Source organism: Asterias rubens, chromosome 21, assembly GCF_902459465.1.
Source record: "Asterias rubens chromosome 21, eAstRub1.3, whole genome shotgun sequence".
Lineage (NCBI taxonomy): Eukaryota > Metazoa > Echinodermata > Asteroidea > Forcipulatida > Asteriidae > Asterias > Asterias rubens.
Genome location: NC_047082.1, coordinates 9,001,572 through 9,109,080, shown reverse-complemented (window position 1 = coordinate 9,109,080; position 107,509 = coordinate 9,001,572). Strand labels below are relative to the sequence as shown.

At 39.4% G+C, this 107,509-nt stretch overlaps 10 protein-coding genes across 14 annotated transcripts; 7 read left to right on the top strand and 3 right to left on the bottom strand.

Moving 5' to 3' along the window:
• Window positions 1-1,316: 1,316 nt before the first annotated feature.
• LOC117304858 (mRNA export factor-like) lies at window positions 1,317-15,818 on the bottom strand. Of its 2 annotated transcripts, none has more exons than XM_033789480.1 (11): window positions 15,545-15,818; window positions 14,419-14,664; window positions 14,121-14,213; window positions 12,727-12,813; window positions 12,148-12,234; window positions 10,984-11,055; window positions 10,106-10,216; window positions 4,042-4,151; window positions 3,611-3,683; window positions 2,417-2,611; window positions 1,317-1,903 (listed from the first exon to the last, which is right to left on the bottom strand). In XM_033789480.1, the coding sequence occupies exons 2-11, from the start codon at window positions 14,620-14,622 to the stop codon at window positions 1,811-1,813; spliced, it is 1,125 nt and encodes a 374-aa protein (XP_033645371.1). In that variant the 5' UTR covers window positions 14,623-14,664; window positions 15,545-15,818; the 3' UTR covers window positions 1,317-1,810. The 2 variants fall into 2 exon arrangements, with proteins under 2 accessions (XP_033645371.1, XP_033645372.1); XM_033789481.1 differs by having other exon boundaries at window positions 15,549-15,818.
• Window positions 15,819-16,183: 365 nt separating this feature from the next.
• LOC117304545 (p21-activated protein kinase-interacting protein 1-like) lies at window positions 16,184-23,478 on the top strand. Its single transcript, XM_033789067.1, has 9 exons — window positions 16,184-16,265; window positions 17,259-17,424; window positions 18,159-18,279; window positions 18,676-18,803; window positions 19,749-19,894; window positions 20,145-20,248; window positions 20,770-20,887; window positions 21,808-21,991; window positions 22,816-23,478. The coding sequence occupies exons 1-9, from the start codon at window positions 16,185-16,187 to the stop codon at window positions 22,857-22,859; spliced, it is 1,092 nt and encodes a 363-aa protein (XP_033644958.1). The 5' UTR covers window position 16,184; the 3' UTR covers window positions 22,860-23,478.
• An 804-nt stretch (window positions 23,479-24,282) lies between these two features.
• Window positions 24,283-34,663, top strand: LOC117304540 (calpain-A-like). The gene is made up of 12 exons (XM_033789060.1): window positions 24,283-24,499; window positions 25,797-26,474; window positions 27,177-27,314; window positions 28,003-28,134; window positions 28,633-28,826; window positions 28,944-29,118; window positions 29,663-29,838; window positions 30,521-30,598; window positions 31,005-31,105; window positions 31,379-31,501; window positions 31,946-32,076; window positions 33,285-34,663. Exons 2-12 carry the CDS (start codon window positions 25,914-25,916, stop codon window positions 33,528-33,530), a joined length of 2,055 nt encoding a protein of 684 aa, XP_033644951.1. The 5' UTR covers window positions 24,283-24,499; window positions 25,797-25,913; the 3' UTR covers window positions 33,531-34,663.
• Window positions 32,004-43,051, bottom strand: LOC117304541 (putative IQ motif and ankyrin repeat domain-containing protein). 2 transcript variants are annotated; one of them, XR_004520598.1, is made up of 13 exons: window positions 42,905-43,051; window positions 41,378-41,502; window positions 40,645-40,889; window positions 40,110-40,274; window positions 39,520-39,740; window positions 39,151-39,387; window positions 38,277-38,421; window positions 37,767-37,881; window positions 37,432-37,531; window positions 36,991-37,125; window positions 36,619-36,747; window positions 35,887-36,111; window positions 32,004-32,086 (listed from the first exon to the last, which is right to left on the bottom strand). XR_004520598.1 is itself a non-coding variant. In XM_033789063.1 (12 exons), exons 2-12 carry the CDS (start codon window positions 41,478-41,480, stop codon window positions 35,952-35,954), a joined length of 1,755 nt encoding a protein of 584 aa, XP_033644954.1. In that variant the 5' UTR covers window positions 41,481-41,502; window positions 42,905-43,051; the 3' UTR covers window positions 34,753-35,951. The 2 variants fall into 2 exon arrangements, 1 of the variants encoding a protein (XP_033644954.1); XM_033789063.1 differs by lacking the exon at window positions 32,004-32,086 and having other exon boundaries at window positions 34,753-36,111.
• Window positions 43,052-43,686: 635 nt separating this feature from the next.
• Window positions 43,687-50,953, top strand: LOC117304410 (kelch-like protein 24). Of its 2 annotated transcripts, none has more exons than XM_033788845.1 (8): window positions 43,687-43,849; window positions 44,757-44,976; window positions 45,289-45,430; window positions 45,752-46,368; window positions 46,527-46,763; window positions 47,280-47,569; window positions 47,946-48,095; window positions 49,099-50,953. In XM_033788845.1, exons 2-8 carry the CDS (start codon window positions 44,792-44,794, stop codon window positions 49,365-49,367), a joined length of 1,890 nt encoding a protein of 629 aa, XP_033644736.1. In that variant the 5' UTR covers window positions 43,687-43,849; window positions 44,757-44,791; the 3' UTR covers window positions 49,368-50,953. The 2 variants fall into 2 exon arrangements, with proteins under 2 accessions (XP_033644736.1, XP_033644735.1); XM_033788844.1 differs by having other exon boundaries at window positions 43,687-43,853.
• A 1,360-nt stretch (window positions 50,954-52,313) lies between these two features.
• Window positions 52,314-55,326, top strand: LOC117304409 (ectonucleotide pyrophosphatase/phosphodiesterase family member 7-like). Its single transcript, XM_033788843.1, has 4 exons — window positions 52,314-52,460; window positions 53,668-53,767; window positions 54,035-54,209; window positions 55,099-55,326. Exons 2-4 carry the CDS (start codon window positions 53,681-53,683, stop codon window positions 55,302-55,304), a joined length of 468 nt encoding a protein of 155 aa, XP_033644734.1. The 5' UTR covers window positions 52,314-52,460; window positions 53,668-53,680; the 3' UTR covers window positions 55,305-55,326.
• Window positions 55,327-55,355: 29 nt separating this feature from the next.
• Window positions 55,356-63,693, top strand: LOC117304809 (ectonucleotide pyrophosphatase/phosphodiesterase family member 7-like). Its single transcript, XM_033789421.1, has 10 exons — window positions 55,356-55,721; window positions 56,084-56,224; window positions 56,609-56,740; window positions 57,355-57,526; window positions 59,511-59,521; window positions 60,001-60,160; window positions 60,570-61,192; window positions 61,479-61,619; window positions 62,263-62,391; window positions 63,098-63,693. Exons 1-10 carry the CDS (start codon window positions 55,380-55,382, stop codon window positions 63,329-63,331), a joined length of 2,085 nt encoding a protein of 694 aa, XP_033645312.1. The 5' UTR covers window positions 55,356-55,379; the 3' UTR covers window positions 63,332-63,693.
• A 3,750-nt stretch (window positions 63,694-67,443) lies between these two features.
• On the bottom strand, window positions 67,444-69,689 carry LOC117304406 (serine/threonine-protein kinase pdik1l-B-like). 2 transcript variants are annotated; one of them, XM_033788839.1, is made up of 2 exons: window positions 68,729-69,689; window positions 67,444-68,191 (listed from the first exon to the last, which is right to left on the bottom strand). In XM_033788839.1, exon 1 carries the CDS (start codon window positions 69,592-69,594, stop codon window positions 68,761-68,763), a length of 834 nt encoding a protein of 277 aa, XP_033644730.1. In that variant the 5' UTR covers window positions 69,595-69,689; the 3' UTR covers window positions 67,444-68,191; window positions 68,729-68,760. The 2 variants fall into 2 exon arrangements, with proteins under 2 accessions (XP_033644730.1, XP_033644729.1); XM_033788838.1 differs by having other exon boundaries at window positions 67,444-68,193; window positions 68,734-69,689.
• Window positions 69,690-70,611: 922 nt separating this feature from the next.
• Window positions 70,612-75,815, top strand: LOC117304405 (ectonucleotide pyrophosphatase/phosphodiesterase family member 7-like). The gene is made up of 6 exons (XM_033788836.1): window positions 70,612-70,691; window positions 71,984-72,143; window positions 72,709-73,319; window positions 73,818-73,958; window positions 74,849-74,971; window positions 75,408-75,815. Exons 1-6 carry the CDS (start codon window positions 70,617-70,619, stop codon window positions 75,612-75,614), a joined length of 1,317 nt encoding a protein of 438 aa, XP_033644727.1. The 5' UTR covers window positions 70,612-70,616; the 3' UTR covers window positions 75,615-75,815.
• A 1,524-nt stretch (window positions 75,816-77,339) lies between these two features.
• On the top strand, window positions 77,340-97,945 carry LOC117304404 (speract receptor-like). The gene is made up of 24 exons (XM_033788835.1): window positions 77,340-77,894; window positions 78,077-78,246; window positions 78,748-78,870; window positions 79,739-79,925; window positions 80,464-80,610; window positions 81,338-81,501; window positions 81,826-81,961; window positions 83,116-83,279; window positions 83,837-83,942; window positions 84,690-84,768; window positions 85,054-85,165; window positions 85,420-85,491; window positions 85,858-85,935; window positions 86,363-86,467; window positions 87,050-87,290; window positions 87,848-88,000; window positions 89,295-89,475; window positions 90,290-90,430; window positions 92,365-92,488; window positions 93,169-93,237; window positions 94,127-94,301; window positions 94,752-94,850; window positions 95,292-95,383; window positions 96,929-97,945. The coding sequence occupies exons 1-24, from the start codon at window positions 77,699-77,701 to the stop codon at window positions 97,016-97,018; spliced, it is 3,204 nt and encodes a 1,067-aa protein (XP_033644726.1). The 5' UTR covers window positions 77,340-77,698; the 3' UTR covers window positions 97,019-97,945.
• The last annotated feature ends 9,564 nt before the right edge of the window (window positions 97,946-107,509 follow it).

Sequence of the window (107,509 nt, the reverse complement as noted above, 5' to 3'; positions counted from 1 at the left end):
TGTTGCAAACAACTTACCAACCAAATGGACCAAGAGTATAAATGCAACAAATTGTTAATGGCCTGACGTTTCGACCCTAGCAGAGTCTTTCTCGTTGTCATTTAGCCTTCGAGAAAGCCTCTGCAAGGGTTGACTTCCATTCTTCATAAAGGAACCAGTTCTCGCGGGAAACGGTTTATAATTTTCGTCGATAAAGAATTAAAAAGAGTTCTAGGGTTTCTGAATAACTCTCGACCTGGATGGAACATTTTGAGTGTACAGTGCTAACAAACATATGGGTACACCAACAAAAACAAAAAAAACATTTTGAAGAAGTAGTACATTTCAGATTTTAATGTCTTTCTTTCATTATTTAATGACGACCATCTGTTTATAAACCACATAATATACAACATTTGAACGTCCCATTAATGGGGGAAAACATGAAGGCTGCAACTTCATGAAAAGTAAACTCTTTATCAAGGCCATTAAAAGCAACTTGTAACTTTGTATTTGAACTTTTCAGAGGGCACCAAAGCAACATAACAGGGCACCACAGCAATAGGAGACTTTCCAACGCTAGGTGGCAGCAGACATACCGGGTAAATTTCCATTGTTTACGTAGTTCTGAACATGCGCATAATTCTGAGAACAATGGATTTACCCGGTAAGTCTGCTGCCCTCTATCGTCCCAGAAAGTCTCTAATTGCAGTGGGTGCCAGGTGTTCAATGCCTGTGTGTAAGTCTACCTTATTTCCATCAGTGCAGTAAAAACATACGACACAGAAATGCCCAGCAACAACACCTTCAAATTATTTATAACTACACAATAGCCATTAAATACATGAATAACCTTTTGTTGATAATGACATTTGATTGTTTAACTCATACAAACTGTACATGCATTCATTCCTTCTGAATAATAGAAATGCTTCGTTATGAATTAAACTTACTATACAAGTGCAACAAATTAACATGGCCTTTTTTTTTAGTATACTGACAATCACAATCAGTTTTGGAAATCGGGTTCCTTCATACGGCACAATAAATTTGTTGGTTTGGGGTGTTCTTTTGTCATGTGACCAATAGTTTAAAGGGAAGGTACGTTTTGTAACTGTCAAAGACCAGTCTTCTCACTTTGTGTATCCTATCATAAAGCATAAAATAACAAGCCTGTGAAAATTTGGGCTCAATCGGTCATCGAAGTTGCGAGAAAATGATGAAAAAAAAAAAACCTTGTTGGACGAATTTGTGTGCTTTCAGATAGAAATAAAAGACTTCGAGCTCGAAGTCTTTTATTATTTAAATGAGAAATTACCTCTTTCTCAAAAAACTACATTACTTCAGAGGGAGTTGTTTCCCACAATGTCTTATACTACCAACAGCTCTCCAATGCTCGTTACCAAGTCATCCCTTGAAGGTGAAATGTAGCATGTTCATCAGCCCATCTCAGCAGTCCTTGGCAAGACCAGTGGGTCAAAGAGAAGCTTTTGTGTGACTTTCTAGCTGACTGGCAAGCTTCAGCTCTCCAGATATTCGACTGCTCCCATTTTTGCAAATTCACCCGTCTTCGCATTGCCAAAAGCTGACATAGAGGGCGTAGGACATGGATGACAATGCACTTCACCCGTCTACATTTGGTATTACTCGAATTACCAAAAGCCGACATAGAGGGCGTAGACAATAAACATGAATGTCAACAAGCTTCTCAGACTGTTGTTTTCATGAACAGCCCATAGTTGTAATAAGGAACAGTCTAATGGAAGAAAAATATAAACATTTAAAAGACAAATTTGTTGAAGAACCGACTTGAAGTCTCCATGATTTCGTTTTATCTCTTCCTATTTCTTGGCCGTAATTCCTCCATGGCGTTCCCTCTGAGGAAGATGTAGTTCTTCTTCTGAGGATTGTAGAATTCATGACCCTAAAAAAAAAAAGGAACAAAGTTAAGTAACCCGAGTACAGTAGTAATCCTGTGATTTTTTTCTGGGGGCCTTAGATCATTCCTTAAAGCTTTTGGTAAACAGTATTGTCCAAGGCCCACACTTCGTGTATCACAAGTTATATATAAAATAATTAAAAAATCTGTGAAAAGTTAGGCTCAATCGGTCATTCAGGGTCGGGAGAAAATAATGGGACAACCCTACCTTGTTTTCGCAAGTTCCGCCGTGTCATGACATGTGTTTACTATAAATCCGTAATTCTCGATGTCGAGAATTGATAGTTGTTTTAATGTTTTCTCAAAAAGTAAAGCACTTCATGGAATAATATAGTCTTTTACCATTACCTTCTGTAAACCCTTTAAGTTATTTGTAAATCTGTGAACTCTTTTTTTTTCCCGTTCCAAAAGTGTATAATGGCTTTAAACAATCTCAGCTCCCTGGGGATTATACAGTGCCTTGTTGCACTGAATAATTTGTATCTCACATACACTTACCTTTGACCAGTCGTAGCTGACGGCGTAGGCGAATATATTGCCCTTAGCATCAAACTTACACGCCGTGATAGGGTTCTCCATCTCTTCAGACGTCTTCAGCTTGGTCCGAGCATCTTTGTCCCAGAAGCTGAACTTACCGTTGGAGCCTGCCGTTGCCAGCGTACCATGCTCAGGGTGGAATGCTATAGAGTTCACCTGGAATCACGTTGTAAAGGGAAGGTATTATTTTGGTAATCACTCTTAAAGGAACACGTTGCCTTGGATCGAGCGAGTTGGTCTTTGAAAAGCGTTTGTTATGAAGTGCATATGGTTAGATACATAACTTAAAAGTAGAACATAATGATCCACACAAACATGCCTCGAAATTGCACGGTTTTCCCTTTATGTCGCAAACAAACATGGTCGCCATTTTGTGGAATTTAAATTTTGGCAAACGTATCCCTTTAAAATGTGGTTCTTGAGGAAAACCTGTGCCTCATAGATCAGTTGGTAGAACATCTGCCGGGAATGTCTAAGGTCTTGGGTTCAAATCACAATGAGGACCATTTGAATTTGATCATCTCCTGTTCGGTTAATTCACTTCTATGGTGATTGGGCACCAAACCAAGTCAAATAATGTGTTTCTTAAAGGCAGTGGACACTATTGGTAATTACTCAAAATAAATATTAGCATAAAACCTTACTTGGTACGAGTAATGGGGGGAGGATGATAGTATAAAACATTGTGAGAAACGGCTCCCTCTGAAGTGATGCAGTTTTCGAGAAAGAAGTAATTTTCCGCGAATTTGACTTCAAGACCTCAGATTTAGAATTTGAGGCCTCTAAATCAACCATCTAAATGCACACTACTTCGTGTGACAAGGGTGTTTTTTCTTTCATTATTATCTCGCAACTTCGACGACCAATTGAGCTCAAATTTTCACAGGATTGTAATTTTATGCATAATGTTGAGATACAGCAATTACCAATAGTGTCCAGTGTCTTTAAAATGAATGACAATAAAGACTTTTGGGTAAAAGCTTAGAGCAGCTTCCGATAGTATAAAACATTTTGAAAAACGATTCACTTTGAAGTAATGGGGTTTTGTAAAAAATAAATCAGCTTTAATGCACCAATATTTGAATCTGAGAAGCATTACCGCCGAAGAAGATTTGACAGCTTTTAAAGTAGAGTATGACACGATCTTGAACTTACTGCGTAGATGTCTTGATACGAATAACTAGCAGCACCATTTGAGCGATGACACTTGAATGTGAAGTTGTCTTTCCTAGAACATGTAGAAGCATAACAAAATTATCAAAATCAAGTATGTGCTGTTTCCTTCATGCGTTGTACATGGGACCAAAGTCGTCCCTAAAACTGTTGAATACGTAGACTTGCATGGTCTAAACAGAATAACACATTCTAAAGGCTGGTTATAGTCGGTCCTGCGGTGGTTGCGTGATGGAAATCTTTACGACGAACTTAAGAAACACAGTTTAAAGTCATCGCTGAGGCCTAAAAACTGTGTCTTTTTTAGGATAGCGCGTAAAGATTTCCATCGCCCGACCATCGCGCGACCGACTATGACTCGGCCTTAAATGATCACAACCAATGCATACAATATTGTTGGAGTGACTACTTACGGGTTTGTGACAGGCTCAAACTGTATAGCACATCGGCCCTCTATGCTGCCGAGTGCATAGCCAGCTGGGTTGGTCTTTTTGGAATCTTGGAATATGGCGACACAACGATGCTGAAATCAAAATTTAAATCAAAATCCCAAAATCAGAATCAGTACATTAACTTAAAGCCATTATACACTTTCGGTACAGAAAAAAACAAAAAAGTTCACAGATTGACAAATAACTTACAGGGTTTACAGAAGATAATGGTGAAAGACTTCTCTTGAAATATTATTCCATGAAATGCTTTACTTTTTGAGAAAACATTAAAACAATATCAATTCTCGATAGCGAGAATTACAAATTTATTTTGAACACATGTCATGACACGAGGAAACATGCGGAAACAAGGGTGTGTTTTCCCGTTATTTTCTCCCGACTCAGACGACCGATTGAGCCTAAATTTTCACAGGTTTGTTATTTTATACAGAAGTTGTGATACACGAAGTGTGGGCCTTGGACAATACTGTTTACCAAAAGTGTCCAATGGCTCTAAAAATCGCATACTGTTTAAAAAATCTATCATCTTCTGTGCGGATGCATACTCTTGCGTTTAATATTAAGCTGTTATAAAGTATCCTACAGTGTTCTAATTTCATAGAAAAAAAAGTAGCTGAGCAGAACAAAAAAAGCAAAAAGGGCGATGGGGGAAACTCTTAAAAACGACCGATCCCTACAATCAATTTAAAAAAACTTGCGTGTACCACCAAATCTCTAGTGTTGGCTCTGAGGTGGTTTGGTACGTCACAGAGCAATATCCAAACAGTACGGTATCCACTTGAACTAGATCAGATTGGACTAGGAATGTCGAATTTCTTACTTTTCACTCCACCCTCTAAACTTTGCATGTTCAACTATTCTTTTCTGTTGTTCTTTTTACAAGTTTCAAAGCTTTGACCTTTTTTTCTAGACGCAGCTTGGACCTCTTTTTGCAACTGATGTTAATACAGATTAGCCTTTATCCACAAAACAGAAAAAGTAGGGGTTAGATAATTTACTTTTTGTCCTGGAAGACTCAGTGGCAAGTTATGGCAATGCACTGGTAACCACTAGTTAATGAAACATAAACGGCGCCATTTAAAGACACTGTTGGTATTTGTCAAAGACCAGTCTTCTTACTTGGTGTATCTCAACATATGCATAACATAACAAACCTTTGAAAATTTGATCTCAATCGGTCGTCGAAGTTGCGAGATAAACTATGAAAGAAAAAACACCCTTGTCACACGAAGTTGTGTGCTTTCAGATGCTTGATTTCGAGACCTCAAATTCTTAACTTGAGGTCTCGAAATCAAATTCGTGGAAAATGACTTCTTTCTCGAAAACTAAGTCACTTCAGAGGGAGCCATTTCTCACAATGTTTTATACCATCAACCTCTCCCCAATACTCGTTACCAAGTAAGGTTTGATAATAATAATTATTTTGAGTCATTACCGATAGTGTCCATTGCCTTTAAAATGCTCTTGAATTAGCAGTCAAATTTAATTATTCCCCATCACAAAGGAATTTTGCGCTTCGCTTACCACGCAGGCAATTTAGTTATCTCCGTTTCTTCAGCAGAAGTTCCGATGAAGGGACCTTATGGTGAAATGCACACTTTAAAGTAAAAACACATTGCTAGGCAACAGCAGCGGACAAACAACGCAAGTCGTGTCCAGGGTTGATTAAATTTGCCCTTGAAGTAGGCCTATTATTCCCTTCTACCACACAACAAGTTGCTTCGTTTCTCCAGCAGATTGTATACTGAGTTAACTAGGAACCATGCTAGTTTTTTAATTAAATCAAATACATGGTTAAAAGCACACTATAAGACAAAAACAAATTCGTTTCTAGGCAACAGCAGCGGGTAAACAACGTCACAATTATCCTGTAAATTTTCAGGTAAATAGGCCGATACTTCACTTGTTGAAGGTATATCAATCAAAAATATTTTAATTAAAGGCAGTGGACACTATAATTTTTAGCATAAAACCTTACTGGTAACGAGTAATGGAGAGCTGTTGATAGTAAAAAACATTGTGAGAAACGACTTCCTCTGAAGTAACGTAGTTTTCGAGAATTTGATTTCGAGACCTCAGAGTTAGATTTTGAGGTTCCAAAATCAAGCATCTGAAAGCACACAACTTCGTGTTACAAGGGTGTTTTTTTCTTCCATTATTATCTCGAAACTTCGACGACCGATTGAGCTCAAATTTTCACAGGTTTGTTATTTTATGTATATGTTGAGATACACCAAGTGAGACTGGTCTTCATCAATTACAAAGGTGTCTAGTGTCTTCAACAATAAATCAAGACAGTCAAATGATCTTTATCTACATTTGTTTACAATTTATTTCATGTAATATTGTTTGTCAAATACATTCTTAATAGAGTCATAATATGTTGGTTTTTGTTAAAGGCACTGGACACTATTGGTAATTACTCAAAATAATTATTAGCATAAAACCTTTCTTGGTGACGAGTAATGGGGAGAGGTTGATGGTATAAAACATTGTGAGAAACGACTCCCTCTGTAGTGCCATAGTTTTCGAGAAAGAAGTAATTTTCCACAAATTTGATTTCGAGACCTCAAGTTTAGAACTTGAGGTCTCGAAATCAACTATCTAAACGCACACAACTTCGTGTGACAAGGGTATTTGTTCTTTCATTATTATCTCGCAAGTTCGATGACCGATTGAGCTCAAATTTTCACAGGTTTGATATTTTAGGCATGTTGAGATACACAAACTGTGAAGGCTAGTCTTTCACAATTACCAATAGAGTCCACTGCCTTTAAGTTAGTACCGACAATACGGGACTTTGGGACGCTAGGTGGCCGGCATCACACACGACATGGAGGGACCACTTTTCTTTGGTCACTTGGTATGCTTAAGAGTCCCTGCCTGTAAGAGTGTACCAAGCGGTGATTCATGGGTTCTCAGATCTTCTTCTAAAAAATTAGAGTGAACATCATCATACCAAACGAACAAATCCAAAATTTTAGTTGTTGACACTTTTGGTTTTGGAGTTACCAGTTATCAAAGTTTCGGCCTAAAAGCCCTCGAGAAACGAATAGTACATTCCCTGTAAACACAAAAATGTGCGCCAAGGTCATCCCAACAAAAGTAAAACATTTTTTGAAACCTCCAGTTGGGCTCATAACAAAAGTAAACAAAAAAAATTGGGATCTCGTTGGCGCATCATGTTACGCACACCTGAACCTTTGACGAACAGTGCCTTCGTGCCATTTTCAACGCCTCATAACTCAGCGCGCCTATAAGATCCCATGAATTAAACAAGTTCAAATGAAAGAGCTTGCATCCCTAAAACAAATTTAAGTACAAAGTGAGTGGGATCTCGTTGGCGCAGAGAGATAATAGAGGTCAAAGTTCAAATTTTACCAATATATTGCGTTTTCGCACCTCCGTAACTTCGCGCGCCAACAACAAAATTTTTTTTTTATGGCAACTGGGTATTGGAACAGTTTTCATCTACTGACAAATGAAAAAAGAATCTTGGGATCTCTGCAACTTGCATGTCAAAAGATTTTTTGAAAATTTTCTAAAGTATTGTCATTCCACACATTTTGGCCTAAATTGGCACAACATTCACTTTTTTCATCACTGTAAGTATCTGTGCCAACAAGATCTCATCAATGTTTTCTTGTATTTGGTTAAGTTGAGTGTTCCTAAACAGATTTCAATTGAAAAATAATTGGGATCATGTTGGCCCACCAATATAACAAAGGTCAAAGGTCATATGAAACTACACTACTGCCTATTTCGGGCGATTTTGCGTCGTCTAGAAATCCACGCGCCAATATGATCCCATTGAGTTGTCTGCGTTTTATGATTATATAGATTCTCAGCAACACATAAAAAGCAAAACCAAATGGGATTTGAGTGGCGCTAACAAATATTACAGATCAAAAGTTCACAATACATGCCTATACACATTGTACTATGCATTGCTGTGGCAACCGAAAGTGAGAAATATCCCCAATTTCAAAATGTTGGCAAACCATGAAGGGGATAGGTCTCCAAAATAAATTTTGGTCAAGATATAGACTGTTTTTTACAAATGGTGTTAGTTTAATGTTGGTTGGTAACTGTTGCCAAGGTCAAAGGTTACAAAGAATATGGGTGTTTTTGATATTTTCTGTCAAGAGCCAACTTCAGAGCCTTTTCAAGATTTTATTTAATGAACAAGGGCTCTATCCTTTATGTTGGGGAAAACCACTTATAATATCTAGGCACATGTGATTGTCCCAAATTAATTATAATTGTTCATTTGATAAAATGATGACATGGCTTTGAAGTTGGCTCTCCACAGAAAATATTGGTGTTTTGTATTAAATACATTTTCTGTCAAGAAGCAACTTCGAAGCCCTGTCAACATTTTATCAAATAGGAAGGGCTCTATAATTAATTTGGGACAACCATATGTGCCTAGATATTATAAGTGGCTGTCCCAAACTGAAATGATAGAGCCCTTGTTCTTTAAATAAAATCTTCAAAAGGCTCTGAAGTTGGCTCTTGTGACAGAAATATAAAAACACACATATTCTTTGTAACCTTTGACCTTGGCAACAGTTACCAACCAACATTAAACTAACACCATTTGTAAAAACAAGTCCAGTCTATATCTTGACCAAAATTCATTTTGGAGACCTATCCCCTTCATGGTTTGCCAACATTTTGAAATTGGGGGAGATTTCTCACTTTCGGTTGCCACAGCAATGCAAAGTATAGGCATGTATTGTGAACTTTTGATCTGTAATAATATTATTAGTTAGCGCCACTCAAATACCATTTGGTTTTTGCTTTTTATGTGTTGCTGAGAATCTATATAATCATAAAACGCAGACAACTCAATGGGATCATATTGGCGCGTGGATTTCTAGACGACGCAAAATCGCCCGAAATAGGCAGTAGTGTAGTTTCATATGACCTTTGACCTTTGACCTTTGTTATATTGGTGGGCCAACATGATCCCAATTATTTTTCAATTGAAATCTGTTTAGGAACACTCAACTTAACCAAATACAAGAAAACATTGATGAGATCTTGTTGGCACAGATACTTACAGTGATGAAAAAAGTGAATGTTGTGCCAATTTAGGCCAAAATGTGTGGAATGACAATACTTTAGAAAATTTTCAAAAAATCTTTTGACATGCAAGTTGCAGAGATCCCAAGATTCTTTTTTCATTTGTCATTAGATGAAAACTGTTCCAATACCCAGTTGCCATAAAAAAAAAATTTTGTTGTTGACGCGCGAAGTTACGGAGGTGCGAAAACGCAATACATTGGTAAAATTTTAACTTTGACCTCTCCTATCTCTCTGCGCCAACGAGATCCCATTCACTTTGCACTTAAATTTGTTTTAGGGATGCAAGCTCTTTCATTTGAACTTGTTCAATTCATGGGATCCTATAGGTGCGTTGAGTTATGAGGCGTTGAAAATGGCACGAGGGCACTGTTCGTCAAAGGTTCAGGTGCGCGTAACATGACGCGCCAACGAGATCCCAATTTTTTTTTTTTACTTTTGTTATAAGCCCAACTGGAGGTTTCAAAAAATGTTTTACTCTTTCTGGGATGACCTTGGCGCACATTTTTGTGTTTACAGGGAATGTACTATTCGTTTCTTGAGGGCTTTTTGGCCTAAACTTTGATAACTGGTAACTCCAAAACCGAAAGCGTCAGCAAACTAAAATTTTGGATTTATTCGTTTGGTATGATGGTCTATCACTCAAATTTTTTGGAAGAAGATCTGCGAACCCATGAATCACACCCCCCCCCCCCCCCTAATTTGGTACATTCTTACAGGAAGGGACTCTTAATGGAATAAGGCTACTAGCCAAACTAACATGTCTCAAGTAAAAAATGTTACTGGTGAATTTTATGTACCAGAAAATTGGTAAGCAATATTTTTCTGCTTAAGCAGCTCCATGAAATTGGGCCCATGCTAGTAAACTGTGCATTTAACTTGGCCCCCAGGAAGTTGGGTGTGCACTGATGCTAAATTTTTAAAACTTATTACCTACCTGGAATTTGAGAGGCGAGTCTTGGTTAACTTTGTATTCTTGAGGCCCACTCTCCAATCTGTAAATATTGATCTTCTTGCCTGCGAGTCCGACCACAGCCATTGGATAAACCTAGAAGAAGGAAAAATAAAAAAATGCGCAGGAGACATTATTCAGTATGTCACCGTGGTGGTCTAGTGGTTAGACTACAGATCTTGCAATTACAAGGTTGTTACATGTAGCTTGCATCCTTCAAGCCAACTGCTGACTTTCGAATTTAGAACACGTCCCCATTTGAGTAAATTTGTCATTCTATAGAAAAGTTGCGGTACCTTAAAGGGTCTATGTACTTTTCGTAGGACACAAAACACAATGTCCACAGACTTACATTAAACTCGCACATTTTGAAGACAATGATAGTAGAAAGCTTCCTCTAAAACATTACTTTCTGAGGTGCTGTTTTTGAGAAGCGAGTAAAACAAGTCATGAAAACAATTTTCACCTCAGTGAGAAAACCGTATTTTTGTGACTTTGTTTTACTCACATCTAAAAAATGACAGCACCTCATCAATTAATATTTTAAGGTAAGCTTTCAACTATCATTATCTTCAAACGGTGTAAGTTTAATGTCAATCTGTGGCCATTGTGTTTTGTGTACAATGGTGTAGTGATCTTAATGGTTACGTAATAAACCATCCACGCATGATCGTGGCTTGGCCGCTGTAGAGGGCGACCAAGCCACGAGTCAGTCTGTTCCTGAATCCAACGTGAGTGTTTGCCTCGAATAATTTAGTGTATTCAATCCCTGCGGGGAGCAACAGTGCACGACTCGCCCCTCCAGCCGAAGACTTTGGTAAATATACCTAGATACAACAATGGGAACAGGGCTTTAGACTCACCACATCAGCACAGAAGCAGCGTTCACCGAGTTGTATATTGGCCATCGGGTTGGGTGACCGTGTGTCCCAAAACTGTATGGGAAAAGAAGAAAAGAAATTAGTTGGGAGCAATTTACATGGATGAGGTTCAGATGAATGTGAAAATGTCTGAAAAACGAATTGCAGGCAGGGGTCCTCTTTGGACAAGGAATGTCTCATATGTTACAATTCAGACGGTTTACAAACTCTGTGTAACACAAGAGAATTACAACACTACAAGTTCTCCTGAAGTTCACATCAGAGCATACTGAACGTAATGTTGAGCGTTCACCACCGCCGGTTCTTTTCGAAACCAACACTACTCAATATTCACATGTCGTTACCGCAAACCTCTCTTTGCCTGTTCATCTGCCTCAACTAAGTCTTAAGGCCAACGTGCATTTTCTACGTCTTCTCCTACTCTTTGGAACAAACTCCCCCGTAACATCAAAGACGCACAAACTCTGGATTTATTCAAGCGCCCTCTCAAAACTCACTTGTAAAAGTCTATATAATTTTGTCTGTTTTTTTTTGTGACTTTGTACAGCGCATTGGGACTCCATGTGTAATGCGCTTTATAAGAACGGTTTATTATTATTATTACAGGTCTGAGCGTAGTGTGCACTTGTCATCCTCCCTTTTGTGACTGCTTTACTTCACTCTATAAAATGCAAAGGACTTAAAGGCACTGAACAGTATTGGTAATTACTCCAAATTATTGTTAGCATAAAAACTTACTTGGTAACAAGCAATGGAGAGCTGTTGATAGTATAAAACATTGTGAGAAACAGCTCCCTCTGATATAACGTAGTTTTTGAGAAAGAAGTAATTTTCCACTAAAGTATTTGAATTTGATTTCGAGACCTCAGAATTTGATTTTGAGGTCTCCAAATCAAGCATCTGAGAGCACACAACTTCGGGTGACAAGGGTGTTTTTTCGTCCATTATTATCTCGCGACTTCTACGACCAATTGAGTTCAAATTTTCACAGGTTTGTTATTTTATGCATAAGTTAAGATACACCAAGTGAGAAGACTGGTCTTTGACAATTACCAATAGCGACCAGGGTCTTTAAGACAATTTCAATAACAAACTGAAATCAGGAAAAAAGCATGAGCATCTCAAGCATGAGTGTAAAACACCTACCTTGAGTGTTTTATCCCAGCTACCTGTCATGATACACGAGTAATTGGGAGCTTTGATGTAATGGATGGTTTTAATCGGTGCATCGTGCTGGAAGAGGAAGATCAAACAACGACCGTCAACAATCAAACAACAGATTTACAGATTCGAAGGGCTGACTGATATAAAAACGGCGCAAAATTAATAATATTCATCAAGCAAAAAATAGCTAATGGCCTGACGTTTCAACCCTAGCAGAGACTCCATTCATGTATTTCCACTCATTGTTCACTTAGTGAACTGGTAATAATTGTTGTGTTTTGTCATTTAACCTTCGAGAAAGACTCTGCTAGGGTCAAAACACCCACTAGGGGCAACTTTGAGCAGTGAACATCTGTCAACCACTCGTCAATGTTCCATGGTTACCATGACAATGCCTGCAATACATCATGGGTACCAGGCAAAACTGCGCCAAATGGTCGACAATAGTCAACTATAGTCCCTTGCTTGAACTTGCTCTAGGCTGGTTCCAAATAGTCGACTAGCATAGACAACTTTTATCGAGTAGACAGAGTTCAGGCAAACTTAGTCGACTGTCTTTACCTGAGCAACTTGTATGGCTTGATTGCTGTTTAGGTCCCACATCTTGGCGGTCTTGTCACAAGATGCAGAAAACACCTTCGTACCATCCTTTAAAAAAAATATATAAAAAAATATAACACAAAACAAAATTTGATCAGTTCAAATCTAGATGCTCACTGATTAAAAAGTTTATAGCAGACAGGAAAGTATATAGGGACTTTTTGTGGCTAGGTGGTAGCAGACTTACCAGTTAAATTTCCATTGTTTATGTCATTTTGAGCGTTTTCAAGAACAATAGAGAATCACCTGGTATTCTGCTGCCACCTAGCGCTCAAAAAAGTCTCTCATTATGCCTTTGACGATACGGGCATGGAATTTGGCACACAGTAAGAGTTTGTCACAAAAAAGACAATGGCTATATTGACCCCTTGCACGCACGTCACACGCAGCGACTGCCCCACGCTCACCATTTTGGTGATCAAAAGGTTTACGTGTAATCGCTGCGTCGCCTAAAATGCGCACTTCAGAGAATAGCGCACAGAGTGTCATTGCCCACCAGTATGGCGCATCCAAGATTATTCTGATGATGTCAGGTAAATTGGGTCAATAGGGCCATCACAGATTTGTCCTTAAAAACATAAAAACTGGCTTCAAAATTGTCAAAAAGGCTGACATTGCTTGTTGTTCTATCCATATTTTTTTCAAGGACAATTCTCAGATGTCCCTTTAACCACCTTCCTCATGTCAAATTCTGACTATGTGGCCTGTTCCAGTGCTTTAAACAGAACTGTTTTCCTCTTGGCTTTGATTTCGGGAATTCTGCTACAATAATCCTGCCAGTGGCCAATTTCATAGAGCTGCTTAAGCAAAAAATTTGCGTTAAGCACGAAAAATAGCCTGCTTGTTTTACACATGTTACTAGCAAAAATGTCATGCCACATACATTGCTTGTGACTGGTATTTAGCTGTTGTTTACTTAGCATAACAATTCAGTGGAGTCTTAGCTGGTAATCTGATTTTACTAAGCAAAGATTGTTTTGCTTTTAAAGCAAAATTTTGTGCTTAAGCAGCTCTATGAAATTGAGCCCTGCAGAATGGAAGGGAAAAATGAATGATCCCCGTAGTAGCCGAGCCCAATTTTCATGGCTCTGCTTACCGCCGAATTCTGCACTTACGATCACAATTTCCCGCCTGCGTGCAAGCGGCGAATTTCTGCACTAGCCTTGTAAGCGTCGAATGCCTAGGCAAAATTTTTGCCGCTAACCCGTGAAATACGCTTGCGGTAAGCACAAAATTCCCTGCTTCTGTAAGCGCCGTTTCTGTGCTTACAGTAACCAGAGCCATGAAATTGGGCCCAGGTTAAAACTAGAAATAAATTTATTCTTTCCTAAACCCCAACACCTCCCCATACTTACATCATTCCAGCAGACGTCGAGGACAGGGCCCTGGTGTGTTTGTTGAGCCTTGGGTACCGTAGCTCCTGTGTTTTGCACCTCCCAACAACGAACCTAATAATAAATGATTTGAAAAACGTATAGCGTTAAGGAGGCCCAAAATATTAGACCCCTATAAGGCTCACGGGGGAGCCTTATAGTTTCTAGAAGTAGCCAGGGGACACCCAGTCCTAAGCAGCTAAGATAAGAGAGAGGGTTGTTGGAACATAGGTGTCGGAATATATAGAGCAGTCACCGTGCATTATGCACCAAAACTCACATTATTATCCCATGATCCTGCAATAAGGAAAGTTGTTGGCACTGTTCCTGGGCTAAACGCAAGTGAACTAATACTGTCATCCGGTGGATTGGCCACCTCAAAGTCTTTCATAGGGTTATGGGTACCCCCAGCTGTCGCTGCAGTCTGGCCGAACATTCCCGCTCCGGTGGTGGCCGCACCAAACCCTGTTGTTGCACCAAACATGCCTCCGACTTGAAAATGAAGAGATTGGGGAGCTCTACCAATCTGTTGGGAGTTAAAACAAGAGATGTTAGTTTAATATTCAGGTATATGACACAAACAGGCTTAGAATCTCATCTTTTAATGGGCAAGGCCGTTTTCTTTGTGCAAAGGGCACTTCCATTTTTGAAGGGGCACCAAGACCAGGTGAAAACCCTTTATAAATTTTAACAGTACATTACAAACACATATTTTTCAACAAATTGAAGGTGATATAAAAGATACATAATTAATGGCAGTTACTGATGTTCAAATATTGTTTTAAAAGTGCATTTAAAACTTGTTGTTCCACAGTTGTTATCAGGGGGATTCAGGCGCGTCAATTGTCATTTTTTTTTTTTTTAACAAGTGTGACCCAAAAATAGTTTTGTTAATGTAATCTCCTGCCGGCCGACGACGAAGCCAGAGGGTAACAACCCATCATCATGCTCATTCATAACGAACAGGGCGAAATTCAAATCACTCATTTTCTTGCTTGTATGCTCATAATAATATTTATTAATAATGCTCTCTGGCTCTGATATCTGAATCCTTTGTTGGTTCAGTTCAGAATGTCAGAGTATGGTTAGAGAGCTTGACCCCACACTGACCCCACATTACAATCAAGAACGTGAACTTAAAGAAGTAGGCTACAAATGTCCTGTTGTCGTGTTGAAGAGCATGAAGAGCGACCTCTGTAGGTGAACCAGTTTATATTAGTAATATTATTACATTTTTAACAACTACACGCACGACGACAGAGTTTATAAAAACAAATAACAATTTATTGTTAAGCTAGGCCTACTCTTCGTTACTTTCAAATTTGAAAGAAAAATATCAAGCTCATAAGACAGACAAATGAACAAACATTCTTAACATTCTAAAAGGAAAGACAGCAACACTTTACCTACGTTCGAAACAAGTCAGACAGTTTTGTACACCAACTGTTCAGCACGGTTCCATAATAAAAATGTTAACTCAAGCGCCAAAATGTTTAAAATGTCCGTCAATAAGCGTCGTCTTCACGCACGATCGTGGTTGCAGACATTTTTCTTGAGGGTGAAAGCGGGCTCAGGGCCATTAATGATGAATAGAGTCTCTATGATTTATTGGAAGGAACCTTTAATTTGTGTGTAATTTTAGTTTTCTCTATTCCATGGACTGTCAAGAGTTGAGTTCCGACCGATGGTGGTACGGTAAGCATGGGAGGAAAGTTTTGAGCTTCACAACAGGCCTATGTTGCTGTACTGATGCTGAGTGACGGTCGTATACGGCAGTTGACTAAAACGAAAAAGTTTCGGCTCCTGAAAAACATGTGCAACTACGCCCTCAACGGTTGATAATCATAACAGTCTCAATCATTAACATTATTTAATTTAAACAACAAATGTAACATAATTTATCAATAATTTTTATAAAAATAAAAGTAAAAAAATGTAAGTCAATTAAAAACAAAAAAAAATACTCAAAAAGGAAGAAAAAAGAAAAATATTTTGTATAAACAAATTTAAGAATCCAACTTATTTAGTTTTATTTTCCAATTCAAGATGTCAGCCCCCACGTGCTTAGAAATTTTCGTTGGCTGTTACGAGAGAACAACCCTTGGTTATGAAGTTATTGAGAATGAGGTATGGTATAAGAGTTGGTTTGTCTGTTTAAAAGTATCTATGTCAATTATGTTATGTATGTTGATTGATTTGTCAAGCTATTGCTAGATGTTTTTGCTGCAGTCGACTGTCCTGTCGACTCACCGTACCACACGCACACTGTACTGCATGCAATGGGGTACCGGTCACTTCAGCACCTTGCAAACTCGGCACCAGCAAACTCGGCACCTTGCAATCTCGGCACTTACAACCTCGGCACCTTGCAAACTCGGCACCCACAAACTCGGCACATGTACGTAGAAATACAAACTCGGCACCCAGTTGAAAAAGTTCGATTTTCACACTGTGATTTTCAGCCCCCCCACACCCCAGTCCCATAAAAAGTTTGATTCTGTTATATTACACACGAGGTAAGATGCATAGCCACTGGCACTCGGTGAGTGGCATGAGCATGACTGGTGCGGTTGTTAAGCAAGCATTATTATTATTTTTCGCAACTCACAAAGTAAAGTCACATACAAAATACAAAATTACAATCAATCTATACGAACAAGAATTTAACTTCGATAAAAAATAAAAGTAAACACTTAAAAAAAAAACTAACTAAATTAAATAAAACTATTCTTAAAAACATTAAAATTAAATGTATATAATTATAAATCTGGAATGAAAAACAGTAAACTTGGTAAAACAGGGAAATATCAATCAATATGTACTCTCACTCACTCTCAGAAAAAATAAAAACTTGTAAAACTAAAAGTAGTGTGTCTGTCTCAGGCACGTCAGGGTCACTGTCTTGTTGAGCATTGTTGAGGTCCTGACTGCTGACATGACTTGCTATGGAGGGTTATGATTGTCACAACTGTTTTACTGTTTATGAAACTATGAGCATGACTTGACCTATCTTTTAATTGTAGAATCTGCACAGTAAATACACATTAATCATTATTAATGAATTGTATTGTTTCATCTTCCCATCATAATGCGGAACATGACTGTAATTTATTATTTCAGGATTCATTTGAGATCAAGGCGAAGTTTACAGACAATTCCCACATTGGTTATGTCAAGACAATTGCAGCCAACAGGACGTTCCTGGCCACCGGAAGCACAGATGAAACAATCCATCTATATAACGTGAAAACTAATAGAGAACTTGGAGCACTTCTGCAACATTCTGGTAAGACAACCAGAATGAAATGTCAACTTTAACTGTCCAGCCGTTGATTTCACCAAACTCTTCCTAGCTTAGGATTTATCTTAGGATTTGGGATGAGTCCCATCCTTGCACTGTAACATGTAAACCTTAAGATTAATCCTAAGTTAGGACTAGTTACTTGTCCTAACTCGAGATAGGATGAATCCTACACATGTAGAAATTGGCATTGGATGCTTCTTTCAAAAGCCCCAAGGCTTTTTCTCCTGCAGAAACGGCACCTTTGTGGGGAAATTGTAAATTTCTATTTAAACATGTTAATGGACACCCAAGGCAATGTCCAGGGGCAACAAAGGCAACATGTTGGCTTGTTTATCTGTATGCCACTGCCAGGCTGTGAATACCAGTCTTGAAAGAGCAAGGCCATAAATTTGATCAGGGGCACTTCTATTTTAATATTAAAAAACCACAGAGCCATGAGAGCTGCCATAAGTGGGGCTGGGGCTACCAAGTCCATCGCTAGGGCAATTGTCATTAAACTTTAACTGCTTTAGAAACACATTCTCTGTTTCTAGGGACAGACAAAAAGAAAATGGAAAAAAAACAAAGAGAAAAAGACCAACATTAAACAGAAACAGAAATTAAGACCAACTTCAAGGTTCCATGTTAAGTGTGTGCTTCCTTTCATTTTTGTTTTAGATGTCTTTTAAATGTCTTCCTTTTTCTCAATATGTTTATTTGTAATACTTTACTTGCAGGTTCGATTACCAGCTTATGTTTCCATGGTGACAACCACATGTTGAGTAGCAGCACCGACGGCACTCTATGTATATGGAATACAGATTCATGGGAGTTAATGAAAAGTTTACGAGCTCACAAGTGAGTAACTGATTAGGGAATAATTATCTGCAATAAAAAAAATGTGTTGTTGGGACTTGGGAGTAGTTATGATAGCAGGCATGATCTTCTAGACTTCAGTCTGATTTCAGTTTGCTTTTGGGAAAAGTCAGATAAATTGTGATTGAAGTCTGTTAAAGACATCAGTATGTGTACTTTTTAGGTCAGGGGTGGATTGCACAAAGAGTTAAGACTAGTCTTATCTCGAGCTAGGACGGGTTACTAGTTCTAACTTAGGACGACCCATATGTTTTTTATATCTCCTAGGACTAGTCCTAATTTTTTTGTGAAATCGACCCCTGCCCTTGTACAATGTACACAGTTAAATATTCCTACTTTTTTTGAACACACATTGATGTTTTTTGTTTTTTTTGACAGAGGTGGGGTAAACTCACTAGCCATTCATCCGTCAGGAAAGCTGGCTCTGTCTGCCGGTCATGACATGTCACTCCGAACATGGAACCTCATCAAGGGAAGAGTTGCGTACACAACAAATATGAAGCAGTGTAAGTGTCTGACACTCTTAAGATCTGCTACAAGTTAGTAAAAAAAACAACATCCGACAATTTATGTTACAGGCTCAGGCCCTCAGATAACCCATGAAACCACATCAATTGTTGTGGTGCCTGCCCTTTGCAAAGTTCCAATACAAATTAAAACTTTCTTCCTAGAAGTGCCCCTTGCTAGAGGAAAAATTGATGTACCCCCCCTTCATCGAGAAAGAAGTGCAAGCCTTACATGCTTTAAAACTTTTTATTTCAATTCATTCAGCGTAACCTTTATTTCCAGGTGATAACAGTAACAAAATATCAGAATAATTTGCAACCGCTCATCACCTCGACAACATATCGTCCCAGTACTTCGCTCACTTCATTGGTTACCCGTCTCCAAACGCATAGAATTCAAACTTCTCCTGCTGACATACAAATCTCTTCACCAATCCGCACCTCACTATCTTCAAGATCTCCTTCATCCTATGTCCCTCATCGTACCCTCCGCTCTAGCTCTACCACTCAACTAGTCCCATACATCACTCGCACAAAGTCATTTGGCCACCGCTCGTTCTCATATTCTTCACTCTCACTCTGGAACAACTTACCGCACAACATCAGAACTGCTCCAAACGAGAACATTTTCAAACATCTGCTGAAAACTTACATGTTTACTCATTAATTTGTGTAAAGCGCTTCGGGACTGTTGTGTGAAGCGCTATATAAGTGCCGTTCATTATTATTATTATTATTGTGATTCGTTATTGTTGTCAACCTCCTAGTACATCCTTCAAGGCTGCAAAAGAAACGACTGAAGACTGCTGAAACACAAAATACAGCATTGCCGATGCAAATTCAAACTTGCTCTATACTGTCCATCTCGTTACTTGAAGAAGGCAATTGCAAATGAAACAAATACATTTCTATAGATAAGTGTTTGTCCTTTTCATTAATTCACAGCTGCTGATTTTGTGTCGTGGTCACCGGACGGAGAGCTTTACATCGTCATTTTGAACAGTATCATCAATATTTATGACATCACCACGGCAACGATAACATGTTCAATAGATTGTTCAAAGAGAGTTCTCGCTGTAGCATTTCTCACGGTATGTTGTTGTTTTTTCAAATTTTAACGAAGTGGATTTGAAGATTGGTGGAAACTTTCATTTTGTGAAGATGTTTCATGTGTAGATTTTAACCACTTTCTAGGTTTCTTGAGAGATAAGTGATTTCTTCGTTTTTATATGGCAATCCGTTTCGATTTAAAAAGAAAATTGTACAGAAAAGATATATAATTATATAACCACAAGCAATATCATGGGCTTAATTAAGAGTTGTTTTATTTTCCTCCATCAGAATCGAATATTAGCCGTCGGAGGTGAAGGACAGACCATTCAACTGTTTGAAATCTCCAAAGGAAAGCCGACATGCAAGTGTGAATTTAAAGCACATGAGAACAGGTATGAGACAAAATCAACCCTGGCTTGTCAATGCATAAATTTTAATGTCTGGAAAGCATCTCAAAATCCAGTGGCAAGTTGTTCCTGATTTTGATTGATTCGATGGTTTTATCCTGTATGAAGTTACAGACTTTTCATTTTAACATGGCAACTCTCAACACTTCAGAAAAGTTATTAAATGGGTTAGAGGTAGGTTCGTAGATTGATTTTAATCAACCGAAAGCTGATTTTTTTTTCAGGGCAAATTGTCAATAAAGATACATTATTATAAAGACATCTTCGGAAGTTACAGCTCAACACATTGTCTACTTGTTGAGATAACTGTCATTGCAAAAAACTGTATCTGTATTTTCATAGAAAGTGGTTATCAGCCATGTCTACTTCTGCATAATTCACAAATGGACACCATGGAACTTTGAATTTTTTTCAACACTTTGTAAAATTATTTTAGTTTTTCCTTCTTGAAATGTTTTTTTTAATGGTTTTTATTTTTTTATTTTATTTTTTTATTTCTTCTTCAGAGTAAAAGGACTGGCAGTCACACCAGACCGGAGGAGCCCGCCTAAGGAAAACTGCATGTGGCTGGTTTCTGTTTCAAGCGACAGCTTCCTTAAGGTTTGGTCTGTCAACATTGAAGAGGTGAGCTTAAAAAACATGCCCTTCTTCGAAAGGCACTGGACACCTTTGGTAATTGTTAAATACCAGTATTCTCACTTGTAGTACCACTGTGTGCATCAAATAACAAACCTGTGAAAATTTGGACTCACGATCAATTGGTCATCGAAGTTGCGAGAGAATAATGAAAAGAGAATTACCCTTGTTGCACAACTTTGCGTGCTTTCAGACGCCTAATAAAAGGCTTCAGGCCTGAAGTCTGTTATTATTTGCTTGAGAAAGTACCTCTTTCTCAAAAACTATGTAACTTCGGAGGGAGTCGTTTCTCACAATGTTTTATATTATCAACAGCTCTCCATTATTGCTTGTTACCAAGTAAGTTTTTATGCTAACGATTATTTTGAGTAATTACCAAGTAGTGTCCAGTGCCTTTAACCTTGATGTCTTGTTCAATTTCAAAAGTTCACTTGACCACCATTGAAGTTGGGAATGTTTAAATCTTGTTAACCCAACAAGTTACAAATACACATAAAAGAAATCTTCCTCAATCTTATACTTTTAAGCAATAACACAGATTCTCTCTGGGTCTGCAAAAAGTTTCCTAAAAGTAAACCCTTCTTTCCAAGTTTTAAAGAACACATTTGAAAAACTCAAGTAATTCAGGGAGACTGCCCCTGTATATTGCCCCTTCAGATTCTGCAAAAAGCAGTGTATCTCACCATAAATGCTCCATGCAAAAACAATTTATCTTGGCGCATACTTATTTTGTGGGTACATCCTGGCTCTTTTATGTGTAAAATACTGGGGTTTTTTTCAATTTCAAACTCGCATGTGACATTATAAGTAGATTTTTAGGAGATGGTTTTGCACAACAAACACAATGATATAGTTCTTCAACAAAATCCTTACAATGGTCGCTTTCATTCTGTGTTTTGATTGGCCAGCTAGGGGAGCCATCTCTGCTAGCATCATTAGACACCACAGCTAGGTTGACCTGCGTGGCAGTTAGACCTGCCAAAACCGAATCATCATCAAAGCCGACAAGAGAGATGCAGACAGACTCAAAGGCGAGCATCGCTAAGGGAGAAGGCCCATCAGTCAAACGGAAAAGTGCAGGTGCCAAACAAGGTAATAGGCTGGGGCCATTTGGGAGCTACTGCAGCTCACCCATTTGTTTAAGTGCAGGTCCCAAACACAGATTTAGCCTGGGGCCGATTTCACAATGCACTAAGATTCATCTTAAGATTGTATAAGACAATCTTCTTCACTTAATGTATTTTAATCAAAGTTAAAAACCCATCTGTTTACTTCAACCATTTAGTTCATTCTTGATCTGTTTGTGTATTTTTGTATTTCTTTTTTCTCTGCATTTTTTGTGTTTCTTTTAATGAGCAGTAAAGTACATTCATATTGATATAGGTGTTGTGCAATATCAATGTCGGTATTATTATTATTAAAGACACTGGACACTATTGGTAATTGTCAAAGACCAGTCTTCTCACTTGGTGTATCTCAACATATGCATAAAATAACGCACCTGTTAAAATTTGAGCTCAATCGGTCGTCGAGTTTGCGAGATAATAATGAAAGAAAAAACACCCTTGTCACACGAAGTTGTGTGCTTTCTGATGCTTGATTTCGAGACCTCAAATTCTAAACTTGAGGTCTCGAAATCAAATTTGACTAAAGTTACTTCTTTCTCGCAAACTACATCACTTCAGAGGGAGCTGTTTAACACAATGTTTTATACTACCAACCTCTTCCTGTTACTTGTAATCAACAAAGGTTTTATGCAGATAATTATTTTGAGTAATTACCAATAGTGTCCACTGCCTTTAAGGTGAGTGGTCAGTATTGTGACATTACACTTTGCTTAGCAATTAAGATTGATTTGCTAGTCGAAAGAAGTTAGTAGTTTTTCAATTGACAAATTTGTTTATTTTCTGTTTCAGATTTAAAAAAGAAGAAGATACGGATCAAAAAGCAAACACCTTAAGCAGCTTCAGACAGATTAGAGTCAACAAACGGCCCTTTATACTCTTTTGTATAGACCTCTGTCACTCAGCAACCATTTTGGTCAAATTCCCTGTATCCATATATAGTGAATACAAGTACTTATATATTTACAATAAGGAGCCTGACTATTTTATATGCGTCTTTGTTTGATTGGTTTCAATTAATTTGGGGTTGAACAAAGTAAAATAATTGACTAGAGCGGGATTTGTACCAAAGCATCCGGATTAACGTGTCGGCACTCAACCAACTGAGATATCATAGCCCGGTGTTGGCGGTCCCAGCCAGAGGCCATGTTTCAAATCCTGCTTTTGTCAAGTTTTCTTTGCTAAACCCCATATCATTTCAAATTTACCCAGTCAGTTTCCTGTGTGAGTTTATTATTGATTTTGAATTAAATTAAATGGATGTAAAGCACGATGACTGGAAAACAGGGGTCATGGTAAAATAATTGTTTCAAGAAAAGTCTGACTTTTAATATTTTTTTTTCACCCTTCATTTGATAGAACATACCGATACATAATGCTCCGCCCCATTGCATATTGACCAATCACAACCCATTGCACAACCAAAAGTCTGACACTATAAAGTCTGACATGCGTGCACTAACACTTAGCGCGCGCGGCAGAGTTGTGCAGAATGGCATTGGGGAAGCTTGCGTGTTCTTGCTCACACGTGCGCCGTGGGCGGAGCCTAATGGATCGGTGTAATCTAACCCAATAGAGCCAAAGTCAATACTTGTTGTGTCCCTATTTTAATAAACAACTCCACCAATCAAAGCTAAGGATTTGTGTTATTCTAGGATTATTTTGAAGAATAAAAGAGGGCTAACACTGAATAAGAAAGTTGTGTTTCTTTTGTTTCTTTTGCACTGGACACTATTGGTACTTACTCAAAATAATTCTTAGCATACAATCTTACTTGGTAACAAGCAAAGAAGAGCTGTTGAGAGTATAAAACATTGTGAGAAATTACTCTCTCGTGAATTAACGTAGTTTTCGAGAAAGAAGTCATTTTTCACTAAATTATTTGAATTTGATTTAGAGACCTCGGAATTAGATTTTGATTTTCAGAACCATCCCAACTCATTCAGAGATTATTACATGGTGTTACCGCAAACTCTTCTATATTTTATCTCCACCGTGCAAAGTTTCAAATCCTACTTAGATTTTGATAGGTCCTTTCCGAAACGACGGCATCCTCGGCTTCAGGCTAGCCTGGCCCCGCTGTTTTTGTGCTGTGCGTATATGCACACTCGGGGCTTCAGATCAGACGAGAGGACGGAACCTGAAGCCGAAGCCGTAGTTTCGAAAAGGGCCCTAATGGGACCGTATTATTAACATACCGCCCTCTTTTGTTGGAATAATGCAAGGGCTGATAAATTCTGTAGCTAGGCGATGGGAGAACACAATGTCAGTTTATTGTGTTCTGGGAGTGTTTATTGACGGCAATAAAATCAATATTGAAATATTGAAATTGGATCCTTGACATTTATTGAAAGATCAAGAGCTGTACGTGATGTGGGTAGCTGTGTACTTCTTCTACCATAGAGTAAGGACGAATTCTATGCAGAATCATCATCATGGAAGAGAGCTTTGAACATCGTTGAACGAAAAATGCACGGTCAGTTTGTTGATTAATATTTGTATCATAATAGATAGAATATTTATTAATTAGAATTTTTATTTGTAAACACAACAATGATCTGTAAAAGGGGACACCTCCGCATTATTTGTATTCTATTAAAAGTCGACACAAGTTCGATGGAGGCACATTATGATTTGTTTGATCATCAGTCGATTTCATGATTCCTGGCAGCGGATTTTTATTAAAACTTCTTCTTGAATCTTGGTTTTTCTTGGCTGAAAAAGCTCCATTTCATTTTTCAAACAAAGTAAAGACTTATCCATCATGGAGACTATGCTGAGCTGTTGTGAGGTGCTGAGGTATATTATTGCAATAGAAAGGTGACCAGCTAGACTACTTTTATTAATTCAATAGCTACCTACTTCTCTAGAAACTATTTAAAGGCAGTGGACACTAATGGTAATTGTCAAAGCCCAGTCTTCACAGTTGGTGTATCTCAACATATGCATAATTAAATAACAAACCTGTGAAAATTTGAGCTCAATCGGTCATCAAACTTGCGAGATAATAATGAAAGAAAAAAACACCCTTGTCACACGAAGTTGTGTGCGTTTAGATGGTTGATATCGAGACCTCAAGTCTTAAATCTGAGGTCTCGAAATCAAATTTGTGGAAAATTACTTCTTTCTCAAAAACTATGGTACTTCAGAGGGAGCCGTTTCTCACAATGTTTTATACCATCAACCTCTCCCCATTACTTGTCACCAAGAAAGGTTTTATGCTAATAAGTATTTTGAGTAATTACCAATAGTGTCCACTGCCTTTAAGGCTCTCACGGGGAAGCCATAGTTTCTAGATGTAAACAGCTACCCACATCACGGTGCCTTGCTTAGCTCATGTTTGTTAGGTCTAGGGCTTGATTCCTTGCAGGCTAGGCCTAGATTCAGAAATATTGAATTATCAAAATCTCAGGAACATCGTCACTCTGATGACCGATTTTTAATAATGAGAAGGAAGTATTTCTCATCAAAGACACTTCACATTCACGACAGTACAGTCAGTTAGCTACAGTACAGGCCCTTTAATTATGAAAACACCCGTGCTGTAAAGTAACAGTATAATAGTGTATACAAACAAAAAGTAGCTAGATATTTTTTTTTTTTTTTTTTTTTTTTTTTTGGGGGGGGGGGGTTGTTGTTGAGGGGAAGGGGCTATTTTTATGTCCATGTTTTGTAAATTATGGATGAACTATTCAACAATGAAGTTCAAAATTCACAGTTAAAGTGATATTTGAAAATTGATGATTTGTATATCATTTTATATTTTATTACAGGTCTGTGTAGGCCTATCTCAACCATGAAGGTATGCTTGTGTTTGTGTAAGTGAGACCTCCACTTTCTGAGAGTTCAAAACTTCTATCTCAAAGAAGTCTGGAAAACCATCTTGTACAATGGGATGTGGTGCATCATCTCCTGCTCCAATTAAAACCCACAACGATACCTATGGTAGAAGACACGGCAAGTTAAATTACCGAAATAATTATCAGCAAGGTAATCAACCGCAGAACCACCAACCGCAACTGATCTCCTTCTCTTCGAATTCCAGTCCGAATTACTGGTATCCGAACCAGCCACCAGGGTTAGCCAGTTACAATCATGGCATCGCTGTCATCAATCCTCCTCTGGTTCGACCAGCTAAGAGTGAGACATCGGCACCTCCGCTTCCAGCTGGGATGAGAACCAAGACAAATAGTTCCACGACGAAACCAGCAATTAAAACAAAAAAATCAAGAACTTCACCGAAGCCGAAACCAACGGGAAAGAAAGTAAAGTCAAAAGACCCGAGCTCTAAGTCGGTATCACAGCCAGCAGGAAATGGGAACGCATATTTGTCGATTGATAAAGATGAGGCGGAGCTTTGGAAGACGGGGGAACTTTCTGGAGAACCTGAACCTGTGGAAGAGCTAGAGGAACCACACCCGGATCATGCACTTATTCTTGGAGTGACAGAGGTACGAAATTTGTCATAACCTTTTTCAATTTTTTTTTATGGCCCTGTCCGATTCTCACTTGGTTTCAACATGCATAGTGAAAATTTGAACTTAATTGGTCGTCAAAGTTGCGAGAGAATAATGGAAGAAAAAAACCCACCTGTTTGCACAAAGATGCCTTGTGTGAGATGCCTTGAATGCGAGACCTCATCAGCTGAGGTCTTTAATACAATTCAAATGGTTATCTCAAAAACTCTGTTACTTCAGAGGGGGGCCATTCCTCACAGAAGATGTTTTATACATGTACTATTACTATTATATACCAACAGCTTTCCAAAGCTTGTTACCCCAAAAGTGCCTTTATGAATCTTAGTGCTTTGGGTGGTTGCGTTGGCAATGACATAGTTGTAGCTTTCCTTGGTGTCCACCTTGGACACCGGTTTGAATCCCACTGGGGGCACTACAGTATTGTGGATTGGGTTTTCAGTCCCTTACCTTACTGCGTGGGTTTTCCCTAGAATACCTTTTGGGGTTTTCCCTTCCACATCTAAATCTGAAACTTCCTTCCTTCCTTTCTCCATTGGGTTCTTGGCTACCAAATATGTAGATTAGGAGCCTATAAGATCGCTTTTCTGAGAGTTCTTGACTTTACAACCAGAATAAATGAAACAAAAATTAAACTGCTTTGTAATACTGATCCCATAATCTCTGTTTGTATTCTAGGATTATGAAGCGTTTAAGAAGAAATTTAAAAGCATTTCAGACGGCAAGCTATATGAAGATCCAGATTTTCCAGCCGACAACTCTTCTCTCTTTCGTGACGAGAACAAAAATGATAACACTGAATGGAAGAGGCCATTTGTAAGTTTCCCGCCCACTTTTACTGTCATCATGCATCATGCAATCCAAATGTGTATACTCCCCTACCGGTTGACGAATTTGTAAAGACAATTTGTTGGTCACTTATGAACTGTAGGCACTACACAAATGACAGGCACTTAAGTTTTTCCTACGCTTGTTTTATAAAACTGATGGAAATTAGTCCCATATTCATCAATGTTGACATACTCGACAGGGTCTATAAAAGGAGAAGTTTGAATAATAATTTAATATTTCAGGACTTGAATTTCACGGAGGCCATAGAGGTCATGGCCTAGTTGCCCCTGGTCTTGGGCTTAGTGCCCCTCCAAAAGTTCTGCCTTGGGCCGTCTCCGAAACGACGACTTCGGCTACAGCTACGTCTAGATCAGCGCGTCTACCAGTGTTGAAGAATTGGCAGACGCGAGCGATCTAGCCGTAGCTGTAGCCGAAGTCGCCGTTTCGGACACGGCCTTAGACTTTAAGATTTGTCAATAGAAGTGCCCTTTGAAGAATGAAAGTGGCCTTGCCCTCCCCAATAATAAATATTTATAAATAGATAATAATAAGACTTGTAATGCGCACGTATCCACCCTGCTGGGTGTTCAAGGCGCAGGATGAAATTCCAGGCCTGACCAATGATGAAAAACAAAATTTCTTTACTAATTTTGTTCATCTTTTCTTAAATCAGGAAATATGTGATAAGCCCAGGATGTTTGTTGACGGTACGAGTCGGGAAGACGTCGTCCAAGGTGAACTCGCAGACTGTTGGTTCCTGGCTTCATGTGCTGGGATTGCTCCACATAAGGATCTCATTAAAAAGGTGAACAAATTAATGAATAAAATTAAAAAGTTCTAGCGCATTTCACAATCGTCTCAAAGCACTTTACAATAATGACCTTGATTGCCAACAACATTCCTTTAATCTTTCTCAGCTCCCTGGGGAGTAAACAACCCCAGGGCAACTGTATATAGCGCTCCAAAGAGCCCAAGTCAGTTTGAGAAAGGCCTCTGCTTTCCCATAATCTCTAAGAGCAGTCGTCAGACTTGAGTTGACTATCATCTTACATGTACTCCACATTTATGACATTCATCTACAATGGTGTATTCCTCATGGAGTTGCAGACAATAAATACACACACTGTGCAAAGGAGCTGCCATACTGCGAGCAAACATTGAAATCACTATCCCTGGGGATTCACTGGTCATGGTGTGACCTTTGACATCTATGCAAATTTTACAGTACTGAATATTTACGAGCGGACTCTAGCCAAGTGGGCCAAAGCAAAAGCACATTTTAATCTCCCTTTCACCCTTACAGATAATCCCAGAGTACCAATCCCTCTGTCCGCCAAACTACATCGGAGCCATTCACTTTCGATTTTGGCGATTTGGTCGATGGGTCGACGTCGTAATTGATGACAGGTTACCGACAAGAAACAACAAGCTAAGATTTGCTTCTTCGAGTGAGACGAATGAGTTTTGGCCCGCACTAATGGAAAAGGCATATGCAAAGTAAGAAACATATTAGGGAAGCTTTCTACTATCATTATCTTCAAACTGTGGACTTTGTGTTAGAAAAAAGTACATATAGACCCTTTAAAAAGAATAATAAAAATGTGTATTTGCCAGGTTAAACGGGACGTACTTGGGTCTTGCTGGCGGGATGGCAGCGGATGCTTTTGTGGATCTAACGGGAGGACTGTCGGAAGTCTTCTTATTCACTCAGGAAAGCGTCTCCCCAGATTTCTACTGCATGCTCTACCAGGGAATTAAGACGCAGGCCTTTCTGTCATGTTCACAGAAGGTGTGTGCGGTGTTTCTCATTTCTTTAATTGCTCATTCAATTTCAGTGATCACTTCAGTAATATTATTTAAAAGGCAGTGGATACTACTGGTTAATTACTCGAAATAATCATTAGCATAAAACCCTACTTTGTAACGAGTAATGGGGAGCTGTTGATAGTAAAAAAAATTGTGAGAAACAGCTCACTCTGAAGTAACAAAGTTTTTGAGAAAGAAGTAGTTTTCCACGAATTTGATTTCGAGACCTCAGAATTAGATTTTGAGGTCTCGAAATCAAGCATCTGAAAGATTACAACTTCGTGTGACAAGGGTGTTTTTTTCTTTCATTATCTCGCAAGACTGGTAAAGAAGACTGGTCTTTGACAATTACCAATAGTGTCCATGTCTTTAAGGCAAGCGTTCAACCATCATTATCTTCAAACCAGGGAAGTTTTAATGTGAATCTGTGGACATTGTGTGTTGTGTCCTACAAAAAGTACCCACATTCTTTAGAGCCAACAATTTGAACTTTTATTGAAATGTTAATTACTTGTAATTACTTGTAGAATCCAAACTGGAAGAACGTGACGGCAGATGACTCTGGGATTGTCTCGGGTCACGCTTACACGATCACCGATGCTCAGGTTGTTCATCTTGAGAAGAAGAAGAAAGTTGTGAAGCTGTTGAGGGTTCGGAACCCTTGGGGAAATGCTACGGAATGGCAAGGCGACTGGAGCGACAAGTACGAAAACAAATTTATATACATTTTGTATAAAGATTTTGATTGCTATTCCGCTTTTTAACAGGATAAGCAGAGTTATGTTTCTAGCTATACGACCCAGTCTAACTGTTCATTCACAAATATACAAAATAATTTTTGGAGACTGGAACGAATGATTTTATTTTATACATTCCGTGTAAAGTATTGGATTCCTATTCTGTTTTTCAACGGAACAAGCAGAGCTATGTTTCTAATTACGAGACCCAGTCTAACCATTTATATAAACAAAAATCACATTAAATTTTCTGTAGACTAGAGCGACACGTACAAAAACTAAGTGTATGCATTCTGGGACAAAGCGTACGATTCCTGGAGCATAGACGATTACTTTGCCTTTTTCCCAACGATGAATCATTTTTGTACCAACTTGTTTTTATTGACGAATCGTTTCTTTGACAAATCAAATCATGGGTTGACAAATCAGCGTTTTAATCAACCACCGTTTTTTTCCCAAACCAACACTGCGCAAAAGAGGAGTTGTCAACCACCGGTTCTTTTTAGAACCAACACTGCTCAAAAGAGTTTTTTTTTGGGTGCTACTACAAACCTCACATGATTATAATAGTATTCATGCTTTCCGGAAGCAGTCCTAACCTCGAGCTGGATACTAACATTCTTCAAATATTTTACCGTTTCCATGTAGTTCCTCAATGTGGAAGAAGATTTCAAAAACCGACACTAAAAAACTGAACCCCCAGCAGAAGGATGATGGAGAGTTTTGGTAAGTTGTTTTTATTTGATAATTTGCTGCAAGGTATGTGGGACTACCTTTGAATTATGAGACCTACTCCTTTTATATAGCACCATGTAATGGTTTACAAGGTGCTGTGGCGCAACATGCAGCCAACCAAACCAGGAACACCAGGGCAAACCCCTTCTCTTTTTGATAAGTGCATTGGGTTCTTTTACATGCGCTACTTAAGACATGGGACCACTGGCTCAGTCTCTTGCTTAAGGACACAGCTAGGTGTCATGACTGGGAGTAAATCCCACACATGCTGATCAGACACCAGAGTTTGAGTCCGGTGCTCTTAACTGCTAGGCCAGGACACGCCACAAATGTCTTTCAAATAATTCTATTTAATTACTGTGATACATTTTTTTTTTTATATTTCATAATAATACAGGATGTGTTTTGAAGATTTTTGCAAGAAGTTCAACTCGATTATAATGTGTACACTGGGACCTGACTTTGATGGTGATGGAACAGCAGATATGAATGAAGCAGGTAAACAATATGCAAACAAAATTATTACTAATAACAACAGTAATAAGTAGGTTCTTATATGTTACACACATTGGCTGGCAATGACCGCTTGTGGCCAAGACATGGTTCAGCAAGGATTATACATTTTGGCCTCGACAAGCCAGGAGCTAGAATTAACCCTTCTAGGAGTTGAGACAATCAATGTCGAGGTGTAGAGTTCAGGGGGGATTTGTTTGAAAAAAGACTCTTTCAAAAACTAATAACGACCATCCATCCAATTGATTTTGTGCACAGGTGGTGGGTTTTGCGTCGCTGATATGCGAGGACACTGGATCAAGAACGTCAGTGCTGGAGGATGTACCAACCATGATACGTTCTACAACAATCCCCAGTTTAGTTTCATACTTCTTCATCCAGGTTAGAGGACTCCTATATATTTATATTCCAGATTTATTTATGTAAACAAATTAACTAATTTTTCATTATTGAATTCAAGGTTCCTTTATGTATGAAAATATACTATTGACTTTGGGGTATATCAAGGCAGCACAAATCAGCAAGATACGTTTTGTTTGGCGATAAAGACTTTTTCGGTTTACAGAATTTTGAAGACTGGGAATTTTATGTTCGAAGCGCAAAAGAAAAGCCTGCACTGAAAAAGTTAAAAATATAAATAATAAACAAAAATCACAAACAAAAGCTCAGTCGGAAGTTTAGGCATTTAGTTTCTTCCACAACTCTCCAGAGGAAAATTAAGAATTGAAATGAGAGCTTACCTTTTTAAAATAAGTCCCAATGTGATTATAAACAAAGAAAGTGTTCAATAAATTTTGTTTTTTGATAACTTTTTTATTTTAATAGACGATGCTCATTCATCGGACTCCAGTATGCGAGGGAAATGTTCCATCATTATTGCCGTCATGCAGGAGTACCGACGCTCTAAGAAGAATCTGGCTCCAAAGAGACATCAAATCGGCTTCAAGATATTTCAGGTACTTTTATCTGAAGTATATAAACCACAAGGGAGACTTTTAAGTAAATTTCAATTGAACGAAGACAAATCTACTGGGACTTGAATCTTCGAGGTCACATTCCCTTACATGTATTGTGATCTCTCTATTGCCGCACCCCAGGTTGTAACGTAAACTTGTGACTGATCACTGGGCTGCTTAAGCCCAACATTCTGCTTATAAAGGCAAAATAATCCATGCTTAGTAAAATCAAAATACCGGCCAAGACTCCACTCAATTGTTAGGCTAAGTAAACAATAGCTCAATACCAGTCACAAGCAATGTATATGGTAGACATTTTGGCCAGTAACATGTGTAAAATAAGCAAGCTATTTTCGTGCTTAACCAAATGTTTTGCTTAAGCAGCTCTATGAAATGGGCCCCTGGTTATACCACAGTTGTATGGCTTCTGAATGGCACCACGAACAAAGATATTGACACAATAGGGAGCCTGCTAACATTAGGGCTAGATGGCTCAGTTAGTACCAGTGTCATACAGGTAAATCTGCCCCCCCCCCCAGAGATTCTGTCCACCATATAAGAAATAAACTTGGGCTGGATACCTGGATGAGGATGATTCAAAAGAGGTCGCTATCAGAAGAAGTTTTCGTACAGTTCGCTGAATGGGGGACAGAATCTCTCGCAACACAACACCGGCATGGTAATCCGGAAGTCTTAGGTTGAGGTCCGTTCAACCTAAACAAACGATTGGTTCCTTGATGGTGACCTATAGTTGTATTCTAAAGAACAGTGCATTCCAGGTTTGGGCAGAAAAATTAGGCAGACTTTAGAAGCCTGAGAGAGTTAGGTACCATGAGGTGAGTCGTGTCAGATGCTGAGCGAAGGCTTGATGAGCGACCAGGCCGTTGGCGAGACAGGCAAGATGATAAATAACCAGGTGCTAGTTATGGAAAGGTTTGCGGTAACACCATGTATTAATGACTATCTCTTAATGAGTTGGGGTGGTTCTGAAAAGAACCGTTGGTTTCAACTCGACTCTTCGATCAGTATGTTCTGATCGTCTTCTGGAGAACGCTGGACTCTGATGCTGCATGCTGTTTAAGTACCTTGGAGGCGGAATCAGCTCGGTGATGCATGTAGGCGGGAAATTGAGCTCAGTGATGCTCTGTGATGATGCTAGTTATAACAACCTATTACATAATAGCCTAATGTACTTCCAATTTCCACAGACCGATGACCCAAGCAGACCACAGAGTAGACACGAGATGGAACAAGCCGACGAGGTCGGTAGATCTGGTTCATTCATCAACTACAGGCAGGTGTATAGACGCTTCACCCTGTATCCTGGAAGCTATAGCATCGTACCCTCAACCTTCTTGCCTAACACACCTTCGTCCTTCATGGTGCGCCTTTTCACTGAGAAAAAAGCAATTTTTCGATCTTTGGGATCCTTCATTGGTGGTAACACCCGATAATTTTTTGTTGTACTGTGGCAGAGTTGTGGGGATTTTTAGTATACAATGGAACAAAGGTCACACTGTTTTTCTTTTTTAAACTGTGTCCCTTCAAGGCGATTCTTTGGAAAGGGGAATAACAGAACAACAGCAAGTCCCACAACTATGTGCGTAAAAGTGTGTGTTCTTATATCTTGTATAATGTCGAGTAAGAAATATAGTGTATAAAACACTGTTTTTAACAGTTTGTTTGTAAACAAATTTTGTGTACTCCACCAAAGATCACTTCAAAAATCTCAAACATCCCAAGCTCTCTATGGATACCTTCAGTTAGCCAAATAAAATTTTAAAAAGGCCAAATTACCCTTGGTTGATTCTTTGAAGCAATAAAACAAACCATTGACGACCGGGTTTTTCTGAATTCCCACAGGAATTGGAAATAAATCTCCTCTTCTTGATGAGCTATTTTCATTGTATTTCATCGACAGATGACTTTCACATAGCTGGGCGAGTTGGAACTTTGTCCTATCCAGGCGTAAGGGTCTTATCAGTTCTGAACAGATGGTTTAAACTATTTGAAAGGGATTGTCTTCGCCCCCCCAAAAAAAAAAAGAGAAGAAAATACCATGATTTATAAAATGTTGGAAACAGTACCATGGTGTGAGCAATATTTTCTGCAAGTGCCAACAAAGGTTTTAAGTGCATTAATAGTTTTGTAATTGGTTGAGGAGACTGATGAGTGTAGATTTTGTATATACTGTAATCTGAATTAAAAAAGCCTTATTTATTAAGTCTATTTTCTTTCTATTTGAATTGAATTGTAAATTGGAGCAAAATAATAATGTGATATTTTAAACTACATACAGTTTTATTTTGTATAAAATTAATATATTTATTTTTACACAATGTACTGTATGACAGAATTATTCAATTTGCATTTTTACTTCTCTTGACTCTTTGACTACAAATGAGACCTCTTTTTTAAAGTCTATGTGTAGTTTTTGTAGGCTACAAAACACAATGTCCACAGATTTACATCAAACTCACACAGTTTGAAGATAATGATGGTTCAAAGCTTCCTATAAAATATTACATACTGTAGTTTTTTGAGAAATGAGTCAAACAAGTCACAACAATAATTTTGCAAAAATTATTTTAGCATGTAAAACAAATATTTGTGACATTGTTTTACTAATTTCTGAAAAACTACAGCACCTCAGCAAGTAATATTTTGAGAGAAGCCTTCTACTATCATTATCTTCAAATGTTGTAAGTTTAATGCAAATCTGTGGCCATTGTGTTTTGTGTTTCAAAAGGTACACAAATCCTTTGAACTTCTGTGCAAGTCATAAAAATAAATTCCAGTTGAATATTGCATTTTTTTTGTGGTTTACTAATAATCAGAGATTTACAATAATGGTAAAAGTAATGCCAAAATTAGCCAAAGTGCCTCGTGTGGGTTCAGGGTTAATGATATCTATTTCCGGGGTTGTTAATAAACTGTTTCAAATGAATAGGCCTATTATTTGTCTGTTTGTTTTTGTTTCTTCATGTATGTGTGTGTGTAGCATCGTTCTAGTGTTTATCATTATTATGTTTGATTGATGAAAGATTCTCAAAAAAAAATATATATCACCGAAAGTCCTCATTCAGTCAGATTTTTAAATCTTCCTTTTATTGGATGGATTTTCAAGAATACAAAAGTTTTATGTACAAAAACATATCCATATATACAAATATTATCTACTATAGGCATGTCAAGCTGGAAATCAAACGGAGATCTATTAGAAAAGCAATAAAGAACACACAAGCTGATGGGAAAGTTTGATGTAACCTGTTTTCATTTTAAGGCTGAACAAAACATAAAAACCCAATCTGAGAAACCGCAAGTTTTCTGAATGCACAATCCCAGAAGCGTTACGATGGGTACATGTAGTGAGGGGGAAATGTAGTGAATTTTGTCCTTTTTATTTCCTGAAAGGTCTGAAAAGACTTGAGGATTCTTTTGAAATATGAAATGGCTGGTTCATCTAAAAAACAACAAAATAATGCGAGGTGATACGTCACACAATCACAGCGAATATTTCAGTCCAGTTGTTTTCCCCCGATTTTTGTGAATCTCTCACCTGGACCATCATGATCAACATGACGATCAGGCTTGGACTCAAAACATGCAAATATCTCCAAAGGCGATCAAAAGAAGCTTTCTCCTGATGATGAGCAGAGTGAACTGTTCAAAACTTTGAGACCACACCGCTCTTTTCAGAGCCAACACTCCCACATGAGAGATTTAAAACATGGACTCGAATGTCTACTACTTATTAAAAGTTAAAATAGTTAAAACTATCCCTTGTGTTTACCAATTTCACATACTCACAACAAAGCAGGTTGAGGTGATCGGCCAATCAAATTCTCTGTTGCATGTTTCACATTTTTGAGATCTCATCCAACAACAACCCTGATTGGATACATATTTTCTAGCAGGTAATCTGATGGTTCTATTTTAGTCACAATGACAAATAGGAAATGCTCAGTGCGAGAGTCAATGAAGCTGTTTTTCCTATACTGCGGTCCGTCAGAATCTTTAATCAGGTACGCATATCTAAAAACCACAAAGAAAATAACAATTATTACTATTACTGGTCTATTCAAAGCTGCTCGTCGCAGCCGGCAGGCTGAATTGTAGACAGATTTATAATAAAAACATAAACGTTCAGTAAAAGACTTATAATTCATATATTTATATATTTTAATAGGAACAAGTAAACATTTAAAAGCGATAGACAATAGTTTCTTTACGATCAGTTTGGGTGTTGAGTTACTGAATGGTGTTGGACTGACGACTGCACCAGTAAACTGATTATGCTTAACAAAATAAGGCATACCATTATAATCAGAGTCCAACAGTTTGGGTGCTGAATTACTGTGTTGAACCGAGGACTGCACTAGTAAATTGATGTTGCTTTACATGGGATCAGGTAGACCACCGTAAATCAGAGACTTGGGTGTTGAGTTACTATGCGATAGTGGAGATAGTTAGAGGGGGGACAGAACTCATAACTCATTCAAGGAAGATACATGATTAGGAATAAAGAAACGGGCTGCTTACTTTTCATTCTTGATAATTTCTTTGGTCATGATATCTTGCATGAATCCTTTGTGGACTTCATCGAACCTGTCCGAGCACGTCTCAAACATATCCACCTCAAGCATGTCTAGAACAAGTGGCTTCCCAAACCTAGGAGCAAAGCAGACCATCTCATCAGAAAAGAAAAGATTACAGACACTGGACACTAATGGTAATTGTCAAAGCCCAGTCTTCTCACTTGGTGTATCTCAACATAATATGCATAAAATAACAAACCTGTGAAAATATGAGCTCAATTGGAAAGCTCCATGAAAGAAAAAACACCCTTGTCATTCTTTGTCTTTGTTCAACCCCCAAAAGCATTAGTGTTATTAAAATGGCAATTATACCAACCTGATAGAACCCAGCACTGCCATTCGGATCACTTCAGGCTCCATGTTATTTGGGTTCAGAGAATTGATGAAATTTGTGTCTTGATAACGTAAGAAGGTCGACGCCCGGCCGGACGGATCTATAAGAAGTGGCCACCTGTTGATTGTAGAAAAAGATTGTACCAACGGTTTAGATGAACGTAACGACGGCGAATCCTCTTCATCTTGTAGAGTGTTCTCCAATAACAGTGGTCCGCTGGCAAAATGCAATAGAGGTCTATTCCTAACCACAAGACGATCTAGCCTGATGGCTATACAGAGGCAGTTCAAATTTATGTCAGGCGAGTATTTTGAGCCGAAGTGACATCATAATTGCGGAGCGCTATTGCAAGTAGCACCTGAATCAAGCCATAACAAAATGAAAACTTGGGTGATGTCTGTTTATAGTCAATGTTTGACTCACCTGCCATCATTTTTAATCTTGTCTCCAACGTCCCTCATCAAAACGTCATGAAGTTCTTTGATGTTCGCTCTTACACCGACTTCTGCTTCTCCGTCAAGCCCTAAGAAAAGAAAAGAAAAAGGTCTACAATTGATACATCACTCACTTTAAATGCTCCCCGAGCAAACAAAGTTCTGGGTTAAATTGTACTGTAGTCAGTAGTAGGAGTGGGAAAAAATGATGCATATAACTTGGACAACCAAACCCTTCTCTTGCAGGAGGGAGGAGATCATTTATAGAAATCTAAAAAAGGAAAGCCCTACACAGAATGTTATGTTACGAGTCAGTGTGTGTACCTTTTGCTGTCTTCTGTTGCTCTCTGATCTTAAGTTTCACATTAGCGAGCTGCTCCCTCGCTTTCTCTGCCTCCAGCTTCGCCATCTCAAGATCGTTTTCTGCATCTTTCACCACCTGATGAAGAACCCGAAAAAAATAAAATGAAATTCTTTGTACTTGGCTTGTTAACTATAACAGCCTCTTTTTGACTACTTCTTTTTGCTCTTCGAGAAAGACTCTGCTAGGGGTCGAACTGCCATTAACTATTGTTTGCATTTATACCATAGGTTCTTTTGGTTGGTAAAGCAGTTTGCAAATCTATTTTCTATTTTATTTTGCTTGTCAAAAAAACTACTAATGTTTTGATAAAGGTAGGGTCACTGTTTGTTTTTTCCAACGTACATGACGTAAAGCTGGTTAAAGGACAAAATGAGAAAATAAACCCTACCCTCATGACCTTTAACTTTAAGCATTTTGAGAAGTGAATTACCTGTGACCTTTAACTTTAAGCATTTTGAGAAGTGAATTACCTGTAACGTTATATCTGTCTTAACATTCTTAGCCATGCACTTATCATGTTCAGTGATGCGTTTATTGAGCTCACAGTAAGCCTTGTTGAGCTGGAGTTGTCTGGTGTCATGGTCCTTCTGGGCCTCCGCTAATTGGTTCTCCAACCTGGGAAAAAACAAAAATTGTGTCAAGAAAAAAATATGATTATTTTGTCTTTCAGCTTAAATGTGTCAATCACTCTCTCTCTCAAGTCCATTAGGGCGTCCGCTGTCCCTTGGGGGTCCGAGAAGCAAATTCCCTCCAAGCCTCCCTGTCCAGAGCTGTTGCCAATCACAAGGCTGGTTAAAAGGCCATTGAAGGGGAGGGTTTGACAAGGGGGAAAAGATCAGGGACCACTGTACTACCACAGAGTTATTTGCAAAAATTGAACAGAAACTGGAATCCCCTTACCAAACAAATACAAATAAATTGAGGTCTTGTAGAATAAGTTTCTTTTCCAGTGAAAGTTCTGCACTCTTGTGGTCTACCGGAATTTGTCTTTCTGAGCCCAGAAATTTATTGAATGGACCAAGTCCAACAGTCTGTTTTTTCCAAAGCATTTGAATATCAATTTAATTAAAGTTTTGGCTATGTCTCTCTGGAAATATTCATCTATCGAACGTAGTCAAGTGGTTAGACTGCAGGACTTGCAATCACAAGGTTGTGGGTTCGAATCCCCCAGCTAAGCGCTGAACTCACAATAACTGGAATAAATATTGCCGCCTAGTTATTGCCAGCTTGGTGTTTATATCCCTTTGTGGGAGTTTGCCGAGTTCCCTTGATGGGAAGATCATTCAACAGTTCAAACGCACAAATAAGTGTGAGTTTGAACTGAATTGAATTATAATATCTTACTTGGACATCTCCACCTCCCTTCTCTTCCTCTCCTCCTCCTTGCGTTTCTCCTTCTGCATCTCCACCTTGCTTAGCATGGTCTCTGTCATTGAGATGTCCCACTCCTGGAGTAGGACAGTCAGTGGCTCGTTAGCGGCCACCTGTTCAGGGGTGGCTCCATCGGCGGCATAGAGGCGAGGATCCGCTCCATTTTGGAGAAGGATCTGAGCGGCTGAGAGGTGCCCCGCGAAGGAAGCTCTGCCATGGACAAAGTGTAATAATAATAATAATAATAATAGTAAGAAACCAACAAAAAGGAGCTATGGTGTCATTGCAAAAAATATTAAGCATTAAGCAGAGCTATAGAAAGATCCTAGAGGTTAAACTAACCTGTAGAGTGGGGTGCGTTCAAATTGTCCACGGACATTCACATCGGCACCTCTGTCAATCAGTAACTTAAGAGTGTCCGCATGGCCCCCACTGGACGCTTCAGACAGAGGTGTGTTACCGTTTGCATCAGCACAATCCACCATGTCTAGTTGATGTTTGGCTCGGATGGAGAGGCCCATGGGATCCGAACCAATGCCCTGCTCAGAATCATCTTTGTCAACCTTTGGAGTAGAAAAAATACCCAAAAGCATTATACCCCAACACCGACTGCTCTAGCGATGCAAAGGTTGTGGGTTCGAATCCCACGCGAGTGATTTGCCTGTGGATTCTTTTCTATCTATCTATCTTCCAATAAGTACATCCCTCCAGAGGAGTATAGTCGTACTTGGGTGCAAAAGTGCTTGGTCACGGGAACAAATATACAAACAATTGTGCTACAGACTGATGAATTTCAGCATTGCAGTGTCAAGGCCGAGCAATGTATCAGACACACGTTGTGCTGGCTTTACGGTGTGGGTTTCGAATCCCGGTCCGTATCCTCGGCAAGGAATAATAAACAAAATAAACAAACAAATTAAACGTTTACTGACCTCTTTAAGAATGACTAGAAGTTCATCATTCTCTCCATCAAAGGCTGCCTCTAAGAAACGCTTAACTCTCTGCTGTCGTAGTTTCTTTCTGCGCCTCTCTTCCATGTCCTTTAAGCGTTCCTGTTCAGCGATTTCTTGTTCTCTTTTCACCATGGCAACAAAAGCCTATAAAGGGACGATAAAGAAGTCAAAATGATTAAATACAGGTATTTTACCAGTGGTCATGGTGGTAACAAAAAGCCTAAAGGATTTGAAGAATTGAGGTTGAACAAAGACAAAGCCGACTAGAGCGAGATTTTAACTAATGACCTCTGGATTGGCCCAGTGTTTCTGGCATTGGCTGATGTCTACAAAAACTGGGTCTCGTAATAAAAAATAATAATAATAAAAATAAGCGCTTTGCAACACTTGTAGTAAAAGCACTATAAAAGGTCTAACGTATAGAAAACTAAATATTATAATCATTTTAAGATACACAGATGTTAAAATGATTATGTCTTAAACAACAAAGATTTGTAATTTGCTTACGACTCACCTCTCGTTCTAACTTCTCCATCAAGTCCTCATACTCCACCTTCTCTTTCCTCAGTTTCACCAAAGCACATTTACCCAAGAAACGTCGAACCCACTTCTGTATAACAACAGCAGCCAGTGTCTCTTTAGATGGAGGCTTTGGTTTGGCCAGGGCAGCAACATTTCCTGCTTTCTTTGCATCTTTACTTCCTGCCTTAGTGGGAGCAGCAGCTTTTCCTGTGGACTTAACCGGACCCTTAGCTCCAGCTGTTGAGAAACATTTAGCTGTCTTATTTCAATTCTTATATTTTTATGTTTTTATCTTCTTTGTGAGTGTTTTTAAATGTATTTTGTGATTGTAAAATCTAGAGAGATCGAAGTGCACACTACAATTTCAGATGTTTTTGGTTTGTAACTTATTAACGTTGGCTGAAAGAACAGGTTCTTTCTGATTGAATGACCTAACTGCCTGCTTTCGAGGAACTGTTTTTATTATCATACATTTAGCAGGCCTGTGGCTGAACATGGAAACATGAACTATATTCAAGTTGCTACCTGCGCATGCACTGGGCGTCATGTCACAAAGTTACTGGGTCAGAGTTCAACCATTTACAGTCAGGTCATCAGTTAAGTTGGTCAGCTCGATGAGCCTGGTCAGAGGTTGGTGAGTTAGGTCAGTCAGGTCAGAGGTCATTCTGTCAATCAATCAATCAAAAACAATGGCTATTTTCCACAAGATAGCCACCATCACCAACCTTTTACTGTGCTTGGTTTTTTCGCAGTTGTAGATTTTGGTGGAGTCGCTCTTGTGGTGGCAGGTTTCCCAGCAACCTTTGCAGCTGGTTTTTTGGGAGGCATTTTTATGATTTTCTTTGATTTCCTATTAAAAAAAAAGATTACATAGATGAAAGATAGATGATGATTGCTGGTGTCGGGAAGTCCTTTTCATATAGTAAACTGTAAACAAAGCCGGGTACATGGCACCAAAATTGAAAAATGCATTTAATTTACTTAGTCTTACTCTTAATTAATAAAATAATTAATAAAAATAGCCTGGCCCTGGTTACTCCTAGAAACTATAAGGCTCCACGGGGGAGACTTATAGTTTCTAGATTCCCTAGAGTTGAAGTTGGCCCTCGCTTGTCAGGCCTGGTGTTTACTATAGGTCCTGACTCCTGTTTAGAATTTAAGTATTAATGTTTTTTAAAGCCATTGGACCCTTTCGGTACAGAAAAAAAATATATAAGTTCACAGATTTACAAATAATTTACATGGTTTACAGAAGGTAATGGTGAAAGACTTCTCTTGAAATATTAGTCCATGAAATGCTTTGCTTTTTGAGAAAACAGTAAAACAATATAAATTCTCGTTAGCGAGAATTACGGATTTGTTTTAAACACATGCCATGACACGGCGAAACGCGCGGAAACAAGAGTGGGTTTTCCCGTTATTTTCTCCCGACTCCGATGACCGATTGAGCCTAAATTTTCACAGGTTTGTTGTTTTATATATAAGTTGTGATACACGAAGTGTGGGACTTGGACAATACTGTTTACCGAAAGTGTATAATGGCTTTAAATAAAATTAATTAATATTTTTATATTTGCCTACATCATAAATAATAATATTATTAATTCATAAAACATATCACTTTCAAAAAATGATTATTTTTATTTTTACAACAATAGAAAAAGAAGACAATGGTGACTAAAAAAAGTATAAGTTAACACAACTTGTGTCACAAGTTTGTGTATGTATAATCATGGAGGAATAAATGAAAATGATCTGCTTTTTATTTATAGTAGTACCAGACACCTGTACACATGTATTTTTAATAATTTTTAAACCCAAAATGCACATAATAATCCATATAATTAAGACTTACTTTAATTACTTACGGTTTAAAACTTTATTTAATGGGTATATTATTATTAATAAAAAATTTTAAAAAAAGAGAGTGGTGGTGAATATGATAAACGTTGGCTAACAAAAGTATAGAATTTGTTTGTTGACCAACGTGGAATAAAAGAGACAATCCCTCAAACTAGAGACGGCACCAGTCTCCGAAAAACGAAGTGTGCCTACCACCTACATACTCGTCTCATGGAACCTGACCGACGTGTGAGATGAGGTCTTGACACATGCTTGAGATTAAAACCCGTAACACCGAACATGTGTAAAGTAATGAATGAATGAGTAAAGTGCTGCTACTTATATTTTATAAATAGTGCTAGTGCTAAGTTAGTTATGTTGGACTGTTAGTGTTAGCAAGCAGAAATTACCTGTCGTCATTATTCAACAACCAGCAGACGGCACGGCCACAAAATTCCAAGCTCAAAAAAAAAACTAAGACATCTCACTCTTTCATTCATTTGCAATTTGCAGGAAGTAGCGTACTTAGCAACGTGCACATCTCCTTGTGGACCGCGCCGAAGTTGAGTCCAAAACGAAAAATGAGTCCAAAACGAAAAATGAATCAACCTCGTTCCCATTTTGACGATACGCGTTCTTTTATACATCTGGTTCGACACTAATCCCAAACGAGGTTGAAAAGTAATTACGCCTAACTTTCTAAGGACGATCGTCAACGACTGTCAGTCAATTCTCCGAAAAATCAGCGACTGTTAAAAACCGGTGTCAGATCCGCCATGCAATACTGTCCGTCCGTCCGGACACTTTTGCATATATGCAATCGTGTCCGGGCGGACACAATTGCATATGCAATAATGTCCTCCGAGGTAGTAGTGCGTACAGAGGACATAATTGCATGCGCCGGCATGGACATTTTGTGTTTATTATTATTTTGGATGAAAATAGCACAACTCATTTCTAACCATCTTTTTTAAAGCGCTCCGTGTTCTTAGTACTTACAGTTCAGCGTCAATGAAATTGAAATTGTGAAATAAGCAGATAATGCTCCTCTACTCTCTGATTTGATTTATAACATAGCTCTTTTGGGCCCGATAAACAAATTAGGCTCTTCTATTCTATTCTATAAGAAGACCAAGCAAACAAAAGTGCGTCAATTGACGGCTGTTGACCACAAACACGATTTGGTGCTCAACCTACCGATCCTCTCACTCTCACAGCCTCCCTTCGATTTATGAAGCCATTTTTCGCTTTTCTTGCTTCGTACACTTTCGTTACTAGCAAACTCTCGTCAAATCGAATCCCACCAGGCATCGCTCAGTTACCCATGGATCAAGATCGAATGTTTCATCAAAACAGTAGGTAAAATCATGGTAAAATTATTAAATTAATACTATTATTTATGTAATAAATACTAATACAATAGAGCATTGGTGTGTAAATAAATAAAGCTTTTGTTGTTTATTTTTGCACCATTGGGATTGGCACTGCTCTGGCCTAACTGACCACTGTCACGACTCACTGGCATGGCTGGATGGCACTGACTGTACACAATCACATTGCAGTTGCTCTAATGCTCTAATTCAGCAACTGATGACTGAGCAAGCATTTGTTTGTAAACAAACAGTGATCAAAGTCAGTGTAAATTAGTTTTTACCAATTTATTGCTGGCATTTGTTTACTGGCATGACTGATTGGATCTTGTGTTGTGGGTTGAACCTGGTTGAACGGTTGTTGTGAGATACGGATAGGGTAGAGTGGGACTAGAGTAATTATAGAATATAGTGTAAGGTAACCATGGTAACTGCTCTGTGGCATACAATTTGGGGGAGGGGCATTGGTTGGGCATGTTGGGGTAGGGCATGGGGGGAGCAAGTGAAGTCATGGTGGAAGAGGTGGCAAAACATTATTGGGTGGTGGTAGGGGGGATAGTACGTAGCTAGCTTTAGATGGGACCTTTCTTTTTATTTGTGCATCATTTTTAATAGGGGAGCAAGGTTTCCCCGAGTGTGTTTACTTGGTATTTATCTTTGATTTTAATTTTTAAAAACCCTAGATTGTACAATTTTGGGCATTCTAGTCAAGTGGATGGTAATCTTTCTTAAGATCAGCTTTGTGAATTTGAGATGGAGTCAAAAATTAATAAATTCACATGTTACACATGTATCCCCGCAATGTGTGTGTATCTCCCAGGATACGCTAGCTTGTGGATGGGGTGAACACTCACTGATCATTTTAACCATGTCTCTTTTTTTTTTATTGAAGCCTTATTCTGCGGGATCTGATACACTAGTTTCAAAATGGCTTCCTCAGCCTGGCCAGCCATCAGCGATGACGATGTCGCTCAAGAACGACGTGATTTCTGTGACTACGAGAACTATGCCCTTCCTGGTGTTGTGCTTTCCTCTTTCAATGAAATGCGTCAAACTGAGGACTTGATTGATGTTGTCCTTGTCACCGAGGACAAGCAGATATCATGTCATAGGTACATTTTATTTGTATTTAGTTTAAAAGGGAACGTTTACCTTTGGTTTTTTTAACCGTTTGATTATAAATGTACACAACAAAACTAACCTGTGAAAATTTTCTTTCAAAAGGTGGTTACGTTTTTGGAAAATCCAGAGTGGTAGGCCTAAATGTTAAGAGCAGAAAGATTAATGCTACTGTAATAATAATAATAATAACACAGCATTTGTAAAGGCGCACTGTATTCTAACTCAGTAAGTTTTTATTGTCATTACCTTTAAATAGTGATTACCAAACATATAACAGTTCTGTAATTGAACGTCATTTTCAGAGTTGTCTTAGCGGCAAGTAGTCCATACTTCAAGGCAATGTTTACCGGAAATCTGGAGGAGAAGAGTCAGCAGAGAGTCACTCTTAAAGATGTCAACTCTGAGATGCTTCAACTGATTGTGGATTACGTTTATACATCACAGGTAAAGCTAGGACATGTAGGATGCATTTAGAGTGTCATGACCGAGTGGTCTATAGCATCAAATTCAAGTTCTGGTGGTTAAGTCCTCGGGGTGTGGGTTCAAATCCCGATCATGACATTTGTGTTCTTGAGCAAGATACTCTACTGTAATTGCTTCTCTTCACCCAGGGGTGTAATAAGTGGGTACCCTGCAAGGATACATGTAGAGGTTGAATTTGTGTTTCAAAAAGCCCTCGGGGTGTCACAGCAGCTCAGGACTGTACTTTCTGGGGAGGTGAGAAAGCTTTTGGATTTTGATAGTGATATTTTATCTTGCGTACAGGTACGGATAACAACAGCAAATGTTCAGGAGCTTCTAGCAACAGCCAATTTCTTCCTCATCAAATGTCTGGTCTATGCCTGCAGTAACTTTCTCATACGACAGCTGGACGTAGACAACTGCGTTGAGATGCACTGCTTCGCCGAATCCCAGGGCTGCGTGGAACTCGCCGAAGCAGCTTGCAGATTCGTAGTCCACAAGTTCCCAGAAGTTTCTAAGACGGAGGCATTTCTTAGGGCCAGTTCTCACTTGTTATACCAGTATGCAGCCAATGAGAACTTGAACTTAAGAAGTGAGACCGAACTCCTTCACGCTCTCTTGGAATGGCTAACGACGGGGGAAGATCGAGACGCTAAGCAAGAATGTTTTCTCTCGTTAGTCAAACATGTTCGATTACCATTCATCGGACACGAGTGTCTAGAACAAGTGAGTAAGTCTGTGGAGCACTTGACTGGATGTAAAGAACTGTTTGGATTAGCTCTTGATTGCAAAGAGGATAAAGTGACCTCCCCTCCGATGGAATGGAGGTGTCCGCGGAGGTCAACAAACTATGTGGAGGTGCTTGTCGTTGTTGGGGGCGTACGAAACAGACACCCTGGCTCACCTGAACTTAGTAAGAGGTATGATGTTGCAATCTTCAGTTGTGTTTTATGAAGTCATACATCAATCATCGAGGTTGTTTGTTTAGATAATCTTCCCTTCAAGGGATCTCGGCAAACTCCCGTGCATTTTGTTTGTAATAATAAAATGAAAAACCCTATTGTTTCTTTTTTTACAGTAATACTCAGACATACTGCTGCGATCCTCACCTTCAGTTGCGCCATTGGAGCACACTGGCGCCACTCCCGTACACGCTGCGTAACAAAGTCATGTACGACATTGTACGCTTTAAGAACGATATTTTTTTAACTGGTGGCTTTGACGGAGAGAGACATTTAGGAGCAACTGCCTGTGTCTGGAGGTACCTCACTGAAATGGATACGTGGGAACCTCAAAAAGGATTAAACATTGCGAGGTATGTGGCTGCCTTCTTCGGAAAAGTTAATGAAAGGGATCTGTTTGGTCATCAAAAATAAAGACCAATCAAACCTTTTGGTTAGAAGCCTATAGCAGCTTTCGATAGTATACAACATTTGGGGAGTTATTTCACTTCGAAGTAATGTGTTTAGACGTAAAAAGTTTAATCTGAGAAGTGTTACTTTAGTAGGAACGTTTCTCATATTGTGTATTCCTATTAGGGATTATTCTTGCAGCAAGGATATATTCGCTCTGGATTTTTGGCGACTTCTAAAAAACTTGACTGACCTTTTGAAATGCAATTTTCACATGTTAGTTTTTTTGTAGACATTTACCTTAACATAGAGTTAAAACAATCAAATGGCTCCAAAAATCAAATGTATTTTTTCCTTTTGTCTTCTATACATTACATTTTAGTGGTTTGACGTTATCAAATCTTTTGTTATCAGTAGTGCTATGTACTTCAAACAAAAACACACCAACTGTAAACCCTTTTTTCTTGTAATTTTAACAGGTATCAGCATTGTTCGGCTGTCCTGTGTGGGCAGATCTACGTCATCGGCGGTTACGACGGAATAACCAAACTCGCCAGCGTAGAAACCTACAGCCCCGAAACGAAAACATGGACCTGTATCCAACCAATGATAGCGCCCGTTGCATTCCCAGCCGTCACTGCATTTAATGAGAGGCTGTATGTGATTGGTGGGATCACGTCAGACGATAATGTATTCAACGGTATACAGTGTTACGATTCGCAGTCTCAGACATGGAGTGTTATCGATACTCTACAAGTCGTACGAAAAGGTAAAGTCAATTATAACAATTTATCGTCATTCAGCAAAGACTTGAGTCCGTGGCCGCCTCATCCTCAAATTGTAATTGGAGTTCACTCCTGGGTCGCCGTACTGTTTTCTCTCATTCGCCACTTTTCTCAGCTCTCCTACACTTCTACCACTCCGCTGTGCCTTTTACTTCCATTTCTTGACCTCTTACCTTTGATCTTTAATATTTGACCTCTAACCTTTGATGTGTTGTTTCCAATACCAGGTTGTAAGAGTGTTCTCAGCTCTCCTACACTTCTACCACTCCGCTGTGCCTTTTACTTCCATCTTTCTTGACCTCTTACCTTTGATCTTTAATATTTGACCTCTAACCATTGATGTGTTGTTTCCATTACCAGGTTGTAAGAGTGTTTTATTGAATAACATGATCTACATCTTTGGTGGGGCCTTCCAGGAGGTGCAAGTGTACGACCCTGCATGCGACAAAGCCTTTAACGTCTCACCGATGATCGGTGCACACATGTGTACTGGAGCCACAGTACTTAATGGTAAGACAGATAGAGAGGCTTTTTATCCTCTTGGGGGTGGGGCTCTGGTGTCTTCTGATCAACAGAGTGGGGGTTTGAGTCTCGGTCTTAACACTTAACCCTCGTGTTGTGTAAAGAGCGTAAATAAAACTCACTCACTTATTGCTAAGAGAAGGGGTTTGCCTTCTGGGCAGTAGTTGCTTTATGTTCTGCAGGGCTTGGTTGGGGGCTCACAGAACAAATTCAGAGACCTGTCTTCAGAGACCTGTCTTCAGAGACCCATCTTCAGAGACCCATCTTCAGAGACCCATCTTCAGAGACCTGGTTTCTGTGTGTTCAAGTCTCCCCTGTCTACTTTGTTTTTACCATGGTTTAAAGCCATTGGACACTTTCGGTAAACAGTATTTTCCAAAGGCCCACACTTTGTGTATCACATTCACAAGTTCGTATAAAATAACAAACCTGTGAAAATTTAGGCTCAATCGGACATCGGAGTCGGGAGAAAATAACGGGAAAACCCACTCTTGTTTCCGCACGTTTCGCCGTGTTATGACATGTGTTTAAAATAAATCCGTAATTCTCGCTATCGAGAATTTATATTGTTTTAATGTTTTCTCAAAAAGTAAAGCATTTCATGGAACAATATTACAAGAGAAGTCTTTCACCATTACCTTCTGTAAACCATGAAAATTATTTGTAAATCTGTGAACTTTTTTTTTTCTGTACCGAAAGTGTATAATGGCTTTAACCTTTGTGTATTTATCTACTGTAACAGTTATTATTTCTTGATTCTTCAATTTAGTGCTGTTTATCCTGTTTTGTTTTTTATTGTTGTGACAGGCACATCCATCACAAGCCTCGGCTTTTAGGATGATGCCTCCAAGTACAGATCATGTGAAAATAAATGTTCTATCAATTGATTGATTGATTGATTGAAGTGCCTTGAGTACCTTATTAACGGATACATGTGCTATAAAAAAAGGCCCATCTCCTTTCTCACAATATTTCCGTTTTTCTTTTTCAGGGAAGATTTATGTGGCAGGTGGGGACAATCTGCAGACTGATTCGTCCAAATGTAAATGGGACTCGATCGAATGTTACGACCCAAGCACAGACAAATGGTCAGTAGTCGGAACGATGCCTCTCTCTTTGTATCTCCACGGTGTGGTCACTGTAGTTAGGAATTGTCTCACTATGCATGTACCGAGTGATATACACGGACTGAAGTCCATTGGTCCATCGATGTTGTATAGAGGATATGGAGAGGGTGAGGTCAACTATGATCCCAGGTAGCGATGGCTACCCAATTGAGAAAATTCATCTGAGAAGCCGCATCCAATACACTGGGTGGGTTCGATTAGGCTGTGTCTACCCCTCGGTGGTGCTCACTCGGGTGAGCCCCTGACAATAGCTAATCGAACGATCACTCGCCCTCTCGTGGTGACATCATGCACCTGGGGCCAACCCCAAGTAACCCACTCCACAAGCCGGGCACTTGGGTGAGCCCCTGGAATGACGTCAAAGCTATTCGAATGTGCTGGGGGCAGACCGGGGTCGGCCCGGGGAAGCTAATCGACACGCCCACTATGGCTAGGGCTAGGCCCAGCAGCTGTAAAGACACTTAAGGAAATCATTGGTCCATCGATGTTGTACAGAGGGTATGGAGAGGGTGAAGTCAACTTCGATCCCATGTAGCGATAGCTGCCCAATTGAGAAGACTCATTCGAGAAGCTGCATTTGGCTACGGCTAGGGCTAGGCCCAGCCTCTGTAATGACACTGTTGAGAAAATCCATGGCCCATTGATGTTGTATAGAGGGTATGGAGAGGGTGAAGTCAACTTCGATCCCATGTAGCAATGGCTACCCAATTGAGAATACTCATTTTGAGAAAACATTCGGCTATGGTTAGGGCTAGGCCCAGCATCTGTAAAGCCACTGTTGAGGAATCAGACTGCTTCACGTTCTCACCATAGCCACGGATATCAATCATTGTTTCGGACATGGCCAGATGATTGACCAGTTGATAATGACCAATGAGAGGGCTAATGTTCAATTAAAGAATGCAACTTGATGATTCTTCCGCGGATACTGCCCGAATGAAAATACCCATGTGTTGTGCATCTTTTTACTACCCAACTAAGAATAATATACATTAATATAAATTTAACAAACTGATATTTATTTATTATTTATAAACTAAGAATGATTATTGTGACTATATGAATATGATTCGAATGACCAATCTCGCCCAACCCTATGTTCAACCATTGTGTTTGGTACCACACGTGCAATATTGGTCAGTGGATACTATTGTTCACAATACCAAAGAGCTGCCTGACCATTTTCCCCTCCGTCCAGCCTTGATTTGATCAATGAACTAGTCTTAATTCAAGACTCTCCTGTTATTAATATTGCCACAAGAGGGCGCACTCTCTCCATAGACCACCATCGTGGGAGTTGGCTCAACCTCCATCCCAGTGGTGTACGATCTTGCCTTGCAATTGTGTTTCTTTCCCAGAATGGTTTGCTCGATCTTAACCCCTGGAAGTGTGTCTTAATGGAGATTCTTTTAGGAGACCTCTTGAGACGCCGGCGCAGCAGCAGACATAACTCTCTTTTTTGCTAATAGTAAGGCTCATTTGCTCCTTCCAGATTTTACCTTCAATAATTGGGGGAATATTCAACAAAATGCTTCAAACCTGTTTGATTTTGGTTTTATAATACTTGCCAACAGTTTGGTGATGGCCTGCATAGTAATTGCGGCCGTAGGCCTATACATATAATAATATATACATGTGTATATTGAAAACTTCTTAGTTATTTAATATCATAATGTATTTTGTGAAATAAAAGCAAATTATGGATTGGTATGACGTGAACTAGTTGTTGAGAAACCTTTCTGCATGTTTATTTTTCTTTGTCATAATACTGTTGACTTGAAATTAGATGTAGACCAAAATAGACCTCTACTGTGTTGCCAGAAAAAAAAAAAGTTTAAAGGCATTGGCCACCTTTGGTAATTGTCAAGGACCAGTATTCTCACTTGTATGCATGAAATTTCAAATCTGTGAATATTTGGACTCGATTGATCATCGAAGTTGCAAGAGAATAATGAAAGAACTGACAGTGATCACGCAACTGACCTCGATTACATATTTAACAGTCTGTTCATCCCTTGCAAATCCATAGTCAATAGGGTCACATAACGGCAATGTTGTCACAAGTCATTACGGTGTAGACTGCAATATAAGTGCATGAGCCTATACGGTACATGCGGTATAAGAGGCCCAGGCTTGCGCATGTATGTACAATGTACATTCTTTATAATGAATTGTATTCTGCGCTTTGTTTTACCGCCTCTTCTTACACCGTTTTTGTTATAAATTGAGCCAGTAATTTAGCCTATCGTCACCCACGAAGACGTTAGGAACATGGGCGGGCCAACGAAGAGGCCAAAACCATCGTCATCTTGCTCAACTAACAAGTGACTGCGCCTTCTAGTCGGCCGAATTGGTAGATCCTTTATACGGTAGGCCTACTCGTCTAAATGTTAGACTAGAGTTGACATGCATTGGATGACACAGAAAGTAATATAGGTTTATAAATCACGCTTGGTGTATTTTTAAGGTTCACTTGATCTCCATGATTGCAATGCCTAATGACAATGTGTAGTCTTTTGCAGCAGTACCATTCCACCACTCAATCGTCGACCATTGTGTCACTATACTTTGTGACGTCAGACCAATGACATGTTTATATAATAAGTTGCTGATATGTTTGCGTTAAAAAACAAATCTACAAGGGTGGCTTGCCATCTTTTTGTTGTTGAAGACTATAGATTAAAGGAAAGAACGTCGATCTGGCATGTATACAGACCTCTATCATGCTTCCACCATCTTGGTCATGTTCACTGTATCCAATAACAGTAATGGATGCTAAAATTCATTGAAAAAAGAAGAACCAGACTATTTCTCCTTCAAGCCTCGCTTTGGTAACATTGATTTGAATGGGTGAAAATCAAGACGGCCGCACCATGATAAAGATATATAACGAGCTAAAATCAATCTATTGCTTGAATGTTATAATCGATTCTTTGACGGAAATTATTCATCGTACTTTTGTTTATATCAATGTCACTTTGATCGTTCTTGCGACCTTGCAGAATACACGCACGAGGGATCACTATCAAGGCCGAACCCGCTTTCACTGGGGCGCATTAATACATAATAGGCATTTGTATTGCGCCAAATCAATCTAAAAAGACATAACCTGTGACGCTATATTTAGTTGTCTCCATTGCAGCTTTGAATCAAACACATTAATAGAGAGAGAGGGTAGGGACGAGCAGCTTCGTCTACTTTGAAAGTCTGACTTTACTCTGGTGGTGAGTCGAAACATTTCCTTCTGTTTTTCGAAAGATATTTACTTATTTCACGAATATTCCATTTTGAAAGTCATACCGTTGTGTATAAGTTGAAGTCGTTTCGGTTTGTGATAGGTGAATTTGGAATCACCGACCGTCAGGTGACATTTCATGTATGAATCGTGCCGCCGTGTATAAGAGTGTGCTTTTGATTACCAAACGATGTTTGTATCAAGTAAGTCACATTAAACATTTGTGTTTCTGGGTGGTTTTGCAAGTCTCATTTTGACCACTTCAACTGACGCCATCATCAGTGTCACACTTAATATTGGGTCTTGGTGAAATCACCGGGACCCCGCGTGGCCATCAATGGCAAAACATCATGTACTCGAAACATGTCGTTTATATCATAAAGACTATTTTGGGGTAAATCTTTATTTTATTTTTTTTTTTTCACTCTAAAAGTTTCAGAGGCATGCTCTGTATTTGGAGGTCAATATTAGTATTACAACATGTCAAACTTGACTCTCTTTTTACACTTTCGTCATATTTTAATGGCAAAACAGCCTTTCTCTGCACGGTGCTTTTTAGTACTATTTTGTGCTTGTTCACGGGCTTGGTGAGTTTGACGAAAAAGGTCAAGTTCGTTGTAATGCTGCTACATTATTCATGTTCATCCCTCTGGCAGCACCGACTCCCTATGTCTGTGACAGTGTATGATCACTGGTATTCTGCATTGATTCGCATCAATGCTCTACCGACCTTTATAGGCAGTTCATTCTTTGATTGAATGGCATAATTTTCCCAAGCTAAAAGTACACCAGGTTCATATTGTTACAATGTCACGATAGCCCTTTTCACACAACAGAGCCATTTCCCCAAAAAAGAAACTCCCGGGAAAATCCTGGGAGGTTTTAACCCTACCGTCACCCCAGCAACGGTTCTCACTACCCCAATTTGGTAACTCCCGGGAGTATTTCCCAGGAATGCTCGGTCGTCTCACGGAAAAACGTGTTGTACCCCTGAGCAGGGGTAATTATTTTCTGGGAATTAGTTATTTCCCGGGAAATTCCTGGGAGATTTTTTTCTGTCGTGTTCCCAAAAGTTCCCGGGATTTTCCCGGGAAATAACTATAGTGTGAAAAGGGCTTATGTGACGTTTCGGTTTGGCCTCTTTACATCATAACTTGATTTCTATTATTATAGCTGTGATGCATTCATTCCCCACAGGTTTTTTTTTCAAGATGGAAATGAAGAAAACGTCGATCTTACTCCTGGGAGCCGTTGTGATTCTGGGTCTTGTCGCAGCTGAGCATGCAGAAGACACAACGGTCAGAATGATTAACTTGTTAATTCCATGCTAATTTTCTATGTAAAACGGCATTGATTATGCGTTGTCTTTCCCATCTTGTGTCTGTGTCGCCGGGGGGGGGGGGGGGGGCTGTTGTTTAGATGTTTTCATTGTTTAAAGGTGACTTTTATACATTCTTTGTATTTTTTTTTTATGTGGTAGCATTGAAATAAACGTAAGAACATGTCATTTGCCAAAAATGTCTACTTTAGTACAAGTTTTAATATAAGTTAATTGTGTCTTTAAGGACTCCAACTCGAGGCACAAGGTCATGCTACTTCTCTTAGATGGCATGCGCGCTGACCTTTTCGGAGAGGAACTTCCGGGTTTAAGATCCATGGAGAAGAATGGGGTGAAAGCTGATTGGTTGGAGCCTGCTTACATCACTCTATCTATGCCGTGTATGTACACCATTGTCACAGGTACGAGGTTGCGATTTGGTTAAAGTCACCTGGAAATATATATTTTGTTTTTCTTTCAAACATAAGAGTATATGCTTACGAACAATAAAACAATTTTTTTTGTAATTGTTTGTCACGATTTATATGTTTAAAAAATATATAAAGTTGTTTGGGGGGCTGACTCCGCCTACCCCTTTTGTGACGTCAATCGAGGCAGACTTTGCCTGCAATGCGTATAGTAACACACGTGCAAAGTACATGTACTTCCAAGTCGTGAGTTGGTACATTTCAAAAAGTGTTTTTCTGCATTCAGCAGCAATACACCTGGTCGGCATTGTACTCTACGCATTACAGGCAAAGTCTGCCTCGATTGACGTCACGAACAGCGCCCTCTCGGGTCGGGGTCTACTCTTACATTTGTAAATAACATAAGAACTGATTTTGTTAAACCTTAGTTAACTGTTTATTCACATTCCACTCATCAAAACACATATATTAGTGACAAAAGCTTTATTTTGAAAAAATACCACTTCCAGGTGACTTTAAGTGTAATACCTTAAAGGCACTGTGGTTATTTCTCAAAACAAATGTTATAGCTTACTTGGTAAAACAAGGAGAGCTGTTGATACTGTAAAACATTGTGAGAAACGGCTCCCTGTGAAGAAACGTTAGTTTTTGAGGTTGCTCAAACGTCAATACTTCAGGCCTGAAACCATTTAATAGTTAGGCATCTGAAAGCACACTTTGAGCAACAAAAGTGTTTTTTCTTTCATTATTCTCTTGCAATTTAGTCAATTTTACCAAATGACACAAATTCCAAAAAAAAATTCCAAAGGTTTTTAAACAGTTATTGTATTTGCTAACTTTAAAATCAAACTCCTACTAATTTTGATTTTTTTTTTCTGTCTAGGATTGTACCCAGAAAGCCATGGTATCACCTTCAACAAGTACTACAACCTGACGACTGGATACAAGGCTAAGACATTCTATGAGACATTAAATTATACAGATTGGTTCAATACGCCTGGAGTGGAGCCTATATGGGTAACGGCAATTAAACAGGGTCTAAAGGCAGGCACCGTCCAGTACCCAGGAGGAAACGTGGCCATTCAATGAATCAGCCCAACTAAGAATTCACCCGGTGTGCCCTGGCAGCAACTCGGTGACTATCCCCTCACTGGCTTGATAGACATGGGCTTTGATTGGTTGAAAAACGACGACTTTGACTTGGTGATCGTCTATTCTGGCCAACCGGATAGCGCGTTGCATGGCAGTGGGATCGGTCATCAGGACTCGATTGACGCAATCAAAGCAGCCGACGATGCTGTGACGTATCTCTTCGAAAAAAGGAAAGAGCTGGGATTGGATGATACCCTTGATGTCATCGTGACGAGCGATCATGGTCACGTGAATACTGATCGGCAACGATATTTAGAGCTGTTTGATTACATCGATGAGGCCGATATTAAAATGGGCCTTCTTGATTATGGAAATACTTTTCAGATTGAACCGATGGAAGGAAAACTTGACACGGTAGGTTTAAGATCAGGGCCCATTTTCATAGAACTGCTAAGCACAAAAATTTCTTCCTTGATAAAACGGGATTACGGGCATAAACATATTGCCTGATACAGCACTTTATTTACACGATTTGAGCCAGACTATCTCAAATTAACACGAGTTTACTCGTACTAAGCTAGGACTAGCCTTGGGTTGTTAATAACTCAAGAATCATTTGATTAGTCTTGAGTTATATTAGGACTATCTATGTGACGTCAACCCCAGGTTGTTTGAACTTCAACTGTCCACCAACGATACATTAGCGCTAGCCAGTCTATCCACAGCCACAGTCAAAGACTCCAAAGTAATGAGTTGTTCATCATTATTTCCCACAGATTTACGACGCTTTGGTGAACGCACATCCACAGATGAAGGTGTACAAGAAAGAAATGTTTCCGGAGCGCTTTCATTACGCAAACAGTGATAGAATCATGAAGATTTTAGGCTACGTGGACTCCAACTGGGTCCTGTTTTCTGTAAGTATAATATAAACTAATGCCATGTCTGAGTTGTCGGCTTTGGCGGTCGAAGACAGACCGATGAAAAGTCCATTGTTGTCTGTGCATTCAACAACTATAGATTGCATAATGACGTCATAGACCGCCGTCTTTGACAGACCTGGGGTGGATTTCACAAAGAGTTAGGACTAGTCTTATCTCGAGTTAGGACGAGTTACTCGTCCTAACTTAGGACCAGCCATGCGTTTTTTATATCTCCTAGGACTAGTCTTAAGTTAGGACTGGTCCTAACTCTTTGTGAAATCGACCCCAGGGCCGTTTCCGAAATGTTATAGTGGACGAATGAATGAATTATTCATAATTACTGTCATAAGAGATGTTTTCTATAAATTTTTGTTTCAGAACCATACAAGCAAGAGTTTTTTCCTGGCATCTGACCACGGCTACGACAACCAAGCCCCCGAGATGAGGTCTATCTTCTACGCCCAGGGTCCAAGCTTCAAGAAGGGTTTCAATAGTGAACACATGGAGTCGGTAAGAATATTCTTCACAATGCCTCTCTCCTTCACTACTTATCTATTTACTTTTGTCGTCTTCAGTTAGTTGTATTCTTTGTATTTTGTCGTCAGGATTTTGTAATGTCATCGTCCGTCTTGTCCGTTTTGTCTTTGTATCGTGATTCGCTGTTTTGTTTGTTTGTCTGTAGCCGTTTTCTACAAGCCTCGGTTAACTCCAACAGCCTCATGCACTCGCTCATCTCTTGTACATCGATAATTCTTAGTTGTTTATTTATTATTTGCTTTAACTTTAAAAGAAAAAGCAAATAGAGAGAGGGAGGGGTTTGGGGTGGGGTGGAGCCTAGACTTGATTCAAGTGCCGTTCTCGTGCGGAAGGTCCATAAGCATACACCCGCCGCCGTCGATGTATTGTGGTCCCGAGAATGCAGAACAGGTCTGGGAATGCAGAGCATCACAAAGTAATAGTTTTCTGAGATTGGCACGGGATTGGGACTTGAGTCAAGTCTAGGTGGAGCCTTGTCTAATATGCGATTTCGACAATGCATGGTAACGACTAAACGGGGCACTGCCCATGTATGGGAACGATGTCGTAACTTACTCTTTGTCCGGTTCCTTATTACTCATCTGCAGGTTAATATCTACCCTTTGATGTGCGAACTTCTTGGTCTGAACCAGGTCCCTAATAATGGTTCACGGGCAAACTATGAAGACATACTGAGTGATGGCAGCCATGCATCGAGCATCCAGCATATGGGTTATGCCATGCTGATGTGCATCAGTACTGCATTAATCATCTTCAACCGTTAAATATTTGACGCAACATGAATCTTGCACTTTAGTAACGTAGTTTTCATGAACGAAGTAACTTCCACTAAAACACATGTCATTAACATGGAATTATGAGAACGGATCCTTACTCACTTAAGTCGTGTCTTATTGATCGTTGAGTTTGTTCGGTATTTTTTGAGTAGGCCTACTTTTTTTAAATGGGTGTAATTAGTGACTTTGTTGTAGAAAATTATTGTTGTAGATAAAGCTTTGTGAATTTATTAGCTTAGGAGGGGCTGGCTTATCTGGTTTAAAAGGACATTTATTTGTTGTTATGATTTGTTTGTTTAAAATGTATAGGTCTATAGGAATTTCGCTCGTCCTGGGATGGGCAAACGTATCAAGCACGATTATTGGTTAACGCGCAATCCCGTCATGCAACACACTCACACTGCAACATATTATTTCCATGCACTGCACGCATGACGTACTTCCTGGTCAAGAATTGTGCCCCAGCCCATCCCATCCAGCGGTCCTGGATAGACTGGCCGCTGGTGGCCGTTAGGGCCTAGCGAAGCTACGAATAATTATGAAATTGCAAATGACCTAATGGCGCGCGCTGAGCTGACGTTATCTGAGTAAGCATGGCGTCACAATTTAATGGAACCATCTTCCAAGAAGTAAATATCAATGTTTACATGACATCACACTTCTATAACCCCCTCTTGTGACCGCACCGCGTTCATTCAGTCACTGACAGCTTTATGCACCGCCCGCACGTGTTCATACCGTACCATTTTATTACCTAAGGCACTGGACACTATTGGTAATCAAAATAATGGTTAGCATAAACATTGAAACTTACTAGGTAACGAGCATGGAGAGCTGTTGATAGTATAAATTTGTGTAAGAAACGGCTCCCTCTGAAGTAACGTTACGTAGTTTTTAAGAAAAAAGTAATAATTATTTGAATTGAATTCGTGACCTCGGCTGAGCATGAGGTCTCGAATTCAAGGCGTCTGAATTGAAAGCACACAATTTTCGCGACAACGATGTTTTTTTCTTCCATTATTCTCTCGATTGAGTCAACATTTTCACAGTGTTCTTTTATGAATAATGTTGGGATACACCGGATGAGAATACTGGTCTTTGACAATTACAAAAGGTGTCATGTGCCTTTTAAACTTCGGTCGAACTATTCAGGCTGTATCATATCAATCAACGATCCTGTGATAACGGAGTCTGTTAATCTAAAGAAGTTTATTGCCCTCTCGCAGCGACTTTGGAGTAGGGTTTTTGTTGTTTTATTTCCATAGCCTATATCAAGGCAATGTGCAAACATATTAAAATACACAGACTGAAATAACCAAGAGAACGATGTCTTGCGTTTGACCTTTGTCTCTATGACTAAAATAACCAGGAGTTTGACCTTTGTCTCTATGACCTTTGACCTTTGTCTCTATGACCAATGACGAACCACTATTTTGACGAACGGAGCAATACGTTTCTTGATAGTTTTTTGTGTTATTATAACAGTGATTAAAGTTAATGTCAACACGGCACCATAAACTCGTCCGACCTTTAATATTATTTGCTTCGGAATTATCCTGTGTTGTTAAGAGTTATCTGTCGCAGCATATCGCTAGACTGTGGACAAGTCGTGAAATGCTTGTCGGAATGATAGCGTTCCGTGATTCTCGCGTTACTGGCGATGTTCTTGCGAGACGCGAGAGACTACTGCTTTCGCGATTGTGTAAAGTATTAGTCGGGCAGTTGAGCAGCCTCGCACAACAGCAGTCTTCGCTATCACGCCACTAACGACTTGTCCACAAGTCTAGTATATCGCCAGCTTGTAATGACTATTTATCAAGATAATCGAAGATTATTAATAAGATTAGTTTCGTCACAATCGGCACCGGGGCCACCAAACTGTTCCCCATTAATTTGAGAACAACGTTTTAATACAATGATGTATCGCCTGGCTTGGTTTGCTCTACTGATAACCATCTTCCATTTAGTGACTGCTAAAGTAAGTATTGCTCATCATTTTCACATCTGTAACATTTTGGTGATCTTTGAATAAACGAACAATCCAACCAAATACTTCTCACTCGCCCTCAATAGCCCTTGCTAGACGTGGGTTTCGCAATGCGTGACAAATGGTGCACCATCACCACGTTTTGGTTGTTCTATTTGTGTTCGTTGTCGTGAAACTATTAACTAAATGTAGAAAGGGGCTGCTTTCCTAACAACGAGCTGGATTCATAGCTTGAACCATAATGGTAATACAAAAAGTCAAATGCGCCTCATTGTCGTGACAGCTTCGGCATTATTATTTGTAGTATTTAATGTTGTGGTAATGTCAACGACCGTGGTCTGTACGTGAAGACAGAGACGAAGCTTGTTTGATGTCTTCATAGAATGGGAGCACCCGAAGGGGCATGCTTTATACTTGTCACATACAAAAGTCAGCATTTTTGAGTTTGGTGTTTTTGTACATCTATTTAGGAGAAGGTTTTGCTTATGCTAGTCGACGGTCTACGATGGGATAGATTAGGATTTGACATCCCATCTCTTGATATCATTCAAGAAAATGGCGTCAGAGCAGAATGGACCGATCCTGTCTTTATCACCGTGTCTTCACCAAGCATGATGTCCATAGCTACAGGTTCGTATGAGTAACTTGAAGGCATTGACGGTTTTTGGTAGTTATTTATTGCTAGAATGTCCCGCTCCAGTAAATAGTTCTTTCTTCAACCTCAACAAAATATACAAGGGTGCGTTCGATTAGCTTTCCTTGGTCGACCCTGGTTTACTTCCCCCGGTTAGTCGAATAGTTTTGACGTCATTCCAGGGGCTCACCCGGGTCAGCCCCCAGTGCCCTGCTTGTGGAGTGGGTCACTTGGGGCTGACCCGAGGTGAATCACGAGTGATCGTTCGATTCACTCTTGTCGGGGGCTCACCCGAGTGAGCACCGCGGGGTCGACCCAGGGAAGCTTATCGAACGCACCCACTGATAGAAAATGATTTTAAACGTTAAAGTGAGATAATATTATTGTTAATAATACTCCCAACAGGTTTGTACGTTGAGAGCCACGGTGTTATGCACAACCAAGCTTTCGACCCAGAAACAAAACAGATTGACCCTGGTTACCTAGAGGGTCTTAACAACACCGAGTGGTTCAATGGAGGTGGGGAACCAATCTGGATCACGGCCGAGTCGCAAGGGCTCAAAGCAGGCACATTTATGTACCCAGGGGGGCAGGTTCCAATTGGCGGCCAGCAACCTACCCGCTGGCAGGTGTCCTCCACGGAGTCTAGGGAACAGTATAAGAATCTTACGGACAGGGTGGACGCCATCTTTGACTGGCTCTACGGAGAAGATGACTTGGATGTTGTCTTATTCCACCTTGAGGTTATTGACAACGCTCTTCACTTCACGGGCTTCAGTTCATACACAGAGAGCATCGTGGATGACGTCAATGACTTGATATCGTACATCTTGAAGGACAAGATGAAGAGCGATGACGTCAAGGATACGCTGAACTTGATCCTGACTAGCGATCATGGGATGGCAAAGATGCCGTTCAAGAAGACCATCTACTTGTATGACTACATCAATGAGACCAAGGTGGAATTCATCTTTGCTAACAGAGGTCCAGTATTTCAGATTAAACCGGTAGATGGCGCCCTTGATGAGGTACGTTCAGATCTGTGTGTTGAGATAGTTGCGACAGCGATTATTTTTTAGTAATTTCAGTCCAAACAACGCATAGTGAATAAATCGCCCACTGAGCGATAAACGGGAAATTAGTTGTATCTATTTCTCATCAAGTATGACATTTCAGACATAAATATTTCAACGGATGATTTATACTATCATAATTATTAGACCGTGTAAGTTATAAGTAAGTCTGTGATCTTAGACGAGTTTTGTTCTTACCAATTATGTAATGTTTCTTTGACTTTTGATTTACACTCGACAGATTTATAACGGACTGAAGAATGCTCATCCTGCATTGTATGTTTATAAGAAAGAAGAGTTTCCAGAGAGATTGCACTATGCCAACAATCCAAGAAACCTTCCAATAATTGGCTATGTGGATCCAACATGGACTTGCCTAACGGTAGGAGAGAGCAAACTTGTTGTACACTGTATAGCTTAAAATGTTTTAAATCAGTTGACTTGTTAGCATCTCTAATGCACAACACTTTAAAGGGACGGTGTTGTCATACTCAACGCAGGCGGTTACTGTACGTGGAATTATAGGAATACTGACAGTTACTTCTCTCCGTATCATATCTTCGGACCAACAAGGAGTAAACCGCGGTGGATTTTCTAGAAGCTGATAAACCAGAGGAAAAGTGAAGGGGCGGCAGAAGGACTACACTTTTTTTTCCTAGGGCACTTATTACCAAGTTTCCGTTTACCTTATATCCTTTATAAAAAAAACTTTTTAGGACTCCTGTTATGCAAATTTGTATCTGAATAACAGATAATCTGACTTGGATGTAAACAACAAATACATTGACTGCATACGCAATAGCTTTTAAAATATTGAAATTATCACATTTGAAAAAGCATAAGATTTAACAGTTTACTTTCACGTAATTTTCAATCTCAAAAGCCCAGATTCCAAACGGGGCGGGGCCAAGGAAGTCAAGGGGGCACGTTCCCACCATTTACACCACTGCTCATTTAATGTTTAAACTTTACTAAAACCTGATATTAAATGTTAATAATGTTGTTTGTTTTATACTTACAAACAGAAAAGGTTCGCAACAATAGCTGCGATTGCTGACCATGGTTTCGACAATGAGGAGATGACGATGAAGTCTTCATTCTACGCCCTTGGACCCAGTTTCAAGAGACGATACCTGGCCAAACACTTCGAATCGGTAATGTCGTATCAAACTAGTGCTAATACTAATAATAATATTAATATATCGAAGTAATCATTTGTCCTCACCACTTTACTCCTATTGGTTCATAGCCACCAATTGTTTCTGAAATAGAAACTTAAATTGGCTATAATTGTCCCGCTTCTTTCTGGATCCTTCCCTTAATCTCTTCCCCTCCCTTTTACTTTAAATGACATGTAATTGTTTGTAGTTGTTTTATGCCTCTGCAGAAGGTCCGGTGTGGATCGAAAGCTAACGATCTACCCTACTCATTATTAATAATATCGAAGTCTTATATAGCGCACGTAACTACCAAAACAAGGTACTCAAGGCGCTGAGTATATACAAACTTTCAAAAAGATTGTGTTATAGCAGTGATGAATTCTGAGACCCAATTAATTAGCACCTTATAAGGATTTGTGTTTGTCGACAACTTGGCAGCTAGCTAGCTTGGAAGCAACCTGCAAAAACTTATCATGGTGCGGCCATCTTGATATTCTCCCATTCAAATCAATGTAACCAAACCGAGGCTGGAAGGGGAAATAGTCTGGTTCCTTTCTTTTTATAATGAAAATACAGCATTCAATTACTGTAATTGGATACAGGGAACAAGACCAGTACTGGTGGCAGTATATGATAAAGGTCTATTATGCCATTTTTCGGCAGCTCAACCTGTCGTTGATTTTATTTCCCCGCTCCCCAGGTGAATATATACCCGTTGATGTGTGAGATACTTGGCATCGTGCCAGCTCCAAACAATGGCTCCAGGGAGAACTACAATGATATGCTGACGTCAGAGCACCCCCCTACGAACCTCCCGACACGCCCACATACAGAACCACCATTGTGTAGTGGTACGACTACTACAGGGATGAATTTGGACATTGTGTTTGGTGTTGTTTTGTTTTCATTTTATAACGTTATGATGATAAAATGAATATGATAAATACTCCTTAACAACGAGCGGGAGTTATGCGGCAGCAACACGGACGAATATTTACTTTTGTTTGTTTAAAGAGAGTAACTAGTTATTGCTAATGAAACTTGACTCGATTTCATAATAAGTGCTCTTTGTTTGGTTATTGTTTTGGCTGTGATGGATTTATGTTGTTGAAGCAATTCAAGTGCGGGACGTACCTTGAACATAATAAAAATACGTATGTCAGACCAGGATCCTTAAAAACACCAGTGACTGTTGTGTGATATCCTGGGTGTATTGTGTCCATCATTGGCATGGTCTATTCACATGTAGTCTTGAAGTCAAGACGGTAATTGTTAAGCGCGGTGTGTAGTTACAGCGCGGTGTAGCTACGGGGACGATACATACACCCTCGATCCCAGTATGTGTGTGTGAGTCAAGAGCTGCCCACGCGCTACCTACGACTGTTGCATGTGTATAATCGCACTGTGACTGTTGCATGAACGGCAGACAAATAGGCAGCGCCTAACGACTTGTCATCAAGTCTAATTCACATGACGCAGCCCGCGTATTTTTTTCCCCAGGACAGATCCCCACGAGGACAGATGAGGCCACTTAGCATGCGCCCATATGGTGAGTGGCCTCATCTGTCCTGGGGAAAAAATACGCCAACAGCCCATCAACCTTGTTTTTATTTACGGCAACTAGGTATTTCCCGCACGTAATGTTGAAATGGGAGGAAAAACCCACAAGCACGCAACCAGCTATTGCAACATCACATCAGCTCGTTTTTTTTTTGGCCAACCGCGGTTGGAAAACTTTTAAAGCAATAAACGCAAAAACAAAAATAGATAGCTATACTGTTTGTAACAATAATATTGACAATGAAACAAAACAACCAATCGTGGGAGGATTTTTGTTTAAACTGAAAATGTTGAACTTGGTTAAAGTATCTTTTAACACGATTGAGTGTTTTACTAACATTTTGGCCGTCCATGCCACCCGGTTCGGTTTGCTTATCAAAATGGAATGGTCTACATTGACCTCAACTTCGCTTTGTATATTCTGAAATGTGATATTAGGAAAATCATCATTGTTTTTTCTTCAGTTACAAGTTTATCTGTGAGTATTCACCCAGTCGTTTTAATGCAACCGTTGTTTCTTCAACATACACCACCGTTTCATTTTTTCAAAAAAAAAGTGCAATGAATCTCTGACGACTACAGAAAAGGGGGACATTAGATGAACAAAAGAACAACTAATACTTGTTTTTGTAACCAAACATGATCACCGTCCATCTGATGTTCGATCAGAATGTTTTCTTGAGATAAAAACAGAACATTAAGTTCTGTTTTTAAATTACGCGGAAGGTGTTGGTGGGGAGAGAAGTGAGGGGAGGGGGGGGGGGGGTTACAACTAACTACCGCCTTAAATAATGAGACATTATATTGATGACACAGTCGGTTTAATGCTAATGAAAATCTAACCTTAAAGGCATTCATTTGTCGAAATTACCTCTGAGTCTGTTCATATACAAACAAATTTGAAAATCAATGGAGTTTTAAATAAAATTGAATAAAGAACGTCTCTTCACCCGGAAACCAAAAATAGACGTTACATACATTCAGGTTTTCCCCCAGAGTGAGTCGATTATTGCGCAAGAACAGGGGGGGGGGGGGGCTGAAGTCAACTAGACTTAACCATAGTCGCCCTGGATGTCAGTCTATACCTTGGTCTATGGTCGAACTTTGCGTGGAATTGACTACAACTGGCCCAACATAGCCCTAGCACCGATTCTCAGTTCAAGAATTACTTCTCACTAATTATTCGAAAAATACTCTGCTAGGGTCGAAGTGTCAGCAGGCCATTTTAGTTAAAACTATTTTGTGTGTGCGTTTATACCATAGGCTAGGTCATTTCGATTGCTAAGCAGTTTGCAACAGCTAATACTATTTTGCAATAATGATTAGAAAACTATAAAAGACACAAAGAAAAGGAACTTGTCGGCAATGCTTATACCCTAATCACGAATAGTCAGAATTTGCGGCTCATGGGTGTGAGTTTTGTTTGCATACTTTATTATAAGTAGGAATCAACGAACCGTGTGTCTCATTGATCTGTTGTGGAATAGGCTGGTGTGTTACCAAGGTAGCCATGTTTATCTTTGATCACTGGATTTGTGCATGAACATTATCATACTGCCCAATATTAACATGTATATACTGCACATTAATACGTATTGCAAATGATGTGTTTATATTCCGATAAAGATTAATAAATTACTCCACATGCAGCTCTTTTCTTGTAATCATTAACAGCTTCATCTATACTAAAATGCATGCACCTCTGATGGATAAATTTTCTGTGAAATTATAAACGGCAAATGAGCAGCCAATTTAACCAAAAAGCTATTCTATTTTGCGTGAAATCGAATGCTACTGAAAAAGGTCATTCAATAAGGGAATCAATGTGTGGTGAAGAGGTTTTCAACTAGTGGTTTAATCCCAACGAGGCCTGGTTCTTGATAATAATTTTTACCGACAAAGTCGAGGTAGATTATTAAGAACCAGGCCTCGGCAAGTATAAACCACTATTGAAAACCGATTCAACACACGTTGATTCACATTCATAAATACCTTTTTGGTAAAAAAACATCCACACTTTGGTCAAAAAGTTAAATAAATGCCAAAAATACAATTGTTCAATGATTTCTTTCAACACAAGACCCCTCCAGATGAAATGGTAAGGCCCTCGGCCCGATCGGGTAAACAACTCCTTATAAGGGAATGCTGTGCGCGTCGCGCGTATCGCGTGATGTGGCACAACTGTTTCAGCCGTTGCTCTCGACCAATAGGAATGAAGAAACTGTCTTATAAGAACAGGTGCAAGAAGGCCTGTCACACCCATGTTTCAACACTTTTTACTGGTCATAAACAAAGGTTTATACACACCCACGTGACGCGCTCTCCACCAATATGAATAGCGAAACTGTCTGAGGTATTTATGAATTTCGTTTTATGATTAGTCAAATGTAATGTTGCGTCATTCGATTTAACAAAATAATTATTCAATTTAACAATTCATCAAAGCAGCATTCAAATTCGCAGATGCTTCTTGAGGCGTGTGTCACGAAAAAGAATGACGATACGCTAAGTTGAACAGAGTGCTAAAGGAATTTGACTGGACTCAAAACGAAATTGAATGGCCGACGTCGGAATTCTGAAACGCAGTAACAACCGGAGAGGCAAAACAGCTTTAATTCGAACGCATAAAAATGAAATTGACTGGTCATTTGCCGAATTTGACCGAGAAAACCTATATCAACTATTATTACAATGACGTTTTATTTATGAGTAACTAACTAATATGACAATAATAAAACAACACATAAATGTGCTTACTATTCTCACAAAGGTTTACTACTTATTGCAAATGCATACATGTAGTAATAAGGTTACGAATTACTACACTATTTAATAAATCTACAAAATACACGAAGAGAGGTTCGCGGTACCACCATGTGTATCTTTTGAGTAGTGTTGGTTCTGAAAAGAACCGGTGGTTATCGACACAACGTTTCGACCAGTATGCTCGGATCGTCTTCAGGAGAATGGTGTTATCGCAAGCCTCTCTACTTCCACCATGCAATATTTCAAATTCTACAACAAACATAAGGACTACTATACAAACTATTATGACTGCGTTTTTCACCAGAAAATGTATTCAGTATAATTAGAATTTGGAATTTAGGACTATATCGCACTAATGTTTTGCAAAATCGAGAAATTGTTGACTTCTTGTGTACACTAACAATCTGAGGTTTGTTTGTTTATGATTTTCCCGTTGAAGGGAAGGTACACGTTTGGTAATTGTCAAAGAGCAGTCTTCTCACTTAGTGTATCCCATCATAAGCATAAAATAATAAGCCTGTGAAAATTTGGGCTCAATCGGTCATCAAAGTTGCGAGAAAATGATGAAAGAAAAGACACCCTTGTTGGACTTCTAGCTAGAAGTCTTTTATTATTTTAGTGAGAAATAACCTCTTTCTCGAAAACTACGTTACTTCAGAGGGAGTTGTTTCCCACAATGTTTTATACTATCAACAGCTCTCCAATGCCCGAGTCATTACCAAGTCAGTTTTTAGGTTAATATTTGTTTTGAGTAACTACCAAACGTGTACCTTCCCTTTAAGGGAACTTGGCAAAGCCCACAAGGGGACAAAAACTGTCAACAGCCAATCTCTTTCATACAAACAATGTTTACCGTTTGTGATCATTGCACAAATAAATAACTTGTGATTCAGTAACACAATTGACAATACTTATCCTAGTCAGTGTGAAATCAGTGGTTAGCTTGGCAGGATTCGAACCCACAACCTTGTTATTGCAAGTCATTTATACTCTAATCACTGGACCACTGTAACACATTATTCACACTAGATTCATTATAGCCATATTTCTTCGGACAAATTATAGGCAACGCACTACAGGTGAATTGGGCGTAAATAAATTTAGTTTTTTTTCTTTTCTTGTTTTGTTGGACTGGTGTATTTTATTTTCAATAATTAAGATTTTAATTGATGTATTTCAAGCAAGTTGTGGCAAATTATTTAACACAGTCATAATGAAAACGATAAACAATGACTTTATTTGTTGTGTTCTAATTGAACAAGAACAAGTTAAATACGTCCTTTAACAGTTAGTATTAATGAGTTAGCATGATTATATCTGAGTTTCTAATAGCCATACGCTAAATAATAAAACTCCAACACGACTGTGGGGCTCTGAGGAATCAGCCATCTTGACTACGCAGTCTCCTCTCTAGTTTAATCTTGGAGTCGGTATAGCTGTTCTTCGCAATAGTAGAGTGGATGATTTACTGTAAACAACCAAACCAGAAAACAACATGGAATCATTGCAAATTATTAACCCTCCATATGCAATATAATTTGCTCTACCCCTTTGCACATACTAGGATTCTTATTTGGTTTGTTTTTCGACACCGGACACGCCCGGTCCGGCGGTCATTCTATCATGTCCGTTTTTGTTTTGTTTGTTTGTTTGGTTGTTTGTTTGTTTGTCTTTGTTAACTTGTTTTGTATCTAGGGCGGTTCCCCACATCAAGCCTAAGCCTATCGTAGCCTTGTTTGATACTCACTTTTTATATTGGTATCATCAGTATCATATTATCATTGCTTATAGTGTACTACGAATTGAATTGGAGATTGCTCTAGATTAGGGGGTTGTGCACATACTGTGAGTTCAATTCCACACAAGAAGCCATTAGCCACACCCTCCAAGCACCGATCGTGAAACACATGATCATGTAGTACTGTTAAATTATCGGTGTAAGGGTTGCCAAGTATGTATAATTTCCTCATATTTCTTCCTATAGTGTGTTTAAATAGTTACTCACCTAATAAGACTCCAGGCTCCAACTCCCCCCCTCTACGCACCAAGTTTAGACTTTACTCCATCAGCAGCCGGACGATCGCTCGGAGAGCACTCTAGCATCCGTTCAACCAAAGTGCGAATTTCTTGGCTGATGTTGAGGTCCTTTGGAAGTAAGAACTTGGTCGACGGGTCGAGGCACAAAGCTTCTCCGATCGGCTTTGTGGAGAGTAAAGCGACTGCTTTGTCCCCATCGCGGGCTGTTGATATCACTGTACGTTGCAAAATGCAGGCAAAAATAACCCCCATAGAAAACACATCTGATTTGACGGTGTAGTGCCCCGAGCGCACTTCTGGTGCCGTGAAATAAGGAGTGCCGCATTTTGTGCCCATGTAGTAACCGAGCAGATTGCCGCCGCCTTTTGAATCGGTAATAATCTTGGCCAAACCGAAATCAGCAACTTTCAAGGTACCATTGTCGGAGAGTAAAATGTTATCCGGTTTCAAGTCACGATGGGCTACGCCAAAGCGATGCAGAAAGGCAACGGCAGAGGCGATTTGCCTCATGAAGCGAAGATCACGACTTGGCTCTAGTTCACGATGGGACACCAAATATTTATTCAGAGTACCACCACTGCAGTACTCCATCACCAAACACAACTCTTGGTTTTCAGTGAAGAATAATCTTATATACTTAACGATGTTTTCATGCGCAGGGATTTGCTGAAGCGCGTCGATTTCTCTCTGATTAGCTGATATGGATCCTGCTAAAACCTTCAGAGCGCAGATCTTTCCCGAGGATTTCTCCTTACCACGATAGACCTTGCCGAAGGCCCCTTCACCCACAAATTTCAGCTCAGAGAACTCGGATGACAGTTTTGATGAGGCCATTTTCCCAGTCTTGGTTGAATTTTATGAAAAATAGAAAACACCAACGGAAAACGTTCTGCCTTCGATGGAGAGTCAGAGTAAAAATGTTCTCTTATTGCGTGGAAAGGGCAATTATAATTGCAAGTTCATGGGAAAAACCCGTGCAACATGCTGAGGTGCGCACGCGCAGTTGTTAATATTATGGGTTTATTAATTATTAATACAGACCTTTCTTTCGCAACATCATCACAGCCCATGGTTTGACAATCAAAGTACAGAGCTATAAGATATAATAGTTATGATTCGAACCGCCTCCAGTTACCAGGCAATATCGATAAACATAATTATATTTTTATAACACCCATACTGGCTTTTGATTGGCTTAGAGTTGAGTGTTTCACGCACAGTGGTTCCAAGCTGACTATCATAATGCGTAGGGAGGCCCTCAAAATGTGTTGAATAAGAACGTTTTTATTGTCATGCAATTAATAGGCTGTGTAAATGATAATCATCTATCCGAACGTTGGGAGGGGAGGGGGGGGGGGGGGTGGTTCTGTGCTTCATCAACTTTTGATAATTTTTGTATTAAGCTTTAAAGTTACTTATTTTGGCGTGGGAAGGGGAGGAATGCCTCATGGAAACTGACAGCGAGTAGGTTTGGGAAAAAAAAAATAATAATTATTTTCGAGGGTGTTTTTTTCTTCATGTAATTATTATTAGCAAAAACTCCAAACTGCTGACCTACCAAAAATTAAGAAAGAAATCTGGAATTGTTTGAAAAAATATCTGATTTTCAAGAGACTGAGACACTTTAAATATTTTGAAATAATGTAGCATTAATTGGCATTGGTTATTATGGTAGTTTATTTAGTTGTAGGCCTAATAAATGCACCCCGACAGTGTCAACCGAAAATGATTTCAAGAGCAAAGCGCGCCCTCTGTCGAGGTATCACGATACATAAGTATGAGATAGTGACGTCTTGGACCCAGGCTACTGTTTTGTCCCCACAATTCGCAACACAGTTTTAAGTGCCGCTATAAAGATGGACAAGGCGTTTTGTCTAGGCCTACTCGTTCTTCTGACTTCATTGGTTAACAGCCAACAAAAAACACCAACGGTATGTACATGTAATTCTTGCTGGGTGTCGTAAGTCGGTTATACGTGATAAGGAACCAATATTGTGTATGTTGCGTAAAAGATCAGTCTGTTTTCCGTCGGCTTTGGCTTTGGACTCGACTACAGGCTCGAACGTTCGCTGGTCTGAATCCCTGAACGCATATCACGCATAGCACGCATAGAGTCAAAACAACTGGGGCCTAGCTAGCCTGAGCCGAATCCGACACCGAAGCCGAAGCCGAAAAAGGCAATACTTGGACGAAAATAACTATTTTTTTGTTTTATTATTTTACCCGATGCAATGTCATAATACGGAGTTGGGGCTGAGTTGTGCCGGGTCAGGGTTGAACTGATTTCCAAACAGTTTAAGGCACTGGATCCTATTGGTAATTACTCAAAATAATTTCTTACTAAAATAATTAAGTCCGATAAAGACTTCGGGCCTGGAGCCCCCTTTTCAGGCATCTGACAGCACACACAATTTTTGCGATAAGGGTACCCCCCCATTTTTTTTTACAACTTCGATGACCAGCTGAGCCTAAATTCCCACAGATATGGTTTTGTATGCATCTTGGGGATACACACAAGTGAAGAACACTAGTCCTTTGACAGTTACAAAACGTGCCCAGTTCCTTTAAGAAGTGTGATCATTATTCTGATAAGAATATTTACAAAACATGAACATGTACGTCGGGTCAGGGTGCTAGACTAAAGTTCGCAAAAACAAAAACAGCTGGCAGAAAAAGGTTCAGAGTCGTTTTGGGATAAGCAATGGCTGCACGCGTGTTCGTCATTTTGAAATCAAACTCCAACTTGTATGCTACACTAGATTTAATACACTTCCCCCGGCCTCTTCAAATAGTACACCAGGGCCCAATTTCATGCTAAGCACAAATATTTGCTTAGCATGAAATTTGTGCCTAATAAAACAAGATTAGGCTACCAACCAAATGCCCACGCGATTTTCAGGATGATCAAACAACAGCTGAATACCAGTAACAAGCAATATGCAACAGAAAGAAATTTGGTTGGTAATTTTGTTGTTATCAAGTAAAGGAAGAAATTTCATGCTGAGCAATTTTTTGTGCTCGGTAGCTCTTTGAAATCGGGCCATGTAGAATCACTGGTTATGCTGCAACTGCTTTCAATTTGGTGCTGTCCCTGACAATTCTTGGATGTTGTTAAAGTAACGTCCAGCTTTACAATATTATAGGCATGAGCTATAAATAGTTGCCTTTTAGATGATGCTGTCATTCGACATCTTGAGAACTATTTTGATCAACATTTTTTTAGGAGAAGATCCTATTTCTCCTCGTGGATGGACTCCGATGGGACCGTCTTGGGTACGAGATGCCGGCCCTGGACAAGATTGCACAGAATGGGGTCCGCGCTGAATGGTTGGACGGTGTCTTTGTTACTAAGTCAGCACCCAGCATGTTCTCCATCGCTACTGGTGGGTACGATTAGAGTATACTGTTTCGAAACGTCGAGACCAAACTGTCTCATTTTCAGAGCCACCACTCCTTCAAAGGAGATTCTACACTTGGTTGTACCCGCAAGTTTACTATTCATATATACATTTATAGGTACTCTAATTCTCCACACCATGCAAGGCTTCACACACCATTAACACAAAGAAATTCACGTTTTTAATTTTTAAAACATCCGATTTTTAGAGTAATTTTCATGCAATTAATTTTGATCACTGCTGAGTTGTACAAACCCAGAATAAAACAAGTAGTTGCACATAATTATTTGTATTAATAACAAATTAATTGGTATATTACGCTCCGACCATTCGCGGGTCAGATTGACCCGGGTTTTGGATCCAGGAGACTCTGGATCATTTCTGGATCAGAATGACCCGGAAGTGGTTAACAAAAACTGACCCTCAAATGGGCTAGGCCTCACAGGAATCGGATTCAGATCAATACTGAAACGCATGTTTTGAAGTTTAAAGTCAGATAACATCATATTTTGTTCACCAGAAACTTTAATTTACTTGTCTGTTTTTGCAGGTCTCTACGTTGAAAGTCACGGTGTTGTCCATAACTTAGCCTTTGACGCAGCCACACACGAAATGACAGGTGGATGGAGCGAAACTATGAATTCCACGTGGTGGTTTAACTTTGCCGGTGAGCCGCTCTGGATCACGGCAATCACTCAGGGTCTTAGCGCGGGCAGCTTCATGTATCCCGGGGGTCAAACGCCGATCGACGGCATCCTTCCTAATTGCTACATCGGGTACTCCACCAAGGTGTACCAAAACCTCATAGATCGCGCAGAAGTGGTCTTTGACTGGCTCTATGAAGATAACTTGGATGTTGTTTTCTTGTACGTCGGGAAGCTCGACGATGCTCTCCACTATACGGGTTTCAGTGAAGAAACGGAAAGGGTGGCTGGTGAAGTCAACGAACTTATAAGTTATATTCTAGCCAAGATAGCGGTAGATTCAAATGTTGGAGACAATTTAAACTTCATTGTAGCGAGTGATCATGGAATGGCTAAGATCTCCGGCGATAAGGCACTTTCTTTGTTTGATTACATCGACGAATCGAAAGTGGGTATGCTCGTTTCCGACGGTGGGTCAATATTTCAGATTCAACCTGTACAGGGCGCACTTGAGGAGGTAACCTATGACCTTTCCAATAAAAATAAGCAAATTACATTACATATGCAGACAGACCCTCTAGTGGTTGGCAAAAGCTATGGAGATGTGTATTACACGGACGTACCATTGCCTCTGTTTCACGCCGCCTTGAGCCGCATACAAAACAGCGCAATGTTCCCTAATTTTGGCCAACCAAAATGTGTGTGCGCATGCGCTATACGGAATTTACATATTTCATGGGAATGGTATAATTATTTAATCGGGCTTAAATGTTTATGTTTATCTAATTCGCTAAAGACATACAACTAACAGATGAATTAGTTGCTTGTGAATGTTTAACAATAAGAATTGACGAATCTCCACATGAAGGCCACAGAACAGGCCTTGTTGAAACGTCGAGAACTAGAACAAAAGCAAAAACAGAAACTCTCCCACTCACGCACAGCACTAAAATGAAGTCGATACAGGGTACACATTTTCACTAACAATGTTTGCTTGTGAATTCCCGACCAATAGGTGTACAGCACCCTGTCACGTGCCCATCCATCGATCAACATCTTTAAGAAAGAAGAGTTTCCTTCAAGATTTCACTACGGTAACAACCCACGAAATCTGGCTCTGATTGGGTACATGGACATAGGATGGACTATGTTTCCGGTAAGATAATTCTTATAACTTATTATTCACATTCTCCATGGTATGAAATGAGCAACATTGTCAAATAGTTAGTAGATATTAAATTTGCATCGGGGATGCCAATATTAATATACACCGATGTGTTTAAATTAAGCAGTGTATAATCGGTAGTTCACACTTCATCACCTACAATCTGTCCAAAATGCCGCAGCAAGATTACTGACCGGTACCAAAATATCTTCACACATTTCTCCTATTTTACACAATCTCCACTGGTTACCCATTCATTCCAGAATCCAATACAAGATCATCCTTCTGACATTCAAGGCACCCCATGGGCTATCCCCTACCTACATACAGAACATGATTCAGCCCCGTAGTGTCAGGCCGGGTCTGAGGGCAGCATGCTCTATGTTCCTCTGACCCGTTTATCCAGCTATGGGGACAGGGCATTCAGTAACATTTCACCCCGCCTCTGGAACTTTCTGCCTCAACATCTCAAGGACACACATGACATCTCTCGATTCCAACATTCTCTCAAAACCCATCTCTTCAGATTAGCCTTTGCAGATATTGAGCGAAGTTTTCTTCTTGTTCTTTGACCAGCGCCTTTGAATGTTCCACAGATTTAGTGCGCTTTATAAATGCTGTATTATTATTAAAATTATTATTATTGTTTCCAGAAAAAATCACATGTTTTTCAAAAATCACAGGCATATTATTACCAAAGTCTAGCTGCACCTTCAATGACCAATTGGGCCAACATTTTCACAGGTTTGTTATTTTATGCATATGTTGCGAGAAACCAAGAGAGAAGGTCTCTGACAATTAACAAAGGGGTCCAGTGTTTTTGAACAATATATCTGGACTCCACCGATGGAATTTTTGATTTGATAACTTTCATTCTACAGAGAGTTGACAATGTGTCAGCAGCAGGTCATGGTTACGACAATGACGACATGACAATGAAGTCTTTGTTCTACGCTCAGGGACCTAGCTTCAGACATGGATACCTCGCCAATCATTTTGAATCGGTAAGAATATTTAGAGAAAGTTCGAGCGTGCACCATGGTTTAATGTTGACTATTTTGACTCGAACCCGGGCTGGTCGACCATTGGTTGACTACTGTCCATTTGGAACGAGCCTCGGGACAATGGTTTCTTCACTGGTCCCAAAAACCTGTTCCATGCTAACATGTGGAAAGCGAAAAGGGGAACCAGTGACACTAAAGTGAAAACGCGGAAGGCAATGGTTGACTAGACTTCCAAACTAGTCGTTCGAGTAAGTGGGTCATTGTGCATGTACGTTACTGGTCAGTAGTCGACTAACATGTGCGCACTTGAGCTTGCTCTTAGCAACCACTAATAATGACTTGTTGTTTTTGAAAAAAATAATTATAATAAAAATATTCCTTGACAATGTAAACATTTTGGAAATTAACAATATTTCAAAATATTGTTTCATTCCAGGTGAATATTTACTCTTTAATGTGTGAGATTCTTGGCGTTGTGCCAGCGCCGAACAATGGCTCAAGAAACACCTACAAAGATATGTTGGTATCTGAACATCCTACGAGAGTCACGGTCACATGTGGTGCTACTGCCCTCAACGGCTGCTACACGGCCTTCATCTACATGGGAACCATTTTTGCAAAATTCTTTGTTCTTCAATTGTAAGAGTTACAACGGACAACGAGATTAGTTACTCCAACTTTGTTTTCTTCATTTCCTGTGTTAAAATCGAGGGTTTTTTTCTTCTAAAAGTGCTTTGTTAAAACCATTTTTGTAGTTTTGATTCCATTTGATACAATAGTATCATTGTAAACGTGCAGTGACATTAGCTTTCCATGTGCTCAAACAGTACACTGCTGTCACGTCCGCAATATAATTTGAGGTGAAAATACAAGCCGGTCTGGAGACAGGTCTCTGGCGTTATTCACGAGCCTCGAAGTGTGACGTCAGATGTTCTTGCTCCTAAACTTCTGCTACAACTTTAATACAACGGTTGCCATAATGTGCCCCCCCCCCATACTGAGTACAAACTATTAGCGCCCTCTTTTGATTCATCCTCATGGAACGCACGTTCTTTATCACAATGGGGACAGTATCTCCGGGCGACAGGTTTCCCCATGACTTAGGCACGAATTTGACAACAATTCATTCGCCAAACCTATTATCCTTTCTTGCAAACCCAAAGTTACTTTTGAGTAATTACATTGTAGGGTGTATACAAGACAGATTTCAAACGATGAGGCTGTGATTTATTGTGTATTTTTTGAAGACATCGTGTGATCCGGTAATTTTATAACTCACAACCAAAACCTTCCTGCGTTCGAGGAGCAAGAATTATGTCCTGAATTCTTAACAATACACTCTCGTTATGATTTATTACACGGCGATTGTTATAAGTCACGCAACTTCTCAAAAAACGAGACGTATTCGGCCACAAATTATTTTGAGGTAAAACGTACATTTTGGTTTAGGTTTATAGTTGTACTTTTTCCCAGTCTAGTTAAAAATAATAATAATAACAACCTAATAATTTCAGCCTGGACAGCAACCAGGAAACCGTCTCCTATGAACTGAGCGAAACACGACGGAAGGTAGACCAGTTGGAAGAAACGGTCTCAGCAAATCAGGAAACCGTCTCCTATGAACTGAGCGAAACACGACGGAAGGTAGATCAGTTGGAAGAAACGGTCTCAGCAAATCAGGAAACCGTCTCCTATGAACTGAGCGAAACACGACGGAGGGTAGACCAGTTGGAAGAAACGGTCTCAGCAAATCAGGAAACCGTCTCCTCGATGGTAAAGGGTATAAAATGACAGCTGGACGAGCTGCAAAGCTCTGTAGATGCCATTGTGCGAAGTTTAGTTTGCTCACGGTCTTTGTAACAATGATCGATTACTTCTAGTCCGTTTCAATTTGATTATTCATTATGTGAAAACACATTAAATTTATTATCCCCCAAATTTTTTTTAAACAAAATCATAGATAAACCTTACATCACAATTAGGCAACTTTTTAGACAAGGGGTCAAAGGTGCCTTTGGAATGTGATTGACGTAAAGCTTAAAGGAACACGTTGCCTTTGATCGGACGAGTTGGTCTATAAAAAGCGTTTGTAACCGTTTGTTATAAAATGCATATGGTTAGAAAGATGTTTTAAAAGTAGAATACAATGATCCACACAAGTTTGCCTCGAAATTGCGCGGTTTGCCCTTTACTGTGTGAACCAACAAGGTCGACCAATCTGACTCCCATAAATGGCCCACCGTGTTAGTCGACGGGGTAAAAGGAAAACCGTGCAATTTCGAGGCATGTTTGTGTGGATCATTGTATTCTACTTTTACAACATCTTTTTACCCATGTGCATTTCATAACAAACGGTTACACACGCTTTTCAAAGACCAACTCGACCGATCCAAGGCAACGTGTTCCTTTAAGCACGTGACCCTATGGCTGAACCAGCGTGTTCGCGCGGCCAATCCAAAGATCTTTGCATTTATATCAGAGCGCGTGTTTTCAAAGGGTAGCAGTGAGCGCGCTCTTGTCGTTCTTCGTTCAACAACAAAGAATGACCGAATCCGTTTGGCATCTCCGATCCCCACGCGCGCCCACAAACAACAAAATTACACAGCGAGTAGTTTCAAAAAGTCAGAAGGGGCTTGGTCCTGTCGACGGGAAAATGGTGGGCTAAATTTTATCGTGGTCGTCATACACAAATTTTTCAAATAATTCGAACGGGTAGCCTTAGCAATTATGAGGTGTTTGATGCTGTCTGTCGTTCTTGTTGCTGGATATGTTTGGGTCGCCTTGGGTACAAACTTTAAGATCGGTTTGCTCGTGCCACTCACTGACCCACAGACCGGTAACGCCAGCGGCTTTGGAGACCCCGTGGCTGGAGCTTTTCCAGTTGCTGTCGATGACATCAACCTGAACCCCGCTATTCTTCCAGGTAAATTGCATTGTTTCATATTTTAGTGGTTTATTATTAATTTCATGCGTTGGTTAAAACCCTTATAGGCCTAAATTAATACGAATTGTGGATGAACTTCACGTCGAAAAACACCAAGCACACTTTGCTGGATCCATTGATTGTAATGTAGTTGTAAAATGTTCTATTTGGAACATGTTCAGGTCACACCGTATCCTGGGAATGGGTGGATACAAAATGCGACATCAATACCGGCTTGACTGCCGTCTCGGATTGGTGGAAGCGTGGGTTCGTCGGCGTCATCGGCCCCGGCTGCTCGTGCGACTACGAAGCTCGCCTCGCTGGCTCCATCAACTTCCCGATGTTTGATTATGTGAGTTTTTGGCTGGGTGATCTTTCTTCTCCAGTCTGGCTTTGTTTGGTCTGTAAACCCTGCGTTTGCTGATTATTGTTAATAATGATTTATTTTGGGAACTCATTCAATCCAGGTGTTATTACCAGCATATTATTTTCGGCATGGCAAAAAGGCCTTGGCACACCAAGCCAACTTTGGAGGCAACCAGCTGCAGTGCATTCTAAAAAAGAAAAAAAAAGGAAAAAAAACTTTGGTAGCACATGATTAACAAATCTTATGAGATTCCCGAGAACAATAGGATACTATTTAAATGTAAGTGGATTCTCTCATTTGAGAATGCCTGGAACTGGTTGTAAATTGCGTCTTGCAACATCTGCTAATAGTTATACGGCCAAACTTATTGTAACCTTGGATTTAGAAAGGGTTGATTGACTTGATCGGATAATTTGGATGTAGGCCTATCAAAAATGTCCATATCCATGATAGTTTAGATGATTAATTTGCTTCTTATGTTTACAGGGATGCGATGAGGGCGCTGTTTCCAACAAACTGCTGTATCCAACCTTCATCCGGACTCTGCCTCCCAGCACGCGTATCGTGGACGCCTTAATCGTCACTCTGCAGAAGTTTGACTGGGATCAGGTAAAAAAACGAGTACCTCAATTTCCAAGAGCTAAATGAGATCGCTTCTTAGAACGACGACTGCCCTTTGTTGTAAAACTAATAATATCGAAGTCTTGTTATAGCCGCGCACGTATCTACCAAGCAAGGTACTCAAGGCGCTGAGTACATACAAACTTTCAGAAAGATAGGTTATTGCAGTGATGAATTTTGAGACCCAGTTAGTTATAGCACCTTATAAGGTTTTACAAGGTGCGACGGCTCATACAGCAGCCACACAGCCAGGAACACCGGGGCGAACCCATTCTCTTTTCGATAAGTGCGTGGGCGGCTTTAGGTCCCATCCGAAGGATGAAGCAATGGTTAAGCGTCTTGCTTAAAGACACAAGTGTCACAGCTTGGGATTCAAACCCACACTCTGCTGATCAGAAACACAAGAGTTTGAACTTGGTGATGTTTAAACCGCAGCCTCGGCCACGACACTTCCAGGCCTATGGACTTACAAATACCTCCCACTAATGGTTCCAAGCAGTATTCGATCCTACCACAAAATGTAAATACCACAGTCATCCAAACACGTCTCCAGCTCTACAGATTTATTTGTTTTTCCCACAAACAGTCTTATGGTGGAAGGCCCTCCCCTGCCAGATCCTCGAGCTCGCATCCATCGGGGATCTTTAGGCTGAACGGCTACATGCAAGTCAAGGCTTATCAAATCGGCTTCCTACTGTTCGTTTTCTTCGACTTACAAACCTTAAACTACTCTGCTCGCTAAATTGCAATTTATATTCATTCTGTAATGCTGTCTTTTGGACAGTATGGGTATAATTTGAATTGAAAAAATATAGCTCTTTTGCAAATGACCATCGAAAATGATATTTTTTTTCAGGTGACGGTTGTTTATCGAAATCACTCAATCTGGACCAACATCCTCAATGCGATGAAGGAGGAGTTTGAGGTGCATGAAATCACTGTTCAGCACCAAGAGGTGTTTCAGACGGGCTTCGTACCCAACAACGATTCCATCATAAACCCATTCCCGGAGATTTTCACTCGGACCAAGGAGACAACAAGGAGTAAGCATTGAAGTGTCTTATCAACCGTCGATTTCACCAAACTCTTCCCAACTTAGGACTTTGGGACGAGTTAAGTTCCGTATCCAAAGACATATGACGCATTGAACCCATCATAAGTTAGGACGGGTTACTCGTCCTAACTCGAGATAGGATTAATCCTGGCGTTTCGTGAAATCGGCTGAAGGGCCCAAATCCCAAAGAGCTGCTTAAGCACAAACAGTAACTAAGCATAACAAAAATATCAAAATTATACCCACTAGAATAATGTTACTGCACTATAGCCATTTTACCATGTCGCATGTACAATTGTGACTAGTATCCTGCCCCCTCTCCGCTTAGCATACAACTTCCAAGCAATAGTTTCTGCTGAAGCAGTTGTATATAGTTGGGCCCTGCGTATTAACAGCAAATAGTGGACTTAACCTAAATCTACAACTTACTTTGAACGTGAATTCGAATTGAAACTTTGTAACTTAAACAGTGACTTCAACGGAGCTTAGTGACCTAACCGATATTATGTACCGTCTTCTGTTCCCAGTTTACGTGTTTCTCGGTGAGATGATCGAGCTTAGGAGTTTTGCAATGGCTGCGCTGGACGAGGGCCTCAATAACGGAGACTACGCCATCTTAGGCATGGCCATAGACCACAAGATAAGGAGATCTCAAAACTGGCATAGCTTGGATTGTAAGTAAAACAAAAACCAAGAAGCAATAGCCCTCAGTGGAATTAGCTGTCAAATTGGAGACTTTTGGGACGCTTGGTGGCAGCAGACTTACCAGGTAAAAACCATTGTTCTCGGTAATGTGCGCTTGCTCAAAACTACCTCAACAAAAGACTTTTTCGCAAATACTGGGGCGCGCGCGTAAAGCTTGGAATTTGGTGCATTGTGTGGTCTAGCTGGTGATCAAATTTATTCATAACTATACCACAATACACCTCATTCAACAGTCTGCGCTTGCGCAAAGGTATTTGCGAAAAGGTCCATGGAAATTTACTGGTAAGTCTGCTGCCACTTAGCGTTCCAAAGTCCCCTATTAACTGAGAGATGCGAGAACTACGGTTCTCTCTTTGGATATAAATATTCCAAAATCGAGGATGGAATTGTTAGTGAAAGACGATGAGACGGTCATCATGCAGTAAATTATCTCGGGATGTCGTCACCTTACATTTTTGATGTCACCACCCTGCAGTAAAAATTACTATCTCACGGTCTCAGAAAGTTGGATGGCACATCCAGAGCTCCGTAGTTAAGTACCTCGCACCACGCATCTTGTATTTAAATTCATTCACTATAACATCCTGAGGAAATTTGGATTGGTTAATCGGTTATCGAGGTCGCAAGAAAAAAATGAAACACCATTGTTGCACATATTGTCATCCCAACCGTTTTATCCACCCCCCAAAAAAACAGTTCTTCACATGGGAACCTACTTGGACGAGAAGGCAGCTAAAGCAATGGAATCCGTGTTGATCATAGCGCCGAAGTCTCCCAAGTTTACCTTTGTCTATAAATCATGGAATGTGAAGGTCCGAGACAGTGTCCAGGGAGCTCCTTTCTTCCAGACTGGCAGAGAAGTAAGTAGAGAATCATGGAGGTGAGGTGGTACAAGTTTTACTTACGGGGGTAGAGGGTGGAGGGGTGGGGTGGGGAGGGGGTGAAAAAGGAATTTGAACCAGACAACTTGGTTGAATGAGCGTGGGCGTAGTCTTCGTGGAGCATTTCAGCCAATAGAAGCTCTATCTCATTTGCGTCGTGATGGTAATCGTTTTCGTTGTCACTGCAGTGTGACTCGGCTTTATAATATAAGACCACACCCATGGCTTCGTGTCTGATAACAAAAGTGTGGCTCATTATCAAGGGCAGTTTTCTTATAGAATAGTTCATTCGTTGATTCACAGTTCCACACCTTTTCTGCGTTCCTGTACGATGCTACGATTCTCTTTGCCAAGGCACTCGAGGAAACCTTGGCCGCTGGGGAGGACCCGTTTGACGGCGAGGCGATAGTCAGCCACGCCATGGGAGTTCAATACCAGAGTGAGTGAAAATAATGCATTACCTGTTAAAGCTGCTATGTCAGATTTTTTGGCCGATTTGACCCAAAAATTTTGATTTAAAATTCAATAGGTATTTTGATGGGGTCGAGAAAGTTTCAAGCTTTCATTTGAGCCATTGCTCTAAAAAAGTCCGCCAATTATTAGTAGCAGTGAACTGAAGTGCTCTAAATTAGTTTTTGTCGGGATCCCGACAATATATCACGTGACCAATTCTTATGTGATTTCTAAGAAACGTAAATTGTTGTCATGGTTCCTGACCATTAAAAGTAAAAAAACCTTTTTTTTTCGTTAGAGCGAAATACCTGAAATACCATTCACTCAAACAAATCTATTTTTTAATGTTTGGGGCCAAAAATGTGACATAGCATCTTTAATCATTTAAAAAAAAAAAAAAAAAAAAAATCGGTCCTCCGATGACGAGCTGAAGACACCAGACGAAACGTCGGGGATCAACTGACTATGTTCAGAGTCGAAGTCGAAGTAATGTGGTTACGTGAACAAGTTTAAATGCCTCAACAATTTGAATACGGGAAACGTTTCTGCGGTAACGTTTATCAGATTATGTAATCTTATAGTGTATTTTGGTGATATCTCACGAACAAGACAATTTTTTGAAAATATTAATTTTACGTATAAAACTACATTTTGTCATAATGATTAAAACAATCAAACGGTTCCGAAAACCAAGGGTATATTTAAATAAACAGAAACAAGTATGGACATGGATATTGCAATTAATGCATAATTTGATTGTTGACTTTGATCGTCGTTGTTGGACCGATCCGGGACCCAGTTTTTTTACAACAGAAACATTTTATCGGCCAAAATTTTACCCGAAGTTAACATCGCTGTGAATGGTGTCCCACTCAATTTTTTGCTTAGCAAAGAAAGTTTTCAAGCAGAAGTTTCTGCTAAACAGATTAGTTACTTCTTATTATAACTGGGTCAATTTCAGAGAGCTGCTTAAGCAGAAAATATTGCTTAATAATTTTCTTCCGAGTAGAAATTAATGAGCAGGATGCCAGTCACAAATTGTAGTTTGGCTGATAACCTTATTTTGGTAAGCATAATTTTGTTGTGCTTAGCATTTTTTGTGCCCTGGAAATTTCTCATTTTTCTGTGCTTTTCCTTCAGGTATCTCAATGTTGCAGAATGGGATAGACGAATCTGGGGATGGTATATCTCGCTACTTGCTGATGGATATGAATGAACTACAAGAAGCCGATTCGTGGCTCACGGCTGGATATCCCGGCGTTATCGGCGTGGGGGAGTTCATCCGGAACAGCAATGGACGTTGGGTACGATCACTGTGGTCTTTTTTTTGTATTTTAAGACACTGGACACTAGTAATTGTAATGAGTAAAAAATTGTAAGCATATAAACTAACTTGGTATCGAGCAATAGAAAGCTATTGATAGTACACAACATTGTGAGAAACGACTCCCTCTGAAGTAAAGTAGTTTTTGAGAAAGGGGTACTTTCTCATTTAAATAATGAAAGACTTTAGAGGTGAGGCCTTTTATTATGCATGTAAGGGAACACAAAGTAATGCAACAGAGGCGAGTTTTGACGTCACATGGCTGTTTTTGCAGCGATTATTTATTTTTTTTTACTGTTGCGAATTATTCGTGGCGAATTTATGACGTCAAAATTAGTATTGTATTCGCATTTCAAGGAAATTATGCAGAAACGCTTCCCAGATGACAGATGTTTCTCAAAATGATTTATATTTCCTTTCTCTGAGCTTCAAACCAAATGTTTTTTATATTTGCTATTATTTTTATGTGAATAACAAACGTACATATTACCCTTAAGCTTATTATTTTTCCGCATTGTGAATTTTCTCTCTCACTAGACATTCAACGCAACAGACGACTACAACACACCAATCAAATGGCCAAACGACGCAGGCCCACCACTAGATATGCCGGTCTGCGGCTATTTTGAGGAGTTTTGTCCAAGTAAGTTTGATATCAAAGAGCTAAACAAAGTTTAATGGCCTGACGACCATACCATAATATATAGCAGAGTCTTTCTCGAAAAAGCTAGTCGAAACGTCAGGCCATTAACTATTCCTTTGTTTTTATACCACTGGTCTTTTTGGTTAGTAAGTTGTTTGCAACAGCTAATTATAATAATGTTCTCATCAATTAATAATCAATGCTATTTTTTTTAAACACTGTATACCCGAGAACCTAAGTTCTCCTCCGTGAAACAGGTATTATTATTTTGTCCTGTTGAATTAACATTGACATCGACTTGGTTACGGTTAACAGTTAGACAACATTGGTTTTGGACAATGCATCTACTTTTGCTGTACCTTCATATTATTCGGCCATAAATTAACAAGCTGGGAATCGCTGTTCCAAAGACAAAACCACAACCAACGCCGAATGACAAAAATACTGTGTTAAAAGTTTTTGGTCCAGGATATCTATACACTGTCTGTGGTTTGGAGGAATCGTCCGTGGTCCTTTTTCTACGAGCCGACGGTTATGCAAAATAGTCACGCATGGTGTGGCAGAAGGGTTGTTGTTACGTGTCATATGGTGATAGCTTTTTGTTGATTTGCAAAATACCAAGAAACCAATTACATTCCTCAAGCTCGCGTTAAACTCCCATAGGAATGCTGACTATAACAAGTTAAGTCATTGTTGTTGTTTCCCCTTTTATATAAACTGCTTTGTCTAAAAAACAAATCTCCACAGAATACGGTTTGTACTTCGGGCTCGGTGTCCCTGTTGTGCTTCTGATCGTCGGATGTGCCGTGGGATACTACTACTACAGGTTTGTGTGTACTCCTGTGTTGTTTTCCTTTTCAGTCATTTTAAAGTTTTGGCATAGAGCAAGGAACAGTTCCTTGCTTAGCCTTTTTGCCATGCATCTTAGGGTCATGTCGCACGAGGCATTTTACTGGCAACCAGTTCTAGGCAATCTCCAAAAAGGAAGACATTTCATGCTAACCAATTGTTGTGCTTAAAGGCTACATGAAAGTGGGCCCTGGGCCTTTATTGTCATGCCTCTTAGTTATTGCACTGCACTAGCCTGTGATATTATTTTATTTATTTGCAGGAAGATCAAGTATGAAGGGGAATTGGACAGCCTGGTGTGGAAGATCAACTTTGACGATGTGCAGGCAAAAGGAAAGGATACGAATAAATCTGGCATTTCTATGAAAAGCATGGTAGGTAGAAGGCTTTTGTCGAGTCCTTCGTGGGTTAGACAGCTTTGCAGAGCCGCGGCCTATTAAAGCGACTAGAACGGTAGACCACTTCGCCACTTGCGTGTGTGGTCTCCCGTTCCAGTCGCTTACGAAGCTGTCCAAGCCACAAACGCCTTGACAAAAGGCTATTGATTGGGTTTGCATTGTTATAATATGAGCATAAACATTTATTATTGCTTTTCAAGAAGTTAATTCTCTCACTTTTTTTTTGTCAGGTCATGAGCACCCTGTCCGTCATGACGAACCAGGAGACTCAACAAATCTTTGCCAGGATCGGAACATACCGCGTAAGTCTTTTGTTGTATTGTCTAACTTCAGTTGAAGTATTTCAATTGTCATTAATATTGTTAGAATATACATTTGTTTTAGCAATCTTAACTTGTTAAGTAGTTTTTACCCTAGCATTATAAACATGTGGAAGCTTGTATCCAATGTTTATTTTGCAGTGAGCATTAAATTTACATAAGCAGGAAAGAGCGTCTTTACAGCAGGAGCAGGAGATGTTCGCCCCCCCCCCCCCCCCCCCCGCATTATGGAACTGTGTATACGGGTCACCGATACTTTCAATACGGGGTCGTTGGTTCAAATCCCACTCTGTAGACAATGTTTTTTGTTCAACATCAAATTCCAACTATTTTGTGTATTTCATTTAGGGGAACATCTGTGCCATCAAAGCCGTCAACAAACATAGCATTGATCTTACCAGGACCGTTCGCCAGGAACTCAAAGCAGTAAGTATGGCCCCGGCTTTTAATCGAGGAAAATGTGTTAAGTTGTGTCTGATTTCTTAGTTTGTTTAGATGATCTTCCCGTCAACAAGGGGATTCCCCGAAGTCCCACAAGGGGAATATAAACGCCAAGCTGGCAACAGTCATTCCAATGTCTTTCATACTTACATTAGTGGAACGTCTATTGTTATGAATTGCACATACTTAAGAAACTGTGATTCAGTAACTTGACGACGATATTTATTATTCTATATATGGTCATTGTTAAATCAGCGGTTAGCTTGGGGGATTCGAACCCACAACCTTGTAATTATTGCAAGTCATGCAGTCAAACCATTTGGCCTAACAACAGTTCGCTCTACTAATTTCTACGCAATGTTTAGTGTGTCTTATTTTTGTCTTATATCTCTTTAAATTTGCATTTATGCAGATGCGCGATGTACGTCACGATAACGTTTGTCAGTTCGTCGGCGCAAGCGTGGACTCTCCTCACGTGTGCATTTTGATGACGTACTGTGCCAAGGGAAGCTTGCAGGTTAGTACACTACTCAAGACTCAAGACTCACACTACTCAAGTACAATATACATTAAAGGCACTGGACGCTATTGGTAATAACTCAAAATAAGTGTTGGAATAAAAACTTAATTGGTAAATGAACCATGAAGAGCTGTTGATAGTATTTACCATTGTGAGAAACTGACTCTCTCTGAGTAAAGTATTTTTGTTTTACTCGAGTATTAAGAGACTTCAGGCCCTAACCCTTTTAATAGACATCTGAAAGCACACAGATTTGTGCAACAAGGGTGTTTTTTTGTCTCGTTATTCTTTCAGTGCCTTTAAAGGGTCTGTGCACGTTTGGTAATGGCTGTTATGATAACACAAATGACTTGTACGAAGAACAATGGGTGTGGTTAGAAAAATACATGTTCACTGCAGAGCAAAGTAGACAATCACTCTTTAAAATGTCCAATGTCAATATCGAAAAGGTAACAACGCTGTACAAAGCTATCTGTTGAATGTCCAACATCGAAAAACGAATTGGTATTCGCCGTGTACAGACCTTTGTGAATATTACAATGTCCAATATTTAACTTAACTTTGTACTCGATCAATCAGGACATTCTGGAGAATGACGACATCAAGTTGGATAACATGTTCCTAGCGTCTATGATTGCTGACCTGGTGAAGGGAATGATCTATATTCACACGTCCATGATCGAATCTCACGGCAATCTGAAATCATCCAACTGCGTGGTGGATAATCGCTTCGTACTCCAGATCACCGACTATGGTCTTCATGAGTTCAAGAAGGGGCAGGGTGAAGACCCCGACTTGCCGGATGACGTCCGGTACAGGAGTAAGTCACTCAAGATAATCATACAACTTGGGCCAAATTTCATAAAGCCTGTAAGCACAAATACTTGCTAAGCACAACATAATCTTGCTTTAATAGCAAAACAAGCTAACACTAGGGCCCGATTTCATAGTGTTGCTTAACGGTAAGTAAATTTGCGTGCTTACTGTAGCAGAAACATTTGCTTAAGCCTTAGTGTATTTCACAGGTTAGCAGAACAATTGGGCGGCCATATTGCGTGTTTACCGTGGATTTGCATTGTGACGTCATTTATTTTCGTACGGTAAGCACCGGAAGGTTAGCATGCCCTTTCGTGTGCTTACGGTTAGCAGCGCTATGAAATATAAATTGCACAGTAAGCACAAAATCGGCCGCTTAGCAGCGCTATGAAAATTGGGCCCATATAACCATACACAGTTACCACTGTAGCTTAACAGCTTTTATGAAAGTGGGCCCTGAAGGGTTGCGTATTTGATTCTGATCGAATAGGGGTTAATTATCGGTAAATTTGAAGTAATCAAACTTTGTAATAATTTTCATCTATTTTTGTGATGACACAGATCTGTTATGGCGGGCCCCCGAGCTCCTTCGAATGGGGAAGAAGATGCCGCTAGCCGGTACACCAAAGGGAGACGTTTACTCGTTTGCCATTGTGCTTACGGAGATGTACTCACGTGCCGAGCCCTACAACTTGAACGACGATGAACCGGAAGGTATGAAAGCAATATTACGGAATAATATGTAATTCAACCAATAACCCACTTTAAAGGCACTGGGCGCTATCGGTAATTACTCAAAATAATGGTTAGCATCAAACGTACGAGCATTGGAGAGCTGTTGATAGGATAACACATTGTGACAAACAGCTCCTTCTGAAGTAATGTAGTTTTTGAGAATCAGAGGTAATTTCTAAATCACGCTATGCAACTTCAAGCCTAAAGCCTTTTATTAATAGGCATCTGGAGGCACATTAATTTGTGCAGTAAGGGTGTGTGTTTTCTTCTCTTGCATCATCGATGCCCAATAATTGTGTCAAATTGTTCACAGATTTGTTTCTTTCTGCATATGTTGGGATACACCATTTGTCAAGTGTCCAGTGTCTTTAAGATTGTGTTACTTTATAGCTACGATTTCTCCACGTAACACTTTGGAGGTTGGGTGGATTTAAGATCACATGTTGGAAAATTACATCATGCCTAATATAAGACAAATTCCTGCAGATCATCTCTTGTTAGTCTAGCTCTTATGAATGTTCTCTGGCACTGACTGTTCTTTTCTTGGGAGCTCTTATTTACATTTCGTCATGCCCCAACACGGGTACCCGGCATTTTCTCTATAGGCAAAATGCATGAGTCACTCTCTAACTAGAATGTACACCCACGGTGCTCGTTAAAGGAACATTAAAGAATTGGTAAGAAAGACAAAAACTCGTCTAAGATCACAGCCTTTACATACAACGTTCACGGTCTAATGATGGTGATAGATAGACAACTCAATTGAAATGTGTTTGTGTCTGTAATGTCATATTTGATGAGAAACTGCAAATAAAACGAATTTATCGTTTGGAGTTTATCGCTCAATTTTCTGAACGATGTGGTGCAAAATGTGCAATCAGTTTTTTACTATTTTCTCGTGACCCACAGATGGCCGATCGATCTCAAACTTCTACAGGTTTGTCAGTTTACGTATGGTGGATTACATAAAGTGCTTACAACACTGCAAGCAACGGTTTTGTCAGCCCAAACCAATTCTGTAATGTCCCTTTAAAAGAAGAACATTCTGCCGGGTAATGGAAGCCCAGTAAGAAAAAAAAACTCCGCTTCAGTTTCATCCAGCGATTACTTGAGACATCAACGTCTTAACAGTCCCCTTAACACCGTAGGCCTTTACACCAACTAGAAATCTTAGACAGTATTGTACAGCGCTGTAATAACCCACAGGGTTCTTCCAAAGCAAAGTGGAGAATTTTAACGTTCGTTTTTCCGTTCTCGGTTGATTCTTGTCAAGAAATTGTGGAGAAAGTTATGGCTGGTTCTATCCCACCTTATCGGCCGTTGCTGAACGATGTCAACGAGAAAGCTCCTGAATGTGTACTGAAGGCGATCCGATCTTGCTGGGGTGAGGACGAAGTGGAACGCCCGGACTTCTTCAAGGCCCGCACCATGCTTGCTCCGCTGCAGAAAGGATTGTAAGTTTCAAATTTTGTATGTGAAAACAGTTTTAGTATTAACATTAAAGATTTAAAAACAATATACACCATTGCTGACCTTTATACAAGTAGAATTACAATGTAAGGTTGTCATGCTACTTTTATGTCACATACGTCGTTAATTCGTTGATTTAAAAAGAAAACTAAAATTTAATTGGTTTTATACAGGTAATCAACTTGGTTAACTGCATTCTTCATAGAAATACCTTACTTTTTTTTCTAAATTATTGATTCAAATTTCTTTTAAATCTCGTTTTATTATTATTTATTTAGCAATACACATACAAATACAAAAATACAAATAATTTATACGAAAAGGATAAAACTAGATAGAGTTAGATATAAACAGTCTTTCATTCTTATTCATACTAAATACAACTGTTTAGTTCTGCTGTAAAAACATTTGCACATGAATCACAGCATGTCCTACAAATATTCTCAATATCCGCAGAGGGCGCTAGCCATGCAATTAAAAGCAATTGATTATGTTACACAAACATAAACGGGGGGGGGTTGCATTGCACCAGTGACACTAATGTTGTGTAGAAAAGAACTCAGCAGGAATCCATATGCTCATCCCTGATGAAGTAACATTTCTCTGAACACCGACATGAATAATATTGTCTGTGTATAGGAAACCAACGTCATGGACAACCTGATTACCATTATGGAGCGATACACCGACAATCTTAACATTAATGTTGTCAAGCAAACACAAAACCCAAACATGGATCCATCTCCGAAGAACAATTTTCTCTAAACTTAACGCTGACATGACTTTGTATCTCTGCAGGAAACCCAACATCATGGACAACATGATTACCATCATGGAGCGATACACCAACAATCTTGAGGAATTAGTTGATGAGAGGACTCAAGAGCTACAGAAGGAGAAGGCGAAGACTGAGCAGCTGCTTCACCGCATGTTGCCTCCGTAAGTAACCCAAGACGCTCCCTCTCGTATCATGCATGACACACTCTTGACACCGTCTACCATCTCAGATGGAATAATGTCCCGTTAAAGACGCTGGACACTATTGGTAACTGTCAAAGACCAGTCTTATCATTTGGTGTAACTCAACAAATGCATAAAATAACAAACCTGTGAAAATTTTAACTCCATTGGTCGTCAATAATTGCGAGACAATAATGAAAGAAAAAACACCCTTGTCACACGAAGTTGTGTGCTTTCAGATGCTTGATTTCGAGATCTCAAAATCTAATTAGAGGTCTCGAAATCAAGTTCGTGGAAAATTACTCCTTCTCGAAAACTACGCTACTTCAGCGGGAGAAGTTTCTCACAATAGTTTATACTATCAACCTCTCCCCATTACTCGTTACCAAAGGACGAGAAAGTGTAACGAATCTTCATTTAAGTGTAGATTCGTAACGGATCTACAGTTGAGTTATATTCTATTATGAATCTACAGTTAATAGTAACGGATCTACAGTTGAGTTATACTCTATTACGAATCATCAGTTGGGTTATCTTCGTATACGAATCTACAGTTAAATGTGTAGATTCAGTACACAGAAAAATAACAAAATCAAAAGCGCGTAAAATTGCATAAAAAGCAATATAATGTTAAAACAAATAATAAATAGATTCGTAACGAACAGTTGAGTGTAACTTCGTAACGAATCTACAGTTAAAGGAACATATTACAGAATTGGTTTTGCTAGCAAAAAAAGTTGCTGGCAGTGTAAGCACTTTATGTAATCCACCATATACATAAACTGACAAACCTGTAGAAGTTTAAGATCGATCGGCCATCTGGGTCACGAGAAAATAGTGAAAAACGGATTACAAATCTTGCATTGCATCGATGCCAAAACAAAAATGAATAAAACGCTCACTGAGCGATAAACTCAGAACGCGAAATTAGATTATTTAGTTCTCATCAATTATGAAATTTCAGACAGAAATACTTCAAGGGATGTTTTCTACTATCATTATCATTTGACCGTGTAAGTTTTATGTAGATATGTGAACTTCACGATTTTTGTTTCTTACCAATATTCTGTAACGTTCCTTTAAGTGTAGATTCGTAAATAAATCTAAACTACAAAGAGATAAAACACCCCTCTTTTTTTGAGAAAAGTTCAACGAGTTGGCAGCTTTAAGGTCAGGTGGCTTTTTGCACTGCTAATTGAAATGAATGTTTTCACAGTTAGGCAATCTTTCCGTACAAGCATTCCTACATACTTTTGATCATGTTGTCACAAGTTAAAGGTAGTTACACTAATGTGCGTGGGATTGGCGTGCTGTGCGCCTAGTTTTCTGGGTGGTGTAGGAATTTTTGAAAGTAGGTGAGCGTGGGAGGGCGGGAAGTGGCTATGAATGCAGGGCACAAGTTCATAAAGCCTGTAAGCACAAAACAAATTGCTAAGCACAGAAAAGTATTGATTAAAGGAAGTAGGCTATTAGCCAAGTATGCTGCATTGCTATTTGACTGGTGTAGCCTGAACATCTGACGTCACGCTTAAAGGCTTGTCAATAACGCCAGAGACCTGCCTCCAGACCGTATATATTCACCTTTGCATATTCACCTTTGACCTACATTCATTTCACATAGAGATACGCAGTCAAATTCTATTGCGGACTTGGCGGCAGTGTACTGTTTCAAAGGGCGTCTCTGTATTATAGCTCATGTCACTGCACGTTTATCCAGTGATACCATTGTCTCCAATGGAATCACTGGATCTGAGGAGCAAAGACATGCGGATAAAGAATGCCCAGTCTATGACTGGCCTCTGTAACGCTGTGTTTTTGAAACTGTCAGTAAGGAAATGAATGTGAATTGAATTGCTTTTGAGTTGAATTTATATTGAAGTTCCTTCCTCATGTTTTTCTTGCCTCATCAACAGATCGATTGCCTCCCAGCTGATCAAAGGCATTTCAGTGGCACCTGAGGCATTTGACATGGTCACCATCTTCTTCTCAGACATCGTCGGGTTTACCGCCCTCTCTGCCGCCAGCACGCCCATTCAGGTAGGACAGCCCAGTTCAAAACAAAATTACGTTACTCGTACAACTGTGATGAAGATTGCTTTGAACGTGAATCTGTTACTATTTGAGAGTTGTTGCATCATTGGTTAAACCGACTTGTTTTACTTCTTAAAGTCCTGTTAACATTATACACCAATATAAACTTTACATTTTATAGGGCTATATTCATCAGATATGACAGGCCAATTTAAAACAAAATTGCGTCTCAATAAGGGAAATAAAATGACCGCCCCCCAAAAAAAACCGTTAAGACAAAAAAAAAAAAAAAAAAAAAAAAAAAACCCGCCCCGAAAAAAAAAAAAAAAGAATATAAATAAAAAAAGAACTCGTGCACAGACGTCATTTCAGTAGGGCGCCCTCACCTAGAGGTTAAAAGGAGGTTGTTAATTAGACAATACTGTGCGCCGCGCGTACAAATCTATATCTCTATTGTTTCGTCATCGTTTTACCACTAAGATGGTGGCTGGATGACGTCAATGCATAAGGTCTATAGAAACATTCTTTAGCAAGAACCTAAAGCCGTAGTCAGAGCTGCAAATCATTCGGACGCGGTAAAACAAAATTCAGTTACGATCATTTCAAAATATATTTTCTCGTTTTCATATTATTTGAAATGATTTCACTGGACACTGATTTCAAGCTTGACTTCGTTTTATTTATAGGTTGTTAACTTGCTGAATGCTCTATACACGACGTTCGACGCCACCATTTCCAACTATGACGTGTACAAGGTAATTTTACTCAGTACTTCTTCTCATGTACACTAGGTTGTCGTTCCATTTAGATCATTAGGGGCGTGCCACACGAAGCAATGGGGGACTTTTGAACACTAGGTGGCAGCAGACTTACCGGGTAAATTTCCATTGTTCATCCAAGTTGCCAGATAACTATGAAAAAAAAAACACCCTGGTCACACGAAGTTGTGTGCTTTCAAATGGTTGAAATAAAATGGCGTGGAAAATTACTTCTTACTCGAAAACTACGTCACTTCAGAGGGAGCCGTTTCTCACAATGTTTTATAGGATCAACAGCTCCCACTTACTTGTTTCCAATTAAGGTTTTATGCTAATAATTATTTCGAGTAATTACCAATAGTGTCCACTGCCTTTAACTATTTTCCCCCATCGTATGTGCTTATTATTTTGCTTATCTATGTATTAATTTGTATACGTTACATCTTGAGAAGAGTAGTATGAAATCAATGTTGACTTGAATTGAATTTGATTCCCCTCCTTTGCAATTCAACCACATCAAACTTCTTAATCATTGTTACATCATTAGTTTGTATCGCTTCTGCTTAAACTGTTCTGCCATATTGTCGCTAAATATGAACTAGCTGTATTTCCTTTGAACTATCTTGTGTCAGAGTAGCTGTCTTGTCTTATGTTCGTCTGTCCTCTTTTTGCATGTCTTTCTGTTTGTTCTTTGTCTGTCTGGCTATTTTTTTTACAAACTTCTGTTTATCAAAACAGCTCATACTCTATTTTATTACATTTATCCTTGCTAACTGTAACTAACAATGTTATTTTTGCTTTATCACATAGTTACATGTACTTGTCGGTATTCTTTTATGGAAGTATGGAAATAAATGCATTGAATTTAAATGAATTCATTTGAAAGGTGGAGACTATTGGAGACGCTTACATGTTGGTGTCTGGCCTGCCGCTACGGAATGGCAACCGACATGCCGGTATGATCGCCTCGGCTGCTTGGCATCTGCTGGAGGAAGTGACAACATTCGTCGTTCCTCACAAGAGGGACGAGAAACTCAAACTTAGGATCGGAATACACTCTGGTACGATGAATGAAATAAGTTGACATTTTGCACACACAAAAATCACTTGTGATTATTATACACCTCTCTTAATATTTATGCATGAGTGAGTCACAATTATAACCCAAAACGAGGCCAAAAGGCGCAGCCCCTGCAAGCGTTGGCGGACGTGCGCCAATTTAGCCTCATTTTGGGTAGGAAAAAATGAGGTCATACATGAATATTAAGAGAGGCGTATAATATACCTTATGCACATGATGTCATCCGTGGGTCGGCCTCACCTATAGGGTCAAACAGAGGCTAGGTGATTGGCCATGCGCGTACAAATCTGTCAATGGGATGACGACAATGTACAAGGTTATAATTGTGACTTACAAACTTTTGTTGTTGTTGCGTCTGCTGCCACCTAGCGTCACAAAAGTCCCCCATTGTGAATAGTGTATTGATATTTTTTTTTTTATGACCGTCTAGGTTCTTGCGTTGCTGGAGTGGTGGGTCTAACTATGCCACGCTACTGTCTGTTTGGTGACACCGTCAACACTGCCTCGCGTATGGAGTCTAATGGACTCGGTAAGACGGGGCTTAATTAAAGCATCCAACTAAATGGGAGACTTTGAGGCGCTAGGTGGCAGCAGACTTACCAGGTAAATTGTCATTGTTTACGTAGTTCTGAGCATGCGCACATTATCGAGAACAATGGATTTTACCTGGTAAGTCTGCTGCCACCAAGCGTCCTGAAAGTCTCCCATCTGTGTGAAATATTTATGTATATTATAACACATGTATCTTTTGATCTTAGTAAGCGCAAGCTAACGATTTGTTTACACTTTTGCGTTTCAGTAGGTAAACAACATCTTGTTCTAGTGCAACTTTAACATTTTTATTTGCTTGTTCATTGTAGTTTCTGCACAACCATGGTCCTTGGTTCTGCTTTATATAAATCTCTGGCAAGGAGAAACCCAGTTTGAACATTTTTCATTTCCCCGTCGTTTTTTTCCTTCTTTTTGCCAGCCCTGAAGATTCACGTCAGTCCAGAATGCCAGCAAGTGCTTCAGGATCTAGGCGGCTACAATCTTGTGGAGAGAGGGTTGGTTGCAATGAAGGTAATACTATATTGTTTGACAGGAATTCATTTCCCCCTGAACAAAAATGTTGACAAAATAGGGAGATCGCCAACAATTGGGTTAGATAGCTCAGTTGGAGTTGTGTGGGCGTGGTAGGAGAATATCTCCCCCACCCCCTTATGGCGAAATGTGTACAATCGTCTTCTGATGGCGCCCTCTATTGAATCATCCTCATTATCCGTATGGGGACAGCATTTACGGGGAGAGTTACCTATGACACTGGCACTTAACTCACAGGTTCACTATCTCACCTAGTAAATATTTATTTGCTTTTGTTCAACCCCACATTTCTGTACGAAACCCGAAATCTTTATCTTTGCTTTCGAGGGTGTGAAATTAACGTCCTCCTTGCTTGGTTCCCGAACTTCACACACTGTATAAATGTTGATTTTGTTGTGAAATTTATGTAAATTACTGATTTATTGAAATGTGTGGTAATTCTGTATTTTTATGCATAATATGCATATCCTCGGCATTATGCAATTATGTATTTATTGTTGTTGCTATTATTCATTATTTATTATGCAAACCGCTGTGTTGTTGTTTTAATTAATTGATGATGTACCTGTAAATTTTATTATTTTGATTGATTTGTTAAACTTTCGAGGTGTTGTTCATGATCATAATATCAGGGCAGCCATCTTCTTGATGGTGAAACAAGGGACTCGAGTCTAATTTGGCCCATCATTGGGGACGAGTCACAGACCTTGTCGAAAAATACCCATTGCGCAAGCGCTAACTGTTGAACGAGGTTCATGCTGGTATAGCTATAGGGATCAAACTTGGTCGCTAGTTAGACCAGCATGCACCTCAATCCATGCCTAACGCGCGCTTCACCGAGTATTTGCGATAAGGAGTACGTTTTGGCGACCCCAACCAGAAACATTGGTTATCGGTGGAGCGTTTTCGCGTGTTCGGTTATTGAGCGCGGTGACGATGCTGTTCAGACCAGCCGGTAACCGACTTGTTGAGTTGGTTTGGGCTTTGGTTGGGGTCGCCAAAACGCACTCAAGGCCTATGTGCTTGCCAGTCTGTGTCTCTATGTGTTTTCAAAGAGAGTGGAGGTGCCAGAAATCAAATGGAAACCAAATTGTGGTTGATATTAAGTGTTAATAGTCGACTTCTTTTACATGCCCATCCCCATTCGTTGTGTTATTGTAAGCGTGGCTTAATTTCATATTGCACTAATATTCATCTTACACTGGTTTTGTTTCTTTATATTTTTTCGCCATGTTGTGTAAAGTTATGCGATATTGATAATTGTTCATTTAGGGTGTATCATATGAAACTTAACTTGTTATCATTATTGTTATTATTAGTTAGTTGTGTTGATTGGAAAAATGTTTTGCTCGCGATATTGATAGTTTCTCATGTAGGGTGTATCATTTATGAATCTTTTCAAAACTTGTTATCATTAGGCCTATTGTTATTATAACATGTGTTGATTGGACAAATATTTTGCTCGCAATTTCTTCCATTTTTGATAAATTAATATAAATTGTTTTACTCTCTATTTAATCACAGGGCAAGGGTGAGATTTTGACATACTGGCTTGAAGGTCAAGATCCAAGTTACAAGGTGGAACGAAATAAGCCACCCAAACAAGTCCTGTAAACAACAACAAGAAGAATCCCAAAACAACAACATCAACAACAACAAATAATAAGAACAACGATCCGGAAATAAAATTCGTCCAACAACGTATTGTCTACACACAACTGACATGAACATTATTTTTTATTTAATTTGCGATGAAAGCTCCCGATTTAACTAGCAGTTTGGAAACTACAGCATTACGATTGAGTCAGACATTCTCGGTTACTGACATTTTTCTGAAGCACATAATAATTTTAGATTTCTCTCCCATCATAATTATGGAACTCTGATAATATCTAGAAATAACTACATTCTGCTAACTGGTAAAGTTGCTCGAAAACAAGGATGCAAAACTTAAGTCTGGCACCCTACTTAGTTACAAGCAATTTGGAAAGGCAACAAGACTCATGAACATGGTTTATCTGATATTAAGTGAAATACAACTATTTAGATTTTGAAATGTTGTCACAAACTCGAATGTCATGTTGCGTATAAATATTATCACATTTTGGACGATTATAACCAGGTAATACTGCTTCAAATTAGAACTTTCACCTTCCGTTTTGCAAAGTGAATACTACCGATATGCTTCCTACGGATTGGAACCAATAAATGTTTTGTGTAAATAGACTGTACAGAGTAGAAACTGCAATAAAGGAAAGCAGTATGAGATATCAACACTTGAATGACATGTAAATAATAGATATACAAGATTTTTTGCAATGGTCTAGATAGAAGAAAAATAATGAAATAACTAAACAGCAATTACCATACCTACTTTATTAATAGCTATCCACGTAAAGGTTCCATATTATTTTTACGAACAACTTGTGAAATGTTTTTTTTTTTTTTTTTTTCCCAGTTTATTTCACCATCAATATTTTTACTTGTCGCTAAAGTTACAAACAATAAAGCAAGAACAGCACTGATGTTGAATTATCAATATCCCGAATAGATCGTGTCAAGTTTTTGAAAATAATTGAGTTGTAGGGCGCCCTCGGCTTGAGGTAATAGCCTGAATATCTGACGTCACACTTCGAGGCCCGTGAATCCTTGCGGATAAAGACAGGGGCCCGAAATGTTGACAACATTTGCGCAAGTGGAACACACCCCTGATGTGCGTATCCATTGTTTCACCATAGTTTAACCTCTAATTCTACCTCGCATGGTTTAACCTAGACTTGATTCAAGTCCCATTTGCATTTGCGCTTAATTTTGATCCATTCAACGTAACTTGTTATCACACCGCAGTAGTCTCTCGTTTGGTCTGAGGTCGACAATAAACTTTCCGGACGACTTTCTCTTCTTCCACGATATGCCAAATTCCCTTCTCCAGAAAACGATGGGTAACTTTTACCTGTAACGAGAACAATTACATGTTTGTTTCGCTAATTTTACCTAGCATGATAGCTGGATTGTATTTCTCTTCGATTAATGTTTTTGATTTTTTTTTTGTAATCTATTAAATCAATATAAATATTTTATTTTAATGGAAGACCCCAAACTTTGTCAAAGGGGAGGTTTCCTCAGAACATGAGTTAATGTAAATTAAAACAATGAATAATGCAAAAAAAAAATTTTTTTTTAAATATATATATAATATACTTTTATTATGAGACACCACAACCTCATCATAGGTTCCCTCCGAAATAAAGAAAATTCCCTCACAAAAAAGCCCAAACCAGAAACAAATCAGGGAAAACAAAAGAAATTGAAGATTACGTACCTGTTCGACGTAGTTTGATTTGTCTGACACTGATCCTGGAATAGCCATGAAATCGGAGTAGGGTTCAGAGGCCTTTGGTGTTCAAAAAACAGAGAAAATAAATATCATTGATGAAATAACTCTAGGGTGTTACCTCAAAGTTGTACGCAGCTATACAAATAAGAATACGGTATCAAGTTTTCGAATGAATTTCAAAAATACATTATAAATGCATTATATAAACTATTGGTATTTAGTCAAAATAATTGTTACTTTCTTGGTCACTCAAAAAAAAAAAAAAAAAAAAAAACATCAAGTCTTTAGGCACTTTAAAGCACACAAATTTGTGCAACATTGTTGTTGTTTTCTTGTGCAGTTTTGATGACCAGATGAGTCAAAATTTGAATTTTTTTGGGACACACCAAGTGAAAATACTGGTCTTGGACAAAATTACCAAAGGTGTCCAGTGCCTACATCTAAACATTACAAACTCACAGAGCGAGGCGAACATGAAACCGGCTGAAGAGCGACCTCAGGAAAATCTGAATTGTGTATAAAACAAATCATAGTAATAATATGTTATTAAGTACATGTATTAGATTAATATTGAACAGATTTTTGTTTTGTTTTTCGTTGAGAGAAAACAAAATAACCGAGGATATAAAGACCGATTCATAAATACCTCAGACAGTTTCGCTATTCCTATTAGTGGAGAGCGCGTCACGTGGGGGTGTATAAACCTTTGATAATGACCAGTGTTTATAACAAGCTGGCTTCCGCGTGTCGGGCGGGCAAGATTATCACGCGGAACGCAATTCATAGCTATACAAATTGCCGTGTACGAATTGCCGTGTGATAAAGGCCTTTCGGCTCGGGCCTTTATCACACGACAATTCGAACATGCCTGTTTTAAACGGCCGTGAAAGAACTAGAAGCTATCCTTTTATTCCCTTATTTATAAAACTTGCAAATGAACCCATGAACGATCACAATTTTTCACAACAATTCTCCGTACAGTTTTGATTTACTTTGGTCACCGAGGGGTAAGTCCCCCCACCCTATTTTCGGTCTAAGACGTAATGTAACTGAACGTAACGTAACCTTATTGAACGTAACGTAACATAACGTAACGTCACGTAACGTAATGTAATGTAACGTTACACAATGTAACGTAACATATATTGTAACATGATGTAATGTAAGGTAACGTAACGTAGTGTAACACAATGTAACGTAACGTAAAGTAATATCCCGACAGAGCTGCATGCGAAGGTCTTGAAACCAAAATGTCATTACCACAGTCAAAACTGCGTCCTGATATTTTTATTTAAATAACGACACGATGTTACCTGGGTGACTTTGACTTAAGAATAAATACCGAGGAAGATTGTTACAATAGTGATTTCAAACTTGTTCAAACCCAAATAATTTGATAAAGCCAACCTTCGGGATCTGCACCGTCACCCAAGTTGAAGTTGTCCTCATGTTGGTCACCAATCACGGGTGTTGATGTAGGGACGATTGATGTTGGGACGATTGGTGTGAAATCGACGTCGATGTAAGAGGCGCCACGGTCCCGCCCCTTGGTCTTCTTAGTGACCTCCTCCTGGCATGGGAAGACATTTTTACAAGAATGGTTAGAGATGCAGACTTGTCCTCAACTCGTCGGCCATGTAATTTTAGGAAGGATTGAGATTGGTTGAATTTAATCTTCCCCTGGGCTGGAAGGGCGTCATCATTATCATCATTTCCCCCATCATGGCAATGGTTGTCGTCAATGTACTCGTCATAGCTGTCGTCGTTGTCATCTTCACTTTCATCATCCTCCTCGTCATCGTCACTGTCATCGTCATAGTTGCCGTCATTGTCGTCATTGTCATCGCCATTGTCATCGTCATAGTCGATGTCATTGTTATCGTGATTGTCATCGAACTCGTCATTGTCATAGTGGTCTTAATTGTCAATGTCACTGCAGTTGCCACCGTACTCGTCGTCAGCATTGTCATGTCAAAGTCATTGTCATCGTCATTGTTATTACAATTGTCACCGTACTCGTCATCATCGTCATCACTGTCATTATCATCTTCATTTTCATCTTCATCGTCATCGTCTTATATATCATGCTGGATTAATTTCCTATCCTTTCTAAAGTAGCAACCTTCTCTGATGTAGCAACGTTTATTATTAATTAATTAATTTATTTAACCTCAAACAATTTCCAGTCTCTTCTGTCATTAATTTTGTCACTCTGCTCCATGTTGCCATGGTGATTTCATCTCTCCATCTCCTTTTTCATCTTCCTCTTCTTTCTCTGTCTGTCCTCGGTTGTCAGTCTGTGAGTTGAGTTTCAACAGAAAGATGCTCAAAACTTACCTTGGACGGTTCTCCGGGAAGTTTATCAGGTGTCGTCTTGACAAAGCCGGACACCCTTTTGGAAACGGCTGGAGGATCCTTTTGGAATGAAATAAAACGCTGTCATATTATAGTAATTGTTAGCATGAAAACGGAATGATATTAATAAAACATTGTGAGAAATAGCTCCCTCTGAAGTAACGTATACTTTTTGAGAAAAGAGAAAGAGGTTATTTATCACTCAAAATATCAAAAAGACCGGGCCTGAAGCCTTTTTAAGCAAGTGAAAGCCAAAATTTTGTGCAATGAGGGTAATTTTACTCTCAACATTATTTTCTTGCAGCGATTTCACAGACTCGTTATTTTGTGCATGATGTTAAGGACACTCCATGTGATCTCTTTGACAAAAAATACCGAAAGGTGTCCAGTGCCTTTAGAGAAACCCACACTAAAAAAGGGGGAAAATAAGTTTGAAGAATTGTTTGGAGTTTTCAGACCTTTGTATCCCGGTAGCTGAAAAACAGTGTAGCGAGACCTCGAATGGCATTGGCAATGATGATGCAAGTTTTTAATATCAAATTGTGTGGTTTTTTAATGAAGCAATTGGGACTGCAGCATTTCAGTCTCATTATTGTCTTTCACTGTGTACCTGCGGGAGGGTCGCGTGCATCACACAATAGAAACCAATCAATAGCGAGGGAATCTGTAGATCATCGGGGACCGAGAGGACGAGACATGCACGCCCGGAGATCTTGCCTGGTTTAAGCTCGTTATTATTCACTTAAAGACACTGGACACTATTGGTAATATTATTGTCAAAGACCAGTCTTCTGACTTGGTGTATCTCAACATATGCATAAAATAACAAACCTGTGAAAATTGTTATTCAATTGGTCGTCGAAATTGCAAGAGAATAATGATGGGGGGAAAACACCCTTAATGCCTTACTTTGTGTACTTTCAGATGCATAATAAAAAGGCTTCGGACCTGGAGTCTTTTAATATTCGAGTGAGAAATTATCTCTTTCTCAGAGGGATCCGTTTCTCATCATGTTTTATTCTACCAAACGACCCCCCATTGCTCGTTATTTTGAGTTATTACCAACAGTGCACAGTACCTTTAAGCTCGTTATATTCACATAATATCGAATCTTTTTTTTAACGAAAGAAGTATTAACGAGAGCTTGATAATGAGCGTGTCGAGGCAGCTGCGGCACCCGGCTGAGCGGGGCTTTAGACGGTAACACCTCCTTTGTGTGACGGCCTCAAAGCCCTCCGTGTGATCAGCTGTGACCGAGCCTGTGATGACGAAACAATTAATCAGCGACCGATATTTTGTGTTACAATTATTTTCCTGAAGCAACAAGAAAACGCTATTGTTAACACCATTTACAACGTATGACTACTTCAATTATACATTATACAAGTTATTTTCATCTAAAGATCAAAGAGACAATATTTCTATTTTTGATGTTGAGTGAGAACGGCCATACCTAACTCCAACTCAAAGAAGCTCGTTTTAATTCTGAATATTATTAAATGGGGCACACGTGTTTTTTGTTGTATAATCAACGAGGACGACATGTGTTATTGTGTTAGATAATCCACTGTAATGTACTCAACAACTTAAAATTGAGAAATAAAAATATAACCTCTGGTAATAATATTATATCAGATTAAATTTAATTCTAAAACTTTGTGTTTTTTACCAATCTTCAACAATGCAGGGCTGATTGTGCATCGAAGCTATTTTTTTTCTCAAGTCATGTCAAACTAGCATAAGATGGAAAACAAACAAAAACAGTGAAAGACTTTTGGAAACCAATAACAGAAAAAAACGTCTCAGGTATTGTTGGGTATTTAAATTATTCCTGATGGTACACCTAAAGGAATTTAACCTTTCTACTCTAAACGACCGTATACCAGTTGATTGGCATACCATTTGACACCATTGGTCATTTGTTTTATTTGGCTATTGTACTATAGTACATAAAATAGAAAATATAAAAATTACAAAAAAAGGTACGAGAGACATTTAAAAATGAGTTCTAGCATACCACGTACACCAGTACACACTTTATAATCAAGGTACTTTCTGAATACAGATTTTATGGCAAAATGTTGCGTGGGTTTGCATGGGAGAATTGCTATGTTGAGCTGCGAGTTTACCAACGTTAGGGAAATAAACTGTTTGTAATCAACTTAATAATGATACAGTTAAAAACCTGTCGAAATCGAAATATGCCCAATAAGAATGTGACACCAAACCTGTATACTTCTTCTATAAGAATGTTATTATTTTTCTTGAAAACCCCTGTCTTTAAAAGGCCTATATAGCTAGCTATGAAGGACTATTTATTTGGATGATTTCTTTGTTCACACCCGTGTTCATTGGATTTATTTAAGCATCCCTCCCCTGTCTTTTTCGTGTACAGTGTGAAAGGTCGAAATATTATCTCACGCCTAAATAAACACGTCTTGAGTGTTGTTATTCCAAAAAAACTTTCTCCAAGCGAAAGGACTCAAAGAAAGTGATAGGACAAACAGAGAAGTCAACAATCGAGTGCTTGGAATCCTGACAGTCAATTGTTCAGGAGGAATGTGTTGAATGGCCGGCTTAGTGCCAAGATGGCAACAGATCGATGGCTCTGGGTATCATGGAGGAGTTACTGGAAAGTGGTTGTCGATAACTGGTTATCTAGAGGATGGTCTTTGTGTGCGGTCGGCAGAAAGAAGAGGCCACGAACGGAAAATACCACAGCCAAAACCTTGCCTATAATCACAGCAAAAACCTAAGCTTGTCTATAAACATTTCATGCTAAGACACTATTGGTATATAACTACTCAAAACAATTGTTAGTGTACAAATGTACTTGGTAGCGAGCAATTATGGAGAGCTTTTGAATATAATGTGAGAAAAGGCTCCCTCTGAAGAGAGAAAGCACACACATTAATTTGTGCAACAAGGGTGTTTTTTTCTTTCATTATTCTCTTGCGACTTCGATGACCAATTGAGCCAATATTTGTCACGGGTTTGTTTGGTTCAGATCTGGTTATGTTGAGCATACTGGGATACATCAAGCGAGAATACTGGCCTTTGACAATTATTATCGAACGTGTCCGGTGCCTTTAAAACTCTTATAACCATTTTGTATTTTATATTTCAAGGTGGTTATTACTTTGTGTTCTAGTGTTTGACTTTCAATTTTTGAAATCCGTATGTTCTTTCGTTGAAAAAACAGTTGTCACTATATAATAATCCACGAAAACAACCCTTTTTTTGTACAGACCTGGCAATAATTCCAATCAACAGTTATAATATAATTTAACAAAAAAACTATAAAAAACTGCATTGTTGAGGGCGCCCTATCCAAGAGTCTTAAAAGTTCCCCATTTTCAAGCGACGTGTGGTTTTCCTTGGCCAGGCTATGTTGGGTTCGAGTCGCGGTTGATAACACACGGGAAAAAGTGTCGAATGCTAATATTAATGGGTAGATATTAGAAGCACATTAATATTTATCATACTGTTCGTTACACATCACAGCTGCCGCATAAATGATGCAACTCGTCACTCGCAGCATATGTTTCATCCGCAAACGGTGGTCTTTTAAAGGGACTGGACACCCTTGTCAAAGACCAGTATTCTTGCTTTGTGTATCCCAACATAAAGTAACAAATCTGTGAATAGTTTTACTCATTAGGTCTTCGAAGTTGCAAGAGAATAATGAAATAGGAAAAAACACGCTTGTTGCACAACTGTGTGTGCTTTCATATGCCAACTATTAAAAGGCTTCGGGCCTGAAGTTTAATATTGAGTGAGACCTCTTTTTCAAAATTTACGTTGCTTCAGAGTTAACCGTTTCCCACCTTCTTTTTATAAATAATATCAACAGCTCCCCATTGCCCGTTACAAATTAACATTACAAGAAAGTTTTTAACATCTATTAAGTTTCTATGCTAAGAGTTATTTTGAATAACCAACAGTGTCCATGCCTTTAAAAGAAAAATTAAGAAAACAAATAACACCAACGGGCATAAAAATGGTCTCGCACCCATCAACAATTGTCACCGTGGCACATTTTTTGACATAATCGCTAGAGCGAATTAACCCATGCATCCTCGTGGTAATTACCAAGTCACCCGTGCCAAATCGCACAACGGAGAATCGGATTAAGGTATTGTTACTGAATCCCTGAAACCGAGCAGGAGTAAACACAATTTGGTGCTCACATGCTCTCTCCCCCCCCCCTCTCTCTCTCTTGTCCTTTCACTCTGACCGTCCATCCGTGAAAACGTACCCTACCACGTGTTGCGTAATTCATGCATCATCATCGACGGTTATTAATATTGTTCCAACTCATGATGGAGCGACCTTGAATTGTTGTTTGTTTTTGGTTTCTCAACGTGTAGATGGTTGGAATCGTAGTTCAACTCAATCCATTTCAAAAACATTGTGTATACTAGCAATATGAAGCGCAGAGGATGGAGGGGAAATAGTTAATCTGTGTAAAAATAAAAATAAATTTTGTTAATGCTGTTTCTTATGAAGTTTTTTTTTTTCCCTTTTTCGGGAAAATATTTCAAAAATCTTCACATTTCATTTCATACTTTGAGGTGGTCGCAAAAGTATTTCAGGAAGTGAACAAATTTATGGTCGTTTTAATGTTGTTTTTTATTGTTAACATTAAAAAACCTAATTGGCTATGAGCAACGGTGTGAGAAAAGACTCCTTCTAAAATAACGCTGTTTTTTTATTAGAAAGAGGTAATTTCTCACGCAAATAATAGAACAAAACTTTAGCCCCAAAGCCTTTTATAGGCATGTAAGCACACACATATTTGTGCAACAATTGTGGTTTTCTTCCATTATTTTCTAGCAACTTCGATGACCATTTGAGTCCAAATTTTCACAGATTTGTTATGTCATGCATAATGTTAGGATACACCAAGTGAGAATATTGGTCTTTTTGAAAATTACCAAAAGGTGTCCAGTGCCTTTAAAGCCTTGAGCCACTACTGTCATAATTATGTATATACAGCGAAGAAGTATAACAACAATACACGGTGGTATTCGTATCATATTGTTTGTTTTTCTCTCAGTCACCGTGTGTGTAAAAACGAATCCCAAATTACAATTTGCCACGTTCATGACTTGTAAGCGTCGACAGCTGTGAAAATAAAAGCTCTGAAAAAAAAGATCTACACATCTCAATTTCATCGCAAGAAGAAAGGGCTTGTTCGTAAATGTATTCCTGTGCTTTTCGTTTTAAGCATTAGCGACTTCATTTAGAACACGATATCAGAAAGAATGATATTAATAGCAATATTAGACTACCAGGCGGCCCTTATGAGTGAGACAAAAGAGCAACAACAACACTGTTGAGAGTTGTATTGTTTCACGATCAAAACAAAGTGGAACCTTTCACACGAACTACACGTTTAGAAAGACACGACTCCGTGCCTGGTAAGTTGGTCGAGATCGTGCAGCTGACGTTGCACCTTGCGCACACACATTGCGCCCCCATCCATCCGTAGAACGTGCAACGAGAGAAGACCGCACAATAAAAACCCTAGACACACATCGTGCGATGTGTACACTGTACACTTTACGACCATTGAACAGGGGAAAACCACTACGATAAGCCGAAGCTCATAGACGAGAACCAAATAAAGAAACTTGCAGACGGACAATGGAAACTTCATCCGGACTCGTCGTGGATTGACCCAAACATGGAAAATCTTTTATGGCAAGGTGGACTGTGTTGTGTATATCCGACTGTTTGAATATGCCAATGTGCCATTGACTTCAGGGAGATATTTTCATAAACCAGGCGGGGGTTGTTAGTGGCCCACACACATACATTTCTGAGACCGGGCTTCGAAATCATAAAAACTGGTGTGTTGGTCATCAATTGTGAATGATGGAATAGGCATTTCTACATGTTATATAATGAGTCACAACTTTGTGAATGTAACAGCAACGTACTTAATCATCGTGGACATTAGGAGAGGACATACCGCGGCGAGAAGGGATACATTCTTGGAACATTTTAAAGAAACTTTGCGGAGTTAACGGGCGAGTTCGTGTGGTGTGTGTGTGTACAAACTTGCTAGAATGGATAGCAGTAACTTGAAGATTGGCCGTGAGATGGGGATAGCAGTTTGTGTTGTACTACTCTACACCTTGTGTTGTACCGGAGTTGCTGCAGATCGTGGTATGTATTACTCTACGGTATTACAAAAGTCGTGTAGTTTGTATTCAGCAAGTCGATCGGCTGTTGTTTTTAGCGACACCGGCGTTGCGTTGTGTAAATACATGCGGTTATATATCTGGATCGTAAAAGTATATTGGATTTAGAGCTAGGAGTACTTCAAAAACTTAACTTCTAACCGATGTCTGTTTAAGACTGAAGTATCCTTACGTCTACAGAATATTGTAAAATGCAAATTATTC

What these genes read in the sequence shown, in the direction of transcription:
- LOC117304858 (XM_033789480.1), bottom strand. Translation starts at nt 14,622, where the DNA reads ATGTTTGGTGCAACAACAGGGTTTGGTGCGGCCACCACCGGAGCGGGA. An exon ending in CAGGATCATGGGATAATAAT is followed by an intron (nt 14,214 to 14,418) that starts GTGAGTTTTGGT and finishes ATTTATTATTAG; the next exon opens with GTTCGTTGTTGGGAGGTGCA. An exon ending in TCAGCTACGACTGGTCAAAG is followed by an intron (nt 1,904 to 2,416) that starts GTAAGTGTATGT and finishes TTTTTTTTTTAG; the next exon opens with GGTCATGAATTCTACAATCC.
- LOC117304545 (XM_033789067.1), top strand. Translation starts at nt 16,185, where the DNA reads ATGTCAGCCCCCACGTGCTTAGAAATTTTCGTTGGCTGTTACGAGAGA. An exon ending in CACAACAAATATGAAGCAGT is followed by an intron (nt 18,804 to 19,748) that starts GTAAGTGTCTGA and finishes ATTAATTCACAG; the next exon opens with CTGCTGATTTTGTGTCGTGG. An exon ending in GGTCTGTCAACATTGAAGAG is followed by an intron (nt 20,888 to 21,807) that starts GTGAGCTTAAAA and finishes TTGATTGGCCAG; the next exon opens with CTAGGGGAGCCATCTCTGCT.
- LOC117304540 (XM_033789060.1), top strand. Translation starts at nt 25,914, where the DNA reads ATGGGATGTGGTGCATCATCTCCTGCTCCAATTAAAACCCACAACGAT. An exon ending in ATAAGGATCTCATTAAAAAG is followed by an intron (nt 28,135 to 28,632) that starts GTGAACAAATTA and finishes TCACCCTTACAG; the next exon opens with ATAATCCCAGAGTACCAATC. An exon ending in TTCTGTCATGTTCACAGAAG is followed by an intron (nt 29,119 to 29,662) that starts GTGTGTGCGGTG and finishes AATTACTTGTAG; the next exon opens with AATCCAAACTGGAAGAACGT.
- LOC117304541 (XM_033789063.1), bottom strand. Translation starts at nt 41,480, where the DNA reads ATGCCTCCCAAAAAACCAGCTGCAAAGGTTGCTGGGAAACCTGCCACC. An exon ending in GAACGCACCCCACTCTACAG is followed by an intron (nt 39,388 to 39,519) that starts GTTAGTTTAACC and finishes TGTCCATGGCAG; the next exon opens with AGCTTCCTTCGCGGGGCACC. An exon ending in GCAGTGCTGGGTTCTATCAG is followed by an intron (nt 36,748 to 36,990) that starts GTTGGTATAATT and finishes CTTTGCTCCTAG; the next exon opens with GTTTGGGAAGCCACTTGTTC.
- LOC117304410 (XM_033788845.1), top strand. Translation starts at nt 44,792, where the DNA reads ATGGCTTCCTCAGCCTGGCCAGCCATCAGCGATGACGATGTCGCTCAA. An exon ending in TCACCTGAACTTAGTAAGAG is followed by an intron (nt 46,369 to 46,526) that starts GTATGATGTTGC and finishes CTTTTTTTACAG; the next exon opens with TAATACTCAGACATACTGCT. An exon ending in AAAGGATTAAACATTGCGAG is followed by an intron (nt 46,764 to 47,279) that starts GTATGTGGCTGC and finishes TAATTTTAACAG; the next exon opens with GTATCAGCATTGTTCGGCTG.
- LOC117304409 (XM_033788843.1), top strand. Translation starts at nt 53,681, where the DNA reads ATGGAAATGAAGAAAACGTCGATCTTACTCCTGGGAGCCGTTGTGATT. An exon ending in AGCATGCAGAAGACACAACG is followed by an intron (nt 53,768 to 54,034) that starts GTCAGAATGATT and finishes TGTGTCTTTAAG; the next exon opens with GACTCCAACTCGAGGCACAA. An exon ending in TATGTACACCATTGTCACAG is followed by an intron (nt 54,210 to 55,098) that starts GTACGAGGTTGC and finishes TTTTCTGTCTAG; the next exon opens with GATTGTACCCAGAAAGCCAT.
- LOC117304809 (XM_033789421.1), top strand. Translation starts at nt 55,380, where the DNA reads ATGGGCTTTGATTGGTTGAAAAACGACGACTTTGACTTGGTGATCGTC. An exon ending in CCAACTGGGTCCTGTTTTCT is followed by an intron (nt 56,225 to 56,608) that starts GTAAGTATAATA and finishes TTTTTGTTTCAG; the next exon opens with AACCATACAAGCAAGAGTTT. An exon ending in ATAGTGAACACATGGAGTCG is followed by an intron (nt 56,741 to 57,354) that starts GTAAGAATATTC and finishes ACTCATCTGCAG; the next exon opens with GTTAATATCTACCCTTTGAT.
- LOC117304406 (XM_033788839.1), bottom strand. Translation starts at nt 69,594, where the DNA reads ATGGCCTCATCAAAACTGTCATCCGAGTTCTCTGAGCTGAAATTTGTG.
- LOC117304405 (XM_033788836.1), top strand. Translation starts at nt 70,617, where the DNA reads ATGGACAAGGCGTTTTGTCTAGGCCTACTCGTTCTTCTGACTTCATTG. An exon ending in TACAGGGCGCACTTGAGGAG is followed by an intron (nt 73,320 to 73,817) that starts GTAACCTATGAC and finishes CCCGACCAATAG; the next exon opens with GTGTACAGCACCCTGTCACG. An exon ending in TCGCCAATCATTTTGAATCG is followed by an intron (nt 74,972 to 75,407) that starts GTAAGAATATTT and finishes GTTTCATTCCAG; the next exon opens with GTGAATATTTACTCTTTAAT.
- LOC117304404 (XM_033788835.1), top strand. Translation starts at nt 77,699, where the DNA reads ATGAGGTGTTTGATGCTGTCTGTCGTTCTTGTTGCTGGATATGTTTGG. An exon ending in GGATGACGTCCGGTACAGGA is followed by an intron (nt 87,291 to 87,847) that starts GTAAGTCACTCA and finishes GTGATGACACAG; the next exon opens with ATCTGTTATGGCGGGCCCCC. An exon ending in CTTCACCGCATGTTGCCTCC is followed by an intron (nt 90,431 to 92,364) that starts GTAAGTAACCCA and finishes CCTCATCAACAG; the next exon opens with ATCGATTGCCTCCCAGCTGA.